At 39.4% G+C, this 121014-nt stretch overlaps 1 protein-coding gene and 1 long non-coding RNA gene across 3 annotated transcripts; one reads left to right on the top strand and one right to left on the bottom strand.

The window, feature by feature from the left end:
- Positions 1-635: 635 nt before the first annotated feature.
- PTPN12 (protein tyrosine phosphatase non-receptor type 12) lies at positions 636-104541 on the top strand. Of its 2 annotated transcripts, none has more exons than XM_012512322.2 (18): positions 636-988; positions 34287-34395; positions 44649-44725; positions 46872-46967; positions 48870-48908; positions 55858-55929; positions 61526-61585; positions 64938-65080; positions 71476-71542; positions 75059-75136; positions 75242-75340; positions 82806-82891; positions 91706-92676; positions 96940-97017; positions 100251-100318; positions 101488-101518; positions 103089-103196; positions 103687-104541. In XM_012512322.2, the coding sequence occupies exons 1-18, from the start codon at positions 890-892 to the stop codon at positions 103746-103748; spliced, it is 2343 nt and encodes a 780-aa protein (XP_012367776.2). In that variant the 5' UTR covers positions 636-889; the 3' UTR covers positions 103749-104541. The 2 variants fall into 2 exon arrangements, with proteins under 2 accessions (XP_012367776.2, XP_030681558.1); XM_030825698.1 differs by having other exon boundaries at positions 805-988; positions 103089-103222.
- On the bottom strand, positions 37090-42649 carry LOC115837946. The gene is made up of 2 exons (XR_004032972.1): positions 42610-42649; positions 37090-37158 (listed from the first exon to the last, which is right to left on the bottom strand). It is a non-coding gene; the product is annotated as an uncharacterized LOC115837946 (long non-coding RNA).
- Positions 104542-121014: the final 16473 nt, after the last annotated feature.

Raw genomic sequence — 121014 nt, 5'->3', positions numbered from 1 at the left:
CAGCCTGCTTCCCGCCCGCCCCCACTCCTGGACTCCACAGGCGGTGACTTGTAGTCCCAGCCCACGGCTGGCGGCGGTGCGGGACTCCTGAAAACTGCTTTTCCTCCCTAGTAGGCAGTGAGACCTCAAATTCCAGCAGAATCCTACTCTGACCCAGTAGGGCTTACCCTGCTCAGAGTCGCAGTCCCTCCTCCAAATGAACCAACTCTCCTCCCAGCGCTACTCCGACCTCTGAGCACCCCGGGCGGGGCCACGCCCCGGAAATGCAGTCAGGTCTCCAGGCCGCCCGCTGAAGTGCCTTCCAGCCACTCCAAGCGGGGCTGGGGCCGGCGGGGCGGGCTTGGGGGCGTGGCCGGGAGGCGGGCGGGGATGCATCAGCGGGCGCAGCGCTTGGGGCGGAGCCGCAGCGCGAGGCCGCGCATCTGGGTGGCGGCGGGGACGCGCCCGTGGGGAGAGGCGGCTGCGGCTGCGGCTGCTGGCGGGGGGTGGGGGGAGGAAGAACCGGGAAGGGGGGGCAGGGCGAGCGGAGAGCTAGCTGTGTTCCTGAGGCGGCGGCGGCGGCGGCGGCGGCGGCGTCTCCGACGGAGGAGGAGGGCGGGGAAGGAGGATGGAGCAAGCTGGGGGTTGGGGTTGGCGCTAGCCGCAGCGGCTCGCCTGGTACTGTGGGAGAGCGGCGGCTGCTCCTGGAAGTTGTGGTGTCGGGAGCCCAGCCGGTGCCGCCGCAGCCGCCGCCTAGGGCGGTGGGGAGGAGGAGGGAGCCGCGGGGCTTGGCGGGGGTCGGGAGGGAGGGACGTGCTGGGGGAACGAGCTGGGGAAGACGGAGCGGGCTCTGTGCCGGGCGGGCGGGCGGCGGGGGGGCCAGCGACCGCAGCCGGGGGGACGCGGGAGGATGGAGCAAGTGGAGATCCTGAGGAAATTCATCCAGAGGGTCCAGGCCATGAAGAGTCCTGACCACAATGGGGAGGACAACTTCGCCCGGGACTTCATGGTGAGTCTCTCCCCTCGCTGTCGCCTTTTCTCGCCGGCGCCGGAGCCCATCGCCGCCTCTCCTGGCCGGGCCGCCAGTGCTTTGTGTACCTCTGTGAGGAGAGGGGCGGAGAGGGCGCGCACCAGCCGGGTGGGCCCAGTGGTCTCGGAGGCCGGCGGGAGGCGAGAGCGCCTCCCCCCGTGGCCTCCTTTCTTCCATGTTCGCGACCCCCGCGCGGGCGCCCGGGACGCGAAGGGAGCGGCCGCGCGGCCGAGCCCGCAGCCTGCACCGCAGCTCGCGACCACCTATTGTTTACCCGGCCGGGAGCCGGAGGCGAGTGAGGTGCAGGCCGGGGGGCGCTCGTGTTTCCACACCTCCCCGCCCAGTCCGCTCCTCCCAGGAGGGTCGAGGCAAGGTATCTGGCTGTGACTGGGAGGAGTGCGGATCGTTTCTGACAGAGGAACGGGGGGATTGGGGTTGGCACTAACTCCTGTGATGCCTTTGCTCTAGCTGGTCTCAAAGCGGGCAAGGTAGGACTTCGGCCGTTTCTGGGGTCGCAGTCATGATCTCCAACGCTTGGGAAAGGATTGTCCATAAGGAATCTCATGAGTTTACCTAATTTCCATTTGCCCGCGTCCCGCCTCTCCTCTCCTGAGGCCCAGGTTTGAGGTGGTCTTGGGGTCCGTGTGACTATAGGTTCAGGGGATAAGTGTGGGTGGAGGGATTATCCTGAAGGAAGCCGACTTCGGACTCCCCAGGGGATATTGCCGAAGGCGGAGGGGATGTGACTATCACTTCCTATCCGGGGTGGGGGTGGGGAACTTGGGAACAATAGTCCTGGTGGGGCGGAGGCGACGCTACGGGCCGAAGCCCTGAACTGGGAGATAACCTTCCCAGCGCCCCCCCGCCTCCGCCATCCCCCACTTTCCGCCCTCTGCTTGTGCAGGCAGGCTTGAGAGGAGGTGAAGGTTAAAAGCCTTGTTCATGAAATTGCTTTAGATACACTATTGCTCTAGCTCACTACGAGGGGGTCAGATCCGAAGGCGTGAGACCAGAAGTCGACTTCCTATGTTACCCACCCCCCCAACCCCCGCCCCTTTTATTTTTCTGCTGGACAATGTTCCCTCTAGGGTTGTTTCCCGGCTTAGGAGGCGGTGGTTGCGGCTGCTGCTCCTACGGATATTGCGCAAGACTGGGGCGTTGGAAACCCTGTAGGTCTGGGGAATGGAAAAGGAAGTGGGACTTTGGGAAGTGGTTGCTCCTTAGTCTTGGCGGGGGTTGGGAATGGGATATCAGCTGGGGAAAATTTTTATCTTGGGTAAGGTACACCTCGAAGAATAATCACTTAACTCTGAAATCTTATTATGAGAAGGATACACAGTTAATATCTGTAAAATGAATGGGCAGCAAACATTGGCTAGTTTTTATTTTTTATTTAAAAAGTACAGTAGTTTTTATGGTGGAGGTGATATGACTTAGTAGTGAATACTTTTTCACGTTTTAAAGAGACCGGTCTAGTAAAGCTTTAGCGTTAAATTTTTAACAGCTTATAAAATAGGCCCTTGACCTTACACAGTATTATACTAGTATCGTTGAGCTTTGTGATTCCCGCCTCCCCAGACCAATGATAGAGGACGGAAGTGAAGTTTTCTCAGTATCTTTTGAAGATTGAAAATATAAGTTAAATAATCTAACTTATTCCTTATTAAAAATAAAAATGTTGCTTATATTTAAACATTTGCTCTTGATATTTAGCCCATGTATTTTTGAAAAATTACTTTTTGATCTGAAAGGGTTAAGGAAAAGAGGGCATTTTCCCTTTTTACTATTGAGAGTTTTTATTGTCTTGGTATCTTTTGAATGGTGTCATTTACAGCAATTGGATGGAGTCCCCTTTTTACTACTTTCTAGCAAAAGTAGAAGAAAATACTTTGAATATTTAAGATGTTTAAAACTAGTTTTTTTGGCTTTTTTGTTTGGTTGGTTGGTTGGTTTTTTTTTTTTGAGACGGAGTCTCGCTCTGCACTCTGTCGCCCCGGCTGGAGTGCAGTGGCACAATCTCAGCTCACTGCAACCTCTGCCTCCCAGATTCAAGCGATTCTCCTGCCTCAGCCTCTTGACTAGCTGAGATTACAGGCACATGCCACCACGCCCGGCTAATTTTTGTCCCAAGTAGCTGGGACTACTGGCGCAAACTACCATGTCCTGCTAATTTTGTATTTTTAGTAGAGATGGGGTTTCGCCATATTTGCAGGTTGCTCTCGAACTCCTCATCTCAAGTGATCCATCTGCTTTGGCCCCCCAAAGTGCTGGGATTACAGGCGTGATCCCAAAGTGCTGGGATTACAGGCGTGAGCCACCATGCCCGGCCTAAAACTAGTTTTTTACCGTCTTACTTTGGTTATGGAAGAAGAGATGGTGTGATCCCTGGTCATTTCTTGTTTGCATGCTAGTCACCTTGTTATCCCTAGGCATATACCGTCAGGAAGGAGCATTGTTTGGTGATGCGGGCCATCAGGACAGGTGCCCAGCCTCTGAACTCCTGTACTGGAGAAGTAGCCTTAGGGTTCATGCTTTGGGGATGAGTCAGGGATTCCTATTGGAGAGTTCATTTCTTTCTTTTTTTTTTTTTTGAGATGGAGTCTCGCTCTGTCGCCCAGGTTGGAGTGCAGTGGCTCAGCTCACTGCATCCTCCACCTCCCAAGTTCAAGCGATTCTCCTGCCTCAACCTCCTGAGTAGCTGAGATTACAGGCGCGTGCCACCACGCCCGACTAATTTTTGTATTTTTAGTATTTTTAGTTTCACCATATTGGCCAGACTGGTCTTGAACTTTGATCTGACTGACTTTGTGATCTGCCTGCCTCAGCCTCCCAAAGTGCTAGGATTACAGGCATGAGCCACCGAGAGTTCATTTCTCAAAGACTAAATGAGTTTCCTTTTTCTTCCATGATACCTAGGTATAGCTAGGTGATTCTACATTAGAGATTTGATGACTAAGGCTATTCTTTTATAGGGCTTTTTTTTTTTTATTTCCTGACTTGATAAGCAATAGCTGTAATTAAGACAGCCGGTAGTTGGTGCTGCTTTTTCCCCTGACTGGAATGCTGGAGAGGAACTATGTTCTCCTGGCATGGAAAGAGAAAAAAAAGATTAGCTTATAGATTCTATTGTTCTTAAATTCTGATGTCGATTAAAAATGCATTTTAAAATCTTAACATTTTATGACTGAGCCTTAGAGATAATGTAGCTGATATAACTGTTCCATTATAAAATAATGTTTATTCCAAATTTGGAAATTAATAGAATAATAATAATGCCTTACACTTAGACCACAGTTCAGATGTACACTCCACTTGCCTGACTGGTGACGATGCTCTTTTCGCTCTATCCAGCCATCCTATAGTCCTATTATTTAAAGGCTACCTCTGTTAATATTTTTTGGTTTTGTTTTGTTTTGTTGTTTTGTTCTGTTTTTGAGACAGGATCTCACTCTGTCACCCATGCTGGAGTGCATGGTTGCGATCCCGGCTCACGGCAGCGTCAGTCTTCGTGGGCTCAGGTGATCCTCCCACTTCAGCCTCTAGAGTAGCTGGGACTACGGGCCCGCCCCACCAAGCCCTGCTGATTTTTGTATTTTTTGTAGAGACAGGGTTTCCCCACGTTGCCCAGGCTGGTCTTGAGCTCCTGGGCTCAAGCAATCCACCTGCCTCAGCCTCAAAGTGCTGGGGTTACAGGTGTGAGCCACCATAGCCGGCCTACTACTTGGTAACTATCTTATATCTTAATTCCGTTTCTTTATGGTTGAGTATTTAGGTCATTCTACTTTCTGCTGTTACATATAGTAATTCTGTGATTAACATTTTTGCTGAAACTTTTACATTTTTCACTGTTGCATAAGATAGCTTCCCAGGAGTACTAGGTAGACGTATATAAACATTTAATACATGTTCATAAACTTGAAAAAGTTTTGTCAGTTTATACAACTGTCATAATGTATGAGTGTTCATATTATAATTTTCTTGATCTTTATTTGATGGTTGAAAACTGATATCTTGTTTTAACTTGAATTTCTTGATTACTATTGAGGATAGAAATTTTCCACCTGTCGTTAACTATTCCATGAGTGTCTATTCCTGGCCTTGGTTGTGCCCCATACTGTTACAGAGGAGACAACTAAGGTACCCAAACTGTGTAGAACTATGTTGCCTAGATGGTTATTTGCATGTTGAAAACATGCTAATTTTGCTAATGAATTAGCAAATAGCTAATTTGTGGCTGATCCAGAATTTGATCTCAGTTATCTCTACTTTTAGTATTTACAAAATGAGAGATAAATGTATAAAGTAGGGTGGTGCACATTCATGTTTGACAGACCTAGGTTTTACTCCACACAGACTCCCTCTGATGGCTGGGGGTTGGGGAGGTGGTCCTGGACCATACTTTGAGAACCAGTGAGCTAATACATGGTAAATGATAAAGGTAATGCTGGGAAAGTTAGGTAGAGGTCTTTTTGTGAAAGATCTTATATCTATTGCTATACTTAGATTTTATTCTACAGACCGATAATAGCAATTCTGGACAGTCTGCATTGTAACTCCTAGAGTCATGGAGAAAGTAGGGAGGTGTTAAGAAAATAGACATGCTGGCCCACTCCAGCGTCATTCCCCCACCCTCACCTTCTCCAGCCTGCTCCTTGAGTCGTACTCTGAACCTTCACTTACTCAGATAGATTCTGGTAGAAAAGGTGAGAATCATTAGTCTGGGTTTCTGGAGCACTACTGAGTCTTTTAAGAAAGGTAAACAGTCGTTTGTGTTTTACTAAGTTGAATCTGATAGCAGTATGAATGAAGGGTGGCATTTTGGAAGCTGTTGAAATACAAGTGAGATGTGAGGGCCTGAAGTGAGCTGACATGGGGAAATAGAGTATACAACACATCTGATAAGAATTAAGAAAGGAGTCTCAATGATTCATTAGATGTGGATAGTAAAGAAGAAAAGAGTGTAGTATTATGACTTACAAAATGTCTAGCTTGGTATCTGTCACCCAAGCTTGAGAATACCATTTGGTAGAGTAAGGAGTGAGGGAGGAGAAACAAGTAGAGGAGACCAAACAACATTGTAGGAGGAAGTTTCAGGGGGAGAAGAGGATAAATTTAATTTTCAACATGTTAAAACTGCGGTGCCTCTAAGACATCCAGTAGAAATGTAGAGCTCGAGATTTCTGACAGATGGAGTTAAAGATGTAGGCATCATCATATAAGCATGTAGGAGATAGTTGACAGCATGGGAGTGAATGAGCTTATTCCAACAAACTTATAGAGTGACCAGCTTTAGGTTGAAGAACATCAGTCTTAAAATAACAGCCAAAAGAAGGATATATTAGTGATTGTTCCTGAGAAGGTGTGGTCAAGGAGGAGGTAGGAGAACCAGAGATGTCAGAAAAGCCAGGGAGAGTTTCAAGAAAGGAGTTATTACCAGAGTCAAATAATGCTGGGAGGACCGGTAAGGTGAGGTTGAGAAAGTACCCATTCCATTTGGCACATAGGAGTGCTTTGGTGACTAGAAAAAGCAGTTTGGGTTGGGGTATGGGAAGAAGCTAGATTATAGGGTGAACGGTGGGTTTAGTGTCTTTCCATTGTTTTTTAACATTTTGAAAGTAGATGGTAGGAGCTAGAGGAAGACTGGTTGAAGGAGAGTGTGCCCCTCCCACTGCCTTTTTTTTTTTTTTTTTTTTTTTTTTAAAGAGAACTAGAGGATATTTTTCTTATTATTTCTTGTCTATGTGTATGTCCTCTTTAGCCTGGAAAGATCTTATGTTGCAGTCTTGATAAATATAAAAATTTTCATCATTTGTTTATTCAGTATTGTGGCTTATAGGTTTAAAAAAACTAATAACAGCTTTATTGAGATATAAGTACTTACCATAAGATTTATTCATTTAAAGTCTATGATTCACTAGTTTTTTATTACATTGATGAAGTTATGCAACAATAACCACAATCAATTTTAGGACATTTTCTTCACATTTCAGTCACTCCCCGCCTTCCCATAAGCCCCAGGCAACCACAAATCTACCTTCTGTTTCCATAGATTTAAGTATTCTGGACATTAACTAAATGGAATCATACAATATGTGGTGTTTTGTGACTGACTCCACCTAACATGATGATTTCAAGTTTCATCCAGTTATAGTATTGATCAGTAGTACTTTTGGCCTTTTTATGGCTGAATAATATTCTGTTGAATAGATACCACATTTTGTTTATCCATTCATCGTGTTGATGGGTATTTGAATTGTTTCCACTTTTTTGGCTAATGTGAATAATGCAACTATGAACATTTGTGTACAAGTTTCTGTGTGGGCACATTTTCAGTTCTCTTGGGTATATATCTAAGTGTGGAATTGCTCAGTCACGTGATAACACTATGTTTAACATTTTGAGGAACTGCCAGACTGTTACCCGAAGCTGCTGCACATTTTACATTCCAATCAGGAGTATATGAGGGTTCCAGTTTCTCTACATCTTCACCGATACTTGTTGCTGTCTTTTTGATTATAGGCATCCTACTGGGTGTGAAGTGGTATCTTCTTGTGGTTAGCTTGTAAGATTTTGTGTGTCTTAATTTGTCTTTCAAAGCTAGAGTGATAGGAAATATTTTCCAGTCCTTGCATTTGAGCTAATCTTAGTGCTTACCCAGTGCCACTGGTTTAGTTATGGTTTTCTTATCCATCCTTTAATGAGTATTCACCTAAACATATTTATATCAACTAACTTCAGAAGTGGAAGTGAACTTTTAAGTAACTCTGCAGACATGGTTCACTGAGACAGTAAACTAAAAATTTACTTTAAGCGTTCTCAAGAATGTTTTACTGTATTTACTTTCAAAATATATTAACTTTTTTCCATCAATATTTGACATTTAACTTGGCAAAAGGATTTTTAAAGGATGAAACAAAGTAAGACATTAACATTTAGGTGGATGTAGGTTTTTTGTTCATATGTTAAATACTTCTGTGTTTCTATAGCACTCAGTTCGTTAGATTCATAAACATTTACATTTCTGTCTTCCCCAGACTGAAAACCTCCCAGGCTAGAGACTGGGACATAATTATCCCTGTATCCCCATTGTTTAATATAGTGCTTGGCATTTAATAGGCACTAAGTCCATTGCGTATGCAGACATTGTAGACAAACTTAATGCTGTAAGACAGATTTATTCTTCAGGTGAATTCTTCAGTGGTCCAAGGGTTTGTCTTCTAGACGACCGTGAGAACTGCTTCTTCCCCTGCTACACAGATGTGCTCACATAACTTTAGTTGTATTTTCAGTATTCCCTGAAAAAGAAAATACAAGATAAGAGCTACATTGAATTCAAATATTTTAAATAAATATGATTTTATTAGCTGCAGTTTCTTAAGGTAACTTCTGTACTTGTGCATCCCATACCCCATGGACCATACTTTGTTGACATTGTCTTAGAGTGTTAATAAAATGTCTTCTTTTAAACTTGTGGCTTTGGACTTAATAAAATCAAGGTATCATGTCATCGGTATCTCTTCAAAAATAGTGAATTTGTGGGTATTTAGAGAGTGATTACAAGTGGTATCTTTTGTTCTCTACTTGCCTCTAGTTTCTTTCCTCATCCAGTCCATTCAACATATCATACTCACTTTCCTAAAATACCACTTTCAAGTGGCAGCATCTGCAGGCTAATGGAAACCATACTGGTTGTACAATCAGGAGATGTGGGCTGCACTGGAAGCATGGTTTAATTTTTATTATAAAAAATATAAGTTAAAAAAACTCATTGCTCCCTTTGATGACCATTACAATTATTGGAAATTTTAAATGTGTATTTTGAAAGTCAATTCAAAACATATGATCCAAGTGCTTCTCCTTTTTGAAACTGTAATTATGTCTGTCTGTCTTTCCAGAGAGATTTGATTCCCTGATTTTTCCCCTCTCAGCTCCCTCCAATTTTAAATATATATATAGATTTTTTTTTTTAATAATTAAAAAAATACTTCACCTGGAAGTTTCACCCAATTTTGTAACTTTGGTCCTAGTTGAGAATCACAGGCCTATAGGATAAAGTCTGTACTTCTTAAGCCTGGCATTCCAGAACCTTCTTAACATAATGTCACACTACCTTCCCAGTGTTAAACTTCTATACTCTGTGGTATGTATTCTCTCTTCCTTTTGAAGGAAGCTATTGGTGGTCCATGAGCATACCTACTAAATAAATGAAATCTTGCTTATCTATGGTTGTACTGTTGAACATACTTTTTCCCCCAGAAAGCTTCCCTTTTATTTTATTTTATTTTATTTTTTGAGACAAAGTCTTGCTCTGTTGCCAGGCTGGAGTGCAGTGGCACCATCTCAGCTCATTGCAACCTCCGCCTCCTGGGTTCAAGCAATTCTCCTCCCTCAGCCTCCCGAGTAGCTGGGATTACAGGCACCTGTGACCGCACCCAGCTACTTTTTGTATTTTTAGTAGAGATAGGGTTTCAACATGTTGGCCAGGATGGTCTCCCCTTTTATTTTATAAACCAGTACTTGGAAGATGAGAAAGCTAAAAATTTAAAATGACTTCGCCATGTTCACCAAAAACTCAGAAGCAAAAATGTGATTAATTCTCACCTTCTAGAATAGATATTTTAGCACAGTTTATCTTAAAGCACTTTTTCTCCTTTGTAAAGTTTGATCTTTAATATCACAAGAAAAAAAGCCTTTCATTAGATTTGAGTTGAAAACTTGATAAGGTAAATCAGGTGACATGCAATTTCTAAACCACTAGTCTTTTCCAAATATCCTGTAGTATTTTTCTTTAGATTCATGCAGTCAAACCTTGACAATTATCTCCTTCCTTCTGAAATCACACAAAAATCTTGTTTTCATTTGTACAGTATCGTAGGGTCTGTGGCTGGCCTATGGCAGATATAAGAAGCAAACAGTAGTTGTTCCCTGAAAGTTTTTTTTGGAGAAAGTGGAATGTGGACTGTATTAGTCCACTTTCACACTGCTATGAAGAACTGCCCGAGACTGGGTAATTTATAAAGGAAAGAGATTTAATTGACTCACAGTTCAGCATGGCTGGGGAGGCATCAGGAAACTTAACAATTGTGGTGGAAGGCGAAGGGGAAACAAGGCACCTTCTTCACACGGTAGCAGGAAGGAGAATGAACGTGGGAGGAACTACCAAACATTTATAAAACCATCAGATCTCGTGAGAACTCACTATCGGGAGAACAGCATGGGGGATTATAATTACATAGGATTATAATTCAAGATGAGATTTGGTAGGGACACAAAGCCTAGTCATATCGTGGACCATGTTAATCTCAGAGGCTTTGGGAAGTGTGCTAATATCTACATTTCCTGTAATAACTTTTTTTATATCTAATCGGCATTTAAAAAGCTATTTTAACAACATTTGAGTGACTGTCCTGAGAGGCTCTGAAGGAATGCAAAGATTTATCTCTGTCATCCATCCATGGTCTCTATCATTTATCCATTCATACAGAAGGTATTTATGGAGATACCTGAGTGCCCACTATGCCCTAGGTACTGTGTTTTTGAATTGGCAGTTGAAAATATGGCAGTACTCTTGTTCAGGAAGTTTACTAACTGAACAGACCTGTGAGAAGCAGCAGGACTTTTCCTGGGGGCAGTGGGTGGGCTTCAGGGGAATCTTTGAACCCTTTTAAATTATATATAATATTTTTTGTGTGTAAGCCCATTTTAGGGGGAAGAAAGTTCATAGCTCTTAGTTTCTCAAGGGGTTTGGGTCCCTCAGACTATTGGGAAGATAAGGAGTTTGGGAGCTATACAGTCATTAATTTCTATCCTGGCCCTGCTGTGATTCTGAGCAGATTATCTAGAGAAGTTGGGGCTCTAATACATACCTGGAAAGAACAAGATAATATATGTAAAGTTTCTAACATAGTATATAGAAGGTAGTCGAAGGAATTTGAGATGACATATTGCTCCAATTCCAAACTATATTCGGAATATAAACCAGAGAGACAGGAGAGCCTAAATCTGTCTGAATAGATTATAGACAGTTCCCACAAAGATGCTTCATTTGAGCTGGTTTTTGAAGCAAGAGTTTGTCAGGTGAACTAGGTGAGTAAAAGGCAACAACACTTTCAAAGACTTGGAGATAAACAGAGACAGAACTGTGGGTTTTAGATGGGAAGAACAGGGTCGGTGTGTATAAAATAAGCAAATCTTATGTACCCAAATAATAGGATTTCCAAAGGAATATCAGCTTAAATGCTGTTATGAAATTGGCCTGTGTTGCTGAGTGTTTTGATGAGGAGTGTTTTGATGTTCCATTATTATGGCATAGTTGTTTGATCTTACAGTAGGACCTTCTAAAAATCGAGTCCTTGTCACATGGTAAATGTTCTTAAATCTGGTAATTTTACTTTATCTCAGGTATATAAAGTAGTACTCCCTCTGTTTACACAGTTCTTAGATGACTAGATTAGTGTTTTTCATTGGCATCTATCAGATATGTTAAAAGTGCCCGGTAGAAAGAAATTACATTCAAAAAGCCTTCAGGACTAAGGCAGCTTATTTATAATGGTGGGTCTCTTGCTTAGTTTGGATTTCTCAGCGAATTGAGTTTTCCATAAGATGACTCTGAACAGGTTTTGAGACTGCATTTGTGACCAGAACCAACGTGAGAAAGGAAAGGAGTTGTAGGTCACATGCTACAAAACCATAAAGAATAACTTCTCTAGACACCTTCTTCCCCATTGTGTATGTTGGTTTTACTCCCGACGTCATAAACTCTTTAGTGTTAGAAGGAACATAAAAACTGTTTAGAAATTAAGGAGCTTGTTACAGGTCTTGCCATAGAAAGGTGGTGGAACTGGGTTAGACCCAAGTTAGGAAAGCAGATGCTTTTTCTATGACATGATGCTGCTTAGGCCAACATTTTCAGTCTTAGGGAAAAAGTCAATAAAGCCCCACCCCCTACCCCCCAGAGTAGAGCATAAATATCCTCAAAATTACAAAAAAAGTTTTCTGTCAGTATAGATTTTTGGTTGCAGCCTACTTCCGAAAAGTAGCTTAAATGAAGAAAGAATTTATTGCAATGGAATACTGCCCTTGAGCAGGCTGAAGCATCAGAACCAAGAAGTAGAGAGCCTGGGTGACTCCTCTCTCCATGCCAGCCTCTGTGTCTTTCTATGGTTTTCAAGTTTCCATGTCTCTGGGGCTGCTTGGATACTTCTCTTTGCTTCTCTGCACACCTGCTTTACTCTTACCTCTCTCTACATTTTGACTTTCACTGTTTCGGCCTGCATGTGCTGAATAAAGACATCCCTTATGGTAATCTAACCTGTCTCATTCACTTTTATCTCAGATTATGGGAAGAGCTCAGAATGACCAGAATTGCTACATCTTGTTTTCAATTTCCTGAAGAAAATAACCAACTTGCCAGTGAGATGGGTGTTGTATAAGGTAGTGAGCTTATTCATATGTGTATGGAAGGAAGGAACTTTTTTTGAGAAAGGAAGGGATGGCTTGATAACTAGGCAGGCAGCCCAAAGAGTGTCTAGTAGAGAATCCTTGAAGCAAAATTGAAAAAAAATTTACTATTTTAAGGTTTCAGCCGCATAGGAACTCCACCCACCTTCTTTCAGAGATGGAAAAAGAAGCACAAAGAGTCCTTGTGACTTGAGAGAACAATTTGTTGGCTCTGGCAGAGCATCATTTCACATTTACAGTTAGACATTAAACATCAGGCAAAATTTTAAGGCTTCTGTGTTGCAAACTAAAATTAAGATTATCTATAAGCTGCTTATTTATGGTACCTAATATTTAAATTATAATTTTTCAACATTAAAACATGGAACCTTCTTGCAAGGAAATCCTGTTTTAAAGTTTGGGTTTTTTTTTTTTTTTTTTTTAGGAGATAGGGTCCTGCTTTGTCACACAGGCTGGAGTGCAGTGGTGTAATGACAGCTTACTGCAGCCCTGACCTCCTGGGTTCAAGTGATCCTCTCGCCTCACTCCTGAGTAGCTAGGACTACAAGCATGTTGCCACCATGTCCTACTAATTTTTTTACCTTTTTTGTAGAGACAAGGTCTTACTGTGTTGCCCAGGTGTTCTCAGACTCCTGGCCTAAAGCAATCCTTCCATCTTGGCTCCCAAAGTGCTGGGATTATAGGTGTGAGCCACTGCGCCTGGCCCTAAAGATCATTTTTATCAAAGTAGTCACTATGATTTACTCCCTGATCATATATCAGAAATATATCACTATCTGAAAAACTAACATTTTCTTCACAATAGATTTTGCATTATTAAAATTAACCTAACTATAGTTCTTTTAGTTTATGAGTCGTCTAAAATTTGTGTTACTATATTCATTGTGTTTGCCTGGCTATTAGCGTGCCTGTCTTTGTGCCTGTGTGTCTGCCTGCCTGCCTTTGTGCCTCCCTTTGAAATTCTATTTGCCTACTCACCTTTCTCTACCTACTCAGTCAATTGGTTGTCTGTGCCCAAGATTTGTTAATGTGTGGATAGTAGAGATAGACTGGAAGGTACTTTGTAGTTTAGAAATGTCCTATAATTTACACCTAGTTGTTTGTAATTCATCTAATATGGTAAATAGATTATACAAGGGGACTTCAAAAAGCTCATGGAAAAATGGAATTAAGTAAATAAGTGTTATTTATTAATAAATTTGTAAATAGATTAAAATTAAAATATAAAGTTAATTTCTCAACATAAACTCCAGCAGTTTACTTTTATAAGTGATGATACACTAACCATTTTGTTTATCCCTAAGAACTGAGGGTCCTAGAAATTTAACCATTTCAGTGCAGTTTTTTTACATTATTAACTGAAGAGTAATGAATGCCCTTTAAAGATTTTTTTGAGATTAGGAAACAAAAAGAAGGCAGAAGGAGCCAAATCAGGACTGTAAGGTGAATGCCTAATGGTTTCCCATCTGAACTCTCACAAAATTGCCCTTGTTTGATGAGAGGAATGAGCAAAAGAGGCATTTTTGTGGGTAGAAAAGGACTCTGGTGACGCTCTCTTGGATGTTTTTCTGCTAAAGCTTTGGCTGACTTTCTCGAAACACTCTCATAATAAGCAGATGTTGTCTTTCCTTGGCCCTCCAGAAAATCAACATGCATAATGCCTTGAGCATCCCCAGAAACTGTTGCCATGAGCTTTGCTCTTGACTGGTCCACTTTTGCCTTGACTGGACCACTGCCACCTCTTGGTAGTCACTGCTTTGATTGAGTTTGTCTTTGGGATCATACTGGTAAAGCCATGTTTCATCTCCTATTACAGTCCTTTTAAAAAATGCTTCAGGATCCTGATCCCACTTGTTTATTTATTATTTTTCATTTTGTTTTTGAGACAGAGTCTCGCTCTGTCACCCAGGCTGAGGTGCAGTGGCACGATCTCTGCTCACTGCAGTCTCCGCCTCCTGGGTTCAAGTGATTCTCCAGCCTCAGCCTCCCGAGTAGCTGAGATCACAGGTGTGTGCCACCACACCCAGCTAATTTTTGTATTTTTAGTAGAGACAGGATTTTGCCATGTTGTCCAGGCTGGTCTTGGACTCCTGACCTCAGGTGATTCACCCACCTTGGCCTCCCAAAGTGCTGAGATTACAGGCATGACAGTTTAAAATTTCCACTGAAAGCTCTGCTCTTGTCTGTAGCTATCTGGGTGCAATCGTTTTGGCACCAATTGAGTGGAAAATTTGTTCAGCTTTAATTTTTCAGTCAGAATTGTGTAAGCTGAGCAACTTAAGATGTCTGTGGTGTTGGCTATTGTTTATGCTGTTAATTGCAGGTTCTCTTCAGTTACTGCAAGTGACAAGATGAATTTTTTTCTCAAAAATCAATGTGGATGGTCTGCTGCTACAGGCTTCATCTTCAACATCACCTTGTCCTTTCTTAAAAAGAGGTATCCATTTGTAAACTGCTGATATTTGGGGCATTGTCCGCATAAACTTTGCTTCACCATTCTTCCATCCAAGCTTTACCATCAATTTGATGTTTTGTTCTTGCTTCAATTTTTAGCAGAATTCATGTTGCTGTGATAGGGGCTCTTTTCAAACTGATATCTTATACTTCTTAGTGCTTCAGATGAGATCCTGTTCATCAGACATGTTATAAGAAGTTAGTTATGAGTTTATTTTGGTGCAAAAAAATTGAAATCCATGCATAGTTTTTTTCATGGTACATATTTTCCATGAACTTTTTGAAGACCCCTTGTATGAATGCCAAGGAGAAACATAGGGTGGGTGGATATTAGTAATAGGATTTTGCAACTGAAATAATTAAACATGTTCAAATATTTATCTCCACACCCATTCACTGACATTATTAGATGGTGCACAAAAGTTTAGTTTTTAAAATTACTTTATAATTTAGATAGAAGATTATTAAAATTTATTTTTAAGAAACAGAGTCTGTCTCTGTTGCTAAAGCTTGAGTGCAGTGGCACAATCACAGCTCACTGTAGCCTCAAACTCCTGGACTCAACGGATCCGCCTGCCTTAGCCTCCTAAGTAGATAGGACTACAGGCATGAGCCACTGCTCCCTGGTGGATTACTTTTAAAGTATGTATTTTTTTTTTTTTTTTGAAAATGCAACTTAACTTAAACTAGAAGTACAGGATGAATATTTAACCAATATATTTAATTTCTTGTCATTGCTTTATTATATGCTGTTTTTGTATTGTTTACAAGGTCTTAGCATCATATGTATGATATTTTCAAATATGTTCTAAAATGACCTCATCATTTATTTCTGTAGTTGTTAAAGAAGGTATAGAGGTTTTATCATTTTTTAAAATAGAATGTAGTTTGGATTAGATCTATAAATTATTATTTTGCATTTAAAACAGGTTATAGATAAAAGAGGGAAATGTAATCTGGTGATACTACTGGGCAGGAGTCTTAATTATTTAAAGAGGGTGTAAACGAAAGAATGTACAAAAGTAAAAATAGGCAGGGAAGAAAAGACCTGATGGAAGTAACATATCTTTGTTAGGAATTTGAGTGTCTAGCATTATAGTGGACAGTCCAATGATATGGTTTACAACAGTTATATATGTATTAGACCTGGCCATTACTTACTATGTAATGTTGAGTACATGATGTGAACCACTCTCAATCTTAGCTTCTTTATCTTTAAAACAGAAGTAGTTTGTAATGTTTGAATTAGTAAAAATAAAGGGCACAGTGTCAGATGTGTCAGAAGGAAGCATGATTAGGGCATTAAGTGAGAAGTTAAATAAATGGGAGGGGAACCCCTTGCTCTTTTTCTCTTTTGGACCTTTTTGGTGACAGAGACAAAAAGAATGTGTAGAGTATATTTAATTATCTGAAAATACAGAGTTGAGCATCCCTAATCTGAAGTTTAAAATGCCCCTACATCCAAAATTTTTTGAGTGCCATTATGGTCTGAGAGCAGACATTGTGTATGATTGCTGTTTTAAATTTGTTGAGGTGTGTTTTATGGCCCAGAATTTGGTCTGTCTTGTTGAATGTTTCATGTAAACTTGAGAAGAATGTGTATTCTGTGGTTGTTGTCTTAGGTAGTCTATAGACATGCATTATATATCCAGTTGATTGATGATGCTGTTAAGTTCAGCTGTGTCCTTACTCATTTCCTGCTTGCTTCATCTGTCCATTTCTGATAGAGGAGTATGGAAGTCTTCAACTATAATAGTGGATTCAAATATTTCTCCTTGCAGTTCTATCAGTTTTGCCTCACATATTTTTATGCATAGTTGTTAGACACATACAGATTAAGGATTATACTGTCTTCTTGGAGAATTGACGCCTTTATCATGATGTAAAGCCACCCTATCCTTGATAATTTACTTGCCATGAAATCTGCTTTATCTGAAATCAATAACTAGTCTCACTTTATTTTTGTGTTAGCTGATATATTTTTTTCCATCCATTTGCTTTTAATCTATGTGTGTTTGTATATTTAAAGTGGATCTCTTGTAGACAACATATAGTTAGGTCTTGGTTTTTAATCCACTCTGACAATCTTTTAATTGGTACATTTAGACCATTGACATTCAAAGTGATTACTGATAGCATTGGATTAATGTCTACCATATTTGCCACTATTTTCTGTTGCCATTGTTCTTTGTTCCTATTTTTTTTTGTCTTCCACTCTTTTTCTGCCTTTTGCAGTTTTAATTCAAGATATCATATGACTGTCCTTTCTTAGCATGTCAGTTTTACTTCTTTTTTTTTTTTTTACTTTTTTTTTTTGTTCTTTTCTAAAGAGACAAGGTGTCGCTTAGTTGCTTAGGCTGGAATGCAGTGGCATGTCGTAGCTCACTGTAACCTCAAACTTCTGGGCTCACATGATCCTCCTGCCTCAGCCTCCTGAGTAGCTAGGACTACAAGTGTGTGCTACCAACCCTCAAGTAATGTTTTTTATTTTTTGTAGGGAGAAGGTCTTACCGTGTTGCCCAGGCTGTCAAACTCCTGGCCTCAAGCAATCCTCCTGCCTTGGCTTCCCAAAGTATTGGGATTATAGGCATGAGCCACTGTGCCCAGCTGGGTGTTTTTACTTTTTTAAGTGGTTGCTCTGGCATTTGCAGTGTATATTTCCAGCAAATCCAAGTCCATTTTCAGATAACACTGTACCACTTTATGGATGGTGAGATTACTTTATAATGACAAAATAACCCTAATTCTATCCCTTGTATCATTGCTGGCATTATCTCACTTACAAATAAACATACACACACAAGCATACATAACCAAATTCATGTTTGCTGCTATTTTGAATAAACTGTTATCAGATCAATTAATAAGAAAAATAAAAGTTTTAATTTTACTTTCATTTGTTCTTTCATTTCTTCTTCCTTTCTTTATATAGATATGAATTCCAGACTAGCATAATTTGTCTTCTCTCTAAAAAATTTATTTTAACATTTCTCACAAGGTAGGTCTGTGGCAACAGATTCTCTTAATCTTTTGTGGGGAACAGGGTCTTGCTCTGTCTGTCACCCAGGCTATAATGCATGGCATGATCATGGCACACTGCAGCCTTGACCTGCTGGGTTCAACCAGTCCTTTTGCCCTAGCCTCCAGAGTAGCAGGGACTACAGGCATGCACCACCATACTCGCTTAAGTTTTTTTTTGTTTTTGTTTTTGTAGAAACGAGGTCTCACTGTGTTGCCCAGGTTGGTCTTGAACTCCTGGGCTCAAACCATCCACCTACCTCAGCCTCCCAAAGCATTAGGACTACAGGCGTGAACCACCTTGCCCAGCCTTAATTTTTGTTTTGTTGAGAAAGTTTTTATTTCTCTTTGGTTTTTGAAGGATAATTTTGCAGAGTTCAGGATTCTAAGTTGGTGGGTTTTTTCTTCTCAGTACGATATTTTGTCATTCTCTTCTTGCTTGCCTAGTTTCTGAAACACAGTCAGATGTGATTCTTATTATACTTGCTTCTCTGTAGGTAAGATGATATTTTTTCCTCTGGCTTTTCAAAAGATTTGTTTATCTTTGATTTTTTGTAGTTTGAAAGTGATATGCCTACATATAGTTTTTCTGGCATTTATTCCGATCAGTGTTCTCTGAGCTGCTTGGATCTGTGGTTTGGTTTCTGACATTAATTTGGGGAAATTTTCAATCATTATTTCAAATATTTCTTCTGTTCCCTTCTTCTCTTTCTGTTACTACCCTTATGCATATTTACATCTTTTATAGTTGTCCCCACAGTTTTTGCATATTCTGTTCTGTTGTTTCAGTTTTTTTCTAGTCTTTTTAATCTGTTTTCAGTTTTGGAAGCTTTTATTGAGATATCCTCAAGTTGAAAGATTCTTTCCGCAGCCATGTCCAGTCTACTAATAAGCCCACCAACAACATTCTTCATTTTTGTTACAGTTTTTTAAAAAAATCTCTAGTGTTTCTTAGGCCAGGCACGGTGGCTCACACCTGTAATCCCAGCACTTTGGGAGGCCGAGGAGGGTGGATCATGAGGTCATGAGATCGAGACCATCCTGGCTAACACGGTGAAACCCCGTCTCTACTAAAAATACAAAACAATTAGCTGGGCGTGGTGGTGGGTGCCTGTAGTCCCAGCTACTCGGGAGGCTGAGGCAGGAGAATGGCGTGAACCCGGGAGGCGGAGTTTGCAGTGAGCCAAGATCATGCCATTGCACTCCAGCCTGGGCGACAGAGCGAGACTCCGTCTCAAAAAAAAATCTCTAATGTTTCTTTTTGGTTATTTCTTTGAATTTCTATCTCTTTGCTTATATTGATTGCCCATCTATTCTTGCATACTGTCTACTTTATCCATTAGAGTTCTTAGGATATTAATCATAGGGTGTTTGTTTGTTTGTTTGTTTGAAACAGGGTTTTGCTTTGTCTCCCAGACTGGAGTGCAGTGATGCAATCATAGCTAACTGCAACCTCCGCCTCCTGGGCTTAAGCAGTCCTCCCACCTCAGCCTCCCCAGTAGCTGGGATCACAGGCATGTGTCAACATGCCTGGCTAATTTTTCATATTTTTTTGTAGAGATGGGGGTTCGTCACATTGCCCAGGCTGGTCTCAAACTCCTGGGCTGAAGAGACCTGCCTACCTCTGCCTCCCAAAGTGTTGGGATTACAGGCATGAGCCACCCAGAGCCAAGGTCTCGGTCTTTTAGTGAGCTTGTTTATGGATTTTGAACTATATCCTGTTTCTCAGCACCTCACCCCCAGGATGGCTTGAATGACCTGTAGTTGGATATTTCCCTTACCTCATGTAAATGAGCCTCTGCTAAAACCCCAGCAGGTTAGGCTCAGGTTAAATCATTCTCCGTAGGGCAGACCTTGTTAAGAAGAATGGAATATTTGGCCAGGCACAGTGGCTCACACCTGTAGTCCCAGCACTTTGGGAGGCTCAGGCCGGTGGTTCACGAGGTCAAGAGATAGGGACCATCCTGGCCAACATGGTGAAACCCCGTCTCTAATAAAAATTAGCTAGGCTTGGTGGTGCGTTCCTGTAGTCCCAGCTACTCAGGAGGCTGAGGCAGCTTGAACCCGGGAGGTGGAGGTTGCAGTGAGCTGAGACCACACCACTGCACTCCAGCCTGGTGACAGAGCAAGACTCCATCTCAAAAATAAAAAATAAAAATAAAAAAAAGAAGAATGGAATATCCTGGTGTGTTGAAAAATGGCTCCCCTTTCTCCTGCTGCTGGAAGCATGAGGGGATTTTTCTCTGATATTTACTATGAGAACCTGGTAGAGCTCTTGGAAGTGAAACAAAAATGTGGGGGACCCCTCTGATTGGGTACACCAGGAGTTTTTGTTTGTTTGTTTTTGTTTGGTTTTTTTTTTTTTAGAGCGGTCTTGCTGTTGTCCAGGCTGGAGTGCAACAGCCTTGGCACAGCCTTGGCACACTGCAGCCTCAACCTTGTGGCCTCATGTGATCCTCCCACCTCAGCCTCCCTAGTAGCTGGGACTACAGATGTATGCAACCACACTTAGCTATTTTTAAATTTTTTGTAGAGGTGGGGTCTCACTGTGTTTGCCTAGACTGGTCTCGAACCCCTGGGCTCAAGAGGTCCTCCCGCTTCCACCTCCCAGAGTACTTGGATTACAGGTATGAGCCACTGCATCTAGCGTCCCCTGGATATTTTAACCCTCATTAGTTGTTCACACTGAGCCTCTAGCAATTCATCAATTACAGTTCAGGTTTCTTATGGAAGTTTGCTGTGTGAGTGTTTCTGCTCTGATTACTTGTGATTCTCCGTATTCACCTTCTGTCTCTCCAGTTTGGGGGCAGCTGTTTGACCTGTGACTTAACTTCTCTTCCAGATCTAAGAAAAGTTGTTGATTTTTCAGTTTGTTTAGCTTTTTACTTGCTCTTAAGATTGAGTGACAGCTTTTTTTTTGCATTTTTTTATTGTGATAACGTATTAATACAAAACATTTATCATTTAAGTGTACAGTTCTGTGGCATTAGGTACATTCACACTGTGCAATTAGGACTCTTAAAAGGAAAAAGTCACATACTGTTAGAAGGGTCATACAAGGCTTTATAGAAAGAATTTTTAAGATGAGCTTCTATATATCAATTAAAAGAACATTTCAGTAGAAACATGGGCATATGGTATGATAATTACCAGAAGAAAAATGCAAATAAGTGCTGAACACAGGAAAAAAATCATCAACCTCTCCAATAATCAGAAAAATTGAAGTTAATCATCATTAACTGTTGGGGGAATAGCTACTAAATTTGATTAAAACTCAAAAATTCATAATAATTCAGAAATTGAGAATAGCGGCTGGGCTTGGTGGCTCACACCTGTAATTCTAGCACTTTGGGAGGCTGAGGCGGGCAGATCACCTGAGCTCAGGAGTTCGAGACCAGCGTGGCCCACATGGCAAAACCCCATCTCTACTAAAAATATAAAAATTAGCTGGGCCTGGTGGTGGGCGCCTGTAATCCCAGCTACTCGGGAGGCTGAGGCAGGAGAATCGCTTGAACCCATGAGGTGGAGGTTTCAGTCAGCTTAGATCACGCCACTGCACTCCAGCCTGGGCAACGGAGCAAGACTCCATCTCAAAAAAAAAAAAGAAAAAAGAAAGAAAAAGAAAATGATAAGGATATAGAAAACTAGTGTTTCTAGGTCCGTTAAGGGGATGGTAAACTGGTGAAGCCTATTTTGGAAGGCAGTTTGGCCACTTCTAATAGAATTGATAAATGTACTTACTCTTTGACCCAGCATGTCAACTTTAGGGATCTTTCCGTAAAAATACTTGCATATGTGCATAAAACAGTATGTCCAAGTATGCAACAATTTTTGTGAAACAACCTAAAAAAACTATTAGTAAGGAGACTTTGCATAACTGGTTACCTAAAAGGAAACAGATGTGGAGGGGAAAGAGTTTTGCTTTTTCATTTTATACCTGTATGCAGAAAAGAGTAACATAGCAGGCCTAAGACTGCTATCCTTAGACAGGCCTGCTTACAATGTTATCCCTTGGCTAGTGTCTGGGAACTTAGACTTTTGGGAGAATTTCCATTATCCCCTGATAAGAGTGGTTCACTGTGCCCAAACTGTACAAACAATGTGGTTTATGGGCTGGGCCCAGTGGCTCAATTGTGTAACCTCAGCGCTTTGGGAGGCCGAGGCAGGAGGATTCCTTGAGGCCAGCTTGGGCCACATAGGTAAGATCTCGTCTCTACAAAATATTTTTAAAAATTAGCCAGATGTCATGGTGTGCACCTGTGTAGTCTTAGCTACTTTGGGAAGCTGAGGCAGGAAGATAACTTGAGTCCAGTAGTTCAAAGTTGCAGTGAGCCTTCATCATGCCACTGCACTCCAGCACGGGTAACACAGCAATATAAACAAAAATAAAAAATAATATGGTTTATGTTGAACATCTACTTTTTTTCTGGGAGTCTGGAATTTTGGTATATCGTTAGGCAGAGTGCCTGTGTAACCGGCCTCCAATAAAAGCCATGGGCACTTTATTTCTAATGCGCTTCCCTTGTGGACAACATTTCACACGTGTTGTCACAACTTACTTCTGCAGGAATTAGAGGGTCGTGTGTAATTTCATTAGAAGAGGATTTTTGAAAGCTTGTGCCTAGTTTCTTCTGGGCTTTGCCTCTTGTGCCTTTTTCTTTGCTGCTTTCACTTTGTATCCTTTAGCTGTGATAAATTATAGCTCTGAGTATGGTTATATTCAGTGATATGTTGGATCACTTGATATGCTCAGTTTTTTACATATGTGTATTATCTGACCCCTTTATTGTGCACATTTTCCCTTGATGGTAAAAGAGTGAAAGCTTTCCTTGGTAACATTGTAGGTGTAATAAAGAAGTGAATCAAAAAGTGTCTTTAGGTGTGTTATTTAGGACAAGGAGATACTACTTTAGGTAAATTATTTTAAATTACACTTCCAGTTTTCATTACCTTCATATGTCAATAGGATGCTAAACCACAGATGTTAAATTTCAAATAGCATTTTAAGTTTATGCTCTCTAGTTTTATAAATTATATTACATAAACTTACTGAACTGAATGTGAAAATAGGGTGCCAATTCACTGTTCTGAATGGGTTATCAATGCCTGTTGTGTCTAGCAGACTTGCCCTGCTTTATTGAATGTGTATTTGGAAGACCCTAGGCTCTGTGGGGGAAGAAAAAGAAATAGGTTATTGTCTGTGAGGCAGTGAATTATAATCCTGGGTGGTGGCAGCATTGGTAGTGATGGGATAAAATGTATAAACATGATGGATATAAAAGGCAAGATGACAAGTACTATATGTCTAGGACATGTTTTTGGAATATATGCCCATTAGAGCAGGGATTTTGTCCTATTCATCTCTGTATCACTAGCACCTAAAACAGTCCCTGGGCATAGGATAGGTTAGGTGGAGTTAATGTGAAGCCAGTCGTCATCATAAAAGTGATAATTGAGTTTGAAGAGGAAGTTCTTTTTATTATAAATCTCTGAATCCAGTGTGTCAGCAAACTTAAAAATACTTTTGGGGAATATCATAACAGTTAATTTGTGAATAGGTCAGAACTTTCTAATGTTGTGTGAATATTATGTGACCTGGTGATCTGAGATACTTCAATGGTGCTTGCCTGCAACTAGCTGTTCTTTTTGATACTGGATAAGACATTTAATTCTGTACAAACAACTACAAAGGGTTTCTTTCCCTTAAAATTTTTTTTTTAATTGTGGTAAAATACGTGTAACATAAAACCTATCATCTAAGCCATTTTTAAGGGTACAGTTCAATAGTGTTAAGTACATTCACATTGTTGTATAACCAATCTCTAGAACTCTTCTCATCTTGGAAAGCTAAAACTCTGTTCCCATTAAACCACCCTCTTTATTCCAAACTCATTCTCCTCCTTCCTCCAACCTCTAGCACCATTCTATTACATTTTCTGTCTGTATGGATTTGACAATTCTAGCTGCCTCATATAATTAGGATTATAAAATACTGTCTTTTTGTGACTGGTGTATTTCAGTTAGCATAATGTCCTCAGGGTTCACCCATGTTGTAGTATGTGTCAAAATCTTCCTTTTTAAAGGGTTGAATAATACTGCATTGTATGTATATACTACATTTTGTTTATCTATTTGCCCATAGCATGACACTTAGGTTGCTTCCACCTTTTGGCTTTTGTGAATGTTCCTGCTGTGAACATGGTTGTACAAATATCTGTTCGAGACCCTGCTTTCCATTCTTTGGGGTATATACCCAAAAGTGGAATTGCTGAATGATATAATTCTACTTTTACTTTTTGAGGAACCACCATACTGTTTCCTATAGTAACTGTACCATTTTACATTTCACAACAGAGCCTAAGGGTTCCAGTTTCTCCATATCCTTGCCAGTACCTATTATTCTGGCTTTTTTTTTTAATATAGAGATGAGGTTTTGCTATGTTGCCCAGACTGGTCTTGAACGCCTCAAGTGGCACAAGCGATCCTCCTGCTTGGGTTATAGGTGTGAGCCACTGTGCCCAGCCTATTTTGGTTTTTTGATAGCAGCCATCAGAATGGTTCGAGTGGATTACTAAGTCATACAGGGATGTAAAATTGTGTCTGTTGAATCATCTATATGAAATACTTCATAGGAATTGAAGCTATTAAGATTTTGATGCCTGTTGGAGATTATTGGTGACTTGCTGAAAGTAATTTTTGTAGGATAATAAAGGAAAAAATGAAATTTTCAGAGGGTTCAGGAGTTAGTGGTTCACCAGGAAGTGTAGTTTCTCTTCAGAAAGTTTGGTCAGCTGACCACAGCATTGTGGCAGTCTCTGGCCTTGCAAAAATAACTTTTTTCCATATAGTGGTCAATAAGTATTCAGTTCTCTTAAACTACACAAGTGACTCTTTTCCTGTGCTATATTTGTTTTTGCAGAGAGAAGTGTGAATTCTGAATGTCTGCTACTAATTTAGGAGTCTTTGTTTTATTTTTGTAATTGGAGGTAAAGAGAATTGATGTAATTGTGGCTTAATATGTTAACACTGGAACTTAATATTCTCAGTTTTACTGTATGTTTTTAATTAATTAATTAATTTTATTTTATTTATTTATTTATTTTTGAGACGGAGTCTTGCTCTGTCACCCAGGCTGGAGTGCAGTGGCACAATCTCAGCTCACTGCAAGCTCCACCTCCCGGGTTCATGCCATTCTCCTGCCTCAGCTTCCCAAGTAGCTGGGACTATAAGTGCCCGCCACCACGCCCAGCTAATTTTTGTATTTTTAGTAGAGACAGGGTTTCACCGTGTTAGCCAGGATGGTCTCGATCTCCTAAGCTCATGATCCGCCCGCCTCAGCCTCCCAAAGTGTATTTACTTATTTTTTGAGAACAGAGTTTTACTCTGTTGCCCAGACTGGAGTGCAGTGGTGCAATGTCGGCCCACTGCAACCTCTGCCTCCTGGGTTCAAGCGATTCTCCTACCCCAGCCTCCCGAGTAGCTGGGATTACAGGCGCATGCCACCACGCCCAGCTAATTTTTGTATTTTTAGTAGAGACGGGGTTTCACCACCTTGGCCAAGCTGGTCTCAAACTCCTGACCTCAGGTGATCCACCCACCTCGGCCCCAAAGTGCTGGGATTACAGGAGTGAGCCACTGCTCCCGGCCTACTGTATGTTTTTATTATATACTATGAGATATTGAGGTTAGTGATGGATTGCTTTGTAATACTTTGGGAGTCTGGGTCTGGCAGAGTGTGCCCCTATGAAGACTAAGTGGGATTATAGTGATTATGTTTTCTTAAATCAGAATCAGGATGCATAACCAGATGAAGGAAGACATAGTCGGGAGCCATAGTTTTAATATCTAGATTTTGGAATTTTAGGGTAATTTACTGTAGGGACAAAGTATTTGAAATTGGGATTGGCGGAACATCAGTGGAACCAGCGATTGCTAAGTTAAATATATAGAGGGACATTAGATAATGGATGATGAGGAAATGGGTAAAAGAAAGTGAGGGCCTTGTGAGTTGAAACAAAAATAATCAAACCTGGAACACTTTCCATTTATTGTATTAGATATCTTCGTTTCAATAAAATTAATGTATATGACAAAATTTTATTGTCCTCCTAGTTCAAGTGGGATTCTACTTTTATTTCCATAAAAATATACTTTCAGGATAGGGAAAGGGTAAACTTGCATTATAAGTTTGTATTTTCTCACGAAGGGACAGGAGAGAAGAAAAAAAAATCATTTGCTTATTGTCTAGGCTATCTGTGAAAAAAAAAAAAAAAAAGAACAGCCTTTTTTTATTACATTTTTTCATTTAGATTATGATTTGCCATATTTATTATTTTAAAACATAAAGTCTGTAGTACAAGGTTTTATTTAAAAACATTCTCAAAATCAAGGACTATTGCTACATGCATTCAGGGAAGATTATCTAGATATATTGGAGAGATCTCCTTTGCTAGTAATTGATGAAACCTAGGAATTGAACCCCAGCTTCTCTGACTTAAAGCTGCCCTATTGTGAAGTAGAAATGAAGTGTAAGCAATATATTCTTAAGTATACTGGTCAATTCTGATTTACATAGAAGACCTAACAGTTTATTTACTCTCTACTATATGTTATGGGATTATGCTGATAGTAGCTATTACTAATAGAAGATACAGTCTAAATCAGGGAATTCATATTCTATCAGGGATGGCATATGTGCATATCTAAATAATTACTGTACACTGGAATATGTTGTAGATAAGAGGTGTATATAAAGTAGATAGAGATGAGGAAGTGGATGATGGGCCTGTATGCCAGTACTACTATCAGGAAAAATTTCATGAAGATGATTTCTGTATTGGGCTAGTAAAAAGCAGGGAGTTTGCTTGGCAGACAATTAGGGGAATAAGTGAAGCATAGATTTTGACATGAGCAAAGCACAGAATCATAGAATCATTTTATTACTCCAAGACTCATAAGACTGGCCCTATTTACTTCAAAGTTACTTTCTTTATTATCAATCCTGAGTTGGCTTCAAATGAGGCAGAGCCATGCATTTCTGAAAAAAAAAAAGGGGAGAGAACTAGTCTGTTATGCAGCAGTGGGTGAACAGTGAGCAAAGATAGGAAGATGAATTTTGATAGACAGAGTTGCATATTTTGCAACTAAAGGTAGACATTGCAGTTGTATAGTTGAAAGACCCTTTGGTTATTTTAGCTGCTTATAACCATTATTGTTAGTGATGTGCATTTTTTCTTTTTTTTTGAGATGGAGCTCTGTCGCCCAGGCTGGAGTGCAGTGGTGTGATCTCAGCTCACTGCAACCTCAGCCTCCTGAGTAGCTGGGACTACGGGCACACGCCACCAGGCTTGGCTAATTTTTGTATTTTTTAGTAGAGATTGGGTTTCACCATGTTGGCCAGGCTGGTCTTGAGCTCCTGACCTCAAGTGATCTGCCCACCTTGGCCTCCTAAAGTGCTGGGATTACAGGCACGAGCCATCGTGCCCAGCCCATATGCATATTTTTATGTAAGTATGTTTGTAAAGTTAGAGATAAAATAGTGATAATACAGTGTTACTTTGAGACAGTATAGTGTTACTTTGGCTGGTACTCTAATTTTACTGTATGCCGCTATTAATTTATATTTGGGGTTTTAAGAAATTTTGGCTCGGTTATCATGCAACTGGTAGGGTTAAATTAATACTATTAAGATGGTGTGGTTTTTCTGACTGAGGACAGTTAAAATTTTCAAATATAAAGCCAGATGAATTTATTTATTTAACAATGGTTATTGAATGTGAACTATGTCCGCAACCTGCTACCTTTTAAAATTCAGATGAATTCTCCAGTAATTGCCTCAGAAGTTTTCCAGAGCAATTAGGTAAAAGGAGTTAGGTAGCCTTAATATTTTGCCACAGTATAACTCTTAAGCTTAAAGTAATTTCCATTTTTATTTACTATACAAAGTATAGTTTTAATATGTGTATATTCTTATGTACATATTTACTAAAAGTTGTGTCTTATGAAACTCATACTGTGTTTTGTTGTTGTTTTTTGTTGTCGTGTTTTTTGTTTTTTTGAGACGGAGTCTTGCTCTGTCACCAGGCTAGAGTGCCGTGGCGCGATCTCGGCTCACTGCAACCTCTGCCTTCCTGGTTTAAGTGATTCTCCTACCTCAGCCTTCCGAGTAGCTTGGATTACAGGCACGCGCCACCATGCCCAGCTAATTTTTGTATTTTTAGTAGAGATGGGGTTTCACCATGTTGGCCAGGATGGTCTCGATTTCCTGACTTCATGATCTACCAGCCTCGGCCTCCCAAAGTGCTGGGATTAGAGGCATGAGCCACCGCACCCAGCTGAAACTCGTACTGTGTTGTAAGTGTTATAACATTGAGAAATTTGAGGCAGTGGTGTGTGGTCTAATAACAGAGTATGAGAGATCTTCAGCTTTGATATTTAATTTCTATATATCCCATCTTATTCCAAAAGGAATTTCAGTTAGCTTAATTTCCATTTTAGTGCTGTTTCTTTTTGTGCTAATTTGTTGTTTTCTTAATTGTCCTGATTTAAAATCCAGCCAACAAATTAATTTAATGCTTGTCTGTCTAAATGTATTTTCACTTCAATGTCTGTTCAGTGAATATGAAGAGAATTAGCTATATTTTTGCTAACAAGGTTTGCTGATGGGGAGAAGAGCAAGATAAAGGAACAAATCAAAGATGAGTGTTAGGTTTTTGGCTTGAACTACTGTTGAATGGTGGTGCTATTTGAGCTTGTTTGTGATGCCCATTAAACATCCAGTGGACAGGCCAATAGACAGCTCTTTGACTCTGGAGAGATTTAACAAACTTTAAACATTCTCAGGAGCTTAGATGAACAGTGAACTGTCCCACCCTTTTAAGAACTTGAATCTTGACACACAAATGGATATCTTAAAGTCACATTGCATGTGATTTTGGAGGCTTTTGAGAATCCATTTATTGATTTAGGATTAGGGGAATACAAATTTAGTGTTTTAAGAAATAAAAAACTGTTTAAAGCAAAGTGAATATTAAACTCGAATTTTGTTTGCATCAAAAATTCTAAGTATTAAAAATGTTTCTCTGACTTGTCTGAGAAGGCTCAGTAAATAATTCTTCAATTTGTAATGAGAGTTTTGCTTTGCATTAGCTATTGGTCTATAAAGTCCAATAAGATAGTCTAATCTCTGCCTTCAGTTTTATAGATTAGTGGACGAGACAGACAACTACTGAAATACTTACGAAATACTTTTCACAAGTGGCAATGGAACAATGTGTTATGGACTCATTGCAGAAGGCTGAGGAGCAGTAAAGGAGGGAAGGTTCAAGAACGTCTTCAAAAAGGAAATAACACTTTAGCCAGAGCCCTGCTCACCAATAAGAGCAAAAATTGTGCAACTTTGATATTTAAGAAGTGGAGGGTTACTGCTAGTAGTAGTGGTGGTGAGTAATTCTATATGACTGAAGCATCAAACTCTAATAAGAGCATTATAAAAAGAGGCTAGAAAATTGGACAGGCAACATTCAACATATCTTATAATTAAAGATTCGGTAGTTTATGTTAGAGATGATAGACACATAGGAGAGTTTTTAAATGTGGGACTAAAATGGTCAGACTTGACTTTTTAGAACAGTAATAAAGGAGTGCAGTTATTTTTGGAATTCATTTATGTGACTTTTTAAAGACCTCTGGGGTAGGCTGGCGCAGTGGCTTATGGCTGTAATCCCAGCACTTTGGGAGGCTAAGGTGGGCAGATGGCTTCAGTCCAGGAGTTCGAGACCAGCTTGGACAACGTGGCGAAACCCCATCTCTACAAAAAATACAAACAATTAGCCAGGCGTGGCGGTGCGTGCCTATAGTCCCAGCTACTCGATAAGGGATGCTGAGGTGGGAGAATCACCTGAGCCCAGGAGTTTAAGACTGCAGTGAGCTGTGATTGCACCACTGCATTCCAGCCTGGGCAACAGAGTGAGTCCCTGTCTCAGTAAAGATCTTTAGGGTAGACTTAATTGCAAATGCTTTCTTAAAGGATTTGTTTGTTTGCTTAGCTTTTTTTAAAAAAGTCACACATGATAAAGGGTGTGGTGAGTACCTATAACTTAATGCAGACATCATTTAGCTATATTTTTGCCCAGTTAATACAGTAAATGATTAAAAATTCTTTCTTGCTTTAGGATTATATGAAATAATTAAATTACATAATAAATGAATTATTTTATTAGTGTTTAGTGCTATTCTCCTACAGTCTATGAATAAGGTTTCTTAGTATATTATATCATGTTTCTCAATAGTACAGAATTTTTTTGTTTCTTTCCTAGTAATAGCTTCATCAGAGACAATAGAATAGTGGTCAGGAAGTTAAAATGAAATTATATGTGTGGATACTTTCTGTTTCATAGAGTTTAAGTGAACTTTGGTGCTACTTCTATTCAAGAGCTATGTAGACATTAATGTTGCTGTGTTAAAAAAAAAAACAAAAAAAAAAACCTGCTCTAGGCCTGATCAGCTCTTAGTCTGGCAGTAATTTTGTACCTGCAGAGTTTATTGTTTAACAGGGTAAATAAGATGTATCCTCTTTATATATTTATCATAAGAGTAAGAAATGTAAGTGTTCTAAGAGTACATATAAAGGTAAAACAATTCAGAGGGGAAGATTATGTCTGGATGAAGGGCATCAGAAACTCTGTAGGAGCTAGGGCTTAAAATTAAAAGATAAGTAAGATTTGGAGGTGTGCAAGTGGGGAGACCACCAACAAGCAAAGAAAAAGCATACACAAATACACAGAAAAATGATTATCATGGGATTTTTTTTTAATAGAATCTTAGCAACTTTTAAAAAGGCAAATTATCAGGCAATTACCACCTCAGACCTACTGAATCAGAAACTGTTGGGATGAGGCCCAGCAATGTGGCCCTCCAGGTGATTCTGAAGCACACTCAAATTTGACAAACTGCTTTGCAATTTCAGGCAGATAAATTGACCTGGAATATGCAACTCTTTCTGATCTTTGATCTGGGAAAGGTTTTAAAGAAATAAATCTGAAGTAACAACATTTAAAGAGTTCCAGTAATTAGTTCAATAATAATAGTTAACATTTATTGAGCCTTTTTGTGTACCAGACCTTTTGCTGAGTGAAGGTTATTATCTCAGTTTTATAGATGATACACAGAGAGGTTAAATATGTTAATTGTCACACAGCTAAGAAAGTACCAGATCCAGAATTTTAATTTATGTAGCTTACTATAAAGCTGACATTTTTTGGTGGGACATAAGTTCCAACTTGAAGATACCTTTTTAAAGTACAAAACAAAGTTTTTACTTTATGGACCACTTTGTATCTCTGATGGGCATGAAAATTGCTAAGAACACTACTTTTGTGGATTTTTAATAGAGCATTCTCCATTTTAAACTTTAATATAGAAAGCATTTTAAGAAATGGTGTGCTAGGCTTTAAGAAAACTGGATAAATGAAAATCCAAACTTAAATTAGATAAGTATTTGGGCACGAAAGTTCTCAAGGTTCATTATGAGAAATGTAAAGTCATTTCACATAAAAGCTTTGTTTTGCACATTTCTCAATAACATAATTTGTCATGTAAAAGAAGAAAAGTTTGGAGTGGGCCAGGCATGGTGGCTCACACTTGTATTCCCCAGCACTTTGGAACATTGAGGCAGGAGGATTCCTGGAGCCCAGGAGTTCGAGACCAACCTCTGCAACATACATGGGGAGACCCCAGCCCTACAAAAAATAATAATAATAATTAGCTGGGCGTGGTGACATGGGCCTGTGGTTCCAGTCACTTTGGAGGCTGAGGCAGGAGGATCATTTGAACACGGGAATTTGAAGCTGTGGTGAGCCATGATCATGCCACTGCATTCCAGTTTAGACAACAGAGTGAGACTCCGTCTGTGAATGAATGAAAAAGAAAAAGCTTAGAGTGATTGTACCAGGCATTCCTGAGGTACATTCACATTTTATAATTAAACTCAACCACTCTTTGTACTTATATTTTTTCTCACTGACATTGACCTAAGATATATTCCTTTCCCCTCTGTGTTTCTGCAACTATTTAAGTTGATATCCTTCTCTAAGTCAGATTCAAATATAATATTTTGAAATGCACTGATACTATAAATATCTAAAAATACATCTTTTCAGATGCTTAATCTTTGAGCAAAGAAAATACATTCTAATTAAATGTGCAAGGTGTGTATATAAGTAACCATGAGGATCTTTGTTAATATGGAGTAACGACATCATAAACAATCTTTTCTACTTTTGTTTTTTATTTACGTTCAATTTTTTGAACAGGCAATACAGTCCTACAATCCAAAAGATGTGAAAAGACATAATAGTAATGTCTCATTCCCATCCGTTTCCCTTAGGTACCCATTTCCCTTCCCCACAGACACATACTTTGTTAATAGTTTTTCTTTCAGAGATGATATATACATATGTACAAGCAAATACAAATGTTTTTATTTCTTTTTAACACCAATAGTAATATATTACATATATACATACTACACTGTGTATATAATGTACACTATTATGTTTCCTGCTTTTTACAATTATGCTTAATATGTATTTTTCAGATATTGTCATCTTACTATATATAAAAAGCTAACTCATTTGTTTTTCAGCTCTCTCATATTTGATGGTATGAATAAAACATTTAGCCAGTTTTCTATTAAGAGGTTTCTTTGATTGTTTGTAGTTTTTTGCTGTTACTAACAATGCTGCAGTGGTTGGGCGCGTGGCTCACACCTGTAATCTCAGCACTTTGGAAGGCTGAGGCGGGTGGATCACCTAAGGTCTGGAGTTCAAGACCAGCCTGGATAACATAGTGAAACGCTGTCTCTACTAAAAACACAAAAATTAGCTGGACCTGGTGGTACGCATCTGTAATTCCAGCTACTCAGGAGGCTGAGGCCCAAGAATTGCTTGAACCCGGGAAGCCGAGGTAGCAGTGGGCTGAGATCGGACCACTGCACTCCAGCCTGGGCAGCAGAGCGAGATCCTGTCTCAAAACAAACAAAAAAAGTGCTGTGGTATGTAACTTTGAATATAAATCATTTCATGTGTGTCCCATTTTTATCTGGAGGACAAAGTTGTAGAAGTACAATTCAGAGACAGGGTCTTGCATTGTTAAGCAGGCTGGTCTTGAACTCCTGTCTTCAAGCAGTCCTCTCAAAGTGCTAGGATTACAAGTATGAGCCACCATGCTTGGCCCCCACTTACTTTTGAATACAGTTTTTCCTCTGACACATGTGTATATTTGGAGAACTCTATTACCACAGGAAATCACAAGAAATAGCATCATAAATGTGGGGAATTTTACTTTGACATTGTGCCAGTGCAGAATAAGATTCTAGTAAATCTTCATCATAAAGAAAAAAATGTATTCCTGTTGTAGGTCTCTAGTATTGTGATGGTAAAATTTAGTAGTTTTTCAAAGAAAAAGAAAAGGTTTATAGACAGTTTCAGTTCCTTAAATATCAGTATCACAAGTAGCAAAAATAGAGTAGTGAGAAAGTTAAATTTTATCAGATTTATTTTTCATTTTATTTGTATTTAATAATTTGTTGAATGGTAAAACCAGAATGCTTTCAATATGTCTTGAGGCCTGAAAGAAAGTTCCTTTGAAATTAAATTTCAGCAATGTAGTTGTGTAGAATTTGAACAATTCACAATACTGACTTTCAGTGCTTCTGAAAGCAGGAAGTGTATTACTGACACGCAGAACTATTCCAGCCCAAAGAACATCCCTACTGCCATATGTGGTAAGAATTTGTCAGTAACCCACAAACTACTTCTGTAATGCAGTGAATAAGCAGAATTGGTCTTTGTTGGACATTTCAATTCAATATGAAAGAACTTTGTTTTGCAATGTCTTGTAAGTAATTATTAGCTTATGCCTTGGGAGAAAGCCTGGCACATCATGGGTGCATGCTCATGGTTTATTGAGAGAAGAAATAAAGAAACCTGTACATAATTCTTTTAGGCATGATTTTAAAACTTGGTTATTGTGACCCTTAGTTGAAACACTGAAATTACTCAAATATGTTAAAGACTGAGTTAAATATTCTGACTCAGCTTATTAATGATATCTTTAAATTATTTTGTTTTCCCTCTTTGCTGCTCATGTGAAATAAATATGAATCTTATGTTTGCACTTATGCTATAAAAGAAATTATCTTTGGGGTTAATATTAAAGGATGGGGAAATTAAGAGCTAAGAGACAGGAAAATGAGTTGTGAGGAATTGGGGTCACCAGATTTCATTAAAAATTTTAAAATATCACTGTTTCTCTAAACCTTAATTTTTACTTTTTGTATTTTAAGCGGTTAAGAAGATTGTCTACCAAATATAGAACAGAAAAGATATATCCCACAGCCACTGGAGAAAAAGAAGAAAATGTTAAAAAGAACAGATACAAGGACATACTGCCATGTAAGTTGGAAATGCCCTTGATAAAATACATAGAAATGCTAATTAGCCTTTTGTAACCTAACTAGTTTTATTCTTCCTGAGTTTCACTGTTAAGGAAGTAGTAATTAACCTATCTTTCAAAGTACACGAAAAGATAATAATTCGTAATAGTGCTTTTTGTTTTTCCTTCTGATCCTAGTTTTTGTTTAACTTTTTTCCTTTAAGTATCACAGTTGCTCTAATACTAAATTACTTTTAAATACTGTAAATCCAAGTGAAAATATCTTTTGTCAACTCTCTGTTCAAAGACGTTATTTCATTAAAATAATAAAGACAACTGAATACATTTTATAAAATGCTAACAATGTTGATTTTTCATATATCTATACACAAGAACCTTAATTGATTAATTATGCATGAGAAAATGAAGCATAGGATGACTCAAACATCTGTCTACTATTCTCAGCAGTCTGAATTTGTGTCTCTAAGTATATGTCTTAGACTGATTGCATTACATTCTAATAATTTTTTTTTATTTATTTGTTTGTTTGTTTGTTTAGAGGTGGAGGTTCTCACTGTGTTCCCCAGGCTGGTCTCAAACTCCTGAGCTCATGTGATCCTCCCACCTCAGCCTCCCAAAGTGTTGCGATTACAGGTGTGAGCCACTGCGCCCTGTCTGTATTCTTAAATAGCACAGTTTTCTGGCAAAATAACTTTAACTCTGAAAGTATACTTAAGGTGTGCCATCACTTTATCCAATAAAAGCTATACGTCGTACTTGCTATCTTTTAAAGCTACCAGTCGTTTTTCTTTCTTCATAAGTATTTTGAAATATCTACATCCCATTACATCATTTCCTCAATTCTTATTCAGTCTTAAAGGTTGTTCTCTCTAAAATGCCCTTAAAGTTCTTGGTGACTTTGTGTGTGTGTGTGTGTGTGTGACAGAGTCTTGCTCTGTAGCCCAGGCTGGAGTGCGGTGGTGGGATCTTGGCTCACTGCAACCTCCGCCTCCCAGGTTCAAGCGATTCTTGTGCCTCAGCCTCCTGAGAGCTGGGACAGCTCTAATACAGGTGCCTGCTACCACACCCAGCTAATTTTTTGTATTTTAGTAGAGACAGGGTTTCACCATGTTGCCCAGGGCCCAGTGGCTTCTTAACTGCCAGATGTGGTGGTCTTTTTTTATTGTTTATTCTAACAGGAAGAATATTGGTTATTCAAGAATGTTGAACTATTTTGATGCCATTGATCAATCCCTATTTTTGAAATTTTCTTCTTCCATGATAACTCTTTTAAAACACCTCTTCCCTCTCATCTCTTTCCCTCTTTTCTCCACTAACTTCTTTGCCTCAATTTAATCCTTCATCCTTTTGTTGTTCTACATTATTATCAGCTGTGGGATGTGTGGATAGCCTGTGTTGGCAGGATTAACAAGTGGCAACATAACATAATGGTAAAGCGTTTTGATTCTGGAAGTTGAAATCCTGACTCCACCAGTTGCTAGCTACATGACCTTGGACTGATCCTCTCTGTGCCTTGGTTTTGTCATCCTTAAAATGGAGATTATAATAATACTTTTTAGGATTATTTGCACAATAGACAGGTTAATATTAAATGCTTAAAAGTGTACCCGGTGGCTGGGTGCGGTGGCTCACGCCTATAATCCCAGCACTTTGGGAGGCCGAGACTGGTGGATCACGAGGTCAGGAGTTCGAGACCAGCCTGACCAACATGGTGAAACCCCATCTCTACCAAAAATACAAAAATTAGCCAGACGTGGTGGCATGTGCCTGTAATTCCAGCTACTCAGGAGGCTGAGGCAGGAGAATTGCCTGAACCCAGGAGGTGGAGGTTGCCGTGAGCCGAGATTGTGCCATTGCACTCCAGCCTGGGCGACAGAGTAAGACTCTATCTCAAAAAACAAAACAAAACAAAAAACAGTGTATCTAGCACATAGTAACCAATCATTAAGCTTTTGCAAAATACACTCCACTTTTCTCACCTGTTGTCTTAGTGTTTTCAGGCTGCTATTACAGAAATACCATGAACAGGGTGGCTTATTAATAACAGACATTTGTATCTTCAAATTCTAGAGACTAGGAAGTCCAAGATGAAGGCACCAGCAGATATGCTGTCTGGTGAAGGGTCACTCTAGCTCACAGATGGTGCCTTCTCACTGCACCTCACATGGTGGAAGGGGCAAACAAGCTCTCTCAGGCCTCTTTAGTAAAGGCTGATAATCCCATTCACAAGGCATGACGTACTCATCTCCTAAAGGCCCTACCACTTAATACTGTTGCATTGGAGTTTATGTTTTAACTTATGAATTTGGGAGGGACACATATTCAGACCATAGCACCAGTCTGCCTCAGAATAGGGGATGACATGGCTTTCTGGATACTTTGTATTAAGCAAGATAATCTTAAGGTGATCCTACATTGCTCTGGAATTATTCATGCACACATTCAAAGAGTTAGCCTGTCCACTTTCTTTTTCTGTCATATAGCCGTAGGTTTCTCTTTTCATATGATGTTTTATTTTTTTCTTTGTTTTTGAAACGGTGTCTTGCTCTGTTGCCCAGGCTGGAGTGCAGTGGTGCGATCTCCGCACACTACAACCTCTGCCTACCGGGTTCATGCTATTTTCCTGCGTCGGCCTCCCAGGTAGCTGGGATTACGGGCACCCGCCACCACATCTGGCTAATTTTTGTATTGTTAGTAGAGACAGGGTTTCACCATGTTGGCCAGGCTGGTCTCGAACTCCTAACGTCAGGTCATCCGCCTCCCTTGGCATTTACTCATTTTACAGAAAGCTCTGAGGGTGTACTGTATGCTGGGAATGCAACAAAAAACAAACTGGCAAAAATCCCTGCCCTTGTGGAGCTTATATGTTAGTCAAGGCGATGGACAATACATATTAACATATATGGTCTGCCATGTGGTGGTAATTAGTGTTATTGAGAATATAGTTCGAATGAGGGATAGGGAGAAAGCAGAGAATAGAAGGGGAAGTTTACAGTTTTGGCTGGGGTAGTGGGAAAGGTTAGTGGTGTACTGTTAAACTGGTCCTCTGAAAGTTCTGATTTGTATTGTTTGCTGATTTCTGTGATAAATGGATTATTTACCATAATCATCAAAGCAAAACTCTGAGGTAAGTACTATTATGTGCCATTTTGCGAACAGGAAACTGAGACAGAGGTTAAAAAGCTTGTCACACAGTTAAATATTGTGTGGGCAAGAATTTAATAACCAGGTGGTTTTAAAGGCTTCATTCACTAGGGTGATTTTGCCTCTCAAGGGACACTTAGCAATGTCTGGAGAGATTTGGTTGTCACAACTGGGGTACGGGAGTGGACAGGCTGCTAATGGCATCTAACAGGTAGAGGCTAGGAATACTGCTACACATCCTGCAGTGCATAGGATGCAGCCCCCTTCCCCAAAGACTTCTCGCCAAAATATATGAGTGTCAGCGTTGAGAGACCTTGTCCAAGAGCTCGAGTTGTTAATCACTGTGCAGTAATCAGAGTGACAGTGCCTTTTTTCCTTTAAGTTATCTAAAGTTTGATAAGTAGGTCTCCAGTAAATTTCTAGTTATTTTGATTTGGGATTTTATTTTTCTTTTTTTTGAGACAGAATCTCACTCTGCCGCCCTGGCTGGAGTGCAGTGTGAGATCTCAGCTTACTGCAACCTCTATCTCCTGGGTTCAAGCAATTCTCGTGCCTCAGCCTCCCAAGTAGCTGGGTTTACAAGTGCCCACCACCATGCCCAGCTAATTTTTTGTAATTTTAGTAGAGACAGGGTTTCACCATGTCGGCCAGGCTGGTCTCAAACTCCTGACCTCAGGTGATCCACCCGCTTCGGCCTCCCAAAGTACTAGGATTACAGGTGTGAGCCACTGCACCTGGCCTGGAAATTTATATTGAAAGTAATTGTACTGAGAGATATGTGCTTATTTACTGTTAGATAACTATTTAATTCATTGCTCAGGCACAGTGGCTCATGCATGTAATCCCAGCGCTTTAGGAGGCCAAGCTGGGCAGATTGTTTGAGCTCAGGAGTTCAAGACCAGCCTGGGCAACATAGCAAAACTCAACACACACACACACACACACACACACACACACACACACACACAGATTTGTTGGCATGATGGTAGCAAAACTCAGCGCACACACACACACACACAGACACACACACACACAGATTTGTTGGGCATGATGGTGCACACCTGTGGTCCCAGCTACTCAGTAGGCTGATGTGGGAGGATCACTTGAGCCCAGGAGGGCAAGGCTGCAGTGAGCTATGATTGCACCACTGCACTCCAGCCTGGGTAACAGAGCGAGACTCTGTCTCAAAAAATAAGAAGAAGAATTTAATTCACTAACTTTCTTTGCATGTTTTAACATGTGCAGTGCTTGCAGAAATAGGATTTTTAAAACAGGTTTGAGGTATAATTTACATACCCATGAAATTTATCCATTTTAATTGTGCAATTCAATGATTTTTTTAAAGTAAATTTATAGAGTTTTGCAACAATTAATACAATCTAGTTTTAGGACATTTCCATCACCCGTAAAAGATCTGAGTCTTCAGCCCTGGGCAGCTGTTAATCAGCTTTCTGTCTGTATATAGTTTCCTTTTCTGTGAGTTTAATATAAATGTAATCATACAATATATAGTCTTTTGTGTCTAGCTCTTTTCTTTAACACTTTTTTTTTGAGATGAAGTCTCATTCTGTTGCCCAGGCTGGAGTGCAGTGGCACGATCTCGGCTCACTGCAACCTCCGCCTCCCAGGTTCACACGATTCTCCTGTCTCAGCCTCCTGAGTAGCTGGGATTACAGGCGCTCACCACCACGCCTGGCTAATTTTTTGTGTATTTTTAGTAGATACAGGGTTTCACTATGTTGGCCAGACTGATCTCGAACTCCTGACCTCGTGATCCACCCGCCTCGGCCTCCCAAAGTGCTGGGATTACAGGCTTGAGCCACCGCACCCAGCCTCTCGTTAACACATTTTAAAGATTCATTCATGATGTAGCATGCATCGATAGTTCATTCCTTTTTGTTGTTGAATAATATTCCTTTGTATGGATGATGAACATATTGAATAATGCTGCTATGAACATGTCATAGAACTCTCTGTGTGGACCTATGATTTTGTTTCTCGGATGGATAGCAAAACCATGGAGAGGAATAATTGTTTTCATTTTTTTGATATTTAGATTATTTCTAAATATGCTTAATAAGAGCACCAATCTGGCAGGGCGTGGTGGCTCACGTCTGTAATCTCAGGACTTTGGGAGGCCGAAGCGGGCAGATCACTTGAGATCAGGAGATCAAGACCAGCCTGGCCAATGTGGTGAAACCCCGCCTCTACTAAAAATACAAAAATTAGCCAGGCATGATGGCACATGCCTGTAGTCCCAGCTACTTGAGAGTCTGAGGCAGGAGAATCACTTGAACCTGGGAGGCAGAGGTTGCAGTGAGCCAAGATGGTGCCACTGCACTCCAACCTGGGTGACAGAGCCGGACACCGTCTCAAAAAAAAAAAAAAGAGCACCAATGAAGAATATTAAAACAGCCACCCAAGTTCTTTCTCGCGACTTCTAGTTCCCGGCACTTTGCCGGGTGTTAATGGTGGCCCAAAATCATGGGTGCTGTGGCTTTCTCCCTAAGGTGTCACAGGAGCTAAGGGTGCCGCTTAACAAACTGCAGAAGATGCAGGCGGATGAAGGACACCCGGTCTGCTGTGGCAGTGGAATGTGGCAGAAAAGCCAGCTGGGAGGGCAGGGAGCAATCCTGGAAGGCCTGGCTGACCCCACCATTGAACAGGGTTTGGTGTGTCATTGCTTCTAGGCCTTTTCAGTGGACAGAACTGGGGTGGATATACACTCATTTATTTGAAATCATGCATTTGTTCCATACTCCAATCCAGCCCACCCCTTCTTTGCTCTATGGTCAAGTGAGTGAGAACAGGCGGCTACATTTTCAGCCTTGTTGCTCACTGCTTCCTTCTTCCAGTAGTCCCGTGTTGCTTCATACCTCTTCAGTACATGTACTTATTTAGACCCAGAGCCTTGGCTTTGAAATCAGAGAGCCCCAGTTTCAAATGTGTCACTGCCATCTCAGTTTTGTGATTTGGGCATACCTCTGTCTGTGCATAGCGATAATAACTTCTATCTCCATGGGTGTGTGGTGAGGATAAAATTCTGTGCTTAGAGGAAACGTTCATTCCATGGTAGCTATTTTTTTATTAATTCTATACTTTTGAACCTATTATGCTGTCTATAATGCCCTGTTTTCTTTTCTTTTTAATCATTGGCAAACTTCTCATTCCCTGAGACCCAGCTTGTCACACCTCTGAAGACTGCTGATATCCTCAAGATGTTCTTTACTCCCTTTCCTTGCTACTACTTTACTATGGATATATGAACAACATTATTGTGCTGATTACATGCAATAAATATTTATTGAATGAATGATACTAAAATTCACATTTAAAATGCAAAAAAAATCAAAATACACATGATATGCTGTATAAGTAGCATAATGTTGATTTTTAAATCTAATGTGCTGTGGGTACATAGTAGAAAGCAGTGACTGCCAAATTTGCCTGTGTTTTAGAATTTAAATGGGGAGTTTTAAGAAGGGTATTTCTGTGCCCCATTTTTAATTTACTGAATTAAACTTATTGCAAGATATAGTACTCCAGAAATCTTGGATTTCGATTTGCTTTCCCCAGCTGTTGAATGATTGGGGATAGATGAAATAAGATTGGCAAAATGTTGATAATGAAACTGGGTAATGGATATACAAAGATTCATTATACTGTTCTATTTTGTTGTATGCTTAAAATTTTCCATCTTAGAAAATTTAAAAAAAAAAAAAAGAAATTACCAGCCTGCATGTAGCCAGCCTGGCACCAGTCCTAACTATCATTTGGGAGCCACTATTCTCATTTGGATTTACAGTCACCAGAAACTTTACTGAGGACCCAGTGGTAAACCAACTATTGTATTCTGCCTTTGAGATACTTTGAATAGAGGCTAATATGCCATATGAATAAGGATAATCAACTGTAGTAATACCCTTACTACTGGTAAACATGGTAAAAGGAAGCTTCCTGTAGTTATTCAGCCATCATTATCCTAACCACTGAATATTCTATTCTCATTTTCCAGAGTCATAGCTTTTTTTTGTATGTGTATTTCCTATCCCAAATGGCATATAAAAAGGGGGATGGGACATGTAGGGTGGCGTGAAATAAATGACAGAGCATTGACAAACATATTGTAAACATTCTGTTTCTTAGAATACAGTGAGGAGATGAATAATTTTCACCAGAAGCAAGTATATCTTCCTTATATGTGTCTTCTACAAATTTCTAAAGAAGACTTTTTTAAAAGTAAATTTATCAATTAAATTAGCAGAACTGGACCTTTAGTGCTATGTATAAAATTTGAGCCAATGAAAAATAAATTAGTTACTATTGTTCTTTAATACTTTGCTAAGAAGTTTATTCATGTCTGTTAACATTTCCGTATTTCCTTTTGTATTTTTACTGTCTTTGATACTCATTCATGGATTAGAAGGGATTATAATGTGATAATAATAATGGCGTTTTACATGTTATATGTTATGGTCCCTTCTAATCCAGAAACAATGAATACTAGGCAATTCTACTTCTTTAGGATTTCATAATCTGAAAGCATCTAACCTCAAATACTTACTAATTATAAAAGGGAAAGGCAGTAACTTTCCCTTTTGGTAACCAAGCAATACCATATTAACCAACTGACCAAGGTTAACATCACAAGTACTAAAGCGTATGTATATCATGTATCCTCTGATGTGTTGTACTGAGAAGGACACAATATCATTCTGTGGTATTACCAAAAATTCATAACTTCATTCCAGTCATTTAAAAAAATCAATCAGAGAAACTTTTTTAGATTGAAGGAGACTAAGGAGAAATAAAAATTATTATTATTATTATCTTGAGATGGAGTCCCACTCTGTCACCCAGGCTGGAGTGCAGTGGCACGATCTCTTGGCTTACCACAACCTCCGCTTCCTGGGTTCAAGTGATTCTCCCACCTCAGCCTCCCGAGTAGCTGGGATTACAGGCATGCCTCACGATGCCCTGCCAATTTTTTTGGTATATTTAGTAGAGATGGGGTTTCGCCATGTTGGCCAGGCTGGTCTCAAACTCCTGACCTCATGTGATCCGCCCACCTTGGCCTCCCAAAATGCTGGGATTACAAGGGTGAGCCACTATGCCTGGCCACTAAAAATTAAATTTAATATGAGATCCTTGAAAGACAAAAAAGATTAGAAAACACTGATTCGTATAGTCTTCTTTAATTAATAGTTTTATAACAGTGTTAATTTTGTGGTATTATTGATCATTGTCCTATGGTTATATAAGATGTTACTATTAGAGGAAGCTCAGTGAGAGGCATATGGGAATTCTCTGTACTATTTTTACAGTTTTTCTATAAATCTAAAATTAGTTCTAAATAAAAAGTTTTAAACATCAGCACAAACTGGAAAAAACTGCACTTCCTGTGACAAAGGGCTGATTTTTTCTTTTTACATAGATCTCATAAAAATCAGTAGGACAAAACAGACGTGGAAAAATGGGCAAAGGATATAAACAAGTGGTTTATGGAAAAAGAAGTACACAGAACCAATAAATATATTAAAACATACAATCCTTTGCATAATTCAAGAAATGGAAATTAAAACAAGATATTTTTACTTTTTGGTTTGTCAGTGATGGAAAGTTTGGTAACACCCAGTCACCCTTATTACATAACCCTGTATAAATTGTTACATACCTTTTAGAAGGCAAGTAGCAATTCCTCTGTTAGGAATTTACCCTACAGCAATGCTGTAACAGCTATATATACATTAGTGTTCATTGTAGTAATGTTTTTAATAGGAAAAAAATGGCCCATCCGTAGAGTAGCTAAATAAAGAATGAAACATTCACATGATGGAATTCTCTGTTACACTAAAAAGAGTGAGATAGCCTAGTGCAAGCTGAGTGCAGTGGTTCACACCTGTAATCCAAACACTTTGGGAGCCTGAGGCAGGAAGATCTGTAGCCCAGGAGTTTTAGGTTTGAATGAGCTATGATCGCACCACTGCACTTCAGCCTGAGTGACAGAGTGCGACCTTGTCTCTGTATTTTAAAATAATAGTAAAAATAATAAAGTAAATCTTTTTGTGCTTTGGGAAGAGTTCCAGGATATACTATAAACTGAAAAGTAATGATACAGAACAGCATGTATAGGATGCTTGCATTTGTGTAGTAGTTTTTTAAAGTATATATGTGTAATAAGTACATTTGGAATGGGAAAAAAAACTTTAATATAGTATCTTGATGGGAGAGAGCCCTGGAATTGAAGGGCAGGGGAGGCTTACTTTTCCTTTTATACCTTTCTTTAAGGTCTAATTTTTAAAAATTCTATACATATTCCTTTAAAAAATCAATAAAAACTTAAATATACTTCATAAAATTTTTTTGTAAAGATTTTTTTACTCTGTTACCTAATAATAACTATTATTAGCCAAGAGCATTTGAGCACTTTTTATATATAATCTCAATTCATTAATTAGTTATAATTTACTTTTTATAGTTTCTTGTGAAATATGAAAGTTAGATTTTTTAATAAGAATTTTAGCATATGGGCTTGTGTATCACTGGTTAGTATTCATCAGCCACTTGGTATGTTTGTTAAAAGCTGCAGAGGCTGAAACCCTAGACTCTGCTGTAGTAAATCAGAGATAATGTCCTGGAATTTGAATTTTAAAAGAGTTCCAGAGATGATTCTTATTGCAACTTTAATACACTGCTTTACGTCACTGGTGGTGGTGTTTTTTTGTTTTTGTTTTTGTTTTTTTTGCTGTTGTTGTTGTTTTGTTTTGTTTCTAAGACAGAATCTTGCTCTGTCACCCAGGCTAGAGTTCAATGGCGCAATCTTGGCTCACTGCAACCTCTGCCTCCCAGCCAGGTTCACGTGGTTCTCCTGCCTCAGCCTCCCAAGTAGCTGGGATTACAGGTGCCTGCCAGGTGGTGGTTGTCTGAAAATTTATTTTATTTCCTTTCAGTGTAATGTTAGAAATTACCCTGCTGGTACCTAGAGTCCATTTTCATCCACTGTTTTTTAAAATAAATGTTCTTAAGCTGTCTATTTAACCTTACTTACACTTCATTAGAAAATACCTGTGTGTCAACCATACATATTTTATGAATTTTTTTCTTGTAGTTGATCACAGCCGAGTTAAATTGACATTAAAGACTCCTTCACAAGATTCAGACTATATCAATGCAAATTTTATAAAGGTATGTACTAACTTTAAATGGTGTTTCTCTGCCGTATTAATGTCTTTGTACACACTAGTTTTGTAAAAACTTTTTGAATTGCTCGAACATGATACCAATAGCAAAAGAAATAAAAATAAAACCACTGCCCTGGCACAATGTTTTTATATGCTTTCCTTCTAGCTTCCTTATTCATTATAGATAAATAGTTTCTACTTAGTTTTATGATTGCAGAGATAACATTTTCGTTTTTATTTCTTCTTTCCCATGGAAGTCTTTACCTATTACTAAATTATTTTCTGAGTTATCCCTTTGGGTTTGTGTGCACAAATGAACATCATCATTCCCTGTTGTTGACCCATATAGGTTGTTTCCAAAGTTTTTAAATGATAATATTGCAATAAACATCTTTGTTCTTTTGAATAATTTCTTAGGATAAATTACTAGGGGTGGGATTACTGGATAATACTGATTTAAAATTCTAGAACACAGCTTTAAATGTAAAACTTTTGGCAGTTGTCACTGTTTCAGGTGGCAACCCAAAATCCAAGATTAAATAGTCCCTTTTATATAACCTTTGATGAAAAGCAGTCAAGTTCTTTTTTTTTTTTTTTTTTTTTTTTTTGAGATGGAGTCTCGCTCTATCGCCCAGGCTGGAATGCAGTGGCGCTATCTTGGCTCACTGCAAGCTCCGCTTCCCGGGTTCACGCCATTCTCCTGCCTCAGCCTCCGGAGTAGCTGGGACTACAGTCGCCCACCACCACGTCCAGCTAATTTTTTGTATTTTTAGTAGAGATGGGGTTTCACCCTGTTAGCCAGGATGGTCTCGATCTCCTGATCGAGGGTGACCTGTGATCCACCCGCGTCTGCCTCCCAAGGTGCTAGGATTATAGGCGTGAGCCACTGCGCCCAGCGTCAAGTTCTTTATAGTTATCAGTAGAGATAGATGCAGAGTGCCACTTAATTCAGTTTAAATAAAAGGCTTTTTTTCCATCAGCTAATCTGTGGTTTTTAATCTTCCAAGTGATATGATAGTATAATTTTCATTTATTTTATATATGGTGTTTATACATATTTTCATGTTTTTGTTGATAAAAATGTTAACTGATAAAAGTTTATGTGAGGCCGGGCACGGTGGCTCACATCCGTAATCCCAGCACTTTGGGAGACCTAGGCGGGTGGATCACCTGAGGTCGGGAGTTCGAGAACAGCCTGGCCAACATGGGGAAACCCAGTCTCTACTAAAAATACAAAAATTAGCCGGTCATGGTGGCGCATGCCTGTAATACCAGCTTCTCAGGAGACTGAGGCAGGAGAATCACATGAACCTGGGAGGTAGAGGTTGCAGTGAGCCAAGATCGTGCCAGTGCACTCCAGTCTGGGCGACAGAGTGAGACTCCGTCTCAAAAAAAAAAGTTTATGTGGTAAAACTAGTATCTATGTCAATCTTCAGCAGTCATGGTTTTAAATAAAAATTTCTTTTTTTAACAAAGTTAAAAACCAAAATGAATACATTAAATAAAAACTAATAAATTGATAGTTTGCTATTTCAGATGTTGTCAGTGTTCATATTCTTTTATAAGGGTGTTTGTTAAAAGTTATAGTTTTTACTTAATGCTTAATGACACTGATTCATTGTATGAGTCAGTTATGTGCCAGTTTAGTATTTTAGTCAGTGACTCTGTTTGGTATATTCTCATGTTCATTATTAAAAACCTGTATAGTAGATGCTTGATAAACTTTTGAGTTGAATAGATAATGGAAGGTAGCTATGGAAGAAACTAAGAAAGAACTCTTCACTAGTTTTAGTATTGTTTTAGAATCAGAGCATGCTCTGTATTTCTACCAGTTAGCTTTGTTGAGTAGGTATTAGGGCTTTTGTTATTAATGCCTAGGTAAGTAATTTTAATTAGCATAAGGCGGTTCTTAAATACCTGTTCTGTGCACCATATCCAGTAAACACACGAAAGTAATAGCAGTCATCAAAAGCTGAAGTGAGTTGAATATATTTTGCCATGCTTTAATATACTATGAAAGACACATTATTTGGAAATGGTTTAAGTTAAAACAACAATATTACTAATACAATTTGAAACCTTATATTTTAGGTAATGAAATATTTTTGGTAATCAAAATAAATGTGAAATTTGCTTTTAACCATTTTTAGGGCGTCTATGGGCCAAAAGCATATGTAGCAACTCAAGGACCTTTAGCAAATACAGTAATAGATTTTTGGAGGATGATATGGGAATATAATGTTGTGGTAAGTAATTTACTTTTCACAATAAATTTTGAGAAATACTTATGTAATGACATAGGATATTTTACTGAATAAGGAATTAGGGGATTTTTTTAAATCCATAATTATGTTTACTTATTGCTGATGTTTACTAAAAAGATGGACCCATTTTTAGGATGTCTCATTAAATTTTTACAAACTAGGCTAAATATTTTAAGAAGAAGGTGTGATAATAATTTAAATCTTGTCCTAAGTCAGTAAGTAATGATGCAGCTATCAAACAACTTATAAAAAGCAGAAAAGGATTAGTGCTTTAATAGGTCAGTAAAATACTTGATAGTAGTTATACTCATTTGAGTCCCTCTTCTCAGGAAAATATATATAAACACATAACTATAAATAAACTATAAATATGCAGTGTAAGAGAATTTCATCTGTCCCTGGAGTTCATTCAGTGCCCTCTTATTCTTTTGGATGAAGGGAAATAATATGCCCTTAGATTTAGAAGCAGAGAAATTAGTTAGAATACTGCAAAGAGCTACCCTATACTGCTCCGTAGTGTTCTTGAAACCTAACCATGTGCACTGATACTTTTCATCGTGTGGATGTGGAAAATCAGTAATGTGAAACTTTCATTTTTGTCTTATGGCTTTTTAATGGAATTGTAATGATTCTAAAGCATTGACATCCTCTGGTCTTTGAAAGATTAATAAAAGGGGGGAATTTTCCAGTTATTTATATTTGCTGTACTTCACTTTAAAAACTAGATGTGCTTGGGGATTGCGAAAGAGCATGAAGAAACTCTCTGGATGATGGGAACATCCTGTATCTTGATAAGATTTGTGTTGCACAGATGTGTGTATTTGTCCAAACTCGGAGAATGTTCACTTTAGGATTTGTGCATTTCATTATATGTAAAATTTGCCTCAAGAGAAAAATACTGGAAACAATATAAAAATTATGTTCTAGATGGGCTGGGCGCAATGCAGTGGCTCATGCCTGCAATCCCAGCACTTTAGGAGGCCGAGGTGGGCGGATCACGAGGTCAGGAGATCGAGACCATCCTGGGTAACACGGTGAAACCCCGTCTCTACTAAAAATACAAAAAATTAGCCGGACGTGGTGGCGGGCACCTGTAGTCCCAGCTACTCAGCAGGCTAAGGCAGGAGAATGGCATGAACCCGGGAGGCAGAGCTTGCAGTGAGCTGAGATAGCGCCACTGCACTCCAACCTGGGCGACAGAGCGAGACTCTGTCTCAAAAAAAAAAAAAAAAAAATACTGTGTTCTAGATAATAATATGCATGGTGAAGTATTTTGGGGAGCATGTACTGATGTTCACAACTTACTTTGAAATGCATTTTTAAAATAAGATGGATTGATAGAGGGATAGCTATGTGATAAAACATAGTGAAATGTTAATGATAGAATATAGGTGACGGCTATACAATGTTTACTGTAAAATTCTCAACTATGCTGTGTGTTGGAAAGTTTACATTATAAAATGGAGAAAAGCAGGTGTGATCAACTTTTAAAATGGTGTTAAACGCATTCAATATTTAAATAATTGTAAATGTATTTTTAATTAATAGTGCTATTTATAATTAGGTAAATATCCTAAAAGTGATATTTTAATATAATTTCAGAAGTCACAAAGTAAATCTGTAAGATTTACACGATTTAATTCAAACCAAAAAAATCATGTTAATTGGAACCAATTTAATTTGTTGCTATATCGTTAGCCCTTGTTTGGAAAGTCTAATTTTGATAATTCCGTTAACTTACACATTTAATATTGAAACTACTTTTTTAGGCAAGCCAATTATACTTCTTAGGGTGCAAAATTCTTGAAATCTGTGTTTTATTAAAAAGTAAAATTGTGTTTAACTGATACAGTCTTTATCTCACGCCCCACCATCACTTTTTAGATCATTGTAATGGCCTGCCGAGAATTTGAGATGGGAAGGGTATGTATAATCTATTCCTCTTACTATTTCATCTTTAGGGATAAATATTCTTGGTCTTTTATTATTATAGTCTGAACATAAGCAGTTAATGTAGATACTTCTTTTATTTTGGGGTTCTGCTCTTGCTTTTATTTCATAGAAGGGACAAAATAATCTCTCAAGCATGTTGTTTTCTTTTATATTTTGTAAGTATGTTTTATCACACACAGGCATACCTCAGAGATATTATAGGTTCAGTTCCAGACCACCACAATAAAGCAATTCAAACAAATTTTTTGTTTTCTTAGTGCATATAAAAGTCATATTTATACCGTATTATAGTCTGTTAAATGTTCAGTAGCATTATAAATATAAAACACATCATGCCTTATTTTATTTTTTTATTTTTTCTAGACAAGAGTCTCACTCTGTTGCCCAGGCTGCAGTGCAGTGGTACAATCTTGGCTCACTGCAACCTCTGCCTCCCAGGTTGAAGCGATTCTCCTGCCTCAGCCTCCTGAGTAGCTGGGATTATAGGCATGTGCCACCACACCCGGCTAACTTTTGTAGTTTTAGTAAAGATGGGGTTTCACCATGTTGGCCAGGCTGGTTTCGAACTCCTGACCTCAGGTGTTCTGCCCACCTCGGCCTCCCAAAGCGCTAGGATTATAGGCGTGAGCCACCGCTCCCGGCCTTCCATGCCTTAATTTAAAAATAATTTATTGCTAAAAAATGTTAATGATCATCTGAGCCTTCAGCTAGTTGTAATCTTTATGCTGGTAAAGGGTTTTGTTGATGTTGATGGCTGCTGACTGATCAAGGTGGTATTTGCTAAAGGTTGGGGTAGCTGTGGCAATTTTTGATAAAATATAAGACAGGACCAGGAGCAGTAGTTCACATTTGAATCCCAGCACTTTGGGAGGCGGAGGTGGGAGGATCACTTGAGCCCAGAAGGTTGAGGCTGCAGTGAGCTTTGATTATGCCACTGTACTCCAGCCTGGGCAGAGGGAGACTCCACCTCTAAAAGCGTAAAATAAGAAAACAGTGAAGTTTGCCACATTGATTGTCTCTTCCTTTCATGAAAGATTACTCTGTAGCATGCCATGCTGTTTGATAGCAACAGCAGTTGCTGTTCTACCCACAGTAGAACTACTTTGCAAATTGGAGTCAGTCCTTTCAAACCCTTCCACTGCTTTATTAACTAAGTTGATTTAATGTCCTAAATCCTTTGTTGTCATTTCAAGTGTTCACAGCATCTTCACCAAAAGTATATTCCATCTCAAGAAAGTAGATTCCATCTCAAGAAACCACTTTCTTTTCTCATCCCTAAGAAGCAACTCCTCATCCATTCCAGGTTTTATCATGAGATTGTGGCAATTCATTTCCATCTTCAGGCTCCACTTCTAATTCTCTTGTTGTTTCCACCACATTTGCAGTTACTTCCTCTACTGAAGTCTTTAACCTCTCAAAGTTATCACGAGGGTTGGAATTAACTTTTTCCAAACTCGTGTTAATCTTGATATTTCGACCTCCTCCCACGAATCATGAATGTAATTAATAGCATCTAGAATGCTGAATCCTTTCCAGAAGGTTTTCAGTTCACTTTCCCTAGACTCATCAGAGTAATCATTATTTATGGCAGCTTTAGCTTTACAAAATATGTTTCTTAAATAATAAGACTTGAAACTCGAAATTACTCCTTGACCCATGGGCTGCAGAATGGATGTTGTATTAGCAGGCATGAAAACATATTAATCTCCTTGTACGTGTCCATCAGAGCTTTTGGGTGACCAGGTGCATTGTAAACGGAAATATTTTGAAAGGAATTTTTTTTTCCAACCGGTAGTCCCCAGTAGTGAGCTTAAAATATTCATTAAACCATGCAATAGGGATGGGCTGGGGGTGGGGTTGAAAAAACAAAAACATGCTGTAAACAGATGTGCTGACATCCAGGCCTTATTCCATTTATAGAGCACAGACAGAGTACATTTGGCATGATTTTTAGAGCCCTTAGGATTTTCAGAATGGTAAATGAGCATTGGCTTCAACTTAATGTCACCAGCTGCATTAACCCCTAACAAGAGAGTCAGCATGTCCTTTGAAGCTTTGAAGCTAGACGTTGACTTCTTTTCTCTAGCTCTGAAAGTCCTAGATAGCATCTTCTTCCAATATAAGGATGTTTCATCCATACTGAAAATATGTCATTTAGTATAGCTTGTTTCATCAGTGCTCTTAGCTTAGATCTTTGGATAACTTGCTGCAGCTTCTACATCAGAATTTGGTGCTTCATCTCGCACTTTTATGTTATGGGGATAGCTTCTTTCCTTAAACTTCGTGAACCAGCCTTTGCTAGTTTCTAACTTTCCTTCTGCAGCTTCCTCACACTTTATAGAAATGAAGGGAGTTAGTGCCTTGCTCTGAATTAGGCTTTGGCTTGTAGAAATGTTATAGCTGGTTTGATCTTCTATCTAGACCACTTTCTCCATGTAAGCAATAAGGCTGTTTGACCTACTTAATTTTTGTGTGTTTCCTGGAGTAGCTCTTTTAATGTCCTCCAAAAGCTTTTCCTTTTTGTTCTAAACTTGGCTGTTTAGTACAAGAGGCCTACCTTTCTGCCTATCTCAGTTTTCAACATGCCTTCTTTACTAAGCTTAATCATTTTTAGCTTTTTTATTTAAAGCGAAAAATTTGTGACCCTTTTCACTTGAACACTTTGAGGCCATTGTAGGGTTATTAGTTAGTCTAATTTCAATATTGTGTCTCAGGAAATAGGAAAGCCCAAGGAGAGGAAGAGAGACTGTACAAAAAACTTGTCAATGGAACAGTGAGAACGCTCACAACATCTGTTGATTAAGTTTGCCATTTTATATGGGAGCAGTTTGTAGCACCCGAAAACAGAGTAGTAACTTCAAACATCACTGATCAGATTACAATAACAGATATCATCATAATGAAAAAGTTTGGAATACTGCAAGAGTTTCCAAAATGTGACACAGACCTGAAGTGAGCATATGCTGTTGAAAAAATGATACCGATATACTTGCTTGGTGCAGGGTTGCCACAAAACTTCAATTTGTAAAATATGCAGTGTCTGAGAAACACAGTAAAATGAGGTATGCCTGTACTTAACAATAATTAATTAGGTATTGTTACTTAGTAATCTTCAAATATTCAGTGGTGTTGTAACTAGAATGCCATCTATGGACTGAAATAGAGAGGTATTTTTAAATAGGAATAAAATTGAACAAGTGGAAATACATTTTTAAAATCTGGTTATTAATATATGGTTTGAGTTTTTGTTTGTTTGTTTGTTTGTTTTGAGACTGTGAGACAGAATCCTGCTCTGTCAGTCAGGCTGCAGTGGCGCGATCTCGGCTGACTGCAACCTCCATCTCCCGGGTTCAGGCGTATTTCCTGCCTCAGCCTCCTGAGTAGCTGGGACTACAGGTGCCTACCACCATGGCTCAGCTTATTTTTTTGTATTTTTAGTAGAGATGGGGTTTCACTGTGTTGGCCAGGCTGGTCTCAAACTCCTGACCTCAGGTGATCCGACCACCTCTGTCTCCCAAAGTGCTGGGATTACAAGCATATAATCCCATGTAATCCACCACACCAGGCCTGAATGTTTTGATTAGTCTGTTTGTTAATACCACGGTATGTTTTGTTTGTTTCCTATCTTCAAAACTGAGAGAAGATAATTTCTTGCCCTGATTTTCTAACATTGGTATTTTTATGCTATGTCGAAGTAAAATTTATTTCAAAGCTATTTTGGTGTCCTACAGCATCATATTCTGTCCTCACTGTAGGAAGTAATGATATATTTACAGATAATTCGTATTTAAATAAAACTTATAAAGTGTGGTCTTCTATAAATATGACATACAAATTAAACTTACAAATTACGTAGTGATTTTATTTGAAGTTTTTTTATACTAATGTAGTTAATATATTTAAAATTATCTTTAATTTGTAAATATGTTAATTTTTTTCAGTAAGCAATATATTGCAAAAGATACATCTTTCAGTTATATTACATAAATAATTGGGAAGCCTTAATTTATTCCATTACTCCCAACTATTTCCTATATCAGTTTTAAGTAATGTTGGACAGAAAGTGAATAAAATGAGAAAATATAAAAACTGAGAAATTATTAAGTAATCAAGTTATCTATTTAAGGGTTGTCAGTATATACATTAATATTATTAATCAATTGTCTTAGATAATTTAAATGTCATTCTCGTAATGTTTTAAGTTACTGTTAAGGTTTAGGATGTATTTCTCTTTTCATTATATTAGTAAGCTCATAGTATGTATCAAGTTATTGATGAAAAATCAAGTAGTATTGAGTACATAATTTTTTTGAAGCTAAAGGTTTTTGTGATTCACTGTGTCTTATTAGTAATAGATTATGAGTGAGTTAGGATCTATGAAATTATCTGATAACCTTGACTTTGATCTTGACTTTGAATGTGACCTGGTGGAAAAAGCGTAGATAATTAAATCAGACGAACCTACCTTTTACAAGCATTTTGACCATGGTGCAGTACAGTTCACTCTGAGCTTCAGTTTCCTCACATTTGAAAGGAAATAATACCCACCTTGCAGTGTTAGAGATTATGTGTATATGATATTTAACACATAGTTTTTGATATCATTATTAGTTTTTTTTGTTTTTTTTTGTTTGTTTGTTTGTTTGTTTTGTTTTGTTTTGTTTTTTTTTTTTGAGATGGAGTCTCGCTCTGTCGCCCAGGCTGGAGTGCAGTGGCGCAATCTCGGCTCACTGCAAGCTCCGTCTCCCGGGTTCCCGCCATTCTCCTGCCTCAGCCTCTCCGAGTAGCTGGGACTACAGGCTCCCGCCACCACGCCCGGCTAATTTTTTGTGTTTTTAGTAGAGACGGGGTTTCACCGTGGTCTCGATCTCCTGACCTCGTGATCCGCCCGCCTCGGCCTCCCAAAGTGCTGGGATTACAAGCGTGAGCCACCGCGCCCAGCCCATTATTAGTTTTATACCAGGAATATAAGTACCAATATAATCTTATTACTGCTCATCTGAATGAGAGGCATTGTTAGTCACACTCCCTTCTATTCTTAACTAAATTAATCTCTTACAACTTGTTTTCTATCTGTTTCAAGGTATTAAAGTTTTGTCAGGTAAAAGATTTAAAAAAAATTTTTTTTAACTCTCAAAAGTTATTTAAGGTCCAAGTGTAGTGGCTCACACCTGTAATCCCAGCTGCTTGGGAGGCTAGGGTGGGAGAATTGCTTGAGCCCAGGAGTTTGAGACCAGCTTTGGCAACATGGCAAGATCCCATCTCTATTTTTTTAAATCTTTTTTTTTTTTTTTTTTTTTTTTTTTTTTGGTGGGGAGAGACAGTCTCGCTCTGTCGCCCAGGCCTGAGTGCAGTGGCACAATCTCAGCTCTTTGCAACCTGCATCTCCCAGGTTCAAACGATTCTCATGTCTCAGCCTCCTGAGTAGCTGGGATTAAAGGCATGTGCCACCATGCCTGGCTAATTTTTTTGTATTTTTGAGTAGAGACAAGGTTTTGCCATGTTGGCCAGTCTGGTCTTGAACTCCTTGCCTTTAGTGATCCACCCACATTGGCCTTCCAAAGTGCTGGGATTGTAGGCATGAGCCACCATGCCCGACCTCCATCTATTTAAAAAAAAAAAAATTAGCCGGTTGTGGTGGCACACGCCTGTGGTCCCAGCTACTCAGGAGGCCGAGGCGGGAAGATCACTTGAGCCTAGAAGGTAGAGGCTGCAGTGAGCCATGATTGCACCACTGCACACTCCAGCCTGGGTGACAAAGTGAGACCCTATCTAAAAAAAGAGAGAATTTAATTTTATCATTTTCTGTAAACATCTCTTGGAAAATGAGATTTGGAAGTTACCTGTGTTTTTAAGCCTCTAAAATATTAGCTAACCCAACATACCAGACAGTTCTACTTTGTTTCTTTGTGAGCATTACTGTCAACTTATAGTTCATTCAGCCTGTAGGTAATAACTCCATTTACTGTATTTGGAACTGTGAGGATTTAATTAGGAATTCATTAATCAGTGCATTTCCCACTGCTGAAAAGATTTATTTAAGCTAGATGGTCACTTAGAGACTTTGATTTTATTGGGCCTTGATACAAATTGCATCATTTCTTAATATCTGAATCATTCTATTTTCCATAAAGTTAGGCTTTTCATTCACTTACCTGATTTTCTAAAATGATGAGGTGCTTGATATTAGAAACTGATGAAAAGTTATTCTTTTTCTATACCTGTTTAAAATAGGAAGGTAAGAGGAGAAATCGTTTGACTACACTTTCTGTAATCTCTAATAAAATTGGATAGTTAAAATAATACATCATGTTTGTGTAGGGGTTTTACCATCTATGGTACATTTGAAATACACTCTTATTTAACAAACATGCAACAAGTCTGTAAGATAAGGATTATTATTCCTATCTTTACAGATAAACTAAAGGTCAATAAAGGAGTAGAATTAGTACTTGCAAAATTCTTCTGATTCCAAGTAGAATACTCTTTCCACTTCATCACATATTTTACATTTAATGAGAATTCAGCCAGATATTTGTAGAGATTGTCATGTTACAAGCAATACAACTTGCCTAGCAACCTTTATACCAAATGGACCTCCTTGTACCAGACACTTTTTTAAAATTAGTTTTTCTTGTCTAGAGGAGGATCTTTGGTCTACTCTGTAGACCTGGCAGATGGCAATGAACAGTTATACACTTAAGTCAGTAAGGTTCTTATGACTATTCTTGGAGAAGACACAGTAGCCTATTTTTTAAAACAATTGGGTAAATCTAAGCTCTCTCAGCTCCATGCCTGCTAATGTGGGTTTTTCTGTTTTGGGGAAGTAGAAGTAAGCAGTACCCCAGGGCACAAAATATTTATAACAATTTAAGAAAAACTTACATGAATTACTTACTAATTTTTTTTTGGATGACAGAAAAAATGTGAGCGCTATTGGCCTCTGTATGGAGAAGACCCCATAACGTTTGCACCATTTAAAATTTCTTGTGTAAGTATCCGTTTTTATAAACACTTTTTTCAGAAAGTTGGCATGCTAAACTGATGAATAATTAAATTATAATGTGGTATGAACCCAGGTTTATAGACGCCAAAGACTCACAAACCTATGCTTACATTTTAAAAAATTATTTGTTTATATACTGCTTTTAAATTTGGAAGCTTTTGGGATGACTTCATAAATGTATATTTTCCTTGTATCTTACTATATTAATTTTGTGTTAGCCTTTGTGTATCAATTGATAGTAGGTGTTTACATGTAAATGAAGTAACTGTGCTTTTAATATTTGGAAATAGTATATTCATTTCAAATTGATAAAATGGGAAAGACTTGGTAACTGGAGTATAGTGTATCATATTAGCCCTTCATATCTAATTGTGCTCTCAAAAATTGTTATAATTATGTATAAAGATAAGTTTAAGACCTACCATACTGGGAGTAAAGATTGGTCCTGTCTGGCAGATTATTTGATATGAAACTTAAAATATTTTCTTAACATGTAATGACCTCTGGAAATAAATTCAAGCTCAAAAGCTAACAGCAAAAATCTGAGAAGATGAATAAAAAAACGAAAACAGTGAAGGAAATAAGAGGAGTATGAAAAAGAAAGGCATGGACAAAAAGAAGGAAAATATAAGTGAATTTTAAAATAGAACCAACAGTTTTCTTTAGGTGCCATAAAAAGACTGTAATTGAACATAACCTAAACATCAATTAATTTAGGCCAGGGACGGTGGCTCGTGCCTGTATCCTACCACTTTTTGAGAGGCCAAGGCAAGTGGATCACTTGAGGTCAGGAGTTAGAGACCAGCCTGGCCAACATGGAAAAACCCCTTTTCTACTAAAAATACAAAAATTAGCTGGGTGTGGTGGTGGGCGCCTGTAATCCCAGCTACTTGGGAGGCTGAAGCATGAGAATTGCTTGAATCGGGGAGGTGGAGGTTGCAGTGAGCTGAAATTGCACCACTGCACTCCAGTCTGGGTGACAAGGGTGAAACTCCATCTCAAAAAAAAAAAAAAATTTAATGAATTTGCTTATATTAGGGTTCTCCAGAGAAGCAGAACCAATAGAATAACAGTGTGTGTGCATGCGTCTGTGTGCATGTGTATACATTTAAGGAGATTTATTATGAGGAATTGGCTCAGGCAGTTATGGAGGCTGGCCAGTCCAAAATCTGCAGGGTAGGCTGGAGATCCTGGAGAGCCAATGCTGCAGTTTCAGTCTGAATGCTAATAAGCTGGAGACCCAGGAGAGCTGATGTTCAGTTCTAGTTGGGAAAGTCTTGTAGAATCAGAATGAGCCAATGTTGCAGATGAAGGCAGCCTGCTGGAGAATTCTGTCTTGTTTCAGGAGGCTGGTTCTTTTGTTGCATTTAGGCCTTCAACAGATTGGATGAGGCCCAATAACATTATGGAGGACAGTTTGCTTTACTCGGAGACTACCAATTTAAATGTTAATCTCCTCCAAAAACAGTCTCACAGAAATAACTAGAATAATGTTTGACCAAATATTCTGGGCACACTGTGGCCCAGCCAAGTTGACAGATAAAATTAAATATCACATTCCCTATTCAGAGTTTCTTGTTTTTGACTTTGTTTTCCGTGATTAAACGAAATATAATTTCTGTGGTTTTACTTATCATTGCTGAGTTCATGAACTCCATAATTTTATGACTTAGTTACACTTATGACTTCTGAATTCCTCTCATACATACCCAAAGTTTAGTGCTTTCTAGGTTGACATAAAAAAGGACAGGACTGAATCTGTATTTTGCTACTTTATAAATCAATGTTGTTTTGATAATATTAACTATAACTCACCATTGAACTTTTTGGATGTAGTATTTAGTCAGTATTCTTAAGGTGCGGATTAGAATTAACTATTTGTGGGGTAAATGTAAAAATTTTAGGCCCGGTGCAGTGGCTCACACCTGTCATCCCAGCACTTTGGGAGGCTGAGGTGGGGAGGATTGCTTGAGCCCAGGAGTTTGAGACAAGCCTGGGCAAAACAGTGAGACATTATTAACATTTTAAAAAATGTTAAAAATCCCACTGCATTTCATTTTATTTGGCTTGAATAATACCCAATACACACCACACTGTCTACTTCAGTGAGGAAACACCAACCCTCCTTCACCAATCCAGAAAGAAATCTGTAATATTAGATTCCTCGGCAGTGCAGAAACCTAGTTCTGTGTAGTATGGTTGTTTTGGACATTTGCAAGTTTATTTTTAAAGTTTTATTTATTTGTATACATCTTTTTGAGACAGGATTTTGCCCTGTCACCCAGGTTGGAGTGCAGTGGTCTTATCATGGCCCACTGCAGCCTCAATCCCCCAGGCTCAAGTGATTCTCTCACCTCAGCTTCCCGAGTAGCTGGGGCTGCTGGCATGGGCCACTACTAATTTTTGTCTTTTTGTAGAGACGAGGTCTCCCTGTGTTGCCCAGGCTGATCTTAAACTTCTGAGCTCAAGCAGTTTGCCCGCTTTGGCCTCCCAAAGTACTAGGACTACAGACCACCACACCCGGCCAAACATTTGTAAATTTAGATGTAATAAGATAACTATAGTGAATATTACAATTCAAGAGAAAATACAGTGCTTAATATCAACAACAAACCAACTTGAAATTTTTTAACATTTGAGAATCAGGAATAGTGAACAATTTACAATAATGGATATAAGGAAGAATGCAATAGTTTTATAGTGTAGAAAATGAATTGATTCTTGGGGGGTGGTTTTTCAATTAAACTAAAAGATACATCTCTATAAACAGTTCACAAAGAAAAAACAAAACATGGAGAAAGATTTATTAAAAATAAAACAGTAGATAACTTGAAAGGTCTCTAGATAAGTGGTTTGGTTTGATTTGATTAGTAACGACTAGTTTAATTTGTCAGTGTCAGGATTGATCCATGCTGAAGAAATATTTTCTTTGATAATTTAAAAATGGAAGGTAATTGTTTGTCTTGCAATTGGTTCAGACAACTCGGGATTTGTTATCATTGACTTAACTGCAAAGAAAAATCAAATTTATAAATAGCATGTTGGTAAAAATATTCGTAGTAAGTCATTTGACTACTTGGCAGTCAGAGTTTGAGACTGAGAAATGACAGTCTTTTCTAGAGCTCTCTCTCGATGTGGGATGAGGACAAGGGTAAAGTGGTGGTGAAAGGATGAAGACTGGTTAGCAGGAGCTCAATCACATGTTGCCACATGTAACCACTTAGACTGGATGTCAGCACACTACCCATGGCTCAGATCTAGCCCACTGCCTGTTTTGTAAATAAAGTTTTGTTAGAACACATCTATGCACATTAATTTATGAATTTGTCTATCACAATAGCAAAGTTGTGTAGACAAAGACTTTGTGGCCCAGAAAGCCAAAAATATTTACTATCTGGTCCTTTACAGAAATATTTGAAAAAGTTCAAATATTATTTGAAAAGTTCAAAGTAAATTACTATAATTTTAAAAATTAAAGCAGGTATAATAGTATTTTTATTAATAAAACAACATACACTATTGTTCTTCATAATCCTTGTTCTAAACTATCTGTAGTTTTAACCAATAAGGCAAAAAGAATAATTTGCTTAGTGATAGACTGATGTAGATTAATACTTTGGCTAAATCACAGTAAGAGACCTTTAAAGTGGTTATGTTATCAACAACCACAATAATAATAACAATTTGGGGTGTTCTTCTCTCTTCCTTCTTCAGTTGCTATCCAGTTAATTGAAACTTGAGTGTTAGGGAAAATCATGCGTTATGGAAAGGTAAAATGGTTGAAGATAAGATATGGTGGTTGGTACTGAGGAATGACATTCTATTTATATTTACATGATTCTGGGGGTGGTTACTACTTTGCAGATATTTCATTGGGTGATAGATGCTTAAGTAATTCGTTTAGACACTTTTTTTTAAGGTGTAAGTAAAACTTACAAAAGCAAATTGATGTTTTTTCTTTACTGTCTATACAAGTTTTTTTAATGAACCTTTTTTTTTTTTCAAGTTTCTTAGTGTAGTAGGTAACTTGATTCCCAAATTCACTTTTCTTATTTGTACGTATTGTTTGGGTCTATCTGTTAGGAGACTTTATCTGATAGGAGACTTCATTTTAAGGGTTTTTTTTTTTTTTTTTTTTTAGCGTTTTGTTTTTTGTTTTGAAACAGGGTCTCACTGTGTCACCCAGACTGGAATGCAGCGACATGATCGCAGCTCACTATAGCCTTGGCCTCACTGCTGGGCTTAGTGATCCACCTACCTCAGCCTCCCAAGTAGCTGAGACCACAGGCCTACACCTCAATGCCCAGCTAGTTTTTGTATTTTTTTGTAGAGACAGGGTTTTGCCATGTTGTTTAGGCTGGTCTTGAACCCCTAGGCTAAGCGATCCGACCACCTCAGCCTCTCAAACTACTGGCATTACAGGTGTGAGCCACTGCCTAACTTTTTCAAGACTATTTTTTTTAGAGCAGTTTTAGGTTCGCAGCAAAATTGAGAGGAAGGTACAGAGATTTCTCATATACACCCTGTCCCCACAAATGTAGCCCTCTCATTATCAACATTCCCTACCAGAGCAGTCTCTTTGTTACAATTCACATACCTACACTGACAAGTCATTATCACCAAGAGTTCACATTTTACATTAGGGTTCATTCTTGGTGCTATACATTCTGTGGGTTTGAAGAAATATATGATGACGTGTATCCACCATTGTAGTATCATGCAGAATAGTGTCATTGCTCTAAAAGTCCTGTGCTCCACCTATTCATTCATTCATCTAACCCCTTCCCAACCCTAGGTAGTCATTATTTTTACTGTCTCCATAGTTTTGCCTTTTCCAGAAGTCATGTAGTTTGTTTTTGTTTGTTTGTTTGTTTGTTTGTTTTGAGACGGAGTCTTGCTCTGTTGCCCAGGCTGGAGTGCAGTGGCACTATCTCAGCTCACTATGACCTCTGCCTCCTGGGTTCAAGCAATTCTCCTGCCTCAGCCTCCTGAGTAGCTGGGATTACAGGTGCATGCCACCATGCACAGCTAAGTTTTGTATTTTCGTAGAGACATGGTAAAAATGTTGGCCAGGCTGGTCTCGAGCTCCTGACCTCAAGTGATCCACCTGCCTCGGCCTCCCGAAGTGCTGAAATTACAGGCATGAGCCACTGCGCCCGGCCCAGAAGTCATATAGTTTGAATCATGTAGTATGTAGCCTTTTCAGATTGGCTTATTTCACTTAGTAATGTGCATTTGGGGTTCATCCATGTCTTTTCATGGCTTACTAGCTCTTTTTTTCCTCTTATTATTTTTAATTGACACATAATATCTATACTTATTAATGGGGTACATGTTGTTTTGGTACATGTATGTATAATTTAAAATGTGGAGTGATTAAATCAGGATAATTAGCATGTCTATCACTTGAAACATTACAAATGTTTGATGACTTTTAGAATTTTTTTGTAATTATCAGGTACATCTGGAACTTTAAAGGTTAATTTTATATTGTGGACTTTGATACAAGTATTTTATTTGTTTTGATGTGTCTTTTTGTTTTAACGTTTTCACTGACTTAGAAATGTTTCTCTTTATTCAGGAGGATGAACAAGCAAGAACAGACTACTTCATTAGGACACTGTTACTTGAATTTCAAAATGTAGGTACTTACCATTTATAGACTGGTCTCTAAGAATAGTTTTCAGGCTGGGTGCAGTGGCTTATGCCTGTAATCCCAACACTTTGGGAGGCTAAAGTGGGAGGGTGACTCGAGTCCAGGGGTTCAAGACTAGCCTGGGCAACACAGTGAGATCTTGTGTCTACAAAAAGAAAAAAGTTAGCCGGGCATGGTGGCATGTGCCCGTAGTCCCACTCACTCAGAAGGCTGAGCCCGGGAGGTTGAGGCTGCAGTGAGCCATGTTTGTGCCACAGCACTCCAGCCTGGGCAACAGAGCGAGACTCTCAAAAATGGTTTTGAGAATAGAGAATAGTTTTCAAAGAGAAGATATAGAGAGGGAGGGGAGCGTGGGCTGAAAAACCACCTATTGGGTAGTATGCCCACTCCTTGGGTAACAGGATCATTTGTATTCCAGACCTCAGCGTTATACAATATACATATGTAACCTGCACGTGTACCCCTTAATCCAAAATAAAAGTTGAGGCCAGGTGTGGTGGCTCACGCCTGTAATCCCCAACACTTTGGGAGGCTGAGGCGGGTGAGTCAGTTGAGGCCAGGAATTCAAGACCAGCCTGGCCAACACGGCGAAGCCCCATCTCTACTAAAAAATGCTAAAATTAGCTGGGCATGGTGGTGCACACCTATAATCCCAGCTACTGAATTGCTTGAGCCTGGGAGACAGAGGTTGCAGTAAGCCGAGATGGCGCCACTGCACTCCAGCCTGGGCGACAGAGCGAGACTCTGTCTCAAAAAATAAAATAAATAATTTTTTTTTTTTTTTTTTTTTGAGACGGAGTCTCGCTCTGTCGCCCAGGCTGGAGTGCAGTGGCGCCATCTCGGCTCACTGCAAGCTCCGCCTCCCGGGTTCACGCCATTCTCCTGCCTCAGCCTCTCCCAGCAGCTGGGACTACAGGCGCCCGCCACCACGCCCGGCTAGTTTTTTGTATTTTTAGTAGAGACGGGGTTTCACCGTGGTCTCGTTCTCCTGACCTCGTGATCCGCCCGCCTCGGCCTCCCAAAGTGCTGGGATTACAAGCGTGAGCCACCGTGCCCAGCCATAAATAAAATTTTTTAAAAATAGAAAATATAATACTACTACCTAAATGTTTTAAAATGGATTTGCTAGAAAATTATTTTGCTTTATATCTGCAAAATACAAATAATATATATAATATATATTATTATTTTGCTTTATATCTGCTTGGTGGTTTTTTGTAAGTAAAAAAAGTATCAGCAATTTTTATTTTTAAAGCATGTGAAGTTAATTTTTGTCTTTGCAAACTAATCAACTTTTAGCTACTAAAAAAATAAAACAAGCTATATAAATAGTATACTATGTTATTTAACATAGTTAATGAAATTTGGTAATTTTTTAGTTATGAAGATGAAAATGAGAGTGTAATATTTAGTATCTTGACATTTATGCTTATCACATTACATAATAAAGTAATATTATAACATACCCTAAATTTATTAAATTTGGAATAGTTATGCCTTCTTTGCAGCAAATATTTTTACTCTATTGCAGTAAGCAGGTTATTGCATTGTTTTTTTTTTGTTTTTTGTTTTTTGTTTTTTGTTTTGAGAAGGAGTCTCGCTCTTTCACCCAGGCTGGAGTGCAGTGGCGCGATCTTGGCTCACTGCAGGCTCCGTCCCCTGGGGTTCACGCCATTCTCCTGCCTCAGCCTCTCCGAGTAGCTGGGACTACAGGCGCCCGCCACCACGCCCGGCTAATTTTTTTTGTATTTTTAGTAGAGATGGGGTTTCACCGTGGTCTCGATCTCCTGACCTCGTGATCCGCCCGCCTCGGCCTCCCACAGTGCTGGGATTACAAGCGTGAGCCACCGCACCCGGCCTGCATTGTTTATATAATTATTACCCTGTTTTACTAGTTTACAATTTGTTAAAGAAAAGTCACTATCAAAGCTAAGTCTTCATTTAGGTATATATTGTTTTTAGTTGAAACCCCCCACAGTGCCCCGACTTTTTTTTTTTTTTTTTTTTTTTGGCAACAGGGTCTCACTATATATTGCCCAGGCTGGACTCAAACTCCTGAGCTCAAGCAGTCCTCCCATCTCCGCCTTCCTAGTATCTGAGACTATAGGCATGAGCCACCAAACCCAGCTAAATTTTTTATAGTTTATAGAGATGGAGTCTTGCAGTGTTGCTCAGGCTGCTGTCAAATTCCTGGCCTCAAGTGATGTTGCCTTTTGCATTGGCCACCCAAAGTGTTGGGATTACAGATGTGAGCCACTGAGTCTGGACTGGTTGCTAATTTTTTAATCTACAGTAATAATAATAAGTACCTTAATGAATTTCTGTAGTAGATGAGGCACCTTAATCCTGCTAACTGCATCATATCCAGATACTGCTATGTCTGTTGCACATAGATGAAGATACATAAGCTTTAAGAAGTTAAATAGCTTACCTGAAGTTATTTAGGAAATGGCAAAAGTAGAATTTGAGTATAGTTTGCTTAGATTCCGAGAATTGCTGTTTCTGTTAAACACCTGCGTTAACCATTCTCAAAACATTTGACATCAGTACACCTTTACATTCTTCAAAGTTATTGAGGATCCCAAAGTTTTTGTTTCTGTGGGTTATATCTTTCAGTATATACTATATTTGAAATTAAAACTGAGAAGTTTTTAAAAAACATGAATACATAGGCATATATTTTATTGGCTGTTAAAGAATAAGGCAAGTAACATTTTAGTATTATTCTGAGAATTATTTAAAGCTCATAGACCCCCTCAAAAGGGTTGAGGGGAGGGGGTACCCAGACCATATATTGAGAACCACTAATCTGTAAGAAGACTAGTGAGTTTGGGATTGGACAAATTCATCTCTCCGTTCTTTTTCAGTTTAATATTCTGTTAGTCTTCTGATTACAATGGATACTACTCTAACCTGGTGTAACATGGTGCTTACGGTATATTGCTCATCCATTTAATACTGTGGATTAGTTAAATAGTATATATAGTGTAATGTTTAAAGTACATGCTCTGGAAGTAGAACTGCCTGGTTTAGAGCCCACACTTGTCACTTCTTAGGAAAGTTTGGGCAAGTTATTTTATCTGTATATCTCAGTTATAAAATGAGGATGGTATTAACAGTACTTTCCTCATGGAAATTAAATTGTTACATGTGAAGCCCTTAGGCATTTGGCATGTGTTAAACAGTCAATAAGTGTCGGCTATTATTTATTTGGGTTTTTTTAAAAGCAGTGCTAAATGCCACACAAATTTCTTAGAAATGGCAGTTTAAATGAGCTGTGCAGCTTTAAACTTTGCAAAGTATTTTCATAATTGTCGACTTTCTGTTTTTCTTGAAGGAATCTCGTAGGCTGTATCAGTTTCATTATGTGAACTGGCCAGACCATGATGTTCCTTCATCATTTGATTCTATTCTGGACATGATAAGCTTAATGAGGAAATATCAAGAACATGAAGATGTTCCTATTTGTATTCATTGCAGGTACAAAAGAATTTCCCAAGTTTGTAAATACATTATTTTTATTTAAGTTTGATGTTACACAAGGTTTTATTTCTGCATTAATATGATAGTAATCTTGAATTTCTCCTAGCCTTGATAATAATGTTTGGACTAGGGCCTTGTAAGTTGATGTGGTCTCATTTGGTTGACAGACCGTTTAGAATATTGTTGCATTAAAACACAGGATCATGTATTTGAAAACAGTATTCACATAGTGGAAAGCTCAGATCCTCATCATACTCTACTTTTTAAAGTCAATATAGTAGTATTTTCTTTTAATCAATTTCCCTGAAACAATGACCAAACAATTTTCATTCCTGATAAACATTGACATGAGATTTTTAAAAACAGGATATCGCTCTGATGCCCAGGCTGGAGTGCAGTGGCACAATTGTAGCTTACTGTAAATTCAAACTCCTGGCCTGAAGTGATCCTTCTGCCTCAACTTCCCAAGTAGCCAGGACTACAGGCATGTGCTACCACACTGAACTAATTTTTTTTTAATTAAAGAAAATTGTTTTTAAGAGACCAGGTCTTGCTCTGTTGCCCAGGCTGATCCGAACTCCTGTCCTCAAGTGATTCTCCCACTTTGCTCTCCCAGAGTCTTGGGGCTTACAGGCATGAGCCACTACGCCTGGCAACATGACTTTCTTTTTTTAATATATGTAAGATGTACATACATAGGTCTTATTGATCTAAGATATCATCAATTCTAAGACACACCATTATTATGTATATTAACAGTAAAAAAATCGCTGCCAATTATAAGGGGAAAATGTCATTTGTAAGAAGCCATTGGTGGTAAGATACATACCAATCTCAGAGCTGTTACATTGAGATTAAAAGTGTGTTTTGATGAAAAACTAAATGCTGTTTTTATTCTTGGGGAACATCAGTTTCCACGTTTGCACCACTGCCTATCATATTATGAAATTTTATAATTTATAGCTACTGAAAAATTTAAAGCAGGAAGCCAGCATTCTTGTAGTAAAGTAATATAAACTATTACTATGTTTTATAGTAGATTACTTCATTATAAGCATTACATAAAATTCAATGATTACTGACCTAGTTAAGCTACCTCTGAATGTGAAAGGACAAGTATAGGTGCACCTACTTTAAATTGCACAATAGAAATCTTTTCATTTGTTCAAATAATACTTGAAGTTCAATTAGGTTTTGCAAAATTACTCGTTTGGATGTGTTAAGAAATCATGTAAACTCTGCCTTTGACTTTGGGGGAATGAACATGAGATTCGTTTATTCTTGGGGGGCAGTTAATTTTGTATTCTAGAAGGGGGGTTAATTGTATAATATATTTTAGCTAAGAGAAATCATTGTAAGATAACCAACTTTTCTTAATCTAACATTTTGGCTTATTTCTGTCATCTGGTCATTCTCATGATACAAATAATACAAAGCTAAATACATAATAAATAGGTAATATATTAATATGTAATACAAAGCTAAATATACGTAATACATATTCACATATATGTATACATTATATGTAATACATAAAACAAAGCTAAATTTGTATTATGGATTTAGGAGTGTAATGGAAAATACCCCTTTAAAATGAAAAGCACAAGACTGAATTAGTCAAGAAAATACTAAATGTTTGCAATAAGTGTCATGGCCGGGTATAGTGGCTCAGTGCTTTGGGAGGCCAAGGCAGGATGATTGCTTGAGCCCAGAACTTTGAGGCTGCAGTAAGCAACGATTACACTACTGCACTCCAGCCTGGGTGACATAGTAGACCCTATCTTTAAAAAAAAAAAAAAAAAAAAAAAAGAATATAGGTATCATTATAATATGGATGATACAGGATATTTTGAAACCTAATTTTTGGAATTTCATTATATAGGTATGGGTTTCTACAGAGTAGAAGCTACTTGAATCCTTAGACAGTTTTTCTACTCTGAATTTTTAGTTTACATTAGATTCTTCTAAAGGCCTTACAGTCATAGTACTTATTTCATAAGACTGCTATCAATTTATTCCTCTAAGGGACTTGTTATCTGCATTCACATTTGTTATAAAAAGTAAATGAGATTTTTCAAACTTAGAGATTTATTTTTTATTATTTACATCGTTAAAATATTTTTTCAGTGGAGTTGAAGCACTGAAGATAGTTTTCTTATTCACTTGGTTTGACCGTAATGCTCATAATTAATGATGTAAAAGGGCTACTTTTATTCATGGGCCAGGAAAGTAACTTGCTGGTGGAGATGTGGGAATCAGTTAACAAGTTCACTAAAACTATTTTTTTCTGTGGTTAATTCAGTGGTTCGTTGACCATTTAATTAAGTAGGATTGACCAGATAAAAATACACAATATGTTTAATTATAGAATTAAAAGATAAAGAAATTGCTTTCACTTTGACTTCTTATAAGTTAGTTAAAATAATTTCCTGTTCAATCATAAATCCATTTGTATAGGAAGGCTTTTCATCAAAAAATAAATTGACCATTAAATATTTTTAGACAATCAAAACAGTACGTTAACTGTAATGACTTAGAAAACACATTCATAAAAGCAAGAAAATTCTTTTGCTTTCCACTAGTTCCACTGGAGATAACCATTGTTAAAACTCGGGAATGTGTCCTTTCAGTGTGTGTATGTGTACATACAGTATTGTTTTGTTTTATTTTGTTTGACGGAGTTTCGCTCTTGCTGCCCAGGCTGGAGTGCAATGGCAATCTCGGCTCACTGTAACCTCTGCTTCAACTATTTTATACAGCAGTTTAAATGCTTAGTGGCCACTCAATTTTTTGTTTTTAATTTACTTTAGTGGCCATCTTATTGTTAAATCTTTGAGCACATCTGCAATTATTAGGACAAATTTATTATTGGATAAATATCCAGAAGTGAGATTTCTTGGTCAAGGACATAAACTTTTAAAGTATTTTAACGAGTATTTTTTAATGTGTTGTCCAGAAAATTGATGCTACTTAATTCTACTGCTGGCAGTATGTGAGAGTACCTATTTCCCTCTACCTTCCCCAATACTGTGTGTTATCTTTTTTTTTTTTTTTTTTTTTTTGGAGACAGAGTCTTGCGCTGTCGCCCGGGCTGGAGTGCAATGGCGCGATTTCAGCTCACTGCAACCTCTGCCTCCTGGTTCATGCGATTCTCCTGCCTCAGCCTCCCAAGTACTGGGATTACAGGCACACACCATCACACCCAGCTAATTTTGGGTATTTTTAGTAGAGACGGGGTTTCACTATGTTGGCCAGACTGGTCTTGAACTCCTGACCTCATGATCTGCCCGCCTCCACCTCCTAAAGTGCTGGGATTACAGGCGTGAGCCACCGTACCCAGCCTTTGTTTGCTTTTTAAATGTTTTTTTCTTCCTTTTTTTTTTGAGACAGAGTCTTGCGCTGTCGCCTGGGGTTGGAGTGCAATCGTGCGATCTTGGCTTACTGCATCCTCCGCCTCCTGGGTTCAAGTGATTCTTCTGCCTCAGCCTCCCGAGTAGCTGGGATTATAGGCATGCACCACCACACCTGGTTAATTTTGTATTTTTAGTAGAGTTGGGGATTCTCCATTGTTGGTCAGGCTGGTCTTGAACTCCCGACCTCAGGTGATCCACCCTCCTTGGCCTCCCAAAGTGCTGGGATTACAGGCGCGAACCACCGCGCCCGGCCTCATCTTTTAATAATTACATAAATTCTTTATATATTGAGGACATTAACTTTTAGTCATGTTGTAAGTACCGTGATTTTTCCCGTCTTCTGCCTGTTTGTGATACATAAGTTTCATTTTGTCATGTCAGATTTTTGAATGGTTTTTGTCCATTGAGATATTTATACATAAAAAGTCTTTCCCTAACACAATAGTGTATATATTTTGCATATATTTTGCGTATATTTTTAGTACTTTCATAGATTTACTTGTTAACATTTATTATTGGATAAATATCCAATATGTTTATATCATATATATATATATATTTTTTATCCACCTGGATTTTTTATGGTTAAGGTGTGTGATCAGAATTTAATTTTTTGCTCTTCATAGATAGCTAACTTTTCCTTTGCTACTTATTGAACGGTCTAATCTCTGGAGAATTCACTGTTATGTAGGAAATGTTACATGTACTCAGATCTGTTCCTGAACTTTCTGTTGTGTTTCATTGATCTGGTTATCTGTATCTTTATATTATACTTTTAACTATCAAATTTTCGATATATATAATTTATCCCAGTAACTCAACTAAAATTCTATAAATGTTTTGATGCACAGAATTCACAAATGTATCAACAACTAAAAATTAATATAATTGATTATGTTTATTATTAAGAGTTTTTAAAAATCTTTCTAGGTTGTTTATAGTGTACTTTTATCAGGAATTTTAGGTTACATGTTTAACAAACTGCTGATAGGTATATCAGCAGTTTCAAAATATGCATTAAAATGCTACACAACTTTGTGGGGGGTTTTGCCAAAGATTATTCTGGTGATGTCAGTAACATCTTATAATTACTCATAGTGATTTTCAATTCTAAGATGCATAAGCCTTTCTCTAGTTGAGAAGCAGTTACTTTAAAATACTTTTGTCATGTGTTTCTTTTTTTTTTTTCTGAGACAGAGTCTCGCTCTGTCGCCCAAGCTGGAGTGCAATGGCGCGATCTCAGCTCACTGCAACCTCCGCCTCCCAGGTTCAAGCGATTCTCCTGCCTCAGCCTCCCAAGTAGCTGGGATTACAGGCGCCCGCCAGCACGCCTGGCTAATTTTTTTTTTTTGTATTTTCAGTAGAGACGGGGTTTCACCACGTTGGCCAGGCGTGTCCCAAACTCCTGACCTCAGGTAATCCGCCCTCCTTGGCCTCCCATTGTGTTGGGATTACAGGCGTGAGCCACTGAGCCCAGCCTGTCATGTTTTAAAATGAAAAAATCTGTGGTATGTTACTCTACATTCCCCAGCTCCCATTAGTTTTTTGGGATACGAGAGCGTATCATTGTCTTGTTCTTTTGATGAAATCACTGCTGTTGCTCAATCCATTTACTAGGGCTTACAGCATTCTTCACCTTTCCTATACCTTCTGTAGATTAAAATGATGTACCATTTCCTCCTGTACTCTAAAACAAGAGCCTTTTTTTTTTTTTTTTTTTTGAGATGGAGTTTTGCTCTTGCCGCCCAGGCTGGAGTGCAATGGCACGATCTTGGGTCACTGCAACCTCCACATCCCCGGTTCAAGTGATTCTCCTGCCTCAGCCTCCTGACTAGCTGGGATTACATGTGTCTGCCACCACACCCAGCTAATTATGTGTTTTTAGTAGAGACAGGGTTTCACCACGTTGGCCAGGGTGGTCTCAAACTCCTGACCTCAAGTGATCCACCGGCCTCAGGCTCCCAAAGTGCTGAGATTACAGGCGTGAGCCCCTGTGCCCAGCCACAAGAGCCATCTTGAACATAGAATAAATATGTCTCTGTAAGATGTTGTTAGCTAGTCATGTTTTCTGATGTAGCATTAGACTTCCAGAGTGACAACTTAGTAGCTATTCTGTGTGTCACTTACTCTTGGAAGTTCCTTAAATTAATTTTTGTTTTTCTTTTTGAGATGAAGTCACACTCTGTTACCCAGGCTGGAGTGCATTGGTGCCATCATGGCTTACTGCAGCCTCAACCTCCCAGGCTCAAGCAGTCCTTCTGCCTTGGCCTCCCAAAGTGCTGGGACAACAGGCATGAGCCACTGCGTCCAACCCCTTGAATGAAATGTTTAAAAGATAGACAATAGGCCCTCCTTATTCAAGACTCCACTGTCCTCAGTTTCAGTTACTCATAGTTCAAAAATATCAAATGGAAAATTTCAGAAGTAAACACTTTGTAAGTTTTAAATGCTGCACCATTCTGAGAAGCATGGGGAAGTATGTCCTGCTTGAGAGATAAATCATCCCATGGTTCAGTGTGTACACACTGTAGACTCTACCAGCCCATTAGTCACATAGTAGATACTGCAGTTATCAGATGGACTGTCATGGTGTCCCAGTGGTTATGTTCACATGACCTTTATTTTACTTATAATGGCCCAAACCTCAACAGTAGTGAGGTAGTGAGTAGTGATAGATTGTTGTAATTGTTCTAATGTATTATTAGTTATTGTTGTTAATCTCTTGTTGTTCCTGATTTATAAATTAAACTTTATCATAAGTATGTACATATAGGAAAAATCATAGTGTATATGTATATGTATTCTATGTAACAGATGTTGCCATGAACACACTGTAAGTTGTGTTTTGTTTACTAAGTAGAATTTTGTCAAACTTCTTAAATGATTTTTTCTTTCTGAATATTAACATGTCTATCCACATTTATTTTATAGTTGTTTTATCACAAAAATCAATTTTTTTTTCAAACTTTATATCCTTAGTGCAGGCTGTGGAAGAACAGGTGCCATTTGTGCCATAGATTATACGTGGAATTTACTAAAAGCTGGGGTAAGAATAATTTTTTGTAGCATTATGTTCAATTGATCTATTATGATTTTCAAACTTAATTATTAATTGCAGTAAATTATAGTGTATATTTTATTATACATGTTATTTTTTCCAAAGTAGTTTCATTAAGTAAGAAATAAAGGTAGTGAAGGCCGGGCACAGTGGCTTACGCCTGTAATCCCAGCACTTTGGGAGGCCAAGGCAGGAGGATCGCTTGAGCCCTGGGGCTCAAGACCAGCCTGGGCAACATAGGGAGACCCCCGTCTCTAAAAATAATTAAAAAATAAAAATGATTAAAAAAAGAAAGAAAAGTGGAGAAAAGGTATAATTGCTGCATATTGCCTTGATAGGATGCATTGGGCAACAATGTGAGAGTGTTCTAGGTGAGTGAATCCTTGCATTAGGATATAAACTGTTAGTGACTTTTCCAATACTGAATTTTCATTGCTTTTATTTATTTATTTATTTATTTATTTTTTTTGAGATAGAGTTTCACTCTTGTTGCCCAGGCTGGAGTGCGATGGTGCAATCTCAGCTCACTGCAACCTCCGCCTCTTGGGTTGAAGCCATTCTCCTGCTTCAGCCTCCTTAGCAGCTGGGATTACAGGTGCCTGCCATCACGCCCAGCTAATGTTTTATATTTTTGGTAGAGACAGGGTTTCACCATGTCGGCCAGGCTGGTCTCAAACTCCTTACCTCAGGTGATCCACTCATCTCGGCCTTCCAAAGTGCCGGGATTATAGGCGTGAGCTACCGTTCCCGTCCCATTGCCTTTTATGTTTATTCTAGGTATAAGTGTATTTCATTCAGCATGTATTTATGCCTGCTGGAGACATTATAGTATTGTAGTCTATGAATGCTGACATGAGCCAAATTGCCCAGATTATAATTCTGGCTTTCTCATTTACTAGCTGTGGGATCTTGGTCAAAATACTAATACCATAGTGCCTCTATTTCTTTATCAGAAAGTAGGGGTCATAGTGGTAGTAATGCATAAGAATTAAATTAACTTTTGTGAAGTTCTTCAGAACTATGTGTGGTAAATTGTAAGTACTCAGTTTATTGTTAGTGTTGATTACTGTTGCTGTTGTGATTGTTGTTCCTACTACTGCTTTTTCCAAGAAATAGTGTTTGATACTGTGGATATACAGAGATAAATAAGATCCAGCCTTCATTATAGATTTGAAAAATAAGTCTCTTCATTATGTATACATTTGATTCTTTTGCTGGTTCCATAATGTGTTCATTTCTAGAGAGGCACCTTTAATCCTTCGTAGCTGTATAGTTTCCATGAATTGTTCATCTTTGTCTTGTACGGAGTAGAATTAATAAAATGTTTCTTTTTTCTTTTTCTTCCTTCTTCCCCTTATTTCTCTTTTTTACCTGCCATCTCTCCATTTTTTATTGTTGCAAGGAAATATTTACATGTTAAACAGTTCCTTAAAAAGCCCTCTGGGGTTAAATATTTTTTTCCTAAAAAACTATAATCATCTAATTCTCAAATGAAAATGCTTAAGTGAACAAAATTTAACTGGAATTCTATCGCATTTTAACATAAAAGTCAAAGATTAAAATTGGAATGAGAAGGGACATGTAAATGAATGCTAGCAAACAAAACAAACATCTGGTCATTTTAAAAGTTGTGTATTTTGGCTAGGTGCCATGGCTTATGCCATAATTCCAGCACTTTCGAAGGCTGAGGTGGGCGGATCACCGGAGGTCAGGAGTTTGAGACCAACCTGGCCAACATGGTGAAACCCCATTTCTACTAAAGATACAAAAATTAGCCAGGCGTGGTGGCCTGCGCCTGTAATCCCATTTACTTGGCAGGCTGAGGCAGGAGAATTGCTTGAACCTGGGAGGCAGAGGTTGCAGTGAGCCGAGATTGTGCCACTGCACTGCAACCTGGGTGACAGAGCAAGACTCCGTCTCAAAAAATAAAATAAAATAAAAGTTGTGTATTTTGAACATAGTTCTCTCTCTCTTTTTTTTTGAGATGGAGTCTCACTCTGTCGTCCAGGCTGGAGGGCAGTGGCGTGATCTCGGCTCACTGCAACCTCTGACTCTCAGGTTCAAGTGATTCTCCTGCCTTAGTCTCCCGAGTAGCCCGGATTACATGCACGTGGCACCATGCCTGGCTAATTTTTGTATTTTTAGTAGAGGTGGGGTTTCACTGTGTTTCAGGCTGGTCTCAAACTCCTGACCTCAGGTGATCCGCTTGCTTTGGCCTCTCAAAGTGCTGTGATTACAGGCATGAGCCACCACACCCTGCCTAGGTTAAGTCTTCATGTAAAAATCTTGGCCGGGCGCGGTGGCTCACGCCTGTAATCCCAGCACTTCGGGAAGCCGAGGCAGGCGGATCACGAGGTCAAGAGATCGAGACGACCCTGGCTAACATGGTGAAACCCCGTCTCTACTAAAAATACAAAAAAAATTAGCCAGACATAGTGGCAGGCGCCTGTAGTCCCAGCCACTTGGGAGGCTGAGGCAGGAGAATGGTGTGAACCGTGGAGGTGGAGCTTGCAGTGAGCGGAGATCACACCACTGCACTCCAGCCTGGGTGAGAGAGCTAGACTCCATCTCAAAAAAAAAACAAAAAACATAAAAACAAAACAAAAATCTTATATATAAGGACTTCCAAGCAGCAAACCTGGAAATCATGTTTGACCCTTCCATCTTAATCACTCCAAAATATTCTTGTTGATAACAGTTACGATATTTCTGCTTCTGTAAACCTCTACCAGTTTCTCACTCTTTCAGACTGTCCTCTTCCCGCTTCTGTAAACCTCTACCAGTTTCTCACTCTTTCAGACTGTCCTCTTCCCTGATACAAAAATTGTATGAATATCAGATCTTCTCATGTCAACATTGCCTATTGCATAGTCCCAATTCCATATACACAAAAAAATTGTCTAGGTCGTTTCATAATTTGTTCCCCAAGATAGAGCCAAAGGATCTATATTTTTACCTAGGTCTTTTAGCTGGTCCTTATATAGCCAATCCAGGAGATACTGGCCTATAGAATAAATTCAATCTCTTTATTATGTTCACAGTCTGATCCCAAATATCCTTGTCTTCTCTCCTCCTTTGTGTACCTTCTTCTTCTTTTAGTCTTAAGCTTTATTTACATCAAACTTCTCAACTCCCCACATAGATTATACATTCAATCTGCTGTGCTTATGTATATTTCCTTCACTTTTTATGGGATAACCTTCTTTTGGTATCCAACTATGTTGTAACTCCACACACTCAACAGTTAGCCACAGCCTCTTTATTCCCTGTATACTGCAGTCATACTTTGGCTGGACATAACTGTCTCCCCAGCTTGAATGCTGAGGGTCAAGAACAGTTTTGTTTCCACAGTGCCAAGCACTGTGTCTGAGATACATTAAGTAGTGTTCAATAAATGTTTGCAGTAAACCAGCAGGTATTTAAGTTTTATGTGAAAAGCTGAAGAATATTTTACTATTTTCTGAATAGATACACAAAGTTTATGTATTAAATTTTCTGTTTTAGAAAATACCAGAGGAATTTAATGTATTTAATTTAATACAAGAAATGAGAACACAAAGGCATTCTGCAGTACAAACAAAGGTATAGTTGTTTGTTTCCCTTTATAAACTGCTATTTTATAAATGCTTTCTTCTTTTTTAAAATGTTTTTTTCTTTTTGTTTTTTAATCATTTTTCTCCTTCATAGGAGCAATATGAGCTTGTTCATAGAGCTATTGCCCAGCTGTTTGAAAAACAGCTACAACTATATGAAATTCATGGAGCTCAGAAAATTGCTGATGGAGTGGTAGGTGTTCTTGGCCTATTAATTTTAGGAAACTTTTACTCTTTGTTAAGATGTAATATTTAGCCTTTTTTTTTTTGTCATCCTGTGTTTTGTCTAACATGAGAAGAATATCCAGGACACTTAACATTTTTACTTAAACTCATTTCCTGCTTATTTGTATCTGTATTATGATGGCTATTTAATGACTCCAATATAAGGTAAATTATGTTCTAAATGAAATAAAGTTAGGAAAGATCTCATGTCAAAAATCATATAATTTGTTAATGTTTTACTTTTTTAAAAAATAATTGCATTGTTCTCTTTACTCTTCCCTTCCACCTAAGTAATTCCGCATTGATTCTACTTGAATTTCATTTTGTATAAAGTGTTTTAGTTATTTGTGTATATGCTCTTCTTTTCTTTTCTTTTTTTTTTTTTGAGACAGAGTTTCACTCTCGCTGCCCAGGCTGGAGTGCAATGGCACAATCTCAGCTCACTGCAACCTCTACCTCCCAGGTTCAAGTGATTCTCCTGCCTCAGCCTCCTGAGTAGCTGGGATTACAGGTGCACGCCACCGTGCCCAGCTAATTTTTGTATTTTTAGTAGAGATGGAGTTTCGCCATGTTGACCAGGCTGGTCTCGAGCTCCTGACCTCAGGTGGTCTGCCCGCCTTGGCCTCCCAATGTGCTGGGATTACAGACATGAGCCAACACTCCTGGCCTTGTGTATATGCTTTTCAGCTAAGCAGAATTAAAGAGCCACAGTTAACTCCCTTTTGTTGTGTTGTAATTCAGTGTTATTTTAGCCTTGTAACATCTTATTGGATATTCAACTTCTAGACCTGACAAAAACACTGTATTCTCTTAGTGTTCTCATTTCTGCCTTTGTTTTCTAACCAATTGTCTTGTTTCACTTCTATATATAACCACCTTGTCCCTGAAGGTGCTGAGCTTTTTTTTTTTTTTGTAGAATTTGTTTACATCTTTGTCATTGAGTCTATGATAACTATTACATTGTTAAACCAAGTATGAGAAAATAAGTTGCAAAATTTATAACCTTCATTTTCCTTTTCTTTCTTTAATCGGTTTTGTCAGTTCCCAGAATATTTGTTTGAACTTTCTTGGTTTTCCAAATGACAGATTTATTACCAAATGCTGATCTCAGTTTGTTAGGATAATCTAATATTGGTCCATGAGTTTTAGGAAATATGCATTTCTTTTATCAGCCAAGTGACAATTTCACGTTTTTAAGTTTTATGTGACCTCATTCTTATTCCTTCATTAACATAGGAATTATTGTGCAAGGAGATCCTCCTACAATGCCTTTAGCTTAATTAAATCCTATTATGACATGCTCTGAATCTAGCCAAATATTTTATAATGTAGAATCGAATGTGTTTTTGTTTTGTTTTATTTTGTTTTTTGAAATGGAGTTTTGCTATTGTTGCCCAGGCTGGAGTGCAGTGGCGCAATCTTGGCTCACCGCAACCTCTGCCTCCCAGGTTCAAGCAATTCTCCTGCCTCAGCCTCCCTAGTAGCTGAGATTACAAGCATGGGCCACCACGCCCGGCTAATTTTGTGTTTTTAATAGAGACGGAGTTTCTCCATGTTGGTCAGGCTGGTCTCGAACTCCTGACCTCAGGTGATCCTCCCACCTCAGCCTCCCAAAGTGCTGGGATTACAGGCATGAGCCACCGCGCCTGGCCTCGAATGTGTTTTTTGTTTGTTTTGTTTGTTTTGTTTGATTGTTTTTTTTTGGGTTTTTTTTTTTGTTTTTCTTTTGGTGATGAAGTCTCACTCTGTCACTTAGGCTGGAGTGCAGTGGCACAATCTCTGCTAATAGCAACCTCTGCCTCTGGAGTTCAAGTGATTTTCCTGCCTCAGCCTCCTGAATAGCTGGGATTACAGGCATGTATCAACACGCCCAGCTAATTTTTGTATTTTTAGTAGAGATGGAGTTTTGCCATGTTGGCCAGGCTGGTGTCAAACTCCTGACCTCAGGTGATCCCCCTGTCTCAGCCTCCCAAAGTGCTAGGATTATAGGTGTGAGCCACTGCGCCCGGCCAAACATTTATATTATTTTTTATAGTTTAATCTAAGTTGAGGTATTTAATATTTCAAAAAGCTGAGTAGGCTCTAAATACTTTTCCTTAATTTTGGGGGTTTTTTTTGTTTTTTTTTGAAATGGAGTCTCGCTCTGTTGCCCAGGATGTAGTGTAGTAGCACAGTCTCGGCTCACTGCAACCTCTGCCTCCCGGGTTCATGTGATTTTCCTGCCTCAGCCTCCCAAGTAGCTGAGATTACAGGCGCCCACCACCATGCTCAGCTAATTTTTGTATTTTTAGTAGAGACAGGCTTTCACCATGTTGGCCAGGCTGGTCTTGAACTCCTGACCTCAAGTGATCCACCCACCTCAGCCTCCCAAAGTGCCAGGATTACAGGCATGAGCTACTGCACCCAGCATCTTTAAACTTTAATTGAAAAGTATTTCTGGTTTATTCCATGAATTCAAGATTAATTTCAAAGCTAAAGTTTTTATATCTGGAAATACAGGTTTTTAGGCTGGATGCAGTGGCTCATGCCTGGAATCCTAGCACTTTGGGAGGCTGAAGCAGGCAGGATCACCTGAGGCCAGGAGTTGAAGACCAGCCTGGCCAACATGGCAAAACCCCATCTCTACCAAAAATACAAAAAAGATTAGCCTCTCAGACTCACGGATATACCACCTTGCCAAGTTTATTTTTTTATAGAGACGAGGTTTTACTGTGTTGCCCAGCCTGGTCTCAAATCCTTGGACTCAAGCAATCCATACACCTCAGCCTCCCAAAGTGCAGGAATTACAGGCTAAAGTTCTTTTATTGCAATATTCAGTGTTTGGGTTTGGTTTGGTTTTGTTTGAGACAAGGTCTCGCTATTTCGCCCAGGCCAGAGTGCAGTGAAACAATCAGGGCTCACTGCGCCCTCAACCTCCTGGGCTCAAGCTTTCCTCCTGCCGCAGCCTCCCAAGTAGCTGAGACTATAGGCACGTATACCACACCTAGCTAATTTTTTTTAAATGTTTTTTGTAGAGATGTTATCTCACTATGTGCCAGGTTGGTCTCGAGCTCCTGGGCACCAACAGTCCTCCCCAACCTCAGCCTCCCAAAGCACTGAGATTACAGGCATGAGCCATTGTACCCAGCTATTGTTATATTTTTTAAAGCTTTTAACTATATTTAAATAATCTCCAGAAAATATGTGATAAATACTGCATCACCTTTTCATCTTTTTCTCATTAGATCAAAGTCTGATCTTTGTAAGGTTTTATTCCATTGAATCAATCCTTTTTTAATATCCTGAAATCTATACTAGGATTATAATTCTATCATAGACTCTGTCTAATAGGTCAGAGCTTTACGGGAATATAATAAAAAAGTCATACTTTGTAGGAGATGAGATGAAATAATACCCACAGCAGATAAGTAGTTACTTCAAACCTACTTTCTTACCTCATTGCATGGTACATAGTAGACATAAACTAAATGTTTGAGAGAAATCTCTCCATAGATGAATGGATAAATAGTAAAAAAACACAGAAGAAAAGATGGATTATCATTCCAGATAACTTTTTAATATTTTCCTCTTAAGAAATCATGTTTTCTGTAAACCTGTAAATATAAGTGACTCTTTTTATAGGATGGCTGTCTGTGGTTGCAGACCATAAATCTTAAAGAAAATGTGGAATCTGAAAAATTGAGAAAAGTCATCTTAGAACTGTGCGGTTGAATAAAATGACTTGGAATGTGTATTTACTATTTAGAAGCTATGCTGTGAGAAGTAAAAATAAGTCCCCACTTACTACTTTTCTGACAATTTAGTTAATCGGTAAAAGTTTTGTTTAAATGTTCCGCGTTCCAGAATTATTTCTGTAGAAATTTTAGTTTGATATACTAGTTGGTTATTTAAGACTTTAAAATAAATAATATTTTTTAGAGATATTTATAACTACGGTGACTTCCTGGAGTGAGAGATCTAAAGAGAAAATTTATTCTGTAAGCCTGTATCATATTGACTGAGGATTTAGAAGTACCTTAATAAGCAAACATTTGTTAAGTTGTACATTGTGCCTTTATATCCTGTATGTAAAGGACTCTGTTACAAGTACTGTCAACACCAGTATTTCAATTCTAGAATGATTAAGTAATAGCGATAATAGTTTGTGTTATGGTCCTTTTATTGTGTTTTTATAGTACATTTTAGATGTGATAATGAATTCTGGATTTGTTTTCCTAAAATATAATTTTTTTATTTTTAAAGCACCCTAATTTATTATTTATTTTCTTCTGCAGCTGATAATATTCTTAAATATTAGATAATTTGTTTCTTAATGTTTTTGTAGTCTTTCATAAAGCTGTTATATGGAAAATAACAGTACACAAGATAACTTTAGAAAGCTCTGTTTAAAACAAGAGAACACAGGCTAGGCGCTGTGGCTGATTTCATGCCTATAATCCCAGCTCTTTGGGATGCCAGGGCAGGAGAATTGCTTGAGACCAGGAGTTTGAGACCTGCCAGGGCGACATAGCGAGACCCCATCTATACAAAACAATTTTTTTTTTTTAAATGACCTGGGTATGGTAGCACGTGCCTGTAGTCCTAGCTACTTGGGAGGCTGAGATGGAAGGATTGCTTGAGCCCAGGAGTTCAAGGCTGCAGAGGTATGGTCATGCCACTGCATTAGATTATTTAATTCCTAAAATTCTTTTCCATTTCAAAAGTTGATGATTGCTTCAGCAAGTTGTATACATGACAAATATGGACTCAAAAATTATAGATAATAAAAGAGAGTCAGAAGATGTAGGTGTGTAGGAGACATTAACTAGGAAATCCAAGAAGAACATTGTGAAGTCCAATGACCAGGAGATTTTGTACATGCTGTTTAGGTAGTGGCTCTTTATCGAATTGCAGTTCTGCATTGCCACATTGATTCCTTTCATCAGAGGAAACTCAGTGTGTTCTGAAAGCTAATCTCTCCCAGAAGCTCTCTTTTGATTCTTCCTGTTAATGGTTTCTTCATGCTCTTACTCACCCAGAATGAGGAATCCTTCATGAAACCTTTACTTTGTCACATGTAGTGTTTGCCTAAAATGTCCTTACTATCTCTTTTCTTTACCCTTCCACTTGTTTTCCTTCTTCCAATCCTCATTCTTTTTTTGTCAAAATCTTAGCAATCCCTCAATGCCATTCTACATTTTACCTTAATATTGTCAACTTACTTTTTCTCAATTATATTCTTAATATTCTCAACTATAACTTTTTTTTCTGATTTCATAGCTTCATAGTACTGATTATGCCACTTTGGGGCTGTAGTATTACCCTTCTACTTTTTTTCTGGGGATTTTACCAGACTACATTTTGAACTTAAAGATAATACCATGTCCTTCTTACATTTTAGTATCCTCTGCGTTGTTGACTTTGTTCAGTGCATTTCGCTAGATGTCCACATTGCCTTACCTGCAGTTCCAAAATCCAAAGAAAACATAATTTTGTTTTGTTTTGTTTTTGTGAATTCAATATTACACTCACTTGGCAACAAAATATTTCATTGACATTACATGAGTTTGTTTATGTGTGCTGCAAAAAATAATGCCGTTTTGTAGGTTAGAAACAGTTCAAAAGAAGGAGTTTCATATGGTTTGCCTTTAATTTTTATTTAACCTACTTAATGCACATTTTGGTACAAAATATCAAGTGTTACAGAATTATGGTTATATCATTAATGGAAATAATAAGCAGATGATCAATAATATGTTGGGGGTACTTTTTTTTTTTTTTTTGAGACAGAGTCTTGCTCTGTCGCCCATGCTGGAGTGCAGTGACACGATCTCGGCTTACTGCAACCTCTGCCGCCCAGGTTCAAGTGATTCTTCCTCCTCAGCCTCCCAAGTAGCTGGATTTACAGATGTGCACCACCACGCCTGGCTAATTTTTGTATTGTAGTGGAGACAGGGTTTCACCATGTTGGCCAAGGCTGGTCTCGAACTCTAGACCTCAAGTAATCCACCTGTCTCAGCCTCCCAAAGTGCTGGGATTACAGGCGTGAGCCACTGCGCCCAGCCTAGGGGGTACCTTTTTGATGCAGAGTCTCTAAATTCTGGTGGTACCTGAGGATCTGAAACTTTGGCGACCAAAAGTCCTGATTTGCCTAAGGCACTCCAGTTCACACTAGTTATCTAGGTATAATAATAATGCTTCTTTTTCATTCTCAAAAGAGCCCTGATTTAGACAATAAATTATATGGTCACCCTACCTATAGCCAGATATTTCTGCACCAAATGCCTCGATTTTGGTGGGTGGCTTTAATTAAGGATGAATGCTTTAAGTTTTATGACGTAACTCTGTTCTTGTCAGGAAGTGAGATGTATAAAACTATTAATTCATCAGATTATATATAAGGAGATAGGGTGCACTTAAAATTGCTAGGAAGTTGAGATCTCTAGTTTTTTAGTTGGAAATAATTGAAGTAACAGTTAGAATGGACATAGCAGAAGTGCCTTTTAATTAAAACCAATGATAACAACAAAACAAAATGCAACTATAGTTTCAGAGTTCCTTAGTTGATAGTATATGTAAAGATGGCTGTTGTCTAAAATTATCTGAGATGATGGCAAGGGTGAAAATCATTCCTGTCTTCTGGACATAATATACCCTAGAATTAAAATACCCTAGCTAGATAAATATATGAGATATATTGACAGTGAAACTAATTCAAGGCAGTATTTTCATTTCACCACTCCCCTATTCACAGTCCAAAACCTAAGGTTCTTATACCTGTATTGACTCTGAAACATCAATGTTAATGATGTTATTGGTCCTTGTGACCAGCAAGAACCAAGGATATTCCTGGGATGGGCTCTGTCTGCCTTTTTGAGGTCCATTCGGGTAGCCAGTGATATAGGAGCTATATTCCCTAATGGATTAGAGCACTCCACATAGTGACAGAGTGAGAGTGAGGCAAGAAATGGTTAAAATGAATCCTAGGACCACCAGTTTGAAAGTACTAGGTAGTAATGGGGAGTCATAAAAAGATACTCCATTACTCAGTTAAATGGTATAAGCCTTATTTGTTGGCTTTTTTTTCTCTCTGCATATATTAAGTTCCCAGTGGTAGTGATGGCGGGGCGGGAGGATACTACATGCATTGATCCACATTATCTTAGGGAATCTGTTTTTTTACGGTAGCATTTGAGATGTGTTGAAATGCTGCTGCACACCTTGATCTTTCCAGTAACTGTGATGCATTGTTTTTTTGATACAATCTCTCCATTGAAGTCTGGTCCTTCAGGCTAAAATATAGAGCCAGAATATAAGACTTTTTTTTTTTTTTTGAACTTGGCAAAATTGGCATTGTTTTAAGGATTGAAAAGCACAGAAACAATTTAGTTGAAACATGAAGAGGAAAAATTATTTTTATCTTAACCTTAGTGAAGTATTTTTTCCCTTGGCAGAATGAAATTAACACTGAAAACATGGTCAGCTCCATAGAGCCTGAAAAACAAGATTCACCTCCTCCAAAACCACCAAGAACCCGCAGGTATTGTATGTCTTCGAATATTTTCTTTAAAAGCATACTCATTTCTACTCACTGTTAATTAAAATGACAAATTCTGAATATTTCTAAATTACTTTTATAACTTTTATTATTATTTTGTTAGGGTGTAACATACATATGACAACTGATTTGTTACTGGTTTATTAAAAATTTGGTTTCATTTTGGATAAAATTTCAATAATATACTGTAGCAGAATGTGGATACTACCATGAATTGACTATAGTTTTGATATGTGATATAACTAAAATTTTAGTTATTCTAAGGATTCCCATTTTTTTCCTGATGACTAAATATGGTTGCCAAAAATTGCATGCATGTTGAAGAAGTGTGAAGATATTTAATAACGTTACTAGAAAAGATGAGTTTATTTCTTCAATTTTTCTTGCTTTTCTACCAAGCTCATTTATAATAGTTAAAATCATATATATTCCTATCGTTCTTTTCCTTCCCTTGTTCAGGGTAGCTGCTTAGTCAGTAACATGGTAGTATGGAAAGAATACAGAGTCAGAAGAAGATAATTTCAACTCCTTTTTAGCCATTTAGCTCTGGGATCTAGGATTAATTTACTTAATCCTGGGGAGGAGGAGTTGTTTAAGTATTGTCCTAAGGATTAAATAAAAAACTATAAGAATATTTTATAGTGTCTTTCTTGCACATAGATCTGCCAAAACTGATTAACTTCCTATCAAAATAAATTATTTTATAAAGGATACACCAATTGTTTCCGTCTTAAAACTTTGGGGAAAGTTGGGTCAGATGGCCAGGGTCCTGTCTTAGCATTGAGTTGCTAATTCCAAGAGATCATTCTAATGAAACCATCTCACTCAACAAAAGAAAAAGCCTGCAGCTTCCCTCAGTAACTGAAGATTTGGTTAGAATCCCTGCACACCACAGGAGCAATTTACTCTCATTTTGACCACGCAAGATTCTAACTGCCTGGGAAGGAAGCTGCTGAGTACAGAAAGAGGCAGTATACTCTGGTATAAAGAGGCTTTTTACATAAATAGGTCCCATTCCAAATTTTAACTTCAGCATTTGCCGCTGAATGAACTTTGACAAGCCACTTCTCTGAAAATACTTTACTTCATTGTAGTGACATACAGTACTCGTATTCTCCGTTGTTAAGAATTAGTGATAATGTATATAAAGCATGTAGTTACATGCCCGGTCTATAGTAACAGATTTTTTTAGTGTGGTGGTAGTTATAGTCTCTGGAATACCTTTGCATACTTCTCTAAGGAACCTCAGGAAGCGTATATATAGATGAGGTTAGGTCTCAACATTTAAATGTTCAAGATGTTAACTGTGTGCTAACAAAACTTTTAGTAGTTCTTTCCTGTTCGATTTCCACTTTGGTATCCACCAAAATTGGTTGGCATTTTAGCCATCCGTGGAAGGTAGCCAGTTGAAACCTATAAAATATTAGTTCTCTAACTTCTCTGTTCCACACAGGAGCCCTAGAATCCTAAAAGAAACTACTGGCCCTAAAAAAATTGAGGAACATTTTTGCTGCCCTGTCTTTTAATTTGGTTTTTGAGATTGAGCCAATATAGAGGTTTTCAAGGTCTACACTGATATTTATGATTTGTATGTTCTTCTACCTCTAACTACATGTAGCAGCAGTCTCTTCTTAATTTTACAGGAAAAAAAGACTAGCATATCTGAATTTAAAGCCTTTTTCCTATACCTGATCAAAAGTTTTACTTCTGTTACTCTCTAGTAAACAAAAAGATAATAAAGAAAAAAGCAAATGAGTATTAAGAAAAAATATTCAACTCAAGACAGATTTTTATTAGGCATACATTCTAAAAGTTCTTTGTGTGTGATTTTATAATACATACTTAGGTCACCTTTTTTCTTCTTTATGTAATGGAGTCAAATGCCAGAATGTCATTATTTTTGACAAAGAGAACCTTGTGACTTCTAAGTTGGGATGAGTTTTAGAACTATTATAAATTGTTCCAACGTAACTGAAAATAAAATCACAAAATCATAAGATTGATAACAAGTAAAATAGTGTATTTTGTTTTTCAGTATGGCTATAGTAAACACATTAATTGTTTGTTTAAAGTACATGATGGAGCCAGGTGTGGTGGCTCATGCCTGTAATCCCAGCACTTTGGGAGGCCAAGGCAGGCAGATCACGAGGTCAGGAGTTTAAGACCAGGCTGACCAATATGGTGAAACCCCGTCTCTACTAAAAATAGAAAAATTAGCCAGGCGTAGTGGCACGCGCCTGTAGTCCCAGCTACTTGGGAGACTGAGGCAGGAGAATCGCTTGAACCCAGGAAGCGAAGGTGCCAGTGAGCCAAGTTCGTGCCACTGCAGTCCTGCCTGGGTGAAAAAGCAAGACTCTGTCTTTTTTTTTTTTTTTTTTGAGATGGAGTCTCACTGTCGCCCAGGCTGGAGTGCAGTGGCACGATCTCAGCTCACTGCAGGCTCCGCCCTCTGGGGTTCACGCCATTCTCCTGCCTCAGTCTCCTGCGTAGCTGGGACTACAGGCGCCCACCACCTTGCCTGGCTAAATTTTTGTATTTTTAGTAGAGACGGGGTTTCACTGTGTTAGCCAGGATGGTCTCGATCTCCTGACCTCATGATCCGCCCACCTCGGCCTCCCAAAGTGCTGGGATTACAGGCGTGAGCCACCACTCCCGGCCAAGACTCTGTCTGAAGAATAAGAATAAAGTACATGTTGGCTGGGCATAGTGGCTCATGCCTTTAATCCCAACATTTTGGGAGGCTAAGGTGGGCGGATTGCTTGAGTCCATATATATACGTATATATATATATAAAAAATATGTGTTGTGTGTATATTTTATTTTTATTTATTATTTTACTTTTTAAACTTTGTTAAAAATAAGACACACACACACACATTAGCCTAAGCATACACAGGGTCAGGATCATCAATATCACTGCCTTCTACCTCCACATCTTGTCCTGCTGGAAGGTTATCAGGGGCAGAAACACACGTGGAGCTGTCATCCCCTATGATAACAGTGCCCTCTTCTAGAATACCTCCTGAAGAAACTGCCTGAAGCTGTTTAACAGTTAACTAATTTTTTAACAATTAGAAGGAATACACTCAAAATTAACAACAAAAAGTAAGTACATGGCCAGGCACGGTGGCTGACACCTGTAATCCCAGCATTTTGGGAGGCCAAGGCGGGTGGATCACCTGAGGTTGGGAGTTCGAGAATAGCCTGGCCAACATGGCGAAACTCTGCATTTACTAAAAATACAAAAATTAGCGGGGCGTTGTGGCAGGCACCTGTAGTCTCAGCTACTTGGGAGGCTGAGGCAAAAGAATTGCTTGAACCTGGGAAGCGGAGGTTGCAGTGAGCCAAGATTGGGCCACTGGACTCTAGCCTGGGTGTGACAGAGCGAGACTCCTTCTCAAAAAAAAAAAAGTACATAAGCCAATAACTATTTTCTTTATCATTATTATCAAGGATTATGTCCTGTACGTAATTACATGTGCTATGCTTTTATATGACTGACAGCATAGTAGCTTTGTTTATACTAGCATCACAACAAACATGTGAATAATGCATTTTGCTACAAATTCATGGGAATTTTTCAGCTCCATTATAACTTTGTGGGGCCACCATAGTATGTGTGGCCCATCACTGACTGAAACATCACATGACTGTACATGTCTTTCAGTCATTTTTAATATTCCAATTCTTTCTGTTTTATTTTGTTTTGTTTTCAGACAGAGCCTTGCTCTGTTGCGCAGGCTGGAGTGCAGTGGTGTGATTATGGCTCACTGCAGCCTCGAACTCAATTGAACCTCCCACCCTAGACTCCCAACTAGCTGGAACTACAGACACACACCACCACGCCTGGCTGATTTCTGTATTTTTTGTAGAGATGGGTTTTCTCCATGTTGCCTAGGCCAGTTTTAAACTCCAGGGATCCACCCATTTTGGCCTCCCAAAGTGCTGGGATTGCAGGTGTGAGCCACCATGTCCCAGCAGTATTCAAGTTCTTCTAGTTCTTTTTTTTTGAGACGGAGTCTCACTTTTTCACCCAGGCTGGAGTGCAGTGCCTCAATCTCGGCTCACTGCAAGCTCTGCCTCCTGGGTTCACGCCATTCTCCTGCTTCAGCCTCTCTGAGTAGCTGGGACTACAGGCGCCCGCCACCACGCCCGGCTAATTTTTTGTATTTTTAGTAGAGACAGGGTTTCACCGTGGTCTCGATCTCCTGACCTTGTGATCCACCCGCCTCGGCCTCCCAAAGTGCTGGGATTACAAGCGTGAGCCACCGCGCCCGGCCCCAGTTCTTCCAGTTCTTAAAAGTGAACAGAACTAGGAATGATTGGGCATTTGACAGAAGCCTCTAATATGAAAAACAGAGGAAATGGAGACAATACAGAGTAAAATGAAAAGATGGGGGAAAAAAGAAACAACAGTCCACTTTTCTCAGTCATTGAGAAATGCTGCAACCACGAAATAAGAACTGTGGGTAATAAGTAAGAAGCTCTTAGAAATTAAGAATATAGGCCAGGCACAGCGGCTCACGCCTGTAATCCCAGCACTTTGGGAGGCTGAGGCGGGCAGATCACAAGGTCAGGAGTTCGAGACCAGCCTGGCCAATATGGTGAAACCCAGTCTCTACTAAAAATACAAAAAAAAAAAAAAAAAAAGCTGGGTGTGGTGGTGCGTGCCTGTAGTCCCAGCTACTCAGGAGGCTGAGGCAGGAGAATCGCTTGAACCTGGGAGGCGGAGGTTACAGTGAGTCGAGATCACGCCACTGCTGTCCAGCCTGGGCAACAGAATGAGACTCTTGTCTCAAAAAAAAAGAAAGAAAGAAATTAAAATACTATAAATTTAAAAGTTAAGCAGAAGTTTGGAAAATAAGGAACTATTTCAAGAAAATGAATAGATAAAGAGAAAGTAGGAGAGAAAAGATAAGGAAATCAGAAAGCAAAACTAGAAGATCTGTCGCTGAACTAATAATAGTCTAAAAGGAGAGTAGGGAAGAAGAAATTAGCAAAAAAAAAGAAAAAAATGTATTAGAATTAAAGGGCATAAATTTTTATATAGAGTGTATACACCAAGTTTCAAATATGATGGATAAAAATAAAATTGTTAAAAAAAATATAGTTTTTAAGTTACATTATGAAATTATAGAACATGCAACATAAGAACCTTGTTGAGGTTTAGAGTAAGATAAAAATAATGCTGAAATTTGGAGTAAGATTTTTTTTAATTAAAAACTTTGAAAATACTCTTAACAAACCCATATATCATACCCGATATCTGTCAAGCACTGTTCTAATTGTTGTTCAGATGTTAACTCATTTAATTTTCCTAACTACCCTGTGAAAAAGGTACTGTTAAGGATATATGGGATTTGTTAATCAAGTAAATCTGTAAAATACTGGTCATGAGGCCGGGCATGGTGTTTCACTGAAACCTGTAATCCCTGCATTTTGGGAGCCCGAGGAGGGCGGATCACTTGAGGTTAGAAGTTTAAGACCAGCCTGGCCAACGTGGCAAAACCCTGTCTCTACTAAAAATACAAAAATCAGCCAGGCATCATGGCTGGTGCCTGTAATCCCAGCTACTTGTGAGGCTGAGGCAGGAGATTCGCTTGAACCTGGGAGGCGGAGGTTGCAGTAAGCCGAGATCGCACCACTGCACTCCAGCCTGGGTAACAGAATGAGACTCTGACTCAATAAAAAATACGTAAATAAAATACTGATTATGGAAAAGTGGTCTCATCATACACATGTAGGGAAAATAATACACCTCAATTTATATCAAAATTTTATCTCGTCCTTTTAAAACTCATATTTTCTATTTGTACTATAATATGTTCTTGGGATAACCTATTGGTCTTTGCATATGCTTTATAAATTGTAGGAGGTGTCTGCAATTATTTTTTGTTTTAGATCGCAAAAATTTGACAGCTACTCTTTCAGATTAAGAACCTACTTGTAGGCCAGGTGCAATGCCTCACACCTGTAATCCCAGCTCTTTGGGAGGACATGGCAGGTGAATTGCTTGAGTTCAGGAGTTTGAGATCAGTCTGGGCAACATGAACATGGCAAAACCACATCTCTACAAAAATGTAAAACTTAGCCAGGTGTGGTAGTGCACGCCTGTAGTCCCAGCTACTTGGGAGGCTAAACTGGAAGGATGGCTTAAGCCCTGAAGGCAGAGATTGCAATGAGCCAAAATCGTGCAACTGTACTCCAGCCCAGGTGGCAGAGCAGGACCCTGTCTCCAAAAAAAAAAAAAAATCTACTTGTAAAACCTGAACAGATATAGGAATATCTTATGAGAGTATTGCTGTCGTTTTAATATGATCAGTATTCTGGTGATAGTCATTTATCTTCTCATGTCCTATTCTAGGAATGTGGGAATGTGTCTAGAGAATCTGAACTTCACAGAGTCTCTATTTATTTAATTTATTTATTTTGAGACAGAGTCTCGCTATGTCACCTAGGCTGGAGTGCAGTGGCGTGATCTCATTTCACTGCAACCTCTGCCTCCCGAATCAAGTGATTCTCCTGACTCAGCTTCCTGAGTAGCACACGCTACCATGCCTGACTAGGTTTTTGTATTTTTAGTAGAGACGGGGTTTCACCATGTTGGTTAGGCTGGTCTCGATATCCTGACCTTGTGATCCGCCCGCCTTGGCCTCCCAAAGTGCTAGGATTACAGGTGTGAGCCACCATTCCCGGCCCACAGAGTCTCTTTTAAGGGGAAACCTGGTGTACCATGTGATTACTGCCAATTATCTGGTTGCATAAAAAAAAGGTTGATCATCTGGGGGGAAAAAAAAAGCAAAAACTCTGAGGTGGGGTACAGTGGCTCACCCCTGTAATCCCAGCACTTTGCGGGGGCCGAGGCAGGCAAATCACTTGAGGCCAGGAGTTTGAGACCAGCCTGGCCAACGTGGCAAAACCCCATCTCTACTAAAAATAGAAAAATTAGCCAAGTGTGGTGGCATGTGCCTATAGTCCCAGCTACTCAGGAGGTTGAAGCACAAGAATTGCTTGAACCCAGGAGGTAGAGGTTCCAATAAGCCAAGATGGTGCCACTGCACTCCAGCCTGGGTGACAGAACGAGACTCTATCTCAAAAGAAAAAAACAAAAACACAAAAAGTTAAATATACAAGCCTTCAAGAAGTTTGCTTCATATAAAGTTCTTAAAAAGCAACAAAGCCTGGGCAACACAGTAAACCCTATCTTCTTGTTTGTTTGTTTGTTTTTTTGTTTTGTTTTTTTTTTTGAGACAGGATCTCATTCTTTCACCCAGGCTGGAGTGCAGTGGCATGATCACAGCTCACTGCAGCCTTGACCTCCCCCAGGCTCAGGTGATCCTCTTACCTCAGCCTTCCTAGTAGCTGGGACTACAAGCACGCACTGCCACACCCAGTTAATTTTTTTGTATTTGTTGAAGACACAGGGTTTTGCTATATTGCCCGGGCTGGTCTTGAACTCCTGGGCTCAAGTAAGCCACAGTGCCCAGCCTCCGTTTCTCTCTCTCTCTCTCTCTCTCTCTCTCTCTCTTTCTCTCTCTCTCTCTCTCTCTCTCTCTCTCTCTTTCTCTCTCTCTCTCTCTCTCTCTCTCTCCCTCTCTCTCTCTCTCTCTCCCCTCTCCCTCTCTCTCTCGCTCTCTCTCTCTCTCACTGTCTCGCTCGCTCTCTCTCTTTTTTTAGTTTTTTGGAGACAGTCTTGCTCTGTCGCCCAGACTGGAGTGCAGTGGCGTGATCTCAACTCACTGCCATCTCCACCTCCCGGGCTCAAGCAATTCTCCTGCCTCAGCCTCCCAAGTAGCTGGGACTACAGGTGTGTGCCACCACACCTGGCAAATTTTTGTGTTAGTAGAGATGGGGTTTTACTGTGTTGCTCAGGCTGGTCTCAAACTCCTGAGCTCAATTGATCCACCCACCTTGGCCTCCCAAAGTGCTGGGATTACAGGCGTGAGCCACCGTGCCTTGCCCCCATTTCTTTAAGGAAAAAAATAAAGGCAACTAGAGGGTATAACCCACCCGAACAAAGGAGTATACCCAGAAAGAGGAAAATGAGACCTGGGAAACAGGAGAATCTGAAACCAGAGAGAACATTAGCTCTGTGGTGGACTAGGGAACCAGTAGTCCACACTGGAGCAGGAGGCCAAAAGTTACTAAGAAGGATGTCTGTGGTATTGATAGTTACTATGTGTGCTTGTCATTATTGAGAGGAGGTATACCAATCTGCAAGAAAGTTAAAAGAAAAGCTGAGTAACTGATGATGCATGGAGAGCTAAGCCATCAGAAACCCAAGGCAGTCATTAGGGGAAAACAAGGCACTATAGAAGAAAAGATATGAAATCATGGTGTCATAAGCGTGAATACTATCTACAGTCATACGACTGAGGTAATGAAAAATTGCAATATAACAGTATTGGAAAGATAGAGAAGGACACTTCCACAGTAGGAAGTCAGTAGAAAATGTGTGAAACAAAGATCAAGAAATAACTTTTGAAATAGTCTGAAATACAGAGGTAAATTTTAGAAGCAGCTATTAAAAAAAAAGTTGAAAGTGGATGCCTCTGGCTCACAGGAGGGCTGTGAGGCAGAGACTATGTTTTTCATTAAAAGTCTTGTATTTGACTTTTTAAACAGTATATGTGTATTACCTTGATGAACATTAAATTTTCTTAGTCTGAAAAACTATAGTTTTTATTCGCAGCCAGATTATAATGGCTTTTAATATACTAGTCTTAGCTACATAATTCTCAGGTATCAACTTGTTTAACAGTCTTAAAATGCCCTTTTTAAATGTTTGTTTTTCAGTTGCCTTGTTGAAGGGGATGCTAAAGAAGAAATACTGCAGCCACCGGAACCTCATCCAGTGCCACCCATCTTGACACCTTCTCCCCCTTCAGCTTTTCCAACAGTCACTACTGTGTGGCAGGACAATGATAGATACCATCCAAAGCCAGTGTTGCATATGGTTTCATCAGAACAACATTCAGCAGACCTCAACAGAAACTATAGTAAATCAACAGAACTTCCAGGGAAAAATGAATCAACAATTGAACAGATGGATAAAAAATTGGAACGAAATTTAAGTTTTGAGATTAAGAAGGTCCCTCTCCAAGAGGGACCAAAAAGTTTTGATGGGAACACACTTTTGAATAGGGGACATGCAATTAAAATTAAATCTGCTTCACCTTGTATAACTGATAAAATCTCTAAGCCGCAGGAATTAAGTTCAGATCTAAATGTCAGTGATACTTCTCAGAATTCTTGTGTGGACTGCAGTGTAACACAATCAAACAAAGTTTCAGTTACTCCACCAGAAGAATCCCAGAATTCAGACACACCTCCAAGGCCAGACCGCTTGCCTCTTGATGAGAAAGGACATGTAACGTGGTCATTTCATGGACCTGAAAATGCCATGCCCATACCTGATTTATCTGAAGGCAATTCCTCAGATATCAACTATCAAACTATGAAAACTGTGAGTTTAACACCAAGTCCTACCACACAAGTTGAAACACCTGATCTTGTGGATCATGATAACACTTCACCACTCTTCAGAACACCCCTCAGTTTTACTAATCCACTTCACTCTGATGACTCAGACTCAGATGAAAGAAACTCTGATGGTGCTGTGACCCAGAATAAAACTAATATTTCAACAGCAAGTGCCACAGTTTCTGCTGCCACTAGTACTGAAAGCATCTCTACTAGGAAAGTATTGCCAATGTCCATTGCTAGACATAATATAGCAGGAACAATACATTCAGGTGCTGAAAAAGGTAATATAGTGTCAAATACTTAAATGTCTTTACTATGTGCCGGTCACTGTTTTAAGTACTTTAGCTGTATTGATTTATTATGTTTTATTCCACACTATACCATAGAACCTACAGCAAAATCTGTCTTAGATACTAATTTTTTAATATAAGCTTTTAATTTATTGTTAACAATTTGGTCACGTTATATTACTGGGTTTTGTGTTTCTAAAGTATTTTAGTAGTTACAACTGGATAACTTATTTTCTTCTGTATTATAGATCTTAGTGTTTTTGTATCGGTCAAAAATTTATCTGACTGAATAATTAGAAATAATTCAGGGAAGAATCACTTAAAATAACAGTGGCAAAAATACTGTAGAATGTCTTGATTGGCCATATAATGTCACTCATGTTTCTCCTAAATATTTAGTTATTTTTTACTGTTCCTTTAACTACACATTACATTTTTTTGTTTGTTTTTACTATCTTCACAAATGCTTCCAAATATGGCTGCTTCCAACCCTGAGTTTAACCCAGGAACAATACTGCAAACTGCTCAATTCAGTAGTGAGTGGGCTATATGCATACCTACTCATCAAAGCTATTATTTAAAGAATTATTATTTTTTTAGCACTCTTAGCATTTCAAGACAATGCATGCACTCAGTTCCCAAAGTGTATTATTGCTTCTTGAAAACTCCTCTTTGATCTGCTGAAAGTAATGATGGCTACCATCTTAAACAGACCCTTAAGTTGAGAGTAAACGTATAAATTTGAAAGCTGTTTATTGATATATTATCAGTGGTCACTTACCTGTCAGTGAACTTTGGTAGTGACACATACAGACTGGTATGTATAATGTGCAGGCAAAATAAGTACTGTGACCTTGAAAGATTTTTTTTTTTTTTGAGACTTGCACTCAAAGATTTTTTTTTTTTTTTTTTTTTTTTGAGTCTTGCACTGTCACCCAGGCTGGAGTGCAGTGGCACGATCTCAGCTCACTGCAACCTCCGCCTCCCAGGTTCAAGCAATTCTCCTGCCTCATCCTCCCGAGTAGTTGGGAATACAGGCATGCGCCACCATGCCCAGCTAATTTTTTGTATTTTTAGTAGAGACAGCGTTTCACTGTGTTAGCCAGGATGGTTTCGATCTCCTGACCTCGTGATCTGCCCACCTCGGCCTCCCAAAGTGCTGGGATTACAGGCGCCCAGCCAGGTGACAGTGTTAAACTATTTGCTTAAATTACAGAATTCTCTTCTCTTGATTTGTCTTTGTTTTATATGAAGGTTCTTTAGAAGATAATGAATAGTATAATAGATATTACTTTACCAGTTTACCATAATTTTAAATTGCTAATGTCTTTTGTTCCTCAACTTCAGAATTTGAAATATAACTGCCCAGCTGTAACTATATAAGAAAATATGTAGATAAGAAATTTTCATTTTGGGCTTTTAGTATATCAAGCATGTGGTATTATACGTAGGAAGTTTTATTGTTTTTTTTAAAAAAACAAAAAACCATTACTGGAAATAGGATTTGGTGAGAGCCAGAAAGATGTATGATATGATATGCTCATTAAAAGTTACTACTACATGACGAGTCTGTTGGTGGCTCATGCCTGTAATCCCAGCACTTTGGGAGGCTGAGGTAGGAAGTTCACTTGAGCCCAGGAGTTCATAACCAGTCTGGGTGACATAATGACACCCAATCTCTACGAAAGTTAAAAAACTAGCCGGGTGTGGTGGTGCACACTTGTGGTCCCAGCTACTCTGGAGGCTGAGGTAGGAAGATCACTTGAGCCTAGGAGCTCAAGGCTGCAGTGAGCCATAATTGCGTCCCTGCACTCTGCCTGGACAACAGAGGGAGACCCTGTCTCAAAAAAAAAAAAAAGAGTAAGATATAGCTAAAAGCACCCTACTATGTGCCAGCTCATTTCTGTTTGTTTGATTTTGTATTTCAAAGCAAAAATCACTATACATGTGATTTCTGGTTTCTTTTTACTCAACCTTAACTATGTTATTGGTTTGATATTAACTGAAGATTTTCTTGTGTGTAAATGTTCTTTGTTGCAGCATAACTACAAGTAGTCTTATTTTTAATGTGTTGCCAAATATTTACCATATAGATTGTTTACTTTATAGATTGTTTATTTACCTTATAGATTATTATTTCCTTTGTAGATCATTATCTTATAGAACCATTGGCACCAGAATTAGAGTTTTGGGGGGTTGTTGGTCCTAGAACTTGTTAGTGAATTACAGTCATACATTTCTTAGTGGCAGGGATATGTTCTAAGAAAAATATGTCATTAGGCAATTTTGCCATTGTGTGAATGTCATACAATGTATTTACACAAGCCTAGATGGTATAGTATATACTACACATCTGGCCCATACGGTGTAACTTCTTGCTCCTGGGCTACAGACTTGTATAGCATATTACTATACTGAACAATTGTAACACAATGGTAAGTATTTGTGTATCTAAACGTAGAAAAGGTACAGTAAAAATGTGGTATCATAATCTTACAGGACCACTGTTGTTTATGCGGTCTTGTTGATGAAAACTTCGTTATGTAGTGCATGACTGTAATGGAATAATTTTGTATTGATACCTAAAAAAAAGTTTGCATAAGTTACTGCCTGACAAAAATTCTTAGCTATCAATTCTAATTTCAGTCTTGACTTAGGCCTCCTGAAAGATTTCTCAGATTCAACTACAGAAGGCCCCATACAGTGTATGATTTGCAAAAGCCTACGTAAAATATGCAATATCTGGTTGGATAACCTCTAAAACAAAAGTTTTTAACAGGAAAGGCAATCCAAAGTTCCAGGGAGAAACATGGCATTTGCAAAGCAAGGGCCACACTTAGAAAATAAAAGTTTTTAAGGGTGAGAACTGCCATGAGAGAAAAAGCACAGAGTTTCTGGAAGATAACTGATAGAAAAAGGGCTGAACTGCCCTTTTTGTTTTGTTCATTTAATTTAAGAAATGGTACCAGAATGCCAAGATTATGTGTCCCTTCCTTCCAACAGCCATCTCTTCACTGTGCGCTGTTAGTAGCAAGAGGGCAAGGAGACATATGGTGATGACTCAGACTACCACTGCTGGATAAGGTAGATAGTTCTTTAGTGGCAAGAGAGAGTTCTGGTACTCTTGGTAGATGTATCAAGTATTGGACCGGAACTCTTCTTTCAGGAGGACCCAGAAGCTGTATTTTCTTGTGTCTCCAGCTAACTAAATGTAGGAGGGGCAAAAGCCATCATACTCACCTCATGCATGTTGAAAATTGACAAGACCTATGCATAGCCAACAGGTGTGGTAAAATAGCAGAGTATCATGGCAGAACTGTGTGTTCATTTAAGAAAAATGGGCAAGGCTCAAGACAAAATAATATAGGACCGTCGCATTTCTTTTTCTTTATCCCACCCTCCCCAGCCTGAGAGTTCACACACAGAATTGTATCCTCATATTTTCTTTCTATGCCTCCAGTGAAAACTCAAAAGATCAAATACACTCATTTACCTTAAGCCATAATAAAGCTAACCAGTGAGGCTTACTTAATGCACTGTCTTTCCCAAGAGCTAATTTTGTTTTTGCTAGTGAAAAACCTGTATATAGCTTCAGTCAGCATTCTCAAAGTACAGCCATGTGCCACTGTACACAAAATCTTTAGCAATAAATAAATGAAGATTTTTTTAAAAACTTTAATAGCTGTATCTTTGTCTGTTTTGGAAAAATAACTAGTATTTCCAATGTTATTTCAGTTATTGCTGTTTAAGACATGACTGGGGTACACAGTTAAGTTTAAAATGAGTCAGATTTTAAAAGTGAATAGGACACATGTTACATAGTATGGCAAAAATCATGAAAGGTGTTAAGCAATTGAATCCTGTTTGGGAAACACTGGCTTAGGTGTTTCATAATGCAAATGACCAAAGCTTTCCTTTTTGGACACAAAGCATCATCAGTAAGCTCAGTAGAGAAGTCTCTTGCCAGCTGACTTCTCTACTGAAGATTCCCTTCAGGCTTGGAGAACTGAATGATGTCTGTAGAGTGGCAGGAAAGTCATGGGAGAGAGTCGTTTTCTGTATACAGTATCTTTGCTCAATAAGCATCAATTCTTCTTGATAATGAGTTGAGGGGAAAAGGTTTCTTGCATTTTTTTGCATTTTTAAAAACTGATCTAGATACTTGTGACAGGAATTTTTAGGATGTCAAGAAAGCTCTCTGATTTTGTTTAGATGACATGTTAATTTGTCTAAATTTTTATTTGTTTAATTTAGATGTTGATGTTAGTGAAGATTCACCTCCTCCCCTACCTGAAAGAACTCCTGAATCTTTTGTGTTAGCAAGTGAACATAGTGAGTGTCTCTTTTGCTTTTACATTTACTTCATATTCTAATAATAAACTCTGAAAAACATGCCTGATTTTAATCTATTAGCTATTGTGCTGCATAATTAAATTCAAAAACAAGTAAATTGATGTTGACATGCTTATAATTCTTTGTTTGAAAAATGCTTTTAAATGATATTTTTTACTTGCTAAGATCGATAGAAATTACTGCATTTATGTTAGATATCAGAATTCATTTAAATGTAATTATAGGCTGGGCATGGTGGCTCAAGCCTGTGATCCTAGCACTTTGGGAGGCCTGGGCGGGTGGATCACCTGAGGTCAGGAGTTGGAGACCAGCCTGGCCAACATGGTGAAACCCCGTCTCTACTAAAAATATAAAAATTAGCTGGGCACGGTGGCGGATGCCTATAATCTTAGCTACTTGAAAGGCTGAGGCAGGAGAATGACTTGAACCTGGGAGTTGGAGGTTGCAGTGAGCCGAGATTGCGCCATTGCATTCCAGCCTGGGTGAAGAGCAAGACTCCGTCTCAAAAAGTAAATAAATAAATGCAATTACAAAGCCAGGTGCAGTGGCTCATACCTGTAATCCCAGCACCTTGGGAGGCTGAGATGCACTGATCACCTGAGGTCAGGAGTTCAAGACCAGCCTGACCAACATGGAGAAACCCCATCTCTACTAAAAATACAAAATAAGCGGGGCATGGTGGCGCATTCCTGTAATCCCACCTACTTGGGAGACTGAGGCAGGAGAATTGCTTGAACCTGGGAGGTGGATATTGCAGTGAGCTGAGATCACACCATTGCACTCCAACCTGGGCAACAAGAGCGAAACTCCATCTCAAAAAAAAAAAAAAAAAAATGCAATTATAAGTGTATTTGCAATCTGGTATATTTTCATTCATTAAAAGTAGCACTTATTGGCTCACGCCTGTAATCCTGCCCCTTTGGGAGACTGAGGTGGGCAGATCACGAGGTCAGGAGATCGAGACCATCCTGGCTAACACGCTGAAACCCTGTCTCTACTAGAAATACAAAAAATCAGCTGTGCATGGTGGCATGCACCGGTAGTCCCAGCTGCTCGGCAGGCTGAGGCAGGAGAATTGCTTGAACCCGGGAGGCGGAGGTTGCAGTAAGCCAAGACCATGCCACTGCACTCCAGCCTGGGCGACAGAGCAAGACTCCATCTCAAAAAAAAAAAAAGTAGCACTTATTTACAAAAACATTAATTGCTTTCCTTAGGTTTAGGTCAGTAAACATTTCTGTTGGGTGGGCATCACTGGATTGGTGGTAACTGAAAGACATTTAACACCACTGGAGTAGACTGGGCACATTGGCTCATACCTGTAATCGCAGCACTTTGGGAGTCCAAGGCGCGAGGATTGCTTGAGCCTAAGAGTTTGAGACCAGCCTGGGCAACACAGTGATAACCTCCTCTCATCTAAAAATAAAATAACTATCCAGTTGTGGTGGTGGGCGCCTGTAATCCCAGCTGCTTCGGAGGCTGAGGCAGGAGAATTGCTTGAACCGAGGACGCAGAGGTTGCAGTGAGCTGAGACCACGCCATTGCATTCCAGCCTGGGCAACAAGAGCAAAAAACATCTCAAAAAATAATAATAATAACAAAAAATTAGCCAGGCGCAGTGGCATTTGCCTGTAGTCCTTGCTACTGAAGAGGCTGAAGAAGAAGGATTGCTTGATCCCTGGAGTTGGAGGCTGCAGTGAGCCATGATTGCACCACTGTACTCCAGTTGGGTAACAGAGTGAGACCCCGTCTGGGGAAGAAAAAAAAAAGACCACTGGCGTATCAGAACTGGGAGAAAGTGATGATACTTTAAAACATTGATAATATACTTCTCCCTATTAATCCTCTAAAAAAGAGTGCAGAAGCAGCTTGATTGTATTTACAGTGTCTCATGCTCAGTGGAGGTGCTCACTAGTCTAAGTACATTTTACCAATATATTAATTTTGACTGATTTTTCTTTTGTTTTGTTTTGTTTTCTTTTATTTATTTTTTATTTATTTATTTATTTTTTTGAGACGGAGTCTCGCTCTGTCGCCCCGGCTGGAGTACAGTGGCACGATCTCGGCTCACTGCAAGCTCCACCTCCCGGGTTCACGCCATTCTCCTCCCTCAGCCTCCCACGTAGCTGGGACTACAGGTGCCTGCCACCACACCTGGCTAATTTTTTTGTATTTTTTTTAGTAGAGACAGGGTTTCACCACGTTAGCCAGGATGGTCTCCATCTCCTGACCTCGTGATCCGCCCACCTCAGCCTCCTAAAGTGCTGGGATTACAGGTGTGAGCCACCACGCCCAGCCTCGTTTTGTTTTATTTTGAGATGGAGTTCCACTCTATCACTCAGGCTGGAGTGCAGTGGCACGATCTGGGCTCAAGCTGTTCTCCTGCCTCAGCCTCCTGAGTAGCTGCGATTAGAGGCATGCACCATCACTCCCAACTAATTTTTTTTTCTATTTTTTTTAATTAGAGATAGGGTCTCACCATGTTGGCCAGGCTGGTCTTGAACTCCTGACCTCAAGTGGTCTGCCTGCCTCGGCCTCCCAAAGTGAATTTTGACTGACTTTAAGATAAATGTTGAAGAGCCGAGCACAGTGGCTTAGGCCTGTGATCCCAGCACTTTGGGAGGCCAAGGCAGGTGGATCTCTGTTGCATGTTGCCCTAGGAGTTTGAGACCAGCCTGGGCAACATGGCAAAACCCTGTCTGTGTAAAATAAAAAATTAGCCAGGTGAGGTGGTATGCACCTATAGTCCCAGCTACTCAAGAAGCTGAGATGGGAAGATTGCCTGAGCCTGGGAGGTTGAGGCTGCAGTGAGCCGAGATTGTGCCTGGTCAACAGAGTGAGATCCTGTCTCAACAACTGAAAAGAATGTTGAAAACAATGAAGCGGTATACTTCACTTGTCTAAGTCTGTCACATTATCTGTAGATTAAGCAGTATACTTCACTTGTCTGTCACATTATCTGTAGACTATAATAAATTCTGATGACTGAATTTATTTACTTAGGTTTTGAAGGAAGGAAACATAAAAGAATGTTCTCGAATTAATAGAAACTACAATTTTTTTTTAGAAACTTCAGAAATATGCTTACCCAGAAACTACAAACTTTTTGTGGACGCGATAGTTTCTAAAATCTTTAGGATCTGTTTTTTGTATTTAATGCAAAGAAATTTCAAAAATTCAAGGTGTTAATAACGGTAAGATTTCATTTTTCTCAGATACACCTACAAGATCAGAATGGAGTGAACTTCAAAGTCAGGAACGATCTGAACAAAAAACGTCTGAAGTGAGTCCTTTTGGAATTGGAACAGTTATAGCTTAACATTTCTACTCTTGTTAACTAATCTTGCAGTTGTTGAAATAGCTGTCATCTTAAGATCGTTAAATATAGTTTGTAATTTTTGATCAGCATTTCTTATGCTAAGATTTCAGATGAAAAGCCCATATAAAAGGTAGGGTCTGAAATTTTTTAAAAGGGTAACCTGATCTACTTACAACTATCACTTTAAAGTATTGTTTTCTGAAGCTGTTTTTGAGATATGTAAATTATGTCATGTTTCAAATAATTTTGAAGCTATGAATGAAATAGGAGTTACTATTTTCAGGGTCCTAATTCTTTCTTACATTTCTAGATGCTTCCCATTATAACACTAGGCATATAGTCGCTTCTTTTTTTTTTCTGTCTACCTGCATTTCTTTGACATTCGAGAAATGTTTTGGCAATTAAATATTTTGAGGGCGTGGCATGGTGGCTCATGTCTGTAATCCCAGCACTTTGGGAGGCCAAGCAGAAGGATCACTTGAGCCCAGGAGTTCAAGACCATCCTGAGCAACATGGGGAGACCTTATCTCTACAAAAATTTTTAAAATTAGCCAGGCGTGGTGGCGCATGTCTGTGGTCCCAGCTTTTTGGGAGGCTGAGATGGGAGGATTTGCTTGGGCCCCAGAGGTCAAGGCTGCAGTGAGCCATGATCACACCACTGTACTCCAGCCTGAGTGACAGAGTGAGACCCTGTCTCAACAACAACAAATTTGTCCATAGGAGATAACATTTTTTATTAACATTAATACTTTTTATATTTTCTCCCACACTTTAATACCTCTGAAATTTGGCTACATCTTATATTTGGTTTTAAGACATGATGTAGTTTAATTGACATATAAAATACAATAATGATATAATTAGTAATAGTGGCTGGCAAAACACAGCTGTATGTTCCTTCATGCAGTAGCCCATGCTTTTCAGTGCTCATCCAGAAACATTTACTCCAAGTAGAAACAGCGTAACATTTAAAAATTTTAAGCCTAATTAAAAAACAATCGTTTGCTTTTCCTCTGATGTTGAAAATGATAGGCCTTGATTTCTTGGGATATATACCCATAACAGACCCAGCTTTCTATTATTTGTGTATAAAATGAATGTATTGTAATAGGTATTAAATGTCTTCCTCATAGGGCTTGATAACCTCTGAAAATGAGAAATGTGGTAAGTTGTTATATTTCTTTTTCCTTTTCACTATAGATTTTATTGATTAATTTCTACAAAATAACATGCTTCATAGTTCATGCTATTTAGTGATTTCTGTATGTGAAAATGTCTAGGACAACTCTTCTAGAAGCTTAATATTGTACTATAATTCTTCCAAGTTAATTATTACCACCAGATAGTAGTATTGATCTGGAAAATCATGGGAGCATTTACTATCAATAGTTACAGGCTAATGGGAAAGAGATTTTTTAAAAATATTTTTCTGTTTTTTATTTTGTTTTTAAAAACACCTAGAAGTTAGATCCCAACTTAAATAAATGCCCCAAATTTACCTACATGATGGAATTGGCTCTGTAGAAACCTATTGTTTTAGAAATCTTCCTTTTAGTACTTTTTCATTTATTTGTGAAGACCAATAAAATTGTGAAAGAATGAATGAATTGTAGTAGTTAACATCTTTTGTTACTAATTTTAAACATTGGTAATTAAAGAGTAAACTACAATCTAAACCACGTAAAACTTTAAAAGTAGAGTTACTAGGCCTGGCGTGGTGGCTCACACCTATAATCCCAGCACTTTGGGAGACCCAGGCAGGCAATCACCTGAGGTCAGGAGTTCGAAACCAGCCTTGAGCAACATGGTGAAACCCCGTCTCTGCTAAAAATAAAAAAATAGCTAGGCAACATGCCATCCGCCTGTAATCCCAGCTACTAGGGAGACTGAGGCTAGAGAATCCCTTGAACCCAGGAGGCGGAGGTTGCAGTGCACTGAGATTGCACTCCAACCTGGGCAACAAGAGGGAAACTCCGTCTCAAAAAAAAAAAAAAAAAGTAGAGTTATTTCAAGATGCAAATAGTTCATGAATTAACCCTGACCTTGTTGATTTTTTTTTTTTTTTTTTTTTTTTTTTTTTTTTTTTGAGACAGAGTCTTGCTCTGTCGCCCAGGCTGGAGTGCAGTGGTGCGATCTCGGCTCACTGCAAGCTCCGCCTCCCGGGTTCACACCATTCTCCTGCCTCAGCCTCCCGAGTAGCTGGGACTACAGGCTCCTGCCACCACGCCCGGCTAATTTTTTTGTATTTTTAGTAGAGATGGGGTTTCACCGTGTTAGCCAGGATGGTCTCGATCTCCTGACCTCGTGATCCGCCTGCCTCGGCCTCCCAAAGTGCTGGGATTACAGGCGTGAGCCACCGCGCCTGGCCTGACCTTTTTGATTTCTATACAAAGACATTTCAGTTGCAATTATTCCCTTAGAACATAGGCATATAGTATAGCTACCTTAAGGGAATGTAATATGTCAAGACCTAGATTTATGAAATAAGAATAACGAGAATCCTCACATTGCAGAAGTACTCACTGCAGATTTCTGTGTGACCACAGTAATACCTGACATGATTTTCTGTGCTCACTACACTTGTATTTATATTGTTCTTGACCTGTAAAATTATGGTGCCCAGGAGAGAAAATTTTCTCTTTTCATGCCTGCCAACATTTAAAAAATTAAAGAGTTTTATATATATGATGCTACAAAGGATGGTGATTAACAAAGGCTTTGTGTTGCTATTTAGATCATCCAGCGGGAGGTATTCACTACGAGATGTGCACAGAATGTCCACCTACTTTCAGTGACAAGAGAGAACAAATATCAGAAAATCCAACAGAAGCCACAGATATTGGTGATTTGTTTAATAAATAATTTTTAGTAAGTAGTTAACACTGGCAGGAATGAGAAAAGCTCATTTGCCATTGTGAAATGACACTTGCCAAGAATAAAACATGATTTTCCAAAGTTGCTTGGACTAGTCATGAAATAAATGAAATACTTAATTCTATTTCACATTGAGATTAAAAACTAAAATAGAAAACTGCAATATATAAAAAAATCTTTTGTGTTGGAAAGCCTAAATTATCATGGATGTTTTTCTTACATTGTGATAAAATTGGTTTTATTTCCAGCGTAAGATTTTTAAAAGAAGCAATCATTTTCAGTTACTCCAAATAAATTTACAATTGTTTTGCATTTACCAAGTTTTGTTTGACTTAAATTCTAAATTCCCTTGTGGAAATTTATTTGTTCCAGAAAATGAGAATGTCTGTGGACATGGTTTTTAGTAGTTTGAAAGTATTTCTGAACACTGACTAGTTATTATGGTGTTTTCACTGTAGGTTTTGGTAATCGATGTGGAAAACCCAAAGGACCAAGAGATCCACCTTCAGAATGGACATGATTCAGGGAGCTAAAAGACACTTTAAGTTATACTGGAAAATCAGGTGCCACTGAAAGCCAGATTTATAGTATTCCATCTTTAATATGTGGGACTAACAGCAGTGTAGATTGTTACCTTAATATTTTTTGCTGGGACCATCTACCTGCCTTATACTACACTTAGGAAAAAGTATTACATATGGTTTATTTTGAAACTTCAAGTATTATTGCCTTAATGTCTCTTAACCCTGTTACACGCTGCTTGTAGACCTGTTAATGTAGTAATACTTTTATGATATATTGAGTTTAAGGACTACTCTTTTTCTGTTTTATCATGTATGCATTATTTTGTATATGTACAGGGCAAGTAGGTATATAATTTGATAAAGTTGCAATTGAAATATTATTAACAGAAGATGTAAGAAATTTCTGCATGGTCTAAATCTTTGTGTACTTTATTTGTAAATTATTTGCCCTGGAGTTTTAGAAAATAGTTTCTGAATTTTAAACTTGCTGGATTCATGCAGCCAGCTTTGCAGGTTATCAGAGATCAAAGATTGTAATAATAATACATTTTGTAAATTGTAAGCAAAAAGTTATTTTTATATTATATACGGTCTAATTGTTCATCCTAATTGTTCTTGTTTTCATCTAGTCAGAGATTCAGTAAGTGCCTTGGAACAATATTGAATTCTCTTAGCTTGTGTGTGTTTCTTTAATATTTGAACTCAACTGGGATTAGAAGACTATCAAAATACATGTATGTTTCCGGATATTTGACCTGTCATTAAAAAAGACAAACAATTTTACAGTGCCTACTTGTTGCCTTGGCTTTTCATTTCTCATTCCTAGGAAATTAGACCTAACTATCAGCCTTCTTGCTAGCTCAGTCTTGGTATGAAATGAATGTGAATGGGGTTTAATTTCTTTTTTTTTTTTCTTTTTTTAGACAGAGTATTGCTCTGTCACCCAGGCTGGAGTACAGTGGTACCATCTTGGCTCACTGCAACCTCCACTTCCCAGGTTCAAGTGATTCTCCTGTCTCAGCCTCCCAAGTAGCCTGCCACGACGCCCAGCTAATTTTTGTATTTTCAGTAGAGACGGTTTCACCATGTTGGCCAGGCTGATCTCAAACTCCTGAACGCAGGTGATCCACCTACCTTGGCCTCTCAAAATGCTGGGATTACAGGCATGAGTCACCATGTCAGGCCTAATCTCTTAATTAAGGAATGGAGAGTACCTTCTGCAAAAAACATGGCTCTGCCGATTCTAAGTATTTATTGACCCTAGGCATTCCTCATCCTTATCATTATTAGCCCACCAAAGTCCTAGTAGAGAGCCCAACAGAGGGGGCCAGACCAGGTGGCTCACGCCTGTAATTCTACCCCTTTGGGAGGCCAAGGCAGGCAGATCACTTGAGGTCAGGAGTTCAAGACCAGTCTGGCCAACATGGTGAAACCCCATCTCTACTAAAATTACAAAAAAATTAGCTGGGCATGGTGGCACATGCCTGGAATCCCAGCTACTCAGGAGGCTGAGGCAGGAGAATTGCTTGAACCAAGGAGATGGAGGTTGCAGTGAGCTGAGATTGCACCACTGCACTCTAGCTTGGGCAACAGAGCGAGACTACATCTCAAAAAAAAAAGAAAAGAAAACCAAACCAAGGGGATGTTGAGAACAGGAACTGGTTTCTTCTCATCCCATGACTGGAGCACAGATTCCATTCCTCAATACTAAGTCTGAATTTTGACAATCGTAGATTGGAATTGTTGGATATCTGTATTTTCCCTCTGCATGCAAAAGATTGAAGAAATTGTGAAACTAAAGTACATGGAAAACCTTATATGAGTAGAAGGGGGATTGTTGTGGAGGAGAAAGTAATACTACAATTTCATGTTAAATTTGTTTTAAAGCTAACTGGTCTTCATGTTGATCCTTAAGGATTTTTTTTTTTTTTTTTTGAGACGGAACTTTGCTCTTGTTGCCCAGGCTGGAGTGCAATGGTGCAATCTCGGCTCACTGTATCCTCTGCCTCCTGGGTTCAAGCAGTTCTCCTGCCTCAGCCTCCTTAGTAGCTGGGCTTCCAGGTACCCACCACCAAGCCCAGCTAATTATTTTTGTATTTTTAGTAGAGACAGTGTTTTGCCATGTTGGCCAGGCTGGTCTCGAACTCCTGACCTCAGATGATCTGCCCGCCTCAGCCTCCGAAAGTGCTGGGATTACAGCCGTGAGCCACCACACCTGGCCAATCCCTTAGAATTTGAAAATTTTCTGTATGCTTTGGTAATAAGGAAGTGGTGATACAGTGGATGCTTGACATTCTCAAGACACAGACACTCTTGTAATAGATCTATTCCTAATACAGTGTAAACTGAAATAAAAGCATAACTGAAAAAAATTTTAGCCCCTTCACATACTTGATGAGTTATCGTAGAGTACTAAAATCATAAGGATTATTGTGGTTGGGATGGGGTTTCTTGGAATACCTTCACTGAAGTATACATGTATTCAGAAGTATGCAAAAATCGTATTAATCGCCAGGCGCAATGGCTCACGCCTGTAATCCCAGCACTGGGAGGCTGAGACAGGGGGATCACCTGAGGTCAAGAGTTCGAGACCAGCCTCAACATGGAGGAACCCCGTCTCTACTAAAAATACAAAATTAGCCGGGCGTAGTGGTGCATGCCTGTAATCCCAACTACACGGGAGGCTGAGGCAGGAGAATTGCTTGAACCTGGGAGGCGGAGGTTGCGGTGAGCCGAGATCACGCCATTGCAATCCAGCCTGGGCAACAAGAGCAAAACTCCATCTCAAAAAAAGAAAAAAATGATATTAATCATCATAAAGAATATCACCTATGTGAGTGTGACCACTGCCTAGGTCAAACAGTAGAACAGTATCTGCAACTGAGAAGCTACCCCCTTAGGCTTCTGAAATTTGTTCATTTTCATATGTGTAGCAGTTATTTGTTCTTTGTATTTTGAGATAGGGTCTCATTCTGTCACCCAGGCTGTAGTTCAGTGGTGTGAGCTTACTGCAGCCTTGACCACCTGGGCTCAAGTGATCCTCCCGCGTCAGCCTCCCAAGTAGTTGGGACTACAAGCACACACCACTACACCTGGCTAATTTTGTTTATTTTCTGTAGAAAATAAAAGTCTCACTATGGGCCAGGCTCACGCCTGTAATCCCATCACTTTGGGAGGCCAAGGTGGGCGGATCACGAGGTCAGGAGATCAAGACTATCCTGTCTAAAACGGTGAAACCCCCGTCTCTACTAAAAATACCAAAAAATTAGCTGAGCTTGGTGGTGGGCACCTGTAGTCCCGGCTACTCGGGAGGCTGGGGCAGGGGAATCGCTTGAACCTGGGAGGCAGAGCTTGCAGTGAGCTGAGATCACACCACTGCACTCCACCCTGGGCAACAGTGAGACTCCGAATCAAAAAAAAAAAAAAAAAAAAAAAAAAAAAGTCTCACTATATTGCCCAGATTAGTCTTAAACTCCTGGCCTTAAGTGATTCTCCTGCCTCGGCCTCCCAAAGTGCTAGGATTACAGATCTGAGCCACTGTGTCAGCCGTGCATGTATGTTTTGGCACACATGTGTACATATATCTGTTGGATCTATATTAAGGAGTGGAATTTTGAGATCACAGAGTTTGCATATATATTCCAGGATTAGTACATACTGCTAGTTTTCTAAATTGATTTTTCTAATTGTTAAAATCCTCGCTAACACTTGATATGGTCAGTACTTTTCATTTTAGCCATTCTAATGGGTATGTAGTGGTATTATTGCCTTACCTGAATGTCTATTTCTTTGATGATTAGTGAGGTTGAGCAGCTTTTCACATGCATATGACCATGTGGATATACTCTTCTGTGAACTACCTGTTCAAGTCTGAAGCAGATACTATTTGGTAGTATCAACTAAAACTGAATATAATACATACCCTAAATTTAGCAATTTTGTACCTATTTTTTTCTTACACACCTGTAATCCCAGCACTTCGGGGGGCTGAGGCGAGAGGATCACCTGAGGTCGGTAGTTCGAGACCAGCCTGACCAACATGGAGAAACCCTGTCTCTACTAAAAATACAGAATTAGCCAGGCGTGGTGGCACGTGCCTGTAATCCCAGTTACTCGGGAGGCTGAGGCGGGAGAATCACTTGAACCCAGGAGGCGGAGGTTGCAGTGAGCTGAGATCTCGCCATTGCACTTCAGCCTGGGCAACAACAGCGAAACTCCATCTCAAAAAAAAAAAAAAAAAAGAAAAGAAAAAATCTCTCTTGGCTGGGCGCGGTGGCTCACGCTTGTAATCCCAGCACTTTGGGAGGCCGAGGCGGGCGGATCACGAGGTCAGGAGCTCGAGACCACGGTGAAACCCTGTCTCTACTAAAAATACAAAAAAAAAATTAGCCGGGCGTGGTGGCGGGCGCCTGTAGTCCCAGCTACTCGGAGAGGCTGAGGCAGGAGAATGGCGTGAACCCGAGAGGCGGAGCTTGCAGTGAGCCGAGATTGCGCCACTGCACTCCAACCTGGGCGACAGAGCGAGACTCCGTCTCAAAAAAAAAAAAAAAAAAAAGAAAAAATCTCTCTTTCCACTGTAAGTACTATCAGTTAGCTTTCTTTTGGGAGCCATTTTTCACAAAGTATTTTTTACTTTATGGACATTTTCTACATATATTGATAAAGCAATAAAGCCTTAGTTATATGTAAGTGCTGAGCTAGACTCAGTCACTAGTTAACTGACTTGCTCACATGTAACAGCCTCATAGAATATGTGGTTCAGATTTTTGCCTGAGCAAAATGATGTGACTCTATGTTCTAAACCCTTGGGGCCACTTAAAATAGTAGTAACTATGAATGTTAAATTATTGAATGTAAAGAGTTTACTGTATATCAGTTTGCCTTTTTATATTCTGAAAGTGAATTTACTGTAGATAGAACGTTCAGAGTTCCTACTTCTATTTAGATAATTAAATGGATATGAGGGAATGGGCAGGTCTCTTAGTTCCCAAGATTCTGGCTTGGAAAGGAAAAAAATGTCAACTTTGGATATGTTGAGTTTTAGGTAGCCAATACCTTCAGCATCAAAGAAGTGACGTCCAGTCCACAGGTAGAAATATATTTGAAGTTCAGAAGAAGGGTCCACATTGAATATCAAGATTAGGGCATTAATACAGACATGAATGAAACCATGAGTGCACAAAACCCCAGGGAGAATAAATGAACTATTTGATATGTAAATGAAGTTTTGCAGTTACATGGTAAATCTTTACATTTCTATTCGTCAAAACATGATTTGGGTTAAACATGGGCAATATCCCCATGCCAGTCATCTGAATCATTTTGTACTCTAGGTTCTGATCTCTTCAATCAATCCACCTTCCTCACTACCATCAAGCTGATGTTGCTAGAAGGCCAACCTGGATCTGCTCTTGACTTTGTAATTGTTACTTCTCCCTAAGAAATATTTAATGGTTCTTTATTGCCTGTAGTAATGTTTCATCAAAACCTGGCCGGGAGCAGTGGCTCATGCCTGTAATCCCTACGCTTCAGGAGGCTGAGGTAGGTGGATCACCTGAGGTCACGAGACCAGCCTGGCCAACATGGTGAAACCCCATCTCTACTAAAAATACAAAAATTAGCCAGTCATGGTGGTAGGCGCCTGTAATCCCAGCTACTTGGGAGGCTGCAGCAGGAGAATCGCTTGAACCCAGGAGGCAGAGGTTGCAGTGAGCCAAAATCGCGCCACTGCACTCTAGCCTGGGAGACAAAGCAAGACTTCGTCTCCAAAAAAAAAAAAAAAATCGAAACCTGACCCAGGTTCTCCTGCAGTAGAATTGAAGGAGTGTTCTTAAAATTCAGGTTCCAAGATCCTACTCTGGACCTGAATTAGAGTGGAGCCAAAGAATGTGTATTTTAGACAAGCAGTGCAGGTGATTCTGTTGCGTAATAAAATTGGAGAACAAGACCTACAGGATCAAGTCCAGACTCCTGAGCAGATCATGCAAGACCTGTTCAAGATCTTATTGTTGCTATCCTCTCTGGCCTTTTCTCTGGTCACATGTGTGCTCCAATCATGAACTACTTATAGTTTCCAGAGCCCCCAACCCCCTTAGTCATCCTATACCTTTCCTCTTGAACATCGTTCTTTGTCCTGTTCTGTTGACCCCTATTCATCTAACAAGATTAGTTCAAGTGTCATTTCCTGTATTAAAGTTAACTTGTCCTGTCTCCCAACAAGTCAAATCAACCATTTCCTCTTTGTTTCTATACTGTTTTAAGTACATTTACTTAAACTTTCTGCTCTACTAAACTAGCCTCTTTGAGAGAAATGACCGTGAAATTTAGTGGAAATATTGGCATATATAGACTCAGGTAGCTAAGTGTGAAAAGTAGGACTAATTTTGAATACAAGTATTTTCTTTTTTGTTGTTTTTTGTTTGTTTGTTTTTTGAGATGGAGTCTTGCTCAGTCGCCAGGCTGGAGTGCAGTGGCATGATCTCGGCTCACTGCAACTTCCGCCTCCCAGGTTCAAGTGATTCTCCTGCCTCAGCCTCCTGAGTAGCTGGGACTACAGGTACGCACCACCACACCTGGCTAATTTTTTTTCTTTTTCTTTTTTAGTAGAGATGGGGTTTCACCATGTTGGCCAGGATGGTCTCCATCTCCTGGTCTCGTGATTCGCCTGCCTCGGCCTCCCAAACTGCTGGGATTACAGGCATGAGCCACTGTGCCCGGCCTTTTTTTATTATTATTTTTTTGAGACGGAGTCTCGCTCTGTCACCTAGGCTGGAGTACAGTGGTGCAATCTCAGCTCACTGCAACCTCCGCCTCCCGGGTTCAAGCAATTCTCCTGCCTCAGCCTCCTGAGTAGCTGGGACTACAGGCACACGCCACCACGCCTGGCTAATTTTTTTTTTTTTTTTTCGGTAGAGACGAGGTTTTGCTATGTTGGCCAGGCTAGTCTTGAACTCCGATATCAGGTGATCCACCCGCCTTGGTCTCCCAAAGTGTTGGGATTGCAGGCATCAGCCACTGCACCCAGCGTTTTTGTTTTTGTTTTTGTTTTTTGAGACAGAGTTTCATTGTCGCCCAGGCTGGAACGCCATGGTGCAATCGTGGCCCACTGCAACCTTTGGCTCCCAGGTTTAAGCGATTCTTGTGCCTCAGCCTCCTGAGTAGCTGGGATTACAGGTATGCACACCACACCTGGCTACTTTTTGTAATTTTTTAGTAGAGACGGGGTTTTGCCATGTTGGCCAGGCTTGTCTCGAACTTCTGGCCTCAAACGAGCTGCCCACCTCAGCTTCCCAAGGTGCTGGGATTACAGGTGTAGCCTGAATATAAGTATTTTCTTCAATATGGTCCTGAGCCCAGGTGTGGTGTCTCATACCTGTAACCCCAACACTTCGGGAGGCTGAAGCAGGATCACTTGAGGACAGGAGTTAAAGGTTGCAGTGAGCTGTGATCACACCCCTGCACTCCAGCCTGGGCAAAATGAAACTCCATCCCTTTTTTTTTTTTTTTTTTTAGATGGAGTCTCGCTCTGTCACCCAGGCTGGAGTGCAGTGGCGCCATCTCAGCTCACTGCCACCTCCACCTCCCGGGTTCAAGCAATTCCCTGCCTCAGCCTCCTGAGTCGCTGGAATTACAGGTGTCTGCCATCATGCCTGGCTAATTTTTTTTGTATTTTTAGTAGAGACGGGGTTTCACCATCTTGGCCAGGCTGGTCTTGAACTCCTGACCTCATGAACCATCCGCCTCGACCTCCCAAAGTGCTAGGATTACAGGCGTGAGCCACTGCGCCCTGCCTCTTTTTTTTTTTTTTTTTTTGTGAGACGCAGTCTTACTCTTTCACCCAGGCTAGAGTACAGTGATGCAATCACAGCTCAATGCCCCCTTGACCTCCCAGGCTCAAGCGATCCTCCTACCTCAGACTCCGAGTAGCTGGGACTACAGGTGCATGCCACCATGCATGACTAACTTTTGATTTTTTATACAGATGGGGTCTTGCTACATCACCCAGGCTGGTTTCCTGGATGCAAGTGATCCTCCTGCCCCGACTTCCCAAAGTGAGACTCCATCTGTAAAAGAAAAAGTATTGGCCATTCGCGGTGGCTCACGCCTGTAATCCCAACACTTTGGGAGGCCGAGGCGGGCGGATCACGAGGTCAGGAGATTAAGACCATCCTGGCCAACGTGGTGAAACCCCGTGTCTACTAAAAATCCAAAAATTAGCTGGGTGTGATGGCACATGGCTGTAATCCCAGCTACTCGGGAGGCTGAGGCACAGAATCACTTGAACCCAGGAGTCGGAGGTTGCAGTGAGCCGAGATTGCACCACTGCACTCCAGCCTGGCAAACAAACAAACAAACAAATAAGTAAATAAATAAATAAATAAATGTCTACTGAATAGATGACTTAAACCCAAGACCATAGTACATATTAAGGTAGCTAGTCCATGCCTGGTTTCGATTTATATTCCTAGTAGAAGTCTGTTAATAGACTCCTATTAATAAGTCTGTATTTTCAAACTTAATACCTCTTGACCTATTTAAAACACTTACATAAAGAAACCCGTGGAGTAAAGCTTAATGTAGGTTATTTACACTTTTGTACCTGCTCCTGGAGTCAGTTCATAAGCAGAGTGGTTAAAAACAACATTTGCTGGGCACGGTGGATCACGAGGTCAGGAGATGGAGACCATCCTGGCTAACACCGTGAAACCCCGTCTCTACTAAAAATACAAAAAATTAGCCGGGCGCGGTGGCGGGCGCCTGTAGTCCCAGCTACTCGGGAGGCTGAGGCAGGAGAATGGCATGAACCCGGGAGGCGGAGCTTGCAGTGAGCCGAGATCGCGCCACTGCAGTCCAGCCTGGGCGAAAGAGCAAGACTCTGTCTCAAAAAAAAAAAAAAAAAATCATCTACTAATGTGAGTTATTTGCCAGGAATATACCCATAGTCTCCAAACTTTATATTTGACTCTCTTCTGTAAACATCTATACGTATATTCTGAAAATTACATATATAAGAACATTTTTTGGCCTAGCGCAGTAGGTCAGGCCTGTAATCCCAGCATTTTGGGATGCTGAGGCAGGAGGATTGCTTGAGCCCGGAAGTTAAGAGACCAGCCTGGGCAACATTGTGAGACCTCATCTCTAACAAAAATAAGAAAATTAGGCCAGGTGCGTTGGCTTACACCTGTAATCCCAGCACTTTGGGAGGCCTAGTCGGGTGGATCACTTGAGGTCAGGAGTTCAAGACCAGCCTGGCCAACATGGTGAAACCCCGTCTCTACTAAAAATGCAAAAATTAGCTGGGCATGGTGATACGTGCCTATAAATCCCAGCTACTCAGGAGTCTAAGGCGGGGAGAATCGCTTGAACCTGGGAGACAGAGGTTGCAGTGAGCCAAGACCATGCAGCTTTACTGTTGCCTAGGTGACAGTGAGACTCTGTCTCAAGAAAAAAAAGAAAAAAAAAAAGGCCAGGCGCAGTGGCTCATGCCTGTAATCCCAACACTTTAGGAGGCGAAGGCAGATGGATCACGAGGTCAGGAGATCGAGACCATCCTGGCTAACATGGTGAAAACCCGTCTCTATTAAAAATATAAAAAATTAGCAGGGTGTGGTGGCACACGCCTGTGGTCCCAGCTACTTGGGAGGCTGGGGCAGGAGAATCACTTGAATCTGGGAGGCGGAGGTTGCAGTGAGCTGAGATCAGGCCACTGCACTCCAGCCTGGGCGACAGAGCAAGTCTCCGTCTCAAAAGAAAAAAAGAAAAAAACAAAGAAAAGTAGCCAATTGTGGTGCTCAGCTGTAGTCCCAGCTACTCGGGAGGCCAAGGCAGGAGGATTGCTTCAGCCTGAGAGTTCAAAGTTATAGTGAGAAAGAAAGAAAGAAAAAAAAAGAAAAAGAAGGAAAGAAAGGAAGAAAGAGAGAAAAAAAAAAGGAAGGAAGGAAAGAAGGAAGGGAAGGGAAGGAGAAGAAAGGAGAAAGGGAAGGAAAGGGGAAGAAAAAGAAAAAAGGAAGAAAGGAGGGAAGGAAGGAAGGAGGGAGGGAGGGAAGGAAGGAAGGGGAAAGAAAAAAAATTTTCAGAGTTAAACTAAAAAGAGACAATTTTGTGCTTAATTTAAAGGGGAGCAATAAAATGAATTAATGCAATCTGAAGCTTTTGAGAGAAATTCCAGTGAAGAACAACATCTTCCTTATATTTAGCCTTAAAACGTTTTTTTGATTTTGTAATATTTTTGTTGATATATATTTGGTACTTTTTTTTTTTTTTTTTTGAGACAGGGTACGACTCTGTTACCAAGGCTGGAGTGGAGTAGCACCATCTCAGTTCACTGCAACCTCCACTCCCCGGGGTCAAGCAATCCTCCCACCTCAGCCTCCCAGGTAGCTGGGACTACAGGAGTGCACTAGCAAGCCTGGACAATTTTTGTATTTTTTTGTAGAGACGGGGTTCCACCATGTTGCCCAGGCTGGTTTCAAACTCCTGGACTCAAGCCATCTGGTGGCCTTGGCCTCCCAAAGTGCTGGGATTTACAGGCGTGAACCACCACACCTGGCCTATATTTGGTACTCTATTGCAATCTGTGAAATCATTTTGGTTTAATATTAAATACAGGACTAAATTGAATTAGTTCATTTTTATGCAGGTTTTAGTAAAGTTCTTGTTGCTTTTGGCCTTTTACAGAGGTATCTCCTAATTGCCTGCTTTTAATGGCTATTCTAGGTATCAAAAATTCAGATTATATTAATAACTTTCTAAATAATGTCATGTAAAGTTAATTTCAGTTTTTTAGTGCTTTATTCTCCAATTCTGGGTCTTCGTTACACAGCCTTAAAGGCCAGAAATTCATGTTTTCATTCTGGCAAATAGAGAACTGCAAAGGCTTTAACCCAGATTTTGGCATATTTCTACTCAATAAGCAGCCCTTGCATATTGTACTAAGCATGGAAAGTAGATCTAATTTTGGGCCGGGCGTGGTGGCTCACGCTTGTAATCTCAGCACTTTGGGAGGCCGAGGCGGGTGGATCACGAGGTCAGGAGATCGAGACCACGGTGAAACCCCCTCTCTACTAAAAATACAAAAAATTAGCCGGGCGTGGTGGCGGGCGCCTGTAGGAGAGGCTGAGGCAGGAGAATAGCATGAACCCGGGAGGCGGAGCTTGCAGTGAGCCGAGATTGAGCCACTGCACTCCAGCCTGGGCGACAGAGCGAGACTCTGTCTCAAAAAAAAAAAAAAAAAGGTCTAGTTTTGAACATAAACTGTACTTTTAACAGATTTGCTGCAACCTGTTCCCTTGTCTCCAAGGTGCATAATTCCTATAAAATATGCAAATGACCAATATTTAGATCGTAAATAATTTGACCAGTAAAAGCAGCAATGCTTGGGTAGCTCAAGGAGATAGTCTGTCTGTTCTAAAGTACGACAAATCTGAGCTTTGTTGAATTAGTGGGGGAAGGGAATTCCAAAGATTCCAGTCATTTTACATTTCTTAGAGATAACATGGCATGAGTGCTGTTATCATGACTTAATGTAATAGTATTTGTAACTTTAGAACTCTTGCCAATACTTCAAAAAGAGCATATTTTTTAGCTTCTACAGCTTTATACCCAAACAGCCAATATGAAGTAAACAAGAAAACAATGTATATTTCTTCTTAAAATACATTTTTCTGAAAATCAAGGACCAAGGAAATGTTTTTCTGATCACAAAATTCTACAGTAGGATTAACAGTTTAATGAAAATTCAAATGTACAAACTTTCTGCACATTTGCTTCTAAATTTTAGCTCTGTCTATATAAAACCTAGAATATTTCTTTTTATTTTTCTTTTTGAGACAGAGTCTCACTCTGTCACCCAGGCTGGAGTGTGCAGTGGTGCAGTCATGGCTCACTGCAGCCTTGACCTTCCAGGCTCAAGCAGTCCTCCCACCTCAGCTTCCCAAGTAGCTGGGATCACAGGCGCATGCCACCACGCCCAGCTAATTTTTGTATTTCTCAGTAGAGATGGGGTTTCGCCATGTTGCCCAGACTGAACTACTGGGCTCAAGCGATCCTCCTGCCTCGGCTTCCCAAAGTGCTGGGATTAACAGGCATAAGCCACCATGCCTGGCCTAGAATATTTACAATATCTTCTAAAACAATGTGAAAATTGTTTAAGTGATTTAAATAATTTTCTGTATTAGGCTAAGTATTTACCTTTCTCATTGTATTTGAAGGAAGTACACAGTAACATTTTGCATGCAGTTTCTATGTTAAAATTTTTAAATACCAGGATAATACATAGGTCTTACAGTTTGGAAGATACAGAGATTAGCTGACATTAACATTAGGAAAAAGGGGGTTTTTTTGTTTGGTTGGTTGGTTTTTGTTTGTTTGTTTGTTTGTTTTTTGAGATGTAGTCTTGCTCTGTTGCCCAGGCTGGAGTGCAGTGGCATGATCTCGGCTCACTGCAACTTCTGCCTCCCGAGTTCAAGCGATTCTCCTGCCTCAGCCTCCCGAATAGCTGGGACTACAGGCGTGTGCCACCATGCCTGACTAATTTTTGTATTTTTAGTAGAGATGGGGTTTCACTCTTTTGGCCAGGCTGGTCTCAAACTCCTGACCTCGTGATTCGCCCACCTCGGCCTCCCTAAGTTCTGGGATTACAGCCGTAAGCCACTGTGCCCAGCCTAGGAAAAAAGTTTTTTAAAATTAAGACTCTATATGTACACATTTCACTGTTTCAGAAAAGTGAAATGCAGTTTATAAGGAATTTTCTGTTGCCATTCAGAATAACAAAATATTCTTAAATCTTTACAACCTAAAATGAGTAGTCCATTTTAATAATAATTATTCTACCTACCAATATCACTTTCCATCTAACAGAAATAAATTGAAATTCATAGGTAGAAGTTTTACGTTTAGACTTTATTTTCATTTGAATTCACTTGAATGTAAGGCCAGAGATTTTTGCAAGTTGGATTCTTTGACTAAGGATTCAAAATATTGATAGCTTTTAGCACTTTGAGTGGCAGTAGGGATTGGAACATCATCTAACTCTTTTGCCATTCCACCAGAAGGGGGCAGCAAAGCAAACCAAGAGGAAATTGATGGGTCAAAAAATTTAGAAAAGTCACTCAAAATTCAGAGAGCTAAGTACAAAGGCTTGTTTGGGTGGCTTCAGTGTTTGGGAGTGTATATGGTGGCCCTACTGCCAGACGCCCCATAGACCATTTTGCAAGAGGCTTGAGCAAATCTTAAAGCTTCAATATATGTTCCTGCAGACTGAGGCCTATCAAATAAAAATCATTGACTTCATTGGATGCTTTCCATGTGCCAGACATTCTGCTAATCTCTGTACACGTATTTATTCAAACTTCACAAAAACCTTGTGAGGTAGACTGTCTTATGAATGAACCTGAAAAATACAGACTTTAGATAATGTATATAAAGTCACACAAAGTAGTACAAAGCCACAATTCAAATCTAGCTCCTATTCTAAAATCCTCACTCTTAACTACTGACCCTATTATATGCCTCTAGATTTCAGAGAAGATAGGAATACAGGCTTTAATGGATAAGAAATGTATGTGCTAGTTAACTCAGTTGAAAAAGGGGCTAGTTAAGTCAAAGGTCACTGATAGGCTTTATTTCTTTTGTGATTTATTTATTTATTTGTTTATTTATTTGAGACAGACTCTTGCTCTGGCGCCCATGCTGGAGTGCAGCAGCATGATCTGGGGTCACTGCAACCTCTGCCTCCCAGGTTCAAGTGATTCTTCTGTCTCAGCCTCCCAACTAGCTGGGAGTACAGGCGCCTGACACCACGCCCAGCTAATTTTTGTATTTTTAGTAGAGACAGGGTTTCACCATGTTGGCCAGGCTGGTCTCCAACTCCTCACCTCAAGTGATATACCCGTTTCATCCTCCCAAAATGCTGGGATTACAGGCGTGAGCCCAAGACACACACACACATGCACACACACACACACGTGTGTGTGTATATATATATATGTGTGTATATATATATATATTTTTTTTTTTTTTTTTTTTTTTTGAGACAAGACTATGGCCAGGCTGGAGTGCAGTGGTGCAATCTCGACTCACTGCAACCTCCGCCTCCTGGATTCAAGCGATTCTCCTGCCTCAGCCTCCTGAGTAACTGGGACTACAGTCACACACCACCACGCCCAGCTAATTTTTTTTTTTTTTTTTTTTTTTTTTTTTTTTTTTTGTATTTTTAGTAGAGACAGAGTTTTACCATGTTAGCCAGGATGGTCTCAATCTCTTAACCTCGTGGTCCGCCCGCCTCGGCCTCCCAAAGTCCTGGGATTACAGGTGTGAGCCACCGCGCCCAGCCCCCAAGACATATGTTTTAAAGCCTATGAGCTTGCCAGGCATGGTGGCTCACACCTGTAATCCCAGCACTTTGGCAGGCCGAGGCAGGTGGATCACCTGAAGCCAGGAGTTCAAGATCAGCCTGGCTAACATGGTGAAATTCTGTCTCTACTAAAAATACAAATATTAGCTGGGTGTTGTGGCAGGCCCCTGTAATCCCAGCTACTTGGGAGGCTGAGGCAAAAGAATCGCTTGAACCCAGGAGGCAGAGGTTGCAGTGAGACGAGATCGCGGCATTGCACTTCAGCCTGGGCGACAGAGCAAGACTATGTCTCAAAAAAAAAAAAAAAAAAAAAAAAGTCTTGAAGCTGGGCACAGTGGCATGTACCTATCGTCCCAGCTACTCAGGAGGCTGAAGTGGGAGGATTATTTGAGCCCAGAAATTTGATGCCACAGTGTGGTATATCACCTGTGAATAGCCACTGCACTACAAGCTGGACATCCTAGCAAGAACCTGTACCTCAAAAAAAAAAAAAAAACTTGAAAAGTGATTAAGACTATCCATGTGTTTTTTCTTACTGTTTCTGTCTACTTCCTAATCTGCAGATCTGCAAATGGGATAAATGCAAAATGGAATAAATGTCTGGCAGAAGTCAGAACCTGGAATTTTTACCGATTTTGTCCAATTTAATTTTACGGTCAACTTGGTCAGCTACTGAGGTATGTTGGAAGTCATAGCCACAATATTTTGCAGCTTCTCCCATCAAGGTAGTGTTTGTTTTCCCAGCCCTAGTATTTGGGCTGGCCTTGTGCCTTGCTTTAACCAATAAAATGAGCAGATGTGTTTCTGGGCTGATTCTGGGTCTAGACCTTAAGAGACCTCCTGCTTCAGTCTCTTGGGGTCCTGCTGGCATGTAAAGAAGCTCAGGCTAAGCCATGGACTGATGAGAGACCATGTGGGGAGATTCCCAACAAGTCCCAGCCCACATCACATGGAAGAAAGTCATACAGCACGGCCGGGCGCGGTGGCTCAAGCCTGTAATCCCAGCACTTTGGGAGGCCGAGGCGGGCGGATCACGAGGTCAGGAGATCGAGACCATCCTGGCTAACAGGGTGAAACCCCGTCTCTACTAAAAATACAAAAAATTAGCCGGGCGTGTTGGCGGGCGCCTGTAGTCCCAGCTACTCGGGAGGCTGAGGCAGGAGAATGGCGTGAACCCCGGGAGGCGGAGCTTGCAGTGAGCCGAGATCACGCCACTGCACTCCAGCCTGGGGGACAGAGCAAGACTCCGTCTCAAAAAAAAAAAAAAAAAAAAAAAAAAGAAAGTCATACAGCAGTGCCCTCATGCAGAATGGTGAGAAATCATTAAGTGTTCTTTTAAAGTTATGTTTTATAGTAGGTTTCTAATTTATTATTTTTTCAGATGTAGAGATGGGGCCTTGCTATGTTGCCCAGGTCAGTCTTGAACCCCTGGCCTCAAGCAGTGTTCCCATTTCACCCTCCCAACATGCTAGAATTACAGGCACGAGCCACTACACCCGGCCTACGGTAGTTTATATGCAGCAATGTATGACACAAACAATTACAATAATGGAGAACAGAATATAAGTTAAATCTACAAATATTTCATGTAGATTCTACTTTTTTCCTATCCACTATCACTTTTCCACTGTTTGTAGGTGTATAAAATCACCTCGTGTGTTGGCCGGGCGCGGTGGCTCACGCTTGTAATCCCAGCACTTTGGGAGGCCTAGGCGGGCGGATCACGAGGTCAGGAGATCGAGACCACGGTGAAACCCCGTCTCTACTAAAAAAAATACAAAAAATTAGCCGGGCGTGGTGGCGGGCGCCTGTAGTCCCAGCTACTTGGGAGGCTGAGGCAGGAGAATGGCGTGAACCCGGGAGGCGGAGCTTGCAGTGAGCCGAGATCACGCCACTGCACTCCAGTCCGGGAGACAGAGCAAGACTCCGTCTCAAAAAAAAAAAAAAAAAAAAAAATCACCTCGTGTGTCCCTTTTCTTTTCCTTTCCACAGCACGGTACTGGTAATGAACAGCAAAAATGTCAAAAGGCTGTAGCTAAATGCCAAAGAATTTCCAAAGTTTTAAGCCTTAAATAATCAGAAACGTGCCTGCATGTTTGATAAAACTCTCTAAGAAGCTCCTAAGTCTGGGAAAGCATTTACCCAGACTGTAAAATAGAAAGGCATTCTAATAGTCCTTTTAGCAGTTATGTTTTTTAAGGCTAGAATGATATATACACATAATGATTTTTACTGTGAAAGTCTTAAGCCCATGATTGGGAGTTAGCACAAGTCTAAAAATCCTTTTTTTTTTTTCGAGTCAGGGTCTCAGTCTGTCACCCAGGCTGCCATGCAGTGGCCCAGTCTGGGCTCACTGCAACTTCTGCTTCCTGAGTTCAAGTGATTCTCCTGCCTCAGCCTCCCGAGTAGCTGGGATTACAGGCACATGCCACCATGCCTGGCTCATTTTTTTGTATTTTTTTTTTTTTTTTTTTTAGTAGAGACGGGATTTCACCATGTTGGCCAGGCTGGTCTCAAACTCCTGACCTCAAGTAATCCGCCCGCCTCGGTATCCCAAAGTGCTGGGATTAGAGGCGTGAGCCACCGTGCTCAGCCTCCTTTTTATTTAAATGTCTCGAAACAATTATTTGAGAATTTCTAATAGGCAATGCTATATCCACTGCCTACAACTTATTTATGTAGTAAGCGTCCATATGGTGCTCACTGTGTCCACATACTGTTTTAAGTAAATCATTTAACTAACGATATAGGCACTTTCTTCAATCTCCATTTATAGATTTGGACATCAAGTTAAAGAGAGAAGTAACTTGTCCTAGGTTACAATGCAGGGAAGATTTGTTCCCTCTATACTAGATGAAGGATGTGGGAGAGGAGGCGGGACTGGAGTTAGGTGATATTACACTCAGGTA

This window comes from Nomascus leucogenys, chromosome 13, assembly GCF_006542625.1.
Source record: "Nomascus leucogenys isolate Asia chromosome 13, Asia_NLE_v1, whole genome shotgun sequence".
Lineage (NCBI taxonomy): Eukaryota > Metazoa > Chordata > Mammalia > Primates > Hylobatidae > Nomascus > Nomascus leucogenys.
Note: the sequence above shows the minus strand (reverse complement) of the source record. Positions and strands in the feature narration are given on the sequence as shown.

What these genes read in the sequence shown, in the direction of transcription:
- PTPN12 (XM_012512322.2), top strand. Translation starts at nt 890, where the DNA reads ATGGAGCAAGTGGAGATCCTGAGGAAATTCATCCAGAGGGTCCAGGCC. An exon ending in GGAATTTACTAAAAGCTGGG is followed by an intron (nt 71,543 to 75,058) that starts GTAAGAATAATT and finishes TTTCTGTTTTAG; the next exon opens with AAAATACCAGAGGAATTTAA. An exon ending in AGAAAATTGCTGATGGAGTG is followed by an intron (nt 75,341 to 82,805) that starts GTAGGTGTTCTT and finishes TTCCCTTGGCAG; the next exon opens with AATGAAATTAACACTGAAAA.